This window comes from Juglans regia, chromosome 8 (genome assembly GCF_001411555.2).
Source record: "Juglans regia cultivar Chandler chromosome 8, Walnut 2.0, whole genome shotgun sequence".
Lineage (NCBI taxonomy): Eukaryota > Viridiplantae > Streptophyta > Magnoliopsida > Fagales > Juglandaceae > Juglans > Juglans regia.
In genome coordinates, this window is record NC_049908.1 from 5,469,424 (window position 1) to 5,599,457 (window position 130,034).

At 35.5% G+C, this 130,034-nt stretch overlaps 8 protein-coding genes and 1 pseudogene across 16 annotated transcripts; 3 read left to right on the forward strand and 6 right to left on the reverse strand.

Moving 5' to 3' along the window:
- Positions 1-6,920: 6,920 nt before the first annotated feature.
- On the reverse strand, positions 6,921-12,420 carry LOC109001144. The gene is made up of 4 exons (XM_018978288.2): positions 12,093-12,420; positions 11,807-12,002; positions 11,487-11,573; positions 6,921-7,194 (listed from the first exon to the last, which is right to left on the reverse strand). Exons 1-4 carry the CDS (start codon positions 12,308-12,310, stop codon positions 7,075-7,077), a joined length of 621 nt encoding a protein of 206 aa, XP_018833833.2. The 5' UTR covers positions 12,311-12,420; the 3' UTR covers positions 6,921-7,074.
- A 3,546-nt stretch (positions 12,421-15,966) lies between these two features.
- Positions 15,967-26,655, forward strand: LOC109001142 (squalene monooxygenase SE1-like). The gene is made up of 8 exons (XM_035693099.1): positions 15,967-16,288; positions 18,357-18,468; positions 18,576-18,750; positions 19,200-19,368; positions 25,137-25,355; positions 25,485-25,760; positions 25,936-26,214; positions 26,343-26,655. The coding sequence occupies exons 1-8, from the start codon at positions 16,049-16,051 to the stop codon at positions 26,454-26,456; spliced, it is 1,584 nt and encodes a 527-aa protein (XP_035548992.1). The 5' UTR covers positions 15,967-16,048; the 3' UTR covers positions 26,457-26,655.
- Positions 26,656-26,762: 107 nt separating this feature from the next.
- On the reverse strand, positions 26,763-33,631 carry LOC109001143. The gene is made up of 7 exons (XM_035693100.1): positions 33,294-33,631; positions 32,295-32,336; positions 31,365-31,493; positions 29,899-30,134; positions 28,208-28,244; positions 27,447-27,504; positions 26,763-27,148 (listed from the first exon to the last, which is right to left on the reverse strand). The coding sequence occupies exons 1-7, from the start codon at positions 33,432-33,434 to the stop codon at positions 27,072-27,074; spliced, it is 720 nt and encodes a 239-aa protein (XP_035548993.1). The 5' UTR covers positions 33,435-33,631; the 3' UTR covers positions 26,763-27,071.
- A 5,697-nt stretch (positions 33,632-39,328) lies between these two features.
- Positions 39,329-63,007, forward strand: LOC109001145 (CSC1-like protein RXW8). Of its 6 annotated transcripts, none has more exons than XM_035693097.1 (12): positions 39,332-39,819; positions 42,557-42,982; positions 43,887-44,033; positions 45,055-45,118; positions 45,217-45,426; positions 46,387-46,572; positions 48,335-48,633; positions 60,072-60,348; positions 60,834-61,112; positions 61,982-62,215; positions 62,342-62,519; positions 62,604-63,007. In XM_035693097.1, the coding sequence occupies exons 2-12, from the start codon at positions 42,702-42,704 to the stop codon at positions 62,672-62,674; spliced, it is 2,226 nt and encodes a 741-aa protein (XP_035548990.1). In that variant the 5' UTR covers positions 39,332-39,819; positions 42,557-42,701; the 3' UTR covers positions 62,675-63,007. The 6 variants fall into 6 exon arrangements, with proteins under 6 accessions (XP_035548986.1, XP_035548988.1, XP_035548987.1 ...); XM_035693098.1 differs by having other exon boundaries at positions 39,332-39,760; XM_035693093.1 differs by having other exon boundaries at positions 39,329-39,819; positions 62,342-63,007.
- A 231-nt stretch (positions 63,008-63,238) lies between these two features.
- Positions 63,239-65,472, reverse strand: LOC109001148. 2 transcript variants are annotated; one of them, XM_018978299.2, is made up of 3 exons: positions 65,304-65,472; positions 63,753-64,151; positions 63,239-63,659 (listed from the first exon to the last, which is right to left on the reverse strand). In XM_018978299.2, exons 1-3 carry the CDS (start codon positions 65,364-65,366, stop codon positions 63,468-63,470), a joined length of 654 nt encoding a protein of 217 aa, XP_018833844.1. In that variant the 5' UTR covers positions 65,367-65,472; the 3' UTR covers positions 63,239-63,467. The 2 variants fall into 2 exon arrangements, with proteins under 2 accessions (XP_018833844.1, XP_035549565.1); XM_035693672.1 differs by having other exon boundaries at positions 63,239-63,641; positions 65,304-65,467.
- Positions 65,473-74,578: 9,106 nt separating this feature from the next.
- On the reverse strand, positions 74,579-76,257 carry LOC109001129 (transcription factor RAX3-like). 2 transcript variants are annotated; one of them, XM_018978273.2, is made up of 4 exons: positions 76,056-76,257; positions 75,800-75,929; positions 75,311-75,675; positions 74,579-75,226 (listed from the first exon to the last, which is right to left on the reverse strand). In XM_018978273.2, the coding sequence occupies exons 1-4, from the start codon at positions 76,189-76,191 to the stop codon at positions 74,871-74,873; spliced, it is 987 nt and encodes a 328-aa protein (XP_018833818.1). In that variant the 5' UTR covers positions 76,192-76,257; the 3' UTR covers positions 74,579-74,870. The 2 variants fall into 2 exon arrangements, with proteins under 2 accessions (XP_018833818.1, XP_018833816.1); XM_018978271.2 differs by having other exon boundaries at positions 74,579-75,675.
- A 23,011-nt stretch (positions 76,258-99,268) lies between these two features.
- LOC109001149 (transport inhibitor response 1-like protein) lies at positions 99,269-102,680 on the reverse strand. 2 transcript variants are annotated; one of them, XM_035693200.1, is made up of 3 exons: positions 101,772-102,616; positions 100,894-101,389; positions 99,269-100,799 (listed from the first exon to the last, which is right to left on the reverse strand). In XM_035693200.1, the coding sequence occupies exons 1-3, from the start codon at positions 102,389-102,391 to the stop codon at positions 100,038-100,040; spliced, it is 1,878 nt and encodes a 625-aa protein (XP_035549093.1). In that variant the 5' UTR covers positions 102,392-102,616; the 3' UTR covers positions 99,269-100,037. The 2 variants fall into 2 exon arrangements, with proteins under 2 accessions (XP_035549093.1, XP_018833845.1); XM_018978300.2 differs by having other exon boundaries at positions 99,276-100,799; positions 100,885-101,389; positions 101,772-102,680.
- A 16,873-nt stretch (positions 102,681-119,553) lies between these two features.
- LOC109001122 lies at positions 119,554-122,622 on the forward strand (annotated as a pseudogene).
- A 1,630-nt stretch (positions 122,623-124,252) lies between these two features.
- LOC109001150 (serine/threonine-protein kinase-like protein At1g28390) lies at positions 124,253-126,116 on the reverse strand. Its single transcript, XM_018978301.2, has one exon. The coding sequence runs from the start codon at positions 125,835-125,837 to the stop codon at positions 124,290-124,292; it is 1,548 nt and encodes a 515-aa protein (XP_018833846.1). The 5' UTR covers positions 125,838-126,116; the 3' UTR covers positions 124,253-124,289.
- Between the last annotated feature and the right edge of the window lie 3,918 nt (positions 126,117-130,034).

Sequence of the window (130,034 nt, forward strand, 5' to 3'; positions counted from 1 at the left end):
AGATAATAGTTTATATTCAATAAAGTATACATGTAATGATATGTTAAAATGTTATGATATCTGCATGTGTATGTATATATATATATATATATATATATATTTAAGGGCATATTAATTCATTTTTTTCCATTTTATTACCATCACTTAAATTGAGCACATAATGGTATAAAATTGAGCACATAATGGTATAAAATAGGGCTGAATACCAATAGACGAAATCGACCGACACTGATGCAGACCGATTGCTGGGGCACAAAATTGGCCGAAATCGACAGAAAAAAAGTAGAACGACAGTAGAAATTCCTTACTTAAATCCAATATTGACCGATTCGATTTCGGTTTAAACCAGGTTTAAATCGCAAATCGGTCGATTAAATAAATGTATTTATATATATATCATAGCTAAAACGACCTCGTATTTTAAGTAAAACGGCATCGTTTTATATCTAAAATATAAAAAAGTAGACTTCACCTAAAAAAATATAAAAAAAATATATTATTTATTAGTAAAATCTACCTAAAAAAATATAAATTTTATTTATTATTTATTAATAAAATTTATATGAAATTTATCTATTTTAAACTTGTAATTAATATTACTTTTTTTGTCAAATATATACACAAAGAGGTTGTACGTTTATGAGCTTTTATTCCTGTGCAAAAATCTTAATTGGTTTTCAGTTTTAGGTGTGGTGTGGTGTGGACAGTGAGTGTGGACAGTGAGATAAGATGAAATTAGATAATTTTAAATAAAAATTAAAAGTTAAATAAAATATTATTTTTTAATATTATTATTATTTTATGATTTGAAAAAATTAAATTATTTATTATATTTTATATAAAATTTAAAAAAATTATAATGATAATACTAAATATTTTCACTGAGATATCTAGATTTTGAGAAAGTCTCATTTTATTTATTCTGTACAATTTAAATTATATTTTTTAACAACAAAATTGTCATATTTGTTGTTATTCATTTTAAAATGTTGTTAGTACACGCGCTCTTATTGCCGGTGCAATTGAGATACTCCCAACTTATTGCTAAAAGTTACGAGATAAGATATTAATCGCCAAAATTAGCCTCGACTGGAATCGTCCACCGACAGTTCCAATCCGAGGGCATTGGGGGCATTTCAGGAAAACTAGCTGACGGAAGTCCGGAAATACTGCAAACGTACTACTGAGCCCCGCGATATACGTCGACCATAGATCACCAATTATTACCCTCATCCTGATTTGGATAGGTTCGGAAGAGAAAAAAATTCGTAATCGTGAATTATAATCATTACGTAATTGTTTTTAAAAAATTAAATAAAATATTAGATTTATATAAAAAAAATTAATTTTTTAATAATAAAAATTATAATAATGGGGGAAATAATTTTGCTAGATATTATATTTCTTCTTTATTGTCACTGTTTGATACTTATGACATTGTTTCGGTTAATTTTTTCAAATTATTCTTATTGGTAATGGATGTTAATTATGCTTAAAATCTGCTTCATTGGATTAGGACTTCTCGAATTTTAATAAATTTTAAAAACATCTTTAATACATGATCATAATTATATTTTTACCACCATTTAATGAAAACTTGACAGGCTAGAAACATAATAATTTTGAGAGAGGGATTTTAATAATAAATTTTAATTTTTTTTAAATAATTATGTAATATTTAAGTATTTTACAGTTGTCTATAAAATTATTCAGTTTGAAAAGTTATACTTTCATCTCATTTTCTTTTATTATTACAATTTTTTAAAATTTTTATACAAAATATAATAAATAATTTAATTTTTTTAAATTTTAAAATAATAATAATATTAAAAAATAATATTTAAAACTTCTATTTAAAACTAAAAATTTTTATCTCACTATCCAAATATATTCGTATTCATTTGTGAGATGAGAATTTTATAAATAATAATAAAATAATTTATGAATAGAAATAAGATAATTTAAATTGAGTATTTTTTGAGTTTTAGAATATAAGAGATAAAAAATTGAATAAAAAATATTATAAGATTAAAATCTTATTAAAATATTATTTTTGTTTAAAAATTAAAAAAAATTATTTTTTATTTGAAGTTTTAGAAAAATTATGATGATTAGTTTAAAAATTTTTATATTTAAATTATAATTGAAAAGAAGATAGGATAAAATAAGATAATATGAAATAAGAATTTAAAAAATTGCAAGTCATAAATGATTTGTCTTTACACGAACATTCATACTGATGAGCTGCACTAGAGTATATCTCTCGCGGTAATAACGAGTCATTGCGTAGTCACGTGAGGACCGTGGGTCCTTGAGTGCCGACTCAAAATTAAAAAATTTGTTCACTCAACTGCAAAAGGACGCACCGGATAAGGGATAAAACGGACATTTCAACAAGAACTAAATTGTTCAGGTGTTTCTCGTGATTCTGAGGAGATCGAGGGGAGCGAAAAGGGATTTCGCGTCCATCAACCTTAATCAATTTGATTGATGGGATTCGTCGAAGGTGTACGTAGATGGTGTAGCTAGTGAGTTTTGGACACGACGCAGCAGAAGACGTGGAACGAACGAACGAACCGCACGTGAAGAACAGTACACGACGAGTAAGACAATGGGACACGTGGAAGCGGTGGTCCTACGAGACACATAGGAACAAGCTGGCCACCACAGCCGGCAATGGAGCTTGTCGTGACCGCAGGCATTTGCGCGCAATCTCCGCTACCACACCTGCCCCGACGTTTCTAAAAGAATGGAGAATTTTTAATTTATACAAAGACTTTTAATAAGATATACAACATTTAAGATAAGAAAAAATAAGTACTACATTTATGAATATATTTTATAAAAATAAAGTTATGAATTATGCATATTTTGATTAGGAGATAAAAATTAAAAATTAAATAAAATATTATTAAAATATAATTTTTTCATATAATTTTTTTTTAAAATTTAAAAAAATTATAATAATTATATAAAATTAAATAATTTTATCTGTGTAACCAAGCGGTCCAAACCAGCCTTTAGAGTTCATGTTATGTTAAACATATTTAATAATAAAATAATTTTTTAATTTAATATATTATATCAAATTATGTTAGTTTATAAATTTATTTTTATAAAATTTATTTGTAGTTAAAAAGTTTTTTAATAATTAATACAATTATCACTCTTATTCAATTTTAATATTACAATTATTAAAAATAATAATCTCTTAAACTATATTTAAACTGTTGATGGTAAGGTAATGTGATTGAATTAAAGTGAAAATAAAAACTTTGAATAATAATCGAGTCAAAATTGTGCAGTAACCTTAAAAACGCGTTTCTGTTTCAAACTTTCATGGTCAAGTAAGCATCTTGTTCCACACACAACAACTGAATCCGGGATTTGACCGGAAATAGAACTAATGGATGACAGCTGATCTCCTCCGTATGATTGCTTTTGGATTGTTTTTTTCCTTTTACAAATCAACGTACAGAATTATGAAAGTTTCGTGTGCGACAACATTGAAGAAAAATACCCTTTTTTTTTTAAATTTTTTTTAAAAAAAGTACCACGACATGTAGGCCCCATGGCATCTTTATTATCAAATCAAAGGGTTTACGTGTGAATAAAGAGCCATTTGTCACACTTTAAAATTCAATAACCGATTAAAGAGTTTGATTAGCTGTACAATGATATGTTGGAATCTTTAATTGTTCAATGTACTGTGCATATGGAATTAAATTAGGTTTAAATCTAGACCGGACACGTTTCATAATAGACTTATGAGTCAAATTAGAAATAAAGAATTTTATACATCATTATTTATTTACACACTCTATATTTATAATTTTATTTTCATAAAATATAAAAATATTTTTTATAAAATATGTGATGTAAGATAATAAATAGTGATTGATAAAAAAAATTTTTATTAGAAATATATATATAAAGATAAATAGATTTAATTAGCATTTAATATACAATATTTATTTGTTTATATGACGAGTCTCATACAATTTATTGTTACTATTTATTTTAAAAAAAATCTACACAACCTCCCATCTTCTACAAACCATATATTTTTTAAATTTTATTATTTTTTTCTTTCATCAAAATTTTAATATATGAATAATGAATAGAAAAATAAAATTATTTTAAAAAAAATAAACTCAAAAAAATTTTTTTTTAAAATATTAAAAAATTTAAAAATTTAAAAAAAAGATGGTATGTAAAGGTTGGAGAGGTTGTGTAGCATTGCTCTTTATTTTATATCGAATCATATTACTACATGTTAATTAAAGCCATCATGTTTTTTTAGCATGTAGTTATTTCCAAAATTCGGATGAGAACGCTACCTAGTACCTATTCCTCGAACCAGAGGAATAAAAAAGTCATAGAGAACGCATATAATATATGAATGACTATAAACAGAGGATTGTTCCAATTAAATTCAAAAAGTATTATCAAGCAATATTTTTTAATTTCTCTTCATAATTACGTGATAAGTGAATAACAAAAAATATATATAATTAGTATATTAAGATTAAAAAATTATACTTACCATTCCTGAAATTGCTTACGTGATTTTTTATTTTTATTATTTTATTTAAACATATATATTGATATATAAATATACTTATTTAAATAAAATGATAAAAATAATAAATTACATGTTGATATACAGTATAAAAAATGATAAATAGTATTTCTTATTAAGATTTTATTGGTTTAAATAAATAATTTTGAATCAGAGTCAATTTATATTTAACACACGTGATTTAAAAACCATGCAAATTTGACATGATAATGCAAATCACCAACTTACTATGATATATAAATGACAATGAAATGGAGGATTGTCGCAATTAATACCAAACATTACAAATATCTAACTTTTCAGAGTTCGTAGAAATTATATGTAAATATACCCTTGTCTTATATATAAGATTAGTGAGGACACATGTGAGAAGGTGTGCATTTGATTATACTTATTCAATAATTGATATGATTTGTATATGACTTGAATAACATAGGTTTTAAAAAATTAATGAGTCATTTAATAAACAAGTCATATGCATAAGTGGTGAGAGTGATTTTATTGAGTTCTTACTCTGGTTTATGACATGAGATGACACACTTCACATTTAATTATAAAGAAGAAGCACCACAAGACAAGCTATATAAAAATATATGCTTGATCTTAAAGCTATCACTTTTACTGAAACAAAGAAGATTATTTAACAAAATAATTTTGTCAATCAAACTCTTCATGTCAATAGTTCAGCAATTGGATCGTATTGAAGAAAAGATCAAAACTCCTATTTCTACTTTGACTTCCAAAATTGAAATTTTTATTATTATTTTATCAGAGAATAAACAAGGTTTTAAAACCAAACAGGTCAACACTTTTAATGAAATTAATCAAATACTCACTGATTTAAAGAAAGAACAACCCTCTATTAGTGCTTTAATAGCAATGGCAATAAAGTTATTTCTGATTTTTCTACAAATGAATTTGGAGTCAACCATCTATCCACTCATGTCCTAAACGCTCTTTCTAGCGAAACAGGTCTTACAGACACAATTCTTGAAATTTTTTACAATCGGGGCGGGGCCAACAGAAACAGAAATTGAACAAGATTAAGAAAATATGAAATAAAGAATGGGAGACTACACAAAGATAGTCTTTCATCTTATTCCTCAAAGACTACTCCCTTTGAGGAAGTGTAAAAGTTTAACCTGCCATAATGTAGAATGCTAGATTTGTGATCGCTATATATACATATATATATATATATATATACACACACAAATACGTATACATGTATAAATATATAAACTTCGTAGGTATTGACGGACGCATGGCTTACACGGTGCTAGTGTATGTAAATCTACAAAAACTCAATTTCAATGAGCAATTTACTATACAATATAGGTTTGTACCCAACCGAACTTTGCTTTTACGCACTTGAAATTAATTATACGCCATGATACAGGATATGGAGTTATGGGCATCATAACACCGTCATCCACGTGTAACAGTTTATTCTCACCATCAGCAACCACTTCTTGCTGATAATATCAATAATGCCCATAATCTACAAGAACAACAACATCAGCCATGTGAAGATTTCATGAAAGCGGCTTTTTTTTTAAACAAAAGGCAAAAGGGGAGAAGGAGAGAATCTTCCTCCAAATTGGATTGGAATAAATTTTTTTAATAAAGGAATACATAGTAATTTTTTAACTTAATTTTTTTTAAAAATATAAACTTATCGCATACTCACAACCGGGTGAATGACTATATTTACAAAGCTGGACATGTTACATTGACTAAGGTGTAACTAAAAATTGATAAATCAAGAGACACCCCATTTGGACGTCCATCGCCTAGTCATTTCAGTTGAATTTTTTTTACTCCTACGTAAATATAGTAATTTAGTTATTATATTCTTAAATTGGTATATAGAACACACCATCCACATCACTTAAATGATAAATTTTAATTTATAAAATTCAAATTTTAAAAATTATCTTCTAAATCAACTTATGCCACGTAAATTTTTTTAATAATTAATATTGCAAAACGTATAGAAGTTTCAACATCATATGCAAATTTTATCACATGTAGAATTAATGAAATAACTTTGCACAAGATTTATGCATTTGGAACTTGTCCGTAGCGTTACTTTTATGGAAAAAGCAACAATGTCTCAAAACTTTTTTAGTTTAGCCATACTAGTAAAATGAATCCGATCACTCCGATGGGCTTTAATAAAGCACGTGAGGCCCAAACCCAAAAATAAGATTTTAATTCATGTCCGAACAAATTGAAAATTTTCCATGAGAAAGCTCCCCGCAAATGGTACATCAAAGCAGCAACAATGGGTCATTTTGATGGTACTTTGCAGAAAGTGATGGGCTAGAAACCATAATAGCAAAAAGAAAAAAAGGTTTAGCATTAAGTAAATAAAAATTTACAACTGTCAGTTAAGGGCCTTGAACAAGCTGTAAGAACATATAAGACTTACAGAGGACATAGTTTTAGAAAACTGAATATGCATTGTAGTCAACTTCCTCGACGCTAAATCAACTTTTTCTCTTCCTCTTGGAGGTTTTAGATGGATTAATCTTGGCCCCTACAGCAACACTCCACAAAGCCCTTTCTACATCTGATGGAGTGAAGGTATCGTCTTCTGAACTTAATTCCTGCATATGATCTTCCATCAGAAATTAAAAAGACAGCCATTATCCATAAAAGTGGGGAACATTGCAACTCTGACTATTGGTACAATTTATTTGACAGGCAGACACCAAAATGGAGCAAGTGCATTCTTAATTTTTTTTTATTGATAGGGATCCCCATTCATTCCTAGTTTCCTGTCACTACGGATTGATTGTCCCTACCTAACTACATGGTAATGGTCTTGGGAGTGCAATTGCTAGAGCACGGGAGAATGAAGAATAATGATTTCAGCAAGAGCAGCCGGATGGACTACTATAGTGAGGTTTTGAGATTTGTATATCTATTATCTAGAAGCTAAAAAGAATTCTTAGTTAACATGCTGAAGTTCATGTTTGAATATATAATTAGAGGGAAAAGTTTTATTTGAATTTTAGTAGGAGTACACGGACAGGGAAGTAATTTGCAAAAAACAGTAAATTCAACTCCGCTCCAATCAAAGTTGGAGTTGGATTGAGTTGGAGTCAAACACAAAATTGGCAAACTCCGAATTTTAATTTTTATTAAAAGCGATTTTCTTAATAGTGTAAACTACAACTATAATTAATACTTATTGAAGTGGATCAAGACTCACGAGACCCAGTAGAGACAAAAGCTCTCCATAGACTTCTCTTTCGTAACAACCCCCCCGCCCCCCCGGCCAGAAAAAACCACAGTTGGGCATCCCTCCCTCTCATTCTCACTGGCCACTCTAAATTCCAAGTAGATCCTCTCTCCTTTCAGCTATTCTCTTGCATTTTTAGGTCCATTTTTTGCTTTCGTAAAGAGTACTTTTTAGCCTGGATCTGTAACCCTCCAGTCCTCACCACCCAGAAAAAACTTGCTCGACAAAAATTGCCAAAGCCCAATAGAAACTACCAGACAGCCAAGAGAAACTCATGCTCCAGTTTATGGACAACAAATGTTGGTCAGCAGCGGAAGGGTCGGAGATGTAGTTGGTGTGTAAACTAGCCTCCGACTCTGACACTCTGAACTATGATTTATATACACTAATCATTCACAAAAAACTAACGTTGCTACTGCACCACCGACCAACTGATAGCATTGAGTTTAAAACTATACTAACAAAAACACTATGTTTGACACAAATATCAGAGCTGTTATCCACCAGGAGACATGAGAAGCTCTGGGGTAAGCAAACTAATAATAGCCACAACATTGCTCTCCAAATGATCGGTGTTATGGTGTTAATAGCAATCACTGTTGCAGAGGTTCAGCCTCTTAGGATTCTGCAGAAAATGTTGATATTATGATACCATGACGAATAATATCCTGTCACCAAACTATCTCCCAAGCACCACCAAGGCTGATATGAACAAAAAGCCCATATCAACATCACTTATAAAGATCCTCTCACAACCTTATACTACATTTCTCTATATAGGGAAATGCCACTTACACCAAGTAATACATTTCAAAGTTTTGGTTCCTAGTTTTCTAATGTGTCAGATTCACCAGATGATCAACATCCCAAGCCTTCTAGTGATGAAATAACTTTATTTTGATGTATGTAGGGCTTCTTTTGGTAAGCAATAATTTTATCTGCATAAAGAGTGATGTTTTCCCCAAGAAGTTTGCACTTATAACAATGAAATGACTTTATCTTGATGTAGGGATTCTTTTGGGGAGCAATAACTTTATTTACATAAAGAGTGATGGTTTCCTCAAGACCAAAATGCATTTGTACAAGGAAGGCAGATCCTAGATTCAGTCCTTATTGCTAATGAGTGCATAGATAGCAGACAAAAATTTGGTAATTCTGGAATCCTGTGTAAGTTAGATATGGAGAAGGCTTATGATCATGTTAATTGAGATTTCTTAATCTACTTGCTTGGGAGATGTGGGTTTGGGGAGAAATGGTGCTCGTGGATTAGATGGTGCATATCTACAACAAAATTCTCAATGTTAGTTAATGGTAACCCAAATGGTTTCTTCCACAGTTCTCGAGGTCTGAGACAAGAAGATCCTCTGTCCCCGCTCCTCTTTGTCATCATTATGGAGGTCCTGAGTAGAATGAGTTCAGCGTTGGTTAGCAATGGCTTCATGACAGGTTTCTCGGTGGGGGACCCCTCTAGGGATATTATTAACATTTCTCACTTGTTATTTGCAGATGATACACTTATATTTTGTGAGGCAGAACAAAACCAACTGCGAACACTAAGGGCACTCTTACTTTGCTTTGAAGCGGCATCAAGGCTGAAAGTAAACCTTGAAAAATCAGAATTGATAACAGTTGGTAATGTCCGTAATATCAGACAACTGGCTAACACTCTAGGATGCAAGGTGGCTGCCCTAACTTTGAAATACCTGGGCCTACCAGTGGGGGCTGCCCCAAGGACTGCAACAATATGGGATACGGTAACCGAGAGGATTGAATGTAGATTGGCTGAGTGGAAGAGACTGTATTTGCCAAAAGGGGGTAGGATCACTTTATTTAAAAGTACTCTCTCTAATCTACCAACTTATTTTCTATCTCTTTTCCCAATTTCATCAAGCGTAGCGACCCGAATTGAGAAACTGTATATGGAATTCCTTTGGAGTGGCATGGGGACCGAATTTAAATTTCACCTTGTCAATTGGAGTAAGGTATGCTCCCCGCTTCCCATGGAAGGGCTGGGTGTTAGAAACTTAAAGATTTTCAATAGGGCATTACTTGGAAAGTGGTTGTGGCACTATAACACGGAACCGGAAGCCCTATGAAAATCAGTAATTGACCACAAATATGGAAGCATGTGGGGGGATTGGTGTAGTAGAGAGGTAAATGGGCCCCACGGATTGGGGACTTGGAAGTACATCAGTAGGGGATGGGAGGTGTTTGTTCGTCACACTAGAGTAGTGCTAGGAGATGGTTCTAGAATAAAATTCTGGAGTAATGTATGGTGTGGAAACAATAGACTAAAATATTTATTCCCCTCAGTTTTCAAGATTGCATGTCAGAAAGAAGCTTCAGCGGCGGACTTTATGGTGTTAACTGGAGATATAGTACAGTGGAACATTGTTTTTAGTAGGGCGGTTCAAGACTGGGAAGTTAGTAGCATTGAAGAGTTCTTTCAATTGTTGTATTCCGTGAAACCAAGCATCCAAGAAAATGACCAGTTGTGGTGGGTACCGGCTGGTAAAGGCATATTTTCAGTTCGCTCGTTCTATAAGTCTCTCACACAGGCCCAGAACATTCAGTTTCCATAGAAAAGGATATGGCGAAATAAGGCGCCTCCCAAAGCAACCTTTTTTGCATGGACAGCTTCATTGGGAAAGATCTTGACAACGGATAATCTACGAAGACGTGGGGTGATCATGTTAGATTGGTGCTGCATGTGTAAGAAGAGTGGTGAAACGGTGGATCATCTTCTATTGCATTGTGATGTTGCTAGAGCGTTATGGGCTGAGGTGTTCAACAGGATAGAGATAACTTGGGTTATGCCCGCCACAGTGGAGGCACTCCTGGCTTGCTGGACTACTATAGGAGGTTTACCACAAATCAAAGCGGCGTGAAAAATGGTCCCTATTTGTATTTTATGGTGCTTATGGCAAGAACGAAATAACAAGACGTTCGAAGACAAGGAGAGGATCTTAGATCTGTTTTTGTTAGGATGTTATTTGTATGGTCCATAGCTATAGACTTTAATGGCTTAAACTTGGCTGAATTTCTTGTTTCCTCTTCTTCTTCTTCCTAGATAGGTGTTTTCTCTTTGTATACCATCTTGTGTACTTTGGACTATCCCTATTCTTTAATACAATCATTTACTTATAAAAAAAAAAAAAAGTTTGCACCTATAACAACCCTTCAAATAGAGCAAAGAAAGGTTATGATGTAAGAAAGAATCTAGTCACCACAACAGCCTTATACTTGACTAGCTGCTTGCCAAAAATTAATTTTTGAAAAGTAAACATCCTGTTATAATTTATTAGGAAAAAATCCTCTGAATATTTCTTCTCTTAGTCTTCCCATCTGTGCCATTACTCGCACACAATACGTGTTCGATGTTAAGTCACAAAAAGAATATACTTGCCATACATTTGAGATTAGTGTGTGTTTTATGTGGAAATATTTGCTAACGAGCTGTAGCATAAATGACACATCCTGTCTAAAAATTGGTAGACGAACAAAATAATCACCGTTGATTATTGCAGTCCAACAATTGTGAATGGCCTAAACTCGTGCATCACTTATAACGGCAAGGACTTGCTTGGAGTATTTTCTTCCCTCAATACACTTGCCAGTATTAAACATATAATTAAACGAGGGACATTCACTGACCTTTGCTTTAGTCTGGAGTTTATCAGCGAACAGCAGGTACTGCTTGAGTGAATAATCTTTTGAGTTCCCAAGGGCCGCCTCCATAGCCTTTTCACCAACATTACAACAAATCGATAATTATACCTAAAAATCAAGGATAAACAGCAACGGAATTTCCGTAGTATGACATATTTTGACGCCATCTTAACCCCAAACTTAGCAATTTAGCTAACTTATGTCCATATCACTCACTCACTCACTCACTCGTGTCTGCCGTACCTAATCACGCACATAGACCGCAACAAGACATATATTGACTATAATTGGATTTCGAATTTTACCTCATCAGACATGAACGGTGCCAAATCCGGGGCGTAAGCGGCCAAAATAGCGGAGGCGGTAGCAGGACCAACGCCTTTGAGCACCGTAAGCTCGGACACAGCCTTGGAGACATCGGGAAGAGACTGAAATGCCTTTTGGGATGTGGATTTCACCAGGACCTCATCCAAAGAAGAAACGAAGTCCAACAAACGCGGCCTGAAGTTCAAATATAATATTCTCGTCAATAATATTCACACGCAAAAGGTAATCTATATGCATGTATGAATAGAGAGAGAGAGAGAGTACCTCCATTTGCCACGCGTGAGCTTCCATTGCATGAGAGTGGAGAGTTCAGTGGTGGTGATGTAGGGGTTAGGGTTTCGTTGGTGAAGAATTGGAGGGAGTTGGTTGCAGTAGAAGTGGTCGAGGGAAATTAAATTGGGTTTGTCGAGGGATTGAATGCGAGTTGAGTAGGATGAAAGAGCCTCTTTCCAGAGACTCGGATCGGAGCACTCTAAATTCATTCCACTCCTTCCTTCCCCTTGTACACCTTTCTCCTCTCCTCTCCCCTCCTCCCTCCGCTTTGGTATCGTAGATTCGTATGCCTCTCCTGGCGTGCCAAATTGTAAAGTTCGCGGTACTTTTTATGAAGACCGCCCTTTGCTGTTAGGCTCCCGGCTTTTCGGAAAGGAAAATGTTTTGTATTCCAAATACGTGTCTCCTTTGAATATGAAATGATGTTAATTTATTTCAAATCAATATTGATAAAATTTTTATTTTTAAAATTTTTTATAAAAAAATTAAAATTCATCTCAACATATTCATTCATTCATTCAAATATATATGTCAATCTATTTATATTCAAACACATTTTAATAAGATTTATAAAATATTATTATTTACAGAACAAGTCAAATCATCTGAAATCATTTTAGTATCCAATACAGCCTTTTTCAAACGTTTAAAAAAGTTATCACTAATTAATCTGTGTATGTTTTTTTAACATTAATAAAAAAAAAATACACTATAAGCACTTTTGGAGACATGTTTAGAGAGCATCTTGGCATCATCATTTGGGAAATTATCATACTCTCGGATATAGATATAATTTAGAAAATAGAAATGACGCTCTCCGATAGTAGGTAAGGACTCGTTCTAGTCAAACATCTACCTTTTTGCATGACCAAAACGACACTAATTAATTAACATAATGTATAATCACTTGAACCAATCATGCTAAAAATGACAAATACCAGTACCCACTGATAATTAATTATCGGGACAGAGCAGACAGTGCTTCATTCAAATAATTATGTGCATGTATATTTGACAATCTCCAACATTGATCGGCGTTTTGTAGTTTTTTTTATAAATTAGCATGCTAGTTGTTACCTAACAAATTGATTACTTTAATGTTTATATTTTATGATTTTTTTACTTGTTTACGTTAATAAGTGATCCTAACCGATGCGAGTCGCTAAGCAACTTCAAATCACCATACGGGGGGAAAAAAAAAATCAAAGGATGATGATCATGAACAAAGACATTATAAGTGGACAACGATTTAATTTATTAAATAACATTTATAAAATGTATAACTTTATATTGACTTCATTCATTTAGTGACGTGCAGTATTCATGGGGTCATTGTATCACACCATTACAAATTAAAGGGAACTTTCAATCATTGAATAATTATAGATATAACAACAACACTAATACTAATAATAATAATAATAAATGTTTTGAAGGTGGGGTTTTTTAGTAGCATGCCAGATTATATATCCTTGCCCCCCAATTTATTTATTTATTATTTTTTTTATTTTTTTTGTCTTGGCAAGTTTACTACTTCATTCATAAAATACTGGAAAGAAAGCATGCATAGTTTAGAAAAGTAAAATATTACAAACTAGGGGGATCCTGGCCCCTTGATTATACACCTATTGACTATTGTCTCTATAGATGACATGGGAAGAAAAAGATGGCTTTTAATCAGTGGCGTCCACTTATTCTTTATATTATTTACGGGGAACGATCATGCCAATTAAAATAGATAAATGTTTTAAACATAACAAAATTTCATAAAAGGAAATTTATAAATTGATGTGATTTAATACGATAGATTATATCATGAAATTATTTTTAGTATAAAATATATCTAACATATCACATAAAACTAAATTAATTTATTAGTTCATTTTTATAAAATATATTTGTGATTACAACACTTATCGTTAAAATATAAAGCATCGTTGTATAAAAATAAAGAGTAATGCTTATTGAACCGATAGTTTTGACCGATTCTTTTTTTATTCTTAATAATTAAGAAAGTGGATATTATTGAATTTATGTATTTTTTGAAAAAAAAAATTTAAAATATTTGAAGAAAAAAAAAAGGAAAAAAAAAACTGAAATTGCACTTTATATGTTGGACCATCGGTGGGAACCAATAGCATCCATAAATAAAACATCATGTAAAGAAGAATAAAGTATTTATGCAAAGCGGATTAGGGTTGTAAATGAATCAATCTGTTCGATAGTCTGCTTAGTACTCGCTCGGTTAAACTCAAATCAAACTCGACTCGTGAAAAAAAAAAAAACTCGTTTATGAAAACAGATACCCACTCAATTTGTAAATAACACATACCTAACAAAACTGGACTCGACTCTGTTAAGGCTCGTTAAGACCCGCTCGTTTATGCTCGAGTCGACTCGTTAGTCCGACTCGATTAAAACTATTCATATATTGATAAATATATACATACACACACATATATATACACATATATATTAGTTAATAATATAAGTATATAACTTTTATAATTAAATATATAATATGTAATCTAATTACTTATGTCTATATAGTGAATATACTTCATGGATATATTTTATAATTTGTATAATAATTAGTCAATAAAATTTAATAATTAGTCTAATTTCATATTAAGTATATGTATTAATAATATACGTAGGCATATGATATATTGTTATTTTGGATAAATATCAACTAGTTAAATATTAATTATTTATAAATTTTATAATTCAATAGTAGTTCTACTTGTTAGTTATATAAATTCATTACTAGGTCTTTTATTTTTTATTTTTATTTAATCTTAAATCTTATTCAATAAATAAATAATTCGAGCTCGAGCTCGAACTCGAGTTGAGAGCTTAGCTTATAAAGTCGAGCTCAAACAAAGAATAAAAAAAAATTCTCGAACTTGAGTATTTTGAGTCGAGCTGAGTTCGACAAGCTAAAGACCAGCTTGACTCGGCTCGATTACAGTCCTAAAGCAGATGATGGTGTTTGGCAAATGATATCTAGTATATAAGATGTATAATAAGCTAAAAGGCTGAATCATATGCACCACCCAAAACTTATGAATCATCCCTTTCAATAGTATTAATCAAACATTTTGTTCACAACTCTAGATAGTTCTATTCAAATTATAATTCTAAGTGGCAAAGTAAAGTTTGTTTACCATGATGTTTGATACGTAGACTTTTTTTTTTCCCCCTATGTGTGTTTGATCATGTCTTAAATGTATGCTCTAATTAACATCACCAATGTCAAAGTAATATTACTGTAATAGAATAAATACAATAATATTATTATCATTTTTAGTCATACATGATACTGTCATAAATCTCAAGTATATGCCATTTAATTACTTGAAAGTATAAATTATTTGAAATACGAAATATCGTTACGAAAAATTATTTTCATCAGTCACTATTTACTATCGCACATTTTATAAAAAAATTATATGCATGGAATATGAGAATAGATAGTAGTTAATGTATAGCATTCATTAATTATTATATATTACTAAAAATAATAGAATTTAGGATGAAAAATAGCCTTCTTCAATTAGATATCTTATCAATTAATTAATTCAAAATTTTGTTTGAGTTTTAATTTAGTTTTGGACACTTGTATTTTATTTTATATATTGGTTCCCAAGGGAGTAAGCACATATTGCAGTCAAATGGACAAATCCGCTCGAGGAAAACACCGAGCTAGCTGGTGCCCGGTGTAAGTTAGCACGGAAACATTAGACGTTGAGCCGTGACTTGTCCTCGTGACTGGTGAGACCTTATATGTAGATGGACATCTGCCCTGAGATTCCTCGAATTCTGTGGATCAACGGTTGATTCATTTCATTGGGAACCAATACACAGAGAGAGAGAGAGCGAGCGCGCGCGTAAACTTGTGGTGCTGTACCGTGACTGTGAGCGTGCCGGGATTCGAATTTTGAAGAATGGTGGATCCGTACGCGCTTGGGTGGAGCTTTGCCTCCGTGTTGATGGGGCTCGTGGCGCTTTACATTCTGGTGGACAAGAAGAACCGCAGCAGAGTTTCTTCGGAGGCGAGAAGCGAGGGCGTGGACAGCGTCACCACGACCACCAGCGGAGAATGCAGACTCACTGACGGTAATGCCGACGTTATCATCGTCGGAGCCGGAGTCGCCGGTTCCGCTCTCGCTCATACTCTTGGCAAGGTGATTATCATATTTTATAGTTCTCAGCCTTTTCTTTTTCTTTTTCGTTTTTCTTTTACTTTCTTGCAGTTTCTTGGCATCCATACAAATCATATAATTTTGATGCATTTTTATATTTGGCGTTCTGTCTGTTCTCTACGAGAAAACTCACGCTGGAATTTGGAAATTCGAATGGTTTTGGATTTGCTTGCTTAAATTATCCAGGCAACAGAATTCGTTTCTGTTAGAAAAAGAATAAAAACCGTGTCCTGCTGTGTGTTGTACTCTCCGATGCAAAACTAGTACCTCGTGTTTTTCTTTTCCGAGGGTTTACTGTTTAGAGAATTTACAGATACGATATGCCGAATTACATGTTGATTTTTTTTTTTTTTTTTGTGACAGTCTTGCATGAGCTATAAATTTTGTAATTTTCTTAATATGTAACTCGTCGAAAGTAACTTGTACTCTTAAGAGTCTTCTCATTATACATGCGTTTTTGTTTGTGAGAGAAATCTCAAAATTACAAAATATCCTTTAAGATATGCGTTTCGATCAACCAAATGAATTAAGTTGTTGCAAATTTGGAGTTTGTGTAGTGGTTTTCTATTTATTTTATCAAGGCGTTGCTGAATATTTGAGTCTCCAATACATAAATCTTATTATAGTTATTTTTCGCTAGCTTGATCTTCTCTTTGTGGTTGACAATTTCAATTTTCTATCTGTCAGAGATATGGCCTTAAAATTTAGAATCACACGACGATACACGCAATGAGTTTGACATTATTGTGTCGTTGATCTAATCATTATACAGTTGAGATAAAGTTAAAAATTAAATAAAAATTATTAAAATATGTTTTTTAATAATATTTTTTTAAAATTTAAAAAAATTAAATTATTTATTATATTTTATGTGATAGTTTGAAAAAATTATAATAATAAGATGAGATGGTTTGGACGTAAAAGCTATTTCTGGTAGAAGTCATTTTTGACTCATCGTAGGAACGGGGAATTTGAATTTTTATATTTCGAAAGTTTGAAGGCTTATTTCGAATTTCTATTTGTGTATAAAGACAACTGGGTCTTTTAACCATAGGATTAATGACACGATTCATCCTTTTAATTATGGCGCTTGCCATAATCCGAGATATTTCTGAGTGCCTATATACTTTTGACTTGGATTATGCTTGGAAATTAAGCTGTGGTGTTTTGTCGATCACTTTCTTGATGCACTAATGACTAAACACGATTTGACCTTTGTGTCCTAGTGCACTATATCTATACACTACAACGCCGTCAACAGTTCCTAATACTATTAAGGTGACAGAGTACTCGTGTTAAGTGTGGGGTTAAATAATAAAAAGAAAATATTAGAATGAAGAGTCTTTGAAATTTTATTAAAAAGTAAAAATAAAAGTATTTAAAGTATTGATTTCTACATGCTTACAATCTAAAGAAAAGTGAATTACTTAGGATTTCAATAACATACTTTCAAATAAATTTTTATAATCCAAACGACAGTTTGATTGTCTAATGAAAAGAACACTCTTTTTTAACCTTGCAACATATGCCTAGGTTGCGTTTGGTTAGTGAATTACTCTCAACTCATCTCAACTCATCATTACAACTTTTTCAAATCTCAATACAAAATATAATAAATAATTTAACTTTTTCAAATCTCAAAATAATAATAATATTAAAAAATAATATTTTATCAATATTTTATCATCTCAACTCAACTCACTTCAACATCCAAACTCACCTTAACCCTCTCAATGCAAGGTCCTACTATTATATATTCTGTGACTAATGCTACTTGTAACACCACCAGTGTAACATCCATGTAACGTTACTGATTTAGCAAGCAGAATAGGGTTTGATTTCAAATTTTAATGACTAATATATGTCTCCCACATCAGTTGTTGTATTATGTGGGTGTTTTAATTGTGATGTTACATGTAACATTACTCGTACTCCTTGGGTTGATCTCTATATTCATCTTGGATTTAGCTGTTAGTTTGTCTCTATAGCAATAACACGGTTCCCCAGTGAAGATTTTTTCGGGTATTGATTTTGTACTTCAAAGTTGCAGGATGGACGTAGAGTTCATGTGATTGAAAGAGATTTAACGGAGCCTGACCGAATTGTTGGCGAATTGCTACAACCTGGAGGCTACCTCAAGTTAATTGAGCTGGGGCTTGAAGGTAGGTGTTTAATTCAAGCTTATTGACTATGCACAGAAATGAGGTCTTACCCCCAATTGCTGAGGATTTCAGTTGTTGAATGAAAGATATATCATTTCCAACTGCAGATTGTGTGGAGGACATTGATGCTCAGCGAGTGTTTGGCTATGCTCTTTTTAAGGATGGGAAACATACCCGACTCTCTTATCCCTTGGAGAAATTTCACTCAGATGTGTCTGGCAGAAGCTTTCACAATGGGCGATTCATACAGAGGATGCGGGAGAAGGCTGCATCCCTTCTGAAGTAAAAATTATAATCCTTTACAGATGTGCAGAAGGATGTTTATATATTTACTCCTGTTCTTTTACATGGTTACTACTCATTGCGTATTAATAATTAATTACCAAGAATTTCTGCATGCCTATGGCTTTGAGATTTGAAAATGATCTGTGAGGTTTTCTGATGCAAGTTTTTGGGTTTTCTAGTGGTTTTTTCCCCAATTTGATTGTTGACTTGATCAGTTTTTTTTTCAGCAAGTAATTCAATCTATAGCATTCATTCCTCACTTAGGGTATCAGTAAAAGCCACTTTACAAAAACTTGGTCAAAGTTCCACACCAATCTTTTTCATTTTTTGTAGTCACATTTACCGTTGTTGCCTTGGTGTCATCATATAGTTAGTAATTATCTTATATATCATTGTGTTAGAGGATCTTCTTGAATTTATGCCTCCTTGTTTTCAATCTTCTGCAGTGTTCGATTGGAGCAAGGAACCGTTACTTCTTTGCTTGAAGAAAATGGAACAGTTAAAGGTGTGCAGTACAAGACTAAAGATGGCAATGAACTGACTGCACATGCACCTCTAACCATTGTTTGTGATGGCTGTTTCTCAAATTTGCGTCGCTCACTTTGCAATCCTCAGGTTTGGTTCCCTCTTAATCTCACCCATGGGGGATAAAGCACTTGTTGTACCAAAACCATCCAGAAACACACTCAAACACAAGATAGAGACAATATGTAAGTGGTTCGGCAACTTGCCTACATCCACTGTAACGGAAACAATATATTTCGAAATTTCTTCAAAATATACAAACTCTAACAAAACTATCTCTACACTGCATTCTTTGGATTTCCACACTCTCATTTCGTTTACAACTGATCTCCTTTTATAGGAGAAAGCTCAGGGGACAAACTAATCTACAGCCACCACTATTGACAATTTGAGACACTTGTTGGGAGATATTTCTGATATTTTGGAGACACCATAAATGCTTGAGGACAAGCTTAATTTATGGTGCAGCTTTACAAGACAATTTCACATTCATATTCACACATTGGGTTGATATTTAACAATCACCCCCTCCACCCATGTGTGTCATATTTAAAGCTGCTGCAAACTGATGCTTCCTTCAAATGATTTCACCCCCTCGTTAAAATACTCATTATATCTGCCATGAGAGATTTCCGCTATCAAATGCGCCCTAAGGCACCAATGCACCTGAAGGTGCTCAGCAGTGTGAGATATTGATTAATTCCAAACAGTGTTGGAATTTGATCCCTGTGACGACTTTCGTCAACATATCTGCTGGATTGTCTTCAGTGCCAATCTTCTGAAGTAGAATGTCCCCTTCATCTAATATCTCACGTATGAAGTGAAAGCGGACATCTATATGCTTTGTTCGAGAATGATACACTTGGTTCTTGGCCAGATGAATTGCACTCTGACTGTCACAGTAAACGGTAACCTCTTGCTGTTTAAAGCCCAAATCTGTTACCAGTCCTTGTAACCAAATGGCTTCTTTCACGGCTTCTGTTACAGCCATGTATTCAGCCTCTGTTGAGGATAGTGCAATTGTAGACTGCAAGATAGATCGCCAACTAACTGGTCCTCCAGCCATAGTGAACACATATCCAGTTGTCGATCGTCGTTTGTCAAGATCACCAGCATAGTCTGAGTCAACATATCCAGTTACTAGACTATCTTCATTCTTCTCAAACTTTAAACCAAGATCTACGGTCCCTAGAATGTACCGTAGAATCCATTTAGCCGCATGCCAATGTGTCTTTCCAGGATTATGCATATATCGGCTAACTAAACTGACGGCCTGAGAGATATCAGGTCGTGTACACACCATGGCATACATTAAGCTTCCTACAACACTTGCATACGGGACATTCTTCATATAGTCCCGCTCTTCATCACTTTTAGGAGACTGCAATGCACTAAGTTTGAAATATGGGGCCATTGGAGTACTTACAGGTTTCGTCTTCAAGTTCATGTTGAAACGTTGTAGTACTCTCTCAAGATACTGCTTCTGAGTGAGGTGAACTGTGCTTTTCACCCTATCTCTATTAATCTCCATCCCCAATATTCTTCGTGCTTCTCCTAGATCTTTCATTTCAAATTCTTGACTCAATTGAGTTTTCAATCGATCTATCTCCACATTGCTTTTACATGCAATCAACATGTCATCTACATATAAAAGCAAATATATGAAAGATCCATTTGCAAGTTGTTTGAAATACACACAGTGATCGTATTGGCAACGAGTGTATTTCAAGTCAATCATGAAGTGGTCGAAGCGTTTGTACCACTGCCGAGGTGACTGCTTCAACCCATAGAGAGATTTCATTCAGTTTGCAAACCCATTTTTCTTTACCAGCTTCTTTAAAACCTTCTGGTTGGGACATATAAATCTCCTCCTCCAGATCACCATGTAAGAAAGCTGTCTTTACGTCAAGCTGGGCTAACTCAAGATCATGTTGTGCAACCAAAGCTAGCAATATCCGAATGGATGAGTGTTTTACAACAGGAGAGAATACTTCACTATAGTCAATTCCCTCTATCTGAGCGTAGCCCTTGGCTACCAATCTAGCTTTGAATCGCACACCACTTTTAGCAGCTTGATCATCTTTCTGATTAAAAACCCACTTGCAACCAATTGACTTCTTTCCATTTGGAAGCGGCACAAGCTCCCATGTCTGGTTCTTATGAAGAGACTGCATCTCCTCGCTCATTGCACTTTTCCATTCAGCCTGTTCACTAGACTGTATGGATTCTTTGTAAGTGGTTGGGATTTGATCTCCTTCAGCTGGCAGTGCATACGTCACAAAGTCTGCAAAACGTGCTGGTAAACGTGTCTCTCTTCTCGGCCTGTTTGTTGCAATCGATTCAGGTTGGCTTGGAGATATAGTGACTGGGCTATCAACTTCAAGTTGTCCATGCTCTCCATTAGCGACTCCTGATTCTTTTGGCGTAATAAACTTCACCTTCTGTGACTCACAAGATACTTCGCTATCATGGCTGCCTTCATGGGAGTCTTTATGCTCATGTGACTTGAGCATCTCAGACTCGTTGAATGTAACATCTCTACTGATTATTACCTTCTTTGACTCTATGCACCAGAGTCTATACCCTTTTACACCAATACTAAAGCCTAAGAATTTTGCTTTCTTAGCTCTAGGATCAAGCTTACTTTCTTTAGCATGATAGTAAGCTGGGCATCCAAAAATATGTAAAGAGTCATAATCAGTAGCATGTGTACCTTTCCACATTTCAATGGGTGTCTTCCCGCCATTGGCAGCTGTGGGTAATCGGTTGATGAGGTGGCATGCATACGTCACAGCTTCAGCCCAAAATTGTTTACTGAATCCAGCATCCAGTAACATGCACCGTACTTTCTCTAGTAAAGTACGATTCATTCGTTCTGCCACACCGTTTTGTTGCGGTGTTCCTCGTACAGTGAAGTGTCTTACAATTCCCTCTTTTCGGCATACTTCCATGAAGGGGTCTAGAGTGTATTCACCTCCATTATCAGATCTAAGCCTTTTGATCTTCCTCCCGGTTTGAGTCTCGATCATTTTCTTCCAATCAAGGAAGATCTTCAACACTTCATCTTTATGCTTCATCGTGTACACCCATACACGACGAGAATAATCATCAACAAATGTTACAAACCAATGTTTACCTCCCAAAGATGCATTTTTGGTAGGTCCCCAAACATCGGAGTGCACATAGTCAAGTATCCCCTGTGTACTATGAACTGCGGTTCCGAACTTGATCCGCGTCTGCTTCCCTAATACACAGTTTTCACAGAAAGACAATTTTCCAGTCTTGGCACCTTTGAGTAAACCTTGCTTTACAAGTGTTTGCAAAGCTTTTTCTCCGGCGTGTCCCATACGTATGTGCCAAAGTCTGGTGGTGTCATCATCAGTCTCATCTAGCTTCTCACAGACTGTGGAAGCTCTTCCACTAACAGTACTTCCTTGCAAGAAATACAGATTTCCTCGCTTTAAGCCCTTCATAGTCACCTGAATTCCCATTACCACCTTGAGAATTCCATCTTCTATGGTGATTCTGAATCCCTTTGAATCCAGAGTTCCAAGTGAGATAAGATTCTTCCGCAAGTCTGGAACGTATCGAACTTCTGTTAATGTCCTGACAGTTCCATCATACAGCTTCAGGCGGATGCTACCTATTCCCTGAGTCTTACAAGCATTATTGTTGCCCATAAGTACTGCTCCATCACTCTTTGTGAAGTCAGTAAACCAGTCCCGATTGGGACACATGTGATAGGTACACCCAGAATCCATTATCCATTCATCAGAATGACAAATGAATGATAGACCTGTCAAGGCAAGATCTGCATCTTCATCTCTGTTGGCGACATTGGCTGTGGAGGGTTGGATCTTCTGTTGCCCCTTTAGCTTGGGACAATCCTTCTTCCAATGCCCCTTTTTGTGACAGAAGGCACATTCATCTTTGGCGAGTCCTTTTCCGACTGATGAATCACGTGATGTGGCCCGTGTTCTCGATTGAGAATCCTTCTTCTTTCCTGGATACTTCGACTTTGGTCTCCCTCTTGCTATAAAGGCTTCATTTGATGTATTTAGCTGTACCTCCTTATCTTTTCTACGGTACTCATTATTTATCAAAACACTAGATACATCGTTAAAACTAATCTTTTCCTTCCCATACAAAAGTGTTGTAATCAAATGCTCATATGTATCAGGCAAGGAATTTAATAAAAGTAAAGCCTTGTCTTCATCTTGGATTTCTACATCCAAGTTTTGCAAATCAGCAAGTATATGATTGAAACTATTGAAGTGATCTGACATAGACATACCTTCTCGAAATTGGAACCTGAAGAGCTTCTTCTTCAAGTATAAGCGACTCTCAATACTTTTTGTCAAGTATTTTTCTTCCAATTTCCGCCAAAGTTCACTTGCTTTTGTCTCTCTCATGACAAAATACTTTTGATCTTTGGCAAGGCACAAACGGATTGTACCACAAGCTTGTCGGTTAAGCTTGTCCCAATCCCTTTCCGTCATGTCCTCCGATTTATCCTCTAGCGTAATATCCAACTCTTGTTGGATCAAAACGTCCATGACTTCACATTGCCACATACCAAAGTTATTAGTTCCATCGAACTTCTCAACTTCAAATTTGGCATTTGACACCATGGATCTACGTCCAGAGCTACTAGCATTTCCAGAGTTCCTATCACCTGTAATTTCTCCTTCTGATTCCATCTGAAAAATTACTTACTTCTGTAAAATGAATTTCAAAATTTCAACCGTACGGATGAGTCCGGAATGATCCAAATAGTTGGAAACCACTATTGGATCGTTGAAATCGGACTCCGAATGGCTTAAAACAAGCCAAAAACAGATCTGAAATTTTGAACGGTCCAGATCGAACCGGAACAGCAGGTGGAGCGCGTGGAGCGCGTGGCGAGAGTGGGGGCGCGTGTGGAGCGTGTAACTCACGCGTCGTCTTCCTCTGGAGCGCGTGGGGGCGCGTGAGAGAGTGTAACTCACGCGTCTTCAACCTCTGGTGCGAGTGGAGGCGCGTGGGCGCGTGTGATTCACTCGTCTTCAACCTCTGGCGCGAGTGGGGGCGCGTGGGCGCGTGTGAAGCACTCGTCTTCAACCTCTGGACGAGCGTTGGCGCGTTGGCGCGTGAATCGCACCTTCCGACCTTCTAGGAGCGCGTGTAAGCTTCTCCGGCCTCCGTTTTTTATTCCGTTTGCGGCAGCGTGTTCGTCTTCTCAAGACGAACCTCCTGGTGTGATCAAAAGTTGATTTGGATCAACTTAAATTTTCTGGATAGCACAAAACCGAAGCTCTGATACCAATTGTTGTACCAAAACCATCCAGAAACACACTCAAACACAAGATAGAGACAATATGTAAGTGGTTCGGCAACTTGCCTACATCCACTGTAACGGAAACAATATATTTCGAAATTTCTTCAAAATATACAAACTCTAACAAAACTATCTCTACACTGCATTCTTTGGATTTCCACACACATTTCGTTTACAACTGATCTCCTTTTATAGGAGAAAGCTCAGGGGACAAACTAATCTACAGCCACCACTATTGACAATTTGAGACACTTGTTGGGAGATATTTCTGATATTTTGGAGACACCATAAATGCTTGAGGACAAGCTTAATTTATGGTGCAGCTTTACAAGACAATTTCACATTCATATTCACACATTGGGTTGATATTTAACAGCACTTATATAACTTGAACTTCATATATATTTGTTTTCCAGTTCCTAACATCTTAAAATTTAGTTATCATCATTGACATGTGCATGCACTGGTTGAGAATCCTTATCCCCTGTTCGCGACTATAAATAGTTTTAGAAACCTAATCATGTATATATTTTCTTTGCAGGTTGATGTGCCCTCATCTTTTGTTGGTTTGGTTCTGGAGAATTGCGAACTTCCATATGCAAATCACGGGCATGTCATACTAGCAGACCCTTCCCCCATTTTGTTTTATCCTATTAGTAGCACAGAGGTACGATGTCTGGTTGATGTACCTGGAAAGAAAGTTCCATCTATTGCAAATGGTGAAATGGAAAAGTATTTGAAGAACATGGTGGCCCCTCAGGTATACAAGTGCTCCGCCCATTTCCATTTAGTTTCAGTCTCCTTATTTCTTTTAAGCTTTTTCATCCTTGTTCTTGAGACATGTTTTAAAATCAAAAGATCTGATAGGCCGAGTGCATTTCTATTGCAGCTTCCCCCTGAAATATATGATTCATTTGTAGCTGCTGTCGATAGAGGTAACATACGGACAATGCCAAACCGAAGTATGCCGGCTGCCCCCCATCCTACTCCTGGAGCCTTGTTAATGGGGGATGCATTCAACATGCGCCACCCGTTAACCGGCGGAGGAATGACGGTGGCATTGTCTGATATTGTCGTGCTGCGGGATCTGCTCAAGCCTTTGCGAGACCTGAATGATGCACCCACACTCTGCAAGTATCTTGAATCCTTCTACACCTTGCGTAAGGTTAGTTGTAATGATATGCAGCTGTTAGTGGTCCTCTCCTTTGAACTTTACCACTCGCTAGTAGCAACAGGAGAACACGTTCACATGAATGTTTATTATTATTATTATTTGTATTTCTAGGATAACTTCCTCTCTCAAGGAAACTTAGAATCTCTTAAAATGTTTCAATTTGTAGCCGGTGGCATCCACAATTAATACTTTGGCGGGGGCCTTGTACAAGGTGTTTTGTGCATCACCTGATCGAGCGAGGAAGGAAATGCGCCAGGCTTGCTTTGATTATTTAAGTCTTGGAGGTGTATTCTCAATGGGACCGGTTTCTCTACTCTCAGGGTTGAACCCTCGCCCATTGAGCTTGGTTCTCCATTTCTTTGCTGTTGCAGTTTACGGTGTTGGCCGCTTATTGGTGCCCTTCCCTTCACCCTCACGCATCTGGATTGGAGCCAGATTAATTTCGGTTAGTATGAGCCTCTCTCTCTCTCTCTCTCTCTCTCTCTCTATATATATATATATATATATATAAACACAGCAATTAAGATGTCTTTTCTTCTCAGTGATGAAAACTTTTTGAGTTTTCTCTTGCAGGGTGCATCAGCAATCATCTTCCCCATAATCAAGGCAGAAGGTGTTAGGCAAATGTTCTTCCCTGCAACCGTTCCAGCTTATTACAGAGCTCCACCTGTTAAGAGGGACCATTAGAGAGAGCCAGATGCCGTGAAATAATTTAGCCTACACTTCGCTGCTGTCAAGTCAGGCCAATTTGTATCAATACCTCGAAAATGAGATTTGTATCGATACTCTTTTCGCTGTTGGACTGTGACTATATAGCATAAAGAAAGTACAATTTTCCTAAATGTCCATAAATATCGTCGAGTGAAATTTAATGGCGCTGTCTGAGCCGAAAAGATAAACGCTTCGAGTTTACTTCATGGCTAAACGTTTATTCTCATAAGTAAAATGACCATTCTGTCTTTTATTTTAGTTCATTAGCAGTGAGTAAGACAGTTAAAAATCATAACTGAATTATTACTTACTATTTCATTAAAAGAATTACAACCTATAAAAAAAACTCCCTAGAATTTCGTTACACCGCATATATTACACTGGCGATACGAATCGGTGGGCATGCTCTATAAATAGACAACTTGTATGTGAGAAAAAAAGGCATCATTTCAACCTGTGTAGCCTGTACATTCAAATAATCTCAATTTAACCATTTTTTTCTAGCGCCGGTTGGTGGTGTTGATAAATGGTTGAATCAAGCTGTATAATATACCGTGCATTCTTCCAAGTCTTACTGGATTTTGAGGCGATTTACGCAAATTTCTTTCTTTCTTCCTTAATGGCCTCATATGACGTCATCACCTCTTTAAACTTTGCCTCAGCAGCCTCTGGAACAAAAGAAAAAATCTAATTATAAGCGATTCTGAGCACTGATACGCGCACCCATTCAATATGATTGGTCAGAAAGTAGATTTTATTGAAAACAATGCTAATTTGAATTGAGAATATGAAGGCAACAATATTAATATGCAGATTGGTACGCAAACTTGTTTGTATATAGCAAAACTTGGAACAAAAAATGAGCAATAGAATTAAACTGGAGAGAGAGAGAGAGAGAGAGAGATGCCAATCAATGGCCTCGGATTACTCAGTTGCATAAAGTAATGGCCCACCACATCCCCCCACCTTTATTATCCTGGTTCTGATCTGGGTGAAACTCCTTTGCCTTAGCCCTAAATGCTGTCTGCAAGGATAAAAAGGAATATTTTTGCCGTTGCATATATGAAAATGGAACAAAGAATAGAAAAGGTCAAAAAAGGAAAAAAAGAAGAAGAAGTGCAAAAGAGAGTAATGGCAGTGTGATTCCATGAAGTTCTGACTTGAAAATTGAAATCACTATATAAGAGGTTCCTGCAAGCAATTGATATACCTTACCAAGACTACACTCAGAAACAGAAACCACTATGCACTACCATAAACCAGCTGTAATTAGAATCATACAGTACAAAGATTGGGAACAAGGAATTCATTAGCCTATCACCTAAAGAACCTTCAAATCCACCAACAAATTTCGAATCAAATAGAAAATCAAATGGTGATTTGATCATAACTGTTAGATGGATGATACAACCCAATAACAGCTTATAGCTGGCAAAGTAGTTTTTTTCTCCTTTTTAATGTAAGTTATAGCTCGCAAGAACCTACAGCATTCTAACAGAGATGCCACAGATATCATGTTGAATTTGAGGAATGAAAAATTCTAATCATCATCCCCACGCCACACACCATACGTGATTTTTTAATTTTTAATTTTGTTTCTCTTGCCAAATGTGTAATGCATGGATGATGAGTAGAAGAACTCAATTAGTTTAGGAGGAATAAAACCAAAAAAAATAAAAAAATATGTGGTGTGTGGGATGGTGAGTAACAAAGCTCGGGAGGAATACCTTAATCTCAGCATCAGTATATGGTGTTGTTCTGCACCTGTTCCAAAGAAAGCCAAGCACTGGGTTTATTTTATCTAATTAAAAGAATGGCTGTCCAATGCATTAGCTTTTCCTAATATGGATTGATATGATTTCATGAAGTGCATGAACATGTCTAGAGTGAATTCCGGTACATCAGCAACACTCGTGCAAACTCCCTAAAATAGAGAATACAATTCTAGTCTACTCATGCATATGCCATTTTTAGTGGGGGTTTGTTATTATATTTATGTGGATCAACCACATGAAGAAAGATTGTATTCTGGTCCTGGAAGTACAACGTGTCAAAAATTTTATGCTTATGAACTTTGATGTACTCTCTTTGTTCAGATGCAAGGACATTGTGTACTTATCACATAAAAGGATATTTGGAGAATGAGATAAGATGATAATTTTTTGAATAGTAATAAGATGGTTTGTGAATAGTAGTGAGATAGTTTAAGTCATGTATTTATTGGATTTTAGAAAATGTGAGAGAAAAAGTTGAATAACAAATATTATAAACTTAAAATATTGTTAAAATATAAATTTTTAACATAATTTTTGTTTTGGAATTTCAAAAAGTTGAATTGTTTTTTATTTTTTATTTAAAAGTTTGGGAAAGTTGTAATGATTAGTTTGAAATAATTGTAATGATTAGTTTGAAAGTGTTTGTGTTTAAATGATGGTTGGAAAGGAGATGAGATGAAAAACTTTTCCAAACATCCCCTAAGACTAAAGCTTCGTTTGATTATTAAATCTCTTTCAATTCATCTCAACTCATCATTATAATTTGTTTAAATTTTAACATAAAATATAATAAAGAATTCAATTTTTTTAAAACCTAAAATAATAATAATTTAAAAAATAATATTCTAATAATATTTTATCATCTCAACTCAACTCAACTCAACTCAACTCAACGTCCAAACGTAACCTAAACGGGGGTAATGTGAAGCTGTTGAGAGTGTCAATTGATTACATTTAGTATGTTTTATCTCCAGCCACTACTAAAGATTACACAACTCATACACGTCTAGATGGCCCAATAATAGAAGATAAACTAATTGCTACAGAACATTACTCCTTCCAAAGCAGCATATTTGACAAGATCTGACTATAGCATGAAAAGAATTCCCAACGAGCCATAAGATGCGATTGAAAAAACCTAACAATCCCCGAGTCTTCCATATAAACTCTACTTCTCAGCATAACTTATGGGCTAGCGTTTTTCATTAAAGATTTTTTTTAAAAGTAAAAACAAGTTTTTAAGCTTTTCATTAAAGATCTTTCAGGCTGCGTCTGGATGCTAAAGTGATCTCAGATGATCTAAATTGATTTGTGAATAGTATTTTGTGGACTCTATTGAGATGTGTTTGAATATAAATTCGTTGGGATATGTGTTTGAATGTATAAAGTAGGTTGAGATGTGTTCAACTTTTTTATGGGAAATTGAAAAAGTAGTGGGTCCCATCAATGGTTGGCTTGAGATGGGTTTAATTGATTTCAACAGCCAAACACACCCTCAATGAATCATGATAGTGTGATAAAATTTCAATACTTTTTGTTTGGGACAGCTTGATAGGTGGGGTATACTACCTTGATAAGAATAAAACAAAGAAAAGACAGTTTCTAGTACTTATTGCAACTAAGTTTCTGTACCACATCCTCACCTGTTAAGACCCAACACTGAATAATGATGTGATAACCAATAACCAGCACTTGCTCTCGGAGTTTCCTTGAAACTGGATCTCTGATATTTATGGGACGTATCAGTTTTCCAATACCAATCATCTCGCTGGAAATGTTGATGATATGCACCAGGTCCACTTTCCCTCCAGCTCTCATAGCCCCTTCTGTATTTGTTCCTCTCTCTGTTGAACACACTTTGCACCCGCCTTATACGTTCCTACAAAGAGCAGAAGAGTCATATGCAACAAGAAGTTCATTTCTTCTTTTGGAGAAAAAGACCAGAATAACAAAAGATAACTGGGTATGAGCTAACCAGCCAAACATAGAATTTCACTCAGAAATTTAGCAAGCATGGTTCTGACAAATGGGAAAAAACTACCTCTGATGCGAGAATGTAGTAAACATGAAAACGTAGCAATATCATTTATCACGCCACGATGATAGATATTCAGAAAGGTTATCGAGATTATCAATTGCTCTCGTGCATGGGAAGGAATAGCGTGGGAAGGGAGTGAGGTCAAGCCGAGCCACTAGGAGAGTAAGGTAATGTTTGGATGTAAAAAGTTGGAAAGTTCCTGATAAATAGTTAAACAATGAAGTTGAGATGAAAGTTTTATAAGTTTCTGTGAAAGTTGTGGCCCTTGTGGGTCTCATCTTAAATTTGTCTAAATAATAAATTTTTAATACAGATGTGAAAGTTTTATAGTTTATTTATTTATTTTTAATTGATGTATTTTTATTAAAATAATATGTTTTTAATGAAGAACATTTGATTAGGAATTTTGTATGTTTGGGAAAAAGTTGGGGAAAAACTTTTACTGTAGAATAAATTATTCTACTGTAGACAAAAAACACTCCCAATCATTCCCGTGTGTCAAGTTGAGTAAATAAATGCAACCACAACCAGAGAAATTAACTAGCACCTTGATTTTAGATTGCCGAATGCACTAGTCTATGACCAACCAGTTTTGGAAAGCCGAGTTAAATAGAATTGTTGCTTAATTGGGCATTGCCTAGTTTCATTCTATTCAATAAAGATTCTTACTTATATATATATATAAAAAAAAAAATTGTTACTTAAAATTGCTGAAAATCCAAAGAAGGTCAATTATCCCACATGGTTCATTGATCAAACAAACAATTCTCTTCTCAAAGTAATAGAGAGATCTTTTTCTGGTTAGAATTCGCCCAACCATTTCCCCACTTTTTTGCACATCCAACACTAGTCAATCTTCCAAATAGAAACAACATTACAAATATTTGACTGGATAGCTTCTACACCGCTTATCATAATACTTTCCTTAATAAAGAGAAAATTTGCAACAAACAAAATTTTACAAAATGGTTGGTATTTAACAATACAATTTTTTTTAGTTTCATCATCACATTTAGATTATAAAGAAAAATATGCAACAGAAAAAGTTACAAAATGGTTGAAAGAACTCACAACTCTCTCCATTTCTTCTTCATACTCCTCTTGCATGCGGCGATTATACTTTTTCCGTGCTTCCTCCTGAAAGCTCGACCGGAAAGAACTGCCAGTTCCTCCTTTCCATGATGATTGTGACCTGGTCAGCTTTTGTGGTGCAGTTAATACAAGGTCAGCTTCCTTGGTACATTCAAATTTATATTTTTCTTTCTTCGATAATTAAAATTAATATTTTTTATTGTAAACAATAACATAATAAACATACTTATTCAAAGTTTTATTTCCCAACAAAGGCAATCAGACCCCAGCAATTCCAAAAAATTTAATGTCAGCAGAAACCACCACTCTTACAAATATATTTATCAGCAAGATCCTTGTAAAAAAAAGTAGTACGGATGATAACAATATATTACAAGAACCAACCTTGCATGTAAGTCAGATAAGGGAGGATAATATACCCTGGCTAACATATAGAGACAGATGAATAACAAAACATATCTTCTACAATGTTTTTTTTTTTTCCCAATAAAAAGAAGCAATTTGCTAAAGGAAACGGTATAAATATGTAACTCAGAAATCATTTGCCACACTGAAACGAATTGCTTATTAACCTAATATAGGTTAGTCAATCTTGAAATGCTGACATGGACACATTAACTGGTGGACTAGGTTGTTACAACCAAATCAACATAGAGCTGATAAACTAGAGCCTCACTAAAACCCAGTGCAACTGCACATACACACACATCCATAATTTTCCTCTTTTCTATTTCAGAAGGCATGGCTTCATATGAGCTGCAGGCAAAACCAGCAAGCATGACCCTAGTTTGTTAAATTAAAGATTAGAACATCATAACAACTAGGACTGAACTACCAGGATTTGGGATCAAGAAACACAAGCACAGGCCTGGCATAATAGAAAATTTGAAAACATAGCATGTATACCACCTGAACATAGATCCAATCAGCAGTCCTCCGAAGTTGGCCAACCTACCAAATAGCCACAAAAATCAAAAGAAGTACTTCACAGAATGTAAGAAGTGAAGAATACTAAAAAGGCAAAGTTCTCAGAATCTCATGTAGCAAAGATGCCTCAGTTAGTAAACTTTAGAGCACCTGATAAAGTACTCAGGATGATAACTATTTTTTTCTACTGTATAATGGAACCATATAATTATAACACTTTTTCAGATGTATCCAAAATATCAGCATTCTTTTTTTTGCTAGGCCAAGACGTTAGCATCCGTTCCTAGATAATGAGATAATATTTGGCAAGCAACATAATGTACTTCAAGTAAAAAGAATTGCAAATCGTTTAAAAGCAGCAGTTGTGACTAACGAAAGCAATGAAAGTGCTATAAAAATTCTTAAGCGTGCACACTTGTACCTCATCGTTTAAAATGTAAAAGGAAGAGGAAACAAATATCTCAGCTATGGTTTCCATCCAGCACCTTAACAACTACTACAACTAAAATTTAACAAATTTTTTTACACGAGTCGCTAGCGCAATATTAACGTTACGAGCCAAAAAACTAATAACCAATTTGATCACACATCGCAGGTTAGCAAACCCTAACATTACGATTTGGTTGAACACATCGCAGGGTAGCAAACCTTAATATTACGATTTTGTTGAACACATCGCAAGGTAGCAAACCCTAAGATTACGATAGAGAGCTATGGCTTAAAGGGGTTTAAGTTATATAGTATAAACGGCCATCGATTTCATGAAAAAGCACAGCAATGCTGCAGATTATATTCAAGTTCACTCAACATTCCAACGCATGTTTCTTTCTGCTAATTTTAAAGCCTACAAGAAAGTAAAACGTATTGTATACGTTACGCTAAGAAATTTCAATTAACGTTCAAAAAAAAAAAAAAAAACACCAATAACTTGTCATTGGAAGGAAAAACAAGAAAATACGTCGAATTATATAAATAACTCACGGCAAAAGTAGTGGCAGTGGCGCCGATTAGACTGAAGAGAAAAATCCCCCAGAGCTTCATGTATTCCTCTTTTTCTTGAGAGGCTCTGTTCGGAGACGGCCAGGGATTATCCTTGTTCCGATTAGCATCGTCGCCGCTCATTTTTCAGTCTCGAAACTTGAAAGGTTGTGTACTCAACGATTGCTCTTAGCAGAGGATGCAAGCGGGAACCCTTATCATCTTCTGACAAGATGCAAGCGGGAACCCTTTGTTTCTGCTGAGTCTCTGACTAGAATGGTAGAACTCTTCTATAGACCGGCTTTGAATTTTGTTCTCGCGGATCTCTGTGCGTGAGGTGTACTTTTGGATGCATGGCAATGGCACCCTTGTTGTCATCTTGCTGAACTCGTCGTGGCCCAGAAAGAAGTGGGCTTATCAGTAGGAAAATAAATGGGCTTACCGTATTGGAAAGGGATGGACAATAAGTCCAGTCTATGATTAGTATCTACTTGTGTAAATATTTTCTTTATTTCGGTCCCCGTGTTTTATCTTAAAAGAATGCTATCAATTTTACCCAAAATTAAGAAGATTCTTATGACTTTTCTTAACTAATTATCAAATAATTATAGAATGAAGTTGAGATGAGTTGATGTCTTATTAAAATAATAAAAAATTATATTTTCAAGCATGTGTCTAAAATAGACTTAAAATATTTGCATAGTATAATTTGATTTAGAAGATAAATTTTAAAAGAATTATTATATTTGCAAGCCAGTGTGTAAAGCACACCATCTATATTACTTAAATGGTAAAATTTGATTTGAAAGATTCAAATTATAAAATTTATCTTCCAAATCAAATTATGTCATATAAGCATTGTACTAGACATACTTTGCACATCAGCTTAAGAATATAATCTTATATTTTAAAATTGAGTTTTACTATATATATGTGAGTGTGTTAATACACCACTTATAGTGAAGTCCATTATAATTTAAGAAAATTAAAACACCAATTATTTTTTAGCATAGCTAATGTGAAAAGTAGGGTTGGACGGTGTCCGACCCGCCTGCCTAGCCCAATATATATATATATATATATATATGTATGTATATATGTACAAATTTTTTTTTTTTTTAATAAAACGACATTGCCTTATCGATCTCTCTCTTTCCTCTCTCAATCTCTCTTTCATTTGTTTCTCCCCGTTTGCTGTCGTTGCAGTCCCTCTCTACCTTTCATCATTGCCCTAGCCCTAGGTATCTTTCTTTGGAAGCACTCCCCCTCTCTTTGTGAAAGCTCTATATTTGGAAACTCTCTTTCTTGTCGTGGGCGATGGGCAAATAGCCTTGAGGGCTAATCTATCCCTCACATCTAGACAGGGACACCTGCCACCCTATAATGCCTTGGTCCCGGATGGGTTGTAGAATTACTCCTTGTCACTCAAAATTATGTCTCGACCATATAGTTATAAACACCAAAGTTTTCAATGACACATAAGATTAACACTTGTTGTTTCAAATCCATTATATGATTAATCTAAACACCACAAAATCTCAAAATTAACATCAATCATTCAAAATACCAGGTCGACAGAGCAAAACAAAACTATTAAATAAAATCTCTAATAACCCAAGTACCATATTTGTACTTAATCCATTATGCTCACATAGTCTCACACGTGCTTTCTACTCTTGATCCTCAGCTGAACACTAAAAAATATCTGAGAAATATTATGGAGATAAGTGATGAGTTATCAACAACTCAGGAAGCAGAAAACATATACTATCATGTAAACATGAGCATTTTCAGAAAGTTTAGTATGCAAAAACAAAACATTTCATTTTCATATGTAGATCTCAAAAACATGTTAACAGAAAATCAGAGCGAGTTTCAAACTATTCATATTCAAAAACCAATTGTTCATATTTAAAGACCCTTTTGTATAACATGACTGAACATCTTTATCTTATCATATTGTATCGTATCACCATATCATATCATATACCATGTTTAATTCCTGTGGTAGGGTTGTGCTGTCCCTGGTGGCCAAACCAGACATTATCATATTATGAAACTTTTTTTTATTTATTCTCAGAATTTCGAGTGTGCACACAAAAAAGGACACTAGAAACAATTGCTTTGCTTACAAAGTGGATGCACTCATATCATATCAGAAGTGTTGGTACCAATCATATAACAAAATCAGAAATATCATATTGGAACCAGAATCAAAATCAGAATAGAAAAATAAAGTCATGCCAAATGTTTTTCATATGCATATCATATCAAAGAAAGTGCTGAATATATTCATATCATTTTCATATGATCAAAAACAAATTCAAAATATTTTCGAATAACATGTACAAAAATTCTCAGATTTCATATTCACTATTTTGTACATTTCATAAACATGTCAAATATTGCTCGTGTTTACACTATTCATATAAAAAAGTATTTTTATATTTCATACATATTTCATGAGTAAATGTAGAACATATAACTGAGGTTGTTTTCACATTTTCTTTTAAAACATAATATGCACGTTTTACAAATTAACCTCAGTTCATTTTTATTTTTATGCAAATTTAGTATAGGAACCATGCTTACTTGAATTTTTTAGTTTTTCAAAACTTGATCACAACAGTGTCAAACAAATATTAATCATCACCTATTAAAAAAATAGTCACGTAATCTTTATAAATTTTCCGTCGAACACGTATTTCAATACTTAACCTTAAATGTTAAAATTAACTTACTTTAATTTCTCAAAACCTAAAATACCATCACTTCCCAAATTCCTCAATACCCACTTAATTTCTCTGGCTATTAAACTCGAAATTATTTCTAAAAATGCATACCAATATTTTTACTAATTACAACTATGCCACATAAAATACATCTCTACTTTAAAAATTCTCTTAACATAATTATAATAAAATTGATTAAAATAGGAAAGTAAATTTTCATTTAATAAAAATAGATTAATTAGATTATCTTTAAAGGGTTCAAAATGAAATTTTGAACTTACTATGTACTTCTAAAATTCATATTTTAAAAATATATTATTACTAATAATATACTTCAAATATTTATTTATTTTCTTTATAAGTTATAAATTTAAAAACTAAAACCTTTACAAATAACAAAATTTAGACCTAATATAAAATCCACCTAAAGGCAGGGCATTTTAAGAAATAAGCTTAAAATACTTGTGCAAGTTGAACTTTGCAAAAACTATTTTTGAGATTAAAATCATAATACCGTGCAATGAAAACAAGCTCACCTGAGGGAAACTCGCAACGGCGGATCGGAGTGACATTGGGTTGATGTCGACAGCGGCGTAATTGGGAGTGGCGATAGGGCACTATAAAATGGGAGGGATATAGTGATGAGAGAGAGAGAGATAAAAGAGGGAGAGAGAAACTGTAACTCGAGGGAGAGACCGAGACTTAAAGAAATAGAGTGAGTTTTACCAGAAGACAGCCGAGAAGGGTGGAGGAGGACTGGGCTTCCATGGTGGTTGGCTTCTCTGTGTAATCCTGTGGCTGGCTGTGTCTGTGGCCTACAATGGCCATGTGACGATTATGGGGATGTGTGTGGGTGGCTGTTGGAGCACCAACATGCTTTGTTTGTTTTTTGTTTTTTGTTTTTAGGAAAACAGGGCATGTCGTTAGAGTTGATGCTTGGAGGAACTGGGCAATGTCGGTTGGGTGGTTGGCCGTGAAGAAGAGGTTGCTGGTGTGGAAGATGGCTCTCGGCTTAGTCTTCATTAATGTGGGTCTTCGATGTCGTTGGCTAACGGTGGTTGAAACATGGAGGAGTGAGGGCTTGCAGAGGTGATCACTACGACAACTCTTGGATGTCGAAAGAGCAGACAATGTTGGGCGACGGCGACTCTTCCAACGGTGGTGTGGGGCAGAGGCTTTAGTGCATGTTAAGGTGACTTATTTGTTGCTTCCTAGACGTGGAGGGCAACGATGCAATCTACGGCTTGTTGCCATTGTGTGTGGGTGGCTGCGGTTTATGAGGGAGAGTCATGGTGGTTGCCGGATTCACGTGGCTTGGCAATGGGGCTAGTGGCATCCGTCATGTAGGGGTGGTCTCGGCATGTGGGGGTGGTGTGCAAGAAGGGTACTGAGGTGGCTTTGGGTGGTGTTATCTCGAGGCTCACTTGTTTGCTGCTGGTTGATAGCGACGTTCTGCTGCCTCTTGGTTAGAGGTCTGTTTTCTGAAACCTATGAGGAAGGTGCGGCAACCCTAATTTGTAAAACTAATAAACAACTTGCTTATTATCTATATATACGAGATTGTTGTCGTGAACATAGTGGGGAAAGGAACATGCATGGTGCGATGAACGTGGACGAAGTAACCAGAAAACTAAACTAGGTTTTGAATAAGAATAAGATCTAACCACGATGTATGGGTTGAATATATATCAATAGTCGATTTACGAATTTTAATGAGGAGACTCTAGAATTGTAACCCTAATCTATTTGAAATTGAACACAAATATTTAAAGCAGCCTTAATCTTCATGTCTAAAATAAATCCATCATACAATAATATATTCGAGCCTTTAGAATAATTTATTGGGTCAATTTGTAATTATTTAGGGCTCACTTGGTCCATAAATAGTAAACGAGATTTAACCTAATTATCAAGTTCAATAAAATTCATATTCCGTCGTAATAATATTTTGAGCCTGTGACCTATTCAAAAATTACCTAATAAATATTAAATGAGCTTTCTATAAATAATAATCTAAACAAATTTATAGATCACAGCTTGGCCTAAGCTTGGTGTTGGGTCCAGGTGTTACACACCCACCCAAAGGGGCTGACCCAGGGCTTGGTCACCCAACTTGTCCCCTGACACTCATGTGTGGGAGGAATCGAGCCTCCCCGCATGGGACTTATAATGAAAAGCTTTTATATCAACAGTGTGTAGGGTGTGTAAAAAGTAAGGTTAATAAATAATAACTCTAAAGTAATTTCAAATAAAATATTATTATTTAAGTGGCGTAGATTATGTGTTTTATAAACTGACATGAGAATATAATAACTCTACAATAATTTCACATTGACTTGTAAATAATTATTTCAATTAATATATCAAATCACGTGAACGGTATAATGAGAAGATTTCTTAATAATATGGACTCTATATAAATACTCGGTATTGTATTTTTCTCTCATTAAATAAGTTATATAATTTGATTTGAGAATATAATAACTCTACAATAATTTCACATTGACTTGTAAATAATTATTCCAATTAATATATCAAATCACGTGAACGGTATAATGAGAAGATTTCTTAATAATATGGACTCTATATAAATACTCGGTATTGTATTTTTCTCTCATTAAATAAGTTATATAATTTGACTAGACAATTAAAAAAATAAAATTATTAAATATTTCAAAATAAGAATAACGTTATACCCGAACCATACCATAAAAATTGTTCATGGGAGCATTATTAATTGAAAATAATATTCGTTCTAAACTTAAACCTTATGATTTTCACTTATAAAAAACATTTATCTTCTGGAATTTAATAATAATTATGATTACAATTTATAAAGAGGACGCTTGAATACCTGATAACGCGTGAATACGGTTATGTTCTGTTTGGATTGTAAGATAAATAAGATGGTTTTAAATGAGGGTGTATTTAGATAGAGAGTTAAGATGAGATGAGATGTTTTGTTAAAAATTAAATAAAATTTTATAAAATAAAATTTTTATTTTTAAATTTAAAAAAATTAAATTGTTTATTATATTTTTATATAAAAATTTAAAAAAATTATAATAATAAAATAAGATGAAATAAAATAAATTTGTATGTCTAAATCTATTTTGAAATTTAAATAAAATATAATTATTATTTTAAAATTTTAAATAATTAAATAATTAATTATATTTTATATAAAAATTTTAAAAAATTGTAACGATGAAATCGTATCCGCGGAACGGTGGAAGGCGGGCCGCGGGATCATTGATGAAGAACTTCCGGAGTTAGACGCAGCTCCTTGTTTTGGCCACGTGCCGGTGTCTTTGGGAATTTATACTCGCACGGGACGTGGCGTTCCCTCTACTTCGGATTTTTTTCCCTCGATTCTCTTGAAACTCACTCAGACAAGGACATTTGCATTGCCCTTTGCGTGTTGTGTCAGAACATCAGCGGCTTTTTTTACTACCCATTTTGTCTTCCCTTTTGATGATCTAGGACTCTGGGTTTCGGATTTCCTTCCTTCCCCGTCATATCAAATCCAGATCTTTGTTGTTGTGAAGTCGAAGTGAAAAGCCGCAATGGCGTACAAGTTTTGACGCGTTCACAGTCTTTATTTCTTCGGTTCTTTTATGCTTCTTTGAAGACAGTTTGGTGCACTCGTAGTTTTTACCTTTCGGGAATTTGATCGCTCGGAATTCTCGCATAACTGACGAGTTCTTGTTCGTTTTTTTCAATCAAAGATCCGAGCAGGTTTTCTGTTTTCGACTCGTTTCTGTTTTCGACTTGCTCAATTCCCACTTCTTTCCTATGTACGTGTACACTTAGTTTGTTCAAATTTATTTCGTCGATAATGTTTAACATCATTTATGGGTTGTTTTAAGGTTTTTGCATGCATTATACTTTTCCCTCACGATTATGGGTTTTCTTTCTACTGGATTCTTGCATGGGCTAAGTTGTAATATGCGAACTCAGGAAAAAAAGATTGTTATGTGCAGTTTTTTTAATTATAGATGATGGAATGATAAACATCATGCTTTATAATAAAACTACTGTGTAAAAAAGCCATTTTTTGTGTAGGTTAGCCCCAAAGCGAAATGTTCGTATATTATTTTTGCTGTGTTTAGAAAACATTATTGGGGATCATTGACATGAGTAATCCTGCTATTTATACTCTTGTGCGACTTTCATCCTGAGGCTCAAAATTCATTTGCTAAATGTGTGTTTATTTTGCTTTGATTGTCTGAATAGTAGGCTCAACTCAAGTGAGCCAGGAGTACTCTGCAAATTAAATATTGAGAAGGCCTATGATCATGTTAAGTGGGAGTTCATTTATTCTTTGCTTGGGAGATGCGGGTTTTGGGAGAAATGATGATCTTTGATGTGCATTGTATCTCTTGGGTATTTTTTTTTTTTTTGTATTGGTGAATGAGACTCCTACTGGCTTCTTTAGCAGCTGTCGTGGTTTGAGGTATGGTGATTCGTTGTTTATGTTATCTTTTGTTATTGTTACGGAGGTTTAGAAAAAATGTTATCAGCTATAGTTGATGGAGGTTCTCTCTCAAGCTTCTATATGGGAGCTAGTAATCTTGGTGCACTAACATTTCCCATCTTTTATTTGCTAATAATACTTGGATATTTTTGGGGGCAAACAGTCACCTCTGTTTTTTGAGGGCCTTTCTTTTACGCTTTGGATTTGTTTCTAGGTTGAAAGTGAATTTGGCTAAGTTAGAGTGATTCATTATTGTGGGAAATGTTTTTGATAGTATAATGCCCCAGTGGAAGGTTCAAGCCACATGGCCTGTACTCCAAAAGGACTAGTCAGTGATACAATTGGAATCCCATTGGAATATTATAAAGAGTAGGTGGTGCGTGGGAAGTTTGGCTACCATATTGGGGTGCAAGGTTTTATCTGTCTGTGAAATATCTTGGCCTCTGTTTGGGAACCTCTTTATAGGTTCTCTTTTGTCTTTTCAAGATGGTGTAGTAATGGAGAAAAGTGAGTGTTGATTGGCTGATTATTAGATGATGTATTTGTCTAAAGGTGGTAGGATCACCTTGATCAAGTGACCTAATTCCGCTCTATCTTTTATGTTATTGTTTCGCTTTCACACTAGCATTGCTAATTGAAGAGATAAGCTACAGTGTGACTTTTTATGAATCGGGCTAGGTGAAGAGTCCAAATTTTACTAACTAAACTGGGCCAAGGTGGGCTTTCATATTTTTGAGGGAGATTTGTGAGTTCAAGACGTGCTTTTGTTCAATTTTGCACTTATAGGGTAGTGGTTTTGGCGTTACCAATGGAGGGGGAAGGCCTTGTGGAAACCTGTAGTGGATTCTAAATTGATTGTGTTTGGGGTGGTTATGGAAAAACTATCAGGAGAAAAGGATGGATTTTTTTCTAGTCACGCTAGACTCAAGGTGTTTGATAGCTCTAGAACTAGATTCCGACAAGACTTGTGGTGTGGTAACAGGGTTCTCAAGGAAGCTTTCTCATAGATGTATAGTATTGCACGCGTGGTGAAGGCTTCAAATTGTTGATTTATTAGAGTTTGTAAGTGGCTCCCCTTAGTTGAATGTTTTTGTTTTTTTTTCAGAGCTGCTCATGATGAGGAGGTTGATACTTTCTTAAAATCTTCAACTCTTGTACTTTACTAGATTGTCTTGGAGGTGTAGATAAGATTTTTTGTGAGTCTTCCATGAAAGGGAAGTTTTCTGTTTGATCTTTCTCTGCAGCCCTTATACCTAAGGATTGTAGCTGTTTCCCATGGAAGAAGAGTATTTGGTTGACTGTGACGCCTTTGAGAGCAATTTTTTTTTCTTGGACAGCCTCATTAATGAAGATACTGACCATGTATAGCCTACGGAATTCTAATATCCTTGTAATAAATTGGTACTATATGTGTAGAAAGAGCAATGCTTCTGTAGGCTGACTTTTACTCCATTGTGGGTTTGACAATGCCCTGTGGAAAGACTTCTTTTCTGTCGAGTTGGGGTGGCTTGGGTTATGCCGATAAGACTAGTAGACCCTTTTTTCAACTGGAGAAGGTTCCATGGTAGCGCATAAATTGCAGGCAACGATGGATGCCTATATCTATATGGTGTGGTTTATTTGGAAAGAAACGAACGATGAAAATTTTGAAGATCGTGAGTGGAAGATGGAGGAGCTTAAAACTTTTGTTTTCAATACCCCTTTTATTTGTGCATCTTCTCTAGATTTTAATGGGCCGAGGTTCATATTTTCTTGCTGCCTTTTCTTATTTCTAGTTAGGTGGTTCTCTTGTATACTTCTTGTGTATTTGGGCTATGCTGTTTACTCTTTTAATAAAAAATTTTGATTACTAAAAAAAACTTATGCTCTGCTTTGGTATCTTGTTGCTTATTCTTAAGGTTGAAGTGAAGTTAATTCTTTGCTTTTGCATATGCTTCAACATTATTATATAAGTGAGAAACTGACATGAGTCCAATATACGTACCATTGTACAGAATTCAAGACATGTTATGTTTTTCACTAAGCAGAAAATAAAGACTGATATGTAAGTTTTGCAGCTCAGAAACCAGAGTCAAGTAAAGCTGCTTTTCCACGGAAGTGAAGACAACCGCATGCTTTCTGCCCATGGAAATCATGTTGACATCCTATGTTCCTCTCCTCAAGTGATAGGACGCTTGAAGCTTACCGACATATTGAACGGAGATGGACATTTCTGCGCTTTTAACTTCTGCAGGAATTAATATAGGCGTGTGTGTTGTTCTTTTATCACTTTATTCCGTATTGAGAAAACAACCAAGCAATGTAGGCGTGTACTTTGGACGAAGGCTTGTGTCAGTGTGCTCAAGACCTAGTGATCCTTTCAGCTTTGAGAGGTTTGTTCCTTCTCCTAGTTGGATAGTGAAAGCTTGGGAAACAACTGAAGAGGAAATATTGGCCACTGGAGGCATGGATGCTGCGGTGTTTCTCAGGATGGTTGTTTTCAGGTGATTGCCTACTACCCAAAACTTGTTGACAATCAAAGGTGAATTTGTGCCTTATTATTTGTTTGGTGAAAAATGTAATGAGATTGTACGAATTTCTGAAGGTGGATGTCTTGGAAAGATGCTTATAGTTGGTTTTGCTTGATGGTTTGATGTGTGGATTATTGTTATTCTGTTCTTTTCATCTCTCTTCTTGTTGTGAAGCTTTTTGCATAAGATCAACTTTCTTTCACTTTTTTTGGACATTTTACCATTGTATCAATTCATTTTTACTTGTCTATAATATTTTTGGTAAGTAAAATTGAAAAGTAAAAGGAACTGTCTATAATATAAATATCTTTACTTGAGTTGGATGAGGTTTCTAGGTCAATTAAGTTGCATGCTTCACATATTAATAATTTATATGTGGTTTTGTGCCCCTTATCCGGATGATGAAGCTGAGACCGAGGGCCTGTTAGATATTTGGTGCATGTCTTCTTTTTTGTAATAAATTGGGGAAGTCTTCTGTAGTAGACAGTCTGAGCACACTGGGAATGCTACTTGAACTTGGTGGGTGTAGGGTTCACAGGGTTTTATTTACAATATATCATAATCTATGTATCTAATGATATAAATTTTAGATGTTGTTTTTGTTTATTGAACTCCTCTTGTTAAATGTCCATTCTCATAATTCAATTGTTGTGGAGGCAACTCTTAGCACGCCTAATTATTTTGTAACAATCTTTCCTTTTAATACATGCCATAGATTCTTTAAGCAATAGGCTTTGTAGTTATATTTCAAACTACATGCTCTGAAACTGGTCTCTCTTTTTATGTATCTATGTTTTGCTTTCAGTCTCATTTCCATGTTTGTAGAAACTGCTTGTTTTTCAATTGAAACTTACTAACGCTAATTAATTTTCTGCAGCATTAGAATCTTTTCCGTTGCTGTCGTCATCTGCTTTTTTCTAATACTTCCAGTGAATTATCATGGGCAAGAAATGCGTCACAAGCGAATCCCTTTAGAGTCGCTGGAAGTTTTTACTATTGCAAATGTTAAAGAAGGTTCAAAGTGGTATGAGATATTTTCTGTTGATGGTTTAGAGGGGGTTTTGACATCTAAAGACTTTATTCCCAAAAAGCCACCTCCTTAATAATATTTTTGATTAAAACAAAAAAGAGTAAGAACAGCCACCCCATGGTGGTAGCCACCAAGAGCGCCGATTTGGGCTGTCCCATGGTGGCCTCAGGTGGCCAGGCTGGCCACCACGGGCTGGCTGTGGATTTTTTGTTTTAGTTTTTTTAAAACATAATTGTAAATCTTTTTTGACACTTGCTATAAAAACTAAAAAAACCTCATATTTAAACATATTCTCAATGGGTCTTACCACTTATTAGTCTGCAGGTTTGCGGCCTTATATTTCTCATTTGATCTCATTTGATCTTATTCCCAAACATAATTCAAATACAAAATTTTTAAATTAATCATTACAACTTTTTCAGACTTTCAAATAAAAAATAAAAACAATTCCAACTTTTTCAAATCCCAAAATAAAAATAATATTATAAAACTATATTATTGCAATATTTTAATTTTATAATATTTTTTATTCAACTTTTTCTCTCTCCTTTCCCAAAACCCAAAAAATACTCAACTCAAACTATCTCATTACTATTCACGAACTATCTTACTACTATTCACAAAATTCTCATCTCATCTCATCTCATCTCACTCCCCAAAAAAGCCTCTCTAATTTTTTTTTTTTCACTGCTATTCATGAATATTTCTATACTCATGTTCATCCCAGATCTTTGTTTTATTAAAGAACTATCTGCTCTATTTTTTCTTTTTAACATGTGTTTAGATCCTTACCTATTAGGCATGCATACAATGCTCCAAAAGGAAAATGCCATCTCATCCTTTTTTAATTTGTTCGAGTAGAAGTCTACTCAAGCAGTTTATAACCTTGATCTGGTATTAATTATCGCTTTTCAGTTGTCCCATATTTAATCACCTTTGTTATCGAAATAATTAGTTTTTGTTACAAGACTGCTGTAAATTGATTTCTCTCTTTTTTTCCTTTTTTTTTTTTCAGGCTTTGGACTCATTGTCTCGCATTATACATTATAACCTGTTCCGCTTGCATACTCCTTTACTTTGTAAGGATTTAATTCTTCTGTAGCATCTACTTTGTATAGCTTATCTTTTGTTCAAGGTTCTAGTAACTTTCTTGACAAATCTTCTATATTTATTATAGGAGTACAAGAGCATCGCTAAGATGAGACTAAAACATATCACTGGAGCTCCTCCAAATCCAAGTCATTTTACAGTTCTTGTTCGTTCTATCCCCCGGTGCTCACATGAAACTTACAGTGAAACAGTGAATAAATTTTTCACAAAGTATCATTCATCAAGCTATTTGTCACACCAAATGGTGTATCGGTCTGGTAGAGTACAGAAACTGATGGTAAATGAGCAATTGATTATTTATAACCAGCCACGCATAGACACACTTCTTTTAATATGTTAGATTTGCATGTCCGTGAATTGATTTCCTCCTGGCTTATTAAATCTTCATTTTGGTTACCATGCTAACATCTGTATATCATATGCTTGAGTCTCAAACTCTTATATTGTTTAAGGTGAATGCACGCTCATGTTTTTCTTATAACAAAAATAGAAATTGGAATGCCCAATTTTCTTTTTTCTTTCCCAAGCATTCATTTATATCAGTCAGCATGGTTGATGCTTTTTGGATGGAATATCCCCTTTTTATCATTATTTTCAGAAAACCAATTTGCAAATCCAAGGGAGTCTACTACCTCTTTTTTTAGTAATCAAGCACCACATCTTTCTTTCAGTGTGAGAGTGCTAATGATTTCGGTTAATGTTTTGCTATGATTCATAATTAATGTGCCATTCTATACTATAAGAAATTCCACGATATCATGAGTCATAGCATCATGTGGACACGATTAGTGTTGTGATTTGTACTGACCTTTTTTTAGCACCAAATGATGAATGGATGTTACTCTGTGATTGAAGTGAATAATGCATCCTCATGCATTACTTGATCATTCTAGTTTATCTGGGCAATAATATTGATCAGTACTTGAATTATTGCATCAGACCATTGCCACTGATTTTCTAAACGCATGTTGTGCAGTAATTCCTGTCAGCTTCTCGTCTTCTAAGGCATCAGTCATAGTATGCTTAATTTAGATGCTTCCATATGGCTCTCTGTTGCTATGCAACTAAATTTGTATACGAGGCTTTGTATGGCATATTCACTATGATGGTCAAAGAGGGGCCTTTGCTGCATTGTTGTTTTGAGTTAAAGTTGGTTGACTGCTGCGAAATAAAAAATGTTTTGAGTGCCTTATTATCTTGTATTTTTGGACCTCTAAGATCTGTTCAATATTTGCAGACTAATGCAGAGAAGATGTACATGACTTTTAAGGCGGCTGCTCATGAACAGAACTGCCAGCCAAGTTTTATGCCACGAGGTCTTTGTGGAGGACCTACAAAATCTTTTGAGATAGTTTCTCGTGAGACGGATAATATTAGCGGGAAAACTGGCTTCGGTGATTTGGATTTGGCTACTATAAGAAAGGTCAAATCTTGGCATGAACTGATTTTCGGATTTGACTTCTGTGTGCAAGTAATTCATGTTTGACTTCTTCTCTCCATCTTTGTAAGCTCTGGATCTAGTATGAAAGAATCGTGAATTAGATCCCACATTACGTGTGAGGGAGAGGCTCTTGCGATTTATAATGATTGCAAAGAACTCTAATTATAACATTCATTAGTTCTTTTGGATTATAAACCTATGTGTGGCTCGAGCTTTCTTTGAGTCCTTAAAAATGGTATGAGAGCCAACTTAGCCAAATTATGGGAGTTGGGCTGTGTTACTTACAATTAAATGGCTTAACGAGGATGCCATAGATTTAAGGGGGGATTTTAATACCCTGGATTTGATGTGAGTGGGTGGTGAATGAGTTCTCACATTACCTGGTATGGAGAAGTTGTTGCTATAAGCTTCAAGTAGCTCCAATTTATAATTGATTAGTTCTTTTAGAGTATTAGGTCCAGGTGTGGCTTAAAATTTCCTTGGATTGTTATAATTTGGTTATTTTATTTTTTAAAGCATGGAATGTCCAATGTTGCAATTTAAGCTTCTCTAGTTGCCTGTCTAGCTTTTTCCAAGATATGCAAGTACTTTTGGTTGATCAATTTTTCAGAATAGTTGCAATATGTGATTTTTAACGGAGAAAAACGTTTAGTCTAAATATGTGAAAAGTTGCTTCCAGGGCTTTCTTTTTTTCTTGGAAATAATTTAGTAATTCAGTTTGACTGCTTTTGGACACTTGGAAGGAATTGTATTTGCCAAGTCTTGAAGTTCTTTTTTTTTTTTTTTTTAATTATTCCCCCTACAAAAATCCTCATTCTACTCGTCTTTCATATGTTGCACCATGATATGGTGATTTGCTATAATAGTGTTTAGTTTTGATTATTTTCTTTTTCTTATTTAAGTTGTGTGCTTGGATTGTTCCTGTGCCTTTTTTAAAAAATGAACACACTTGTTGAAAAATGGTTTATAAATTTTATTTTGTATTTTCATAACATGTCCAATTAAAAAGTGGAAATAAGAAAGTTGATGTTTGATTCTCATAACCTGTCAAAGAGTGCTCAGATGTAAACTGTTAGTGGGAGCTTTGATTTTTTTAAGCTGCCCTACTTCACTTGCAAATAAATCTTTTAGGTTTGGATCCTTTTAAGCTACCACCTCACCTACAAATAAATCCTTTAGGTTAAGATTTTATCTAGATCTTCCCGGAGGATCTGGCTTTTGCCGGATCACCATCAGGTTAATGTATTTTCCCTTTTGTTCCTGTCTATCTTTCTTATGCATTATTATGTGTTCTTCACTCAGTTGTATGGTTTGGGATCAAAATGATGCTTGCTGTACATGCATTTGTGGGCGTGGGAGAGTGACGGGATGGTGTAGGTGAAGTGTGATGAAATTGTTTGCTTAAACATTAGAATACATTGAGATTTAGTGTTATTTAGTTTGTCTAGGTTTGACTTGCAGACATGGTTTGTGGTGGTACACTTGAAACTGGATTTGTATGACACCTCCATTTGCTTTAAACTCATTGCAGTTTAGTCATTGTACCAGTTACAAAATATGCCATTCTTCTTCTTCTTCCTATTCTCTCTCTCTCTCTCTCTCTCTCTCTCTCTCTCTCTCTCTCTCTCTCTCTCTCTCTCTCTCTCTCGTTGTACTATTACTTCTTCACCAGTTACATTTTCATTTCTCGTTAAGGTTTACAAATTGTCACTAGTAGCCTAAAGCATGTTGGTCTTCCATACAGGAGTGTGCTGCAGCTGTTATTTTCTTCAAGACTCGCTATGCTGCTGTTACTACGGCAGAGGTTCTTCAATCTTCAAATCCCATGTTATGGGTGTCAGTCTTGGCTCCTGAGCCACATGATGTTTATTGGTCAAACCTTTGTATACCATATAGACAACTTTGGATCCGAAAGATAGGAACTCTTGTGGCTTCCATTGCCTTTGTGCTGGTGTTTCTTATTCCCGTAACATTTGTACAAGGCTTGACTCAGCTAGATCAGCTACAACAAACATTTCCATTTTTGAGGGGACTCTTAAAGAAGTAAGTATATATTGTGATAACTCAGAAAAGGGGTAAACATTGTGATGATGACTGTGTTTACTTGTTATCCTTAGAATTCATTTGAATGTTTCATTTTTTGGGGTTTTTTTTTTTTTTTGATAAGTAAGAAATTTCATTGATCAAACAAAGCTAGGCAAAGCCTATGTACACAAGAAGTATACAAAATAGACACCTAGTTACATTCTAGAAAGCTGAAAAGATAGCAAAAACTCATGAACATTCCCTCCCTTTAAAACTAGAGCAGAAAGCAATTGAACTAAAGAAAGTACAAAAAAATTCCATAATTCCCCCATAGCTCTCTCCTTGTTGTTGAAACACCTCTCATTTCTTTCCATCCATATACACCACAATAAGCACAAAGGAACCATCCTCCACGTCGCAGCCAGTTGAGGGCTATAATGATGCCTATTCCAACATGCTAGGAGCTCCACTACACTCTTGGGCATAACCCAAGTCAACCCGGCTCTACTAAATATGCCATCCCATAACTCCCTTGCCACCTCACAATATAGAAAAAAGGTGGTCAATCGATTCACTATTGTTCTTACACATATAACATCACTCCATTACGATCATTTCCCGTTTCCTTAAATTGTCAGCCATCAAAATCTTTTCCAAAGCTGCTGTCCAAGTAAAAAATGCAACTTTGGGAGGCACAGGAACTCTCCAAATACCCTTCCATGGAAACGCAATGGACTGATAATTTGTCAGCACCTTATAGAAAGATTTAACAGAATTTTTTACTCCCTGAAGGTTTCCACGGCATTCTATCGCTCCCATTACCTCCTATCCTCTTGGAATAAAGCAAGCTGAAAAAACTTGCTATCTCCTCAACTTCCCAATCCTGCACATTTTTAGAAAAGATCATATTCCAATGCACTGTACCAATGGCTCGACACAACACATTTGAGACATCGGCCTGCTGATTTCCAGCCAATCTGAAAACACCTAGAAAAACAGAAAATAGAGCTCTCTCACCACACCATTCATCAAAATAGAACCTAATTCTTGTGCCCTCTCCAACCTCAAAATTGATGTGTGTTGCAAACACCTTCCACCCCTTTCTAATAAATTTCCAAAGACTCACACCTTAAGGCCCCGTACCCTCCTTGGAACACCAACCCCCCCAATCACAACCATACTTTCGACCCACAACCATTCTCCACAACGAAGTCCCTTCCAATTGGAATCTCCACAACCACTTTTCTAAGTTTTATTAAAAGTGATCAAGTTACGCACCCCCAAACCTCCCAACTCCTTCGGATTGCACACTTTTTGCCAATTCACAAGATGAAATTTATTTTCCTCACCCATGCCACCCCTCAAAAAGGCTCTAAATAATTTTTCAATCCGATTAGCCACCCCCACCAGTAAAGGAAATAAGGAAAGAAAGTGCGTGAGAAGATTGAAAATGGTACTTTTGATGAGAGTTACTCCCTCTTGAAAGATAGAGCTGCTTCCAGCCCGATAACCTTTTCTCTACCTTCTCCACGGCACCATCCCAAATGTTTTTCGTTTTAAAAGAGGCTTCCAAAGGAAGTCTGAGGTATTTCATAGGAAGAGTAGCCACTTTGCATTCCAACAACTCGGCTAGATATTCGCCACCTCCCCTACCGGGACCAATTCCGACTTGCCCAAGTTCACCTTAAGTCCCGAAATAGCTTCAAAACACAATAGAACAACCCTTAAAAGTTTGAATCTGTCCGCTTTCAGCATCACATAAACTTAGAGTATCATCCGCAAATAATAAATGGGAGATGGATAAAACCTCATTATTAATATTACCCACTAAAAAACCAGCAAGAAAACCCCCCCAACAGCGGCCTCCACCATGTGACTCAGGGCCTCCATAACTACAACAAAGAGGAAAGGAGATAACGGGTTCCCTTGTCTCAAACCCCTCAAATTCTGAAAAAATCCACAATGTTGGCCATTAACTAAAACAGAAAACCAAGCGGTCGAAACTCAATGTTTGATCCATCCACACCACCTATCCCCGAAGCCACATCTTCTCAACATATATAGCAAAAAATCCCAGCACACATGGTCGTAGGCCTTTTCCATATCTAACTTGCAAATGACTCCCAGAATGCCATCCCTCAACTGGTTGTCCAAACATTCATTTGCTATTAAAACTGAATCCAAAATTTGCCTACCCTTACAAAAGCGTTTTGAGATTTGGAGATAATTTTTTCCATTACCAAGCTCATATGATTTGCTAACACCCTTTGAAATGATTTTATAAATCCCGCCTACCAAACTAATAGGACGGAAATCTTTCAACTCAATGGCCCCCGCTATCTTCGGGATGTGGGCAATGAAGGTAGCATTAAGAGACTTATCGAACTTGTGACAAAGATGAAACTCATGAAAAATCCGCATCGCGTCATCCTTCACTATATACTAGCACTCTTGAAAGAAGGCCAAAGAAAATCCATCCAGGGTCAAGGCTTTATCTTTGCACATAGCACTCACCACCTGCTGCACTCCGGCTTCCTCAAATGGTCTCTCCAGCCAACTTGCTGCACTAACATCCAACTGATCAAAAAACAGCCCATCCAGTTTAGGACGCCACACCACAGTCTCTTTGAGAAGATCTTCATAATAATTCACGATATGGTCTTGTATAACCTCCGGGGATTAGTGCACCGTGTTACTTGATTGGATCACCTCATCACATTATTGCGCCTGTGGGAATTTGCCATTTGGTGGAAGAACTTAGTACATTTGTCGCCCTCCTTCAACCATGTCCTCCTTGATTTTTGTCTCCAAGAAATTTCTTCCATAAAAAAAACCCTTTCTAACTCAGGCACCACCTCAATCTTTCTCAACGAGGGCTCCTCAGTGACCTCCCCAACTTTTCGAGAATGCAGCTCACAAAGAAGATATTTTTGCTCATCCGTGTGTCTAAAGACCTCAATGTTCCACTTCTTTAGATCCAGTTTAAGGGCTTTGAGTTTACCATCCACAATAAAACTAGGGGTATCGTGAAAGGAATATGAAGCCCACCAATCCCTCACCACTCCACAAAACCACCTCAGTCTTTCATTTTTTGGTGTTGTGTGGATAAGAAGTGTTAATAAACACATTCACTTTATGAACTGGAGATGTAAGATTATAGGGCTTTTCTTTTGGACAAGTCAGGGAATTCTAATTTGTTGGAAGATACACAACATACACTAGCATATAGATTCATGATAGAATATCTATGTTCATAACCGAATAATGTTAATTTTTAAAGCATTAGCATATGGCCAATGAACCATAATTGCATGGGCAAATGGAACTTTTTTTTTTAATTTTTTTTATAAGTAAAAGGTAAATTTTATTGATACGAATGATATATGCATAGCCCATTGTTCTGTAGAGGTCTTAGGAGGAAATTTCTAAATCCCAATGCTCATGAATAGACTGGAGGTACTTCATAAAAAAGAATTCTGAACTGCTGTGTATTTTCTCTCCGTACAATATTTTCTTCTCTTGGTTTTCTTGTGCATTGCTGCTGTGTTGGTAATTTCTTATGGTGATTATCATGTAGTCCAGTGGTGATTAGCATGTAGTCTAGTGTAGTATTTAGATTGTAAGAGCTTATCTTAGTCATGAGAAGGATTGCTATTGAATCGAAGGTGTTTGAGATAAGGAGGGAGGGGCGTGATGTGCTAATCACGGAGAGGGGATGGAAAGGATCACAAACATTGAAGTTGGGCTGGGATACAGCTTGCTGGGTTTTAAGGGCCTTGGAGGAATGTTCTCAGCATGGAAGGAAGGTGTTTTATTCTGCTTACAGAGATGGTAACAGGGGATACATCGCACAGAAGAGCTTCAATTCCCGTGGGTGTTTCTTGGCCTTAGTGGAATATAGTGGAGAGGGACGTCGGAGATTCATCTTTATCCCTGGAGAAAGGGAAGGAATGGGGTGGAGGAGGCTTGCAGCAGTTGTAAGGGAGGTGAGCAACGAAGGTGCTAAGGGGAGAGACCTTCCTTCTTCGACGTCTTCAGTAGCTCGGACTTACTTGGAGGCTCTACAGATGCCTCGAGTGGGGGGAAAATCTGCTTCGGAAAGCTTGAAAAGAGTAGAGGGGGTAGGTGCACAGAGACGGGAAGGTGATGGCAGAGGTGAGTATGGGCATAAGGATATTTTGAAGGATTTGCGGGATATGCATGTAGCGCTGGAAGAGATGGCTGCTAGAGTCAATGGGATGATACGGTGCGTTTTGGGTAAAGATGTTATGGGCTCGAATTTGGGCCTGGGCAGTGGACTGGAGTCTGAAGATGCAGACAAGGCTCAGCCCAAACCTTATTCCGGATCCATGCCCAATCAACCGAAAGCTCTGGTGTGGAGGAAGAAGCCGCTGCTCGAGGCGGACCCAGAGGTGGGTGGGTCAGGGCCTCTGACGTCGGCGAAGCCTCAGATGGTGTCGACGCAGGCTCTCGTAGCTTCGATGGAAGTTATACCGCCGGTAGCAGAAGCTGTTAAGCACGGAGGGGCAAAACTAGATAGTTCTGGCGTAAGAGCTGAATCAAATGTCTCGGATCCTACACAGACTCAGTCGAAGGTAATAGAGAAGGAGATCCCGAAGTCAAACGTGAGGAATAAAGTCGTCTCTCTCGGGAGCAAAGGCAAGACAGTCTCGGCTCAAGACCGAGACTTTGTTTCGGAGCCGATATCAGCTCAAACTCCCCCACTATTGGCACAGACTATGCCGATAGGCACATTGGAAATTTCGGAGGAGCTTCAGATGGTTTTGGAGGCAGGGGAAATTGTGGAGGATGGTGAGGGACAGTGCGAGGCTTCTGAGCGACAAAATGAGCTGGAAGGTCTGAAAGAGCTGAGAGGTAATTGTTCAGAAGAGCTGGAAGAGCAAGCTAGGATGGTTTTGGTGCCAGAACTCGAAGTAGCTGTTTATGAGGAAGAGATGGATAGTTCATCTCCATTACAAATGACTCCTCTTCAGATTGTGTCGGAGGAAACCTCAGATTGGGTCTTTAAACAAGTGGAGAAAATTCAAAGCTGTGTGGGTCTTTTTTATGAGGGGTATGAAGATCAACTGAGGGCACTTTTAGTTGCTATTGAAGCTGGTCGGTCCACGGCAGAGCAGTCTTCTATGAAAAAGAAGCGGGAGTTGAGAAGATTACATTGTTCCATTAATTACGATAATAAGGAGGGTACCTCAGGGAGGAATCGATTTAAGGGGAGGGATGCCATATCTGTTAATGAAGCCTAAAATTATGTCGTGGAATGTAAGGGGGCTCAATAACGTCAACAAACGCCTTCGCATCAGGTCTATTATTCATAGCTGGAAGATTGATGTTGTTTGTCTTCAAGAAACAAAATTAGTGACTGTGGACAGAAATGTTATTAGGAGCTTGTGGAGAGGTTCTTTTGTAGGCTGGTCTTATCTAGCCTCTTCAGGTGCTTCGGGTGGAGTCTTAGTCATGTGGGATAGTAGAGTTGTCAAGATGGTAGAAGAGTGTATTGGAAATTACTTGGTGGCATGTGTTTTAAGGAATGTGGAAGATGGGTGGTCGTGGGCATTAGCAAGTGTTTATGGTCCTATTAGGGATCGGGATAGGATCCTGATGTGGGATGAAGTCTCAGGGGTATACTCTATGTGGGATCTTCCTTGGTGTATTTGTGGGGATTTCAACATTGTGCGTTTCCCAAGTGAAAGGGCAGGTCTTTCTTCAATAACTGCAGCAATGGAGGCTTTCTCTCAACTGATTTTCGACTTGGAATTGCTGGATTTGCCGTTGGTGGGGGGTGAACATACGTGGTCCAACTCTAGAGGCAGCTCAAGACTAGACAGATTTTTAGTTTCTTCGTCGTGGGAAGCTCATTATCCGAAGTTGTGCCAAAAACGGTTCCCAAGGATAGGTTCTGATCACTTCCCCATTATTCTTGAGTGTGGGGGTATTCATGAGGGCAAACGGCACTTTAAATTCGAGAATATGTGGCTAGAAGTGGAGGGCTTCGTCGATATGGTAAAAAATTGGTGGCTGTTGTATCAGTTTGTGGGGACTCCTAGCTTTGTTTTGGCTTGTAAACTTAAAGCTTTAAAAGCTGATTTGAAGACTTGGAACAAGGAGGTTTTTGGGAATGTTGAGCAGCAGAAAAAAACCCTTTGGGATGAGCTCCAATCCTTGGAAGCTGATGGGGATAGTGAGGAGAATTTGACTAGGTTGAATGAAGTAAAAATAGAACTTGAGAGGGTTCTTTTGAGGGAAGAAATATCATGGAGGCAAAAGTCGAGAATTCTTTGGCTCAAAGAGGGGGATAAGTGTACTAGTTTCTTCCACAAAATGGCTAATTCTCATAGACGTAACAACGCTATCGAGATGCTAAAAGCTGAAAATAATCTCCTTACATCACCGGCTGAGATCCAAGAGCATGCTGTGCAGTATTTTAGTTCCCTCCTTAGTGAGACGGAAGATTGGAGACCTAAGATAGATGGATTGAACTTTGCAGCGGTGGATGCTTCTTCAAAAAGCTGGCTGGAAAGGCCGTTCGAAGAGATTGAGGTGCATCGGGTGGTGTGTGGAATGCGGAGAGACAAAGCTCCCGGGCCGGATGGCTTTACTATGGCATTTTTTCAGGAATGTTGGGACTTTGTGCGGGAGGATGTGATGAAAGTTTTTCATGAATTCTATGAGTTTCAGAAGTTTGAGAAGAGTTTGAATGCCACTTTTATTGCATTAATTCCAAAAAAAGTGGGTGCTTCGGAGTTGAAGGAGTTTCGCCCGATTAGCTTGGTAAGTAGTGTCTATAAGATTATTTCAAAGGTGCTAGCAAATAGAATGAGCAAAGTGATGGGGAAGATCATTTCCAATTCTCAAAACGCTTTTGTTAAAGGACGACAAATTATAGATTCGGTGTTGATTGCAAATGAATGTGTAGATAGCCGCATACGGGAAGGAGATCCGGGGGTCCTTTGTAAGTTGGACATGGAAAAAACATATGATCATGTAAATTGGAATTTTCTTTTGTATATGCTTAGAAGATGCGGTTTTGGTGATAAGTGGTGTGGCTGGATAAGTCACTGTATTTCAACAGTTCGCTTTTCTATTCTTGTTAATGGACAGCCTTGTGGGTATTTTCCGAGTTCTAGAGGTTTGAGGCAGGGGGATCCCTTATCTCCCTTCTTGTTTGACATTGTTATGGAAGCTTTGAGTCGAATGGTGGAGGCAGTGGTAGGAGAAGGATTTATTTCGGGATTTTCAGTGGGAACCAATCCTAGTGGCCCCTCTACTATATCACACTTGCTCTTCGCTGATGATACTCTCATTTTTTGTGAGGCTGTTGGGGAACAAATTCAAATTTTGAGAGCTGTTCTGCTATGTTTTCAAGCCATCTCGGGATTAAAAGTGAACTTAAGTAAATCGGAATTGGTACCGGTGGGAGAGGTTCATAATATTCATCACTTGGCTGAATTTCTGGGGTGTAAAGTTACTTTGCTGCCCATTAAATACTTGGGATTACCGTTAGGGGCATCTTTTAAGGCCAAACATATTTGGGATGGTGTGATCGAGAAGATAGAGAGGAAGTTGGCAGCTTGGAAAAGGATTTACTTATCTAAAGGGGGTAGGATTACTCTTATTAAGAGTACTCTCTCTAATATTCCAACTTACTTCCTTTCTCTATTCCCTTTACCTGTTGGTGTGGCCAATCGTATTGAAAAATTATATAGAGATTTCCTTTGGGGAGGCTTGGGAGAGGAGATCAAAACTCCCTTAGTAAGCTGGAAAAAAATCTGCCGTCCGATTGCTGATGGAGGTCTGGGTATTCATAGTCTTTGTAGCTTCAATAAGGAGTTGTTGGGGAAGTGGCTATGGAGATATCATGGGGAAGAGGAAGCATTGTGGAGGGGGGTGATTGATCGCAAGTATGGTAGTGATTGGGGAGGATGGTGTACCATGGAGAGTAGGGATTCGTATGGAGTGAGTTAACTTCTCGGTTGGTGATGGCTCAAAAATCAGATTTTGGTCTGATGTTTGGTGTGGGGATATTGAATTATTTCGAGCATTTCCGGCTGTTTTCAGGTTGGCAACTAATAAGCAAGCTTCAGTTTCCGACGTGATGGTATCTTCCAATGAAGTGGTGCTTTGGGATGTAGGCTTCTCAAGATCTGTCCAGGATTGGGAAGTAGAAGAGGTTACTGAATTTTTTAGACAGTTGTATTCAGTGGTGTTAAAAAGACAGAGCAGGGACCAACTTTGTTGGAAGCAAACAGCCTCCAAGAAGTTTTCAGTTCGGTCTTATTATAAAGTGATACTTAATCAGCACCATATTGGCTTTCCTTGGAAGAGGATTTGGAAGGCTCATGTTCTGTCAAAGGTGGCTTTTTTTGTATGGACAGCAGCAATAGGGAATATTCAGACTATTGACAACCTGAGGAAGCGTGGAATGATTGTTGTGGATTGGTGCTTTATGTGCAAGAAAGAAGCGGAATCAGCCAACCACCTTCTACTTCATTGTGAAATGGCTAAAGTGCTATGGGATGGTGTGTTTGGAAAGGTTGGGCTGTGCTGGGTTATGCCAGAAGCAGTGGTGGATTTCCTAACATGCTGGACTAACTTTCAAATGCATACTTGTCCCCAAGTGGTAGCTGCCTGGAAAATGCTGCCTTTGTGTATTATGTGGTGTATTTGGTGGGAGAGAAATGAGCGGTGCTTTAATGATCGGGAACGCAATAGAGATGCATTTTGGAAGTTTTTTATAAGTACTCTAATTAGCTGGTTCTCTGCTATTGTACTGAAGGGAGGGGATGTAAACGCGTTCTTGTCTTCGTTTTTCTAAGTTCTAGAATGTATTAGGTGTTTCTTGTGTATACTCCCTGTGTACTCGGGCTATGCCTATTACATTGTTATTAATAAAGCTATTACTTATCAAAAAAAAAAAATATGCATAGCCCATGTACACATGAGGTATACAAAATGACCATAAATACATTCTAGGAACGATAGATTAAAGACAGGAAGTTAGGAGCATTGTCCCCATTAAGGACAATGGTTGAAAACCAAAGCAATAATGTGTGTACAAAAAAATTTTAAAGCAGCGCCATTGTGCGCTCCCTATCTTCAAAGCACCACTTATTCATTTCCGTCCAAGTACACAACATAATGTACAACGGAATCATCTTCCACACTGTCGCCACTTGAGGACAGCCTTGAATCTCCTTCCAACAAGCTAGTAAATCAACCACCCTCAATGGCATTACCCAAGTGATATCAACTCTTCTAAAGATCTCATCCCACAACACTCTTGTCACCTCACAATGCAATAATAAGTGATCCACCGATTCTTTTTGCTTTTTACGCAAGTAGCACCAATCCATCACAATGAGCCCCCTCTTCCTCAAGTTGTCCGTGGTGAAAATCTTCCCAAGACCAGCAGTCCATACAAAGAAAGCTACTTTAGAAGGCACATGAGACCTCTAAATATTCTTCCAAGGGAAGGGACCATTACCTTGTGATGCCAATATTTTGTAATACTCCTTGACTGTACACTTCTTGTTGCCATTGGACCTCCACTACATCCTATCCCCCTGTGTTGTAGTGTTTCCCGTGGAGTATATCAACCTGAAAAATTCTGAAACGGTATGCAAATCCCAATCATGAATATCCCTATTAAATAGGATATTCCACTAGTGAGAACCATGAGAAACTACCTGCTTATCTGCCACAGAAGCATCCCTGTTGGCTGCGATGCGATAGAGAGCTAGAAAGGCCCTATCAAGAGCGCAATTTCCACACCAAACATCATGCAAAAACCTGATTCTGGTGCCTTCTTTAGCCCACAAAACGGATATGATTTTCGAAACTCTGCCATCCCCTCCTAAAAAATGGAACTTTAGTGGTAGCTTTGAAGGATAACCTAGCATTGATGGTTTAGTGTGATAATGACATTTTATCTTTCTCAGTCCACTTTCTTATCATACTTAGACATACGAATAAAATTGCTAAATAGCTGTCCAACTTATTTCCATCAGGATTTCACAGATCTTGTCATATACATATAAAGGCTTTTGTGAGAATTGTGAAGAAATTTGATGAAGTTAATAATCATCCATCCCCGTGACACACTTCTTGCTCATAATTCTTTTTCTTGAATTATTAAATTTCTATAGTTTTTATTTTTACCTCGATATGATCTAGAGTAGCAGCTATGTGTATGAAATAATTGAAAAGCCATTGATTCAAAAGGTACAGTTGATGGCATTGTATGTAGTGCTCTATGCAAGAGCCCCAAGCCACACCTAGGTCCATACTCCAAAAAGCCTTGTCAATGGTACAATTGGTGCCTTTTGGAATTATTATAAAGCGCAAGAACTCCCTCTCGAGCATTATGGGATCCTAAAGGGGTGCAACCGGTCTGGTTCGGTCCCGTTTTGGACATATTTTAAAACCGAACAGGTATATACCGGTTTTGAGATTTGAAGAACCGATACCACACCGATTACACCCCTAAATCGGTATTTTCGGTTTTACTGGTTTCGGTTTAGTTCGGTCCCCTTTTTCCGGTATATTATATAGTATATATATTATAGTATATAATAATATAATGATAATATATTGTAGTATATTATAATATATATTATAATTGTATTATAAACTATAGTGATATATTATAGTATATTCTAATATATAGTGATATAGTATTAGTATAATTATTAATACAATAGGCTATAATGATAATATATAGTTAGTTATATAAGATTTTAAAATTTAATATTATATTAATTAGTAATTTATCGTATAATACAAAATTATTTTATATATAATTACATATATTATATATAAAAATTATATATAATATAAAAAAATTAATATATATATGAACCGGTCCGGTCCAGTGTTAGAAAAAGAAAAATTGGAACCGGACCGATTTTGACTGGTTTTGAAAAAAATGAAACCGGTACCGGATTGAACCGAACTCGGAACCAGACCAAACCCATCGGTTCGGTCTGGTCTGATCCGGTTTACAGGTTACTCTTTTTCACCGCTGCCAACTCATTGTTTACACCACTTAATACTTACTCAGTAAGGGATATCACAGTTTCTCCTCCTTAAATTTCGGACATTCTTGTTGGGGTTCATTCCATCATAGGTGGCATGCTTCAAGTCTCACATTTCTTGTTGGGATTGGTTCTGATACCATTTGTAATGCACCAAGGGAGGCTGTCACATCTGGACCCATACTACAATAGGACTAGTCAATGGCATAATTGAAGTTCATTGGAATCATTATAAAGTGCAAGAATTTTTCTATTCCAAGTAATATGGGATCTCATACACCACTTATACTCACTCAGTATGAGATATCATATCGTATGAACTGAATTTTGGAAAAGTGGCTAGTTTTATATTCCCTGTAAGAAATGTACTTTTTTTCAAGTAAATTTATCCCTTGCCTGGTGCAGGAAGTTTATGAATCAGGTGGTAACAGGTTATCTTCCAAGTGTGATTTTGATTTTAGCCCTGTATACAGTTCCACCAACCATGATGGTATTTTCAGCTGTGGAGGGGTCTATTTCCCGTAGCGGGAGGAAAAGGAGTGCATGCTGCAAAGTCCTATACTTCACAATCTGGAATGTTTTTTTCGTTAACATTTTTACGGGATCTGTTATTAGCCAATTGAGCTTCTTTTCTAGTGTAAAAGACATACCTGCACAACTTGCCAAAGCTGTGCCGAGGCAGGTAGTGTTCTTTGATTCCCTTGTTAATTTGCTATTTACCTGTCTCTGATTATGCTACTCCATGCAGAGTATACCATTCATTCAGTTTTTCTGTTTTGCTAACATGAATATTAAATTATGTCATGTGAAGTGATGCGAGTTTTGAGTAATATTAATTTTCAATTAGTGATTGAATAAGGCTTTACAAATGAGAATTTTATTTGTCAAATAATCCCTCATGATCAGTTTCTTTCTATTTTAAGTCTTTTCTTTGGCTATTAGATTTTCATGAAATAAAGAGAGCTGCAATCCTGTAGAAAACATCATGATCCTGTGGGAAAAAAATTATTATTTGTGGAGACGGACATAGAGATGAAATTCCTGCCATGATAACTGGAAATTACAACTAGTAGAGAAATTGGGGAAAACCTGTATTCTTCTCTTGTGGAAATGTAGAAGTTTTTTCAATAACTTATTACTGTGATTTTGGTTTTCAAATTGTTGCAGGCTAGCTTCTTCATGACTTATGTTTTAACATCTGGTTGGGCAAGTTTGTCGTGTGAAGTGATGCAATTTCTTGCTCTTTTCTGCAATCTAGTCAAGAGATTCGTACTCAGAATCAAGGATGATTCGTCCAATTGCACTTTCTCTTTTCCCTACCATACAGAAGTCCCACGAGTCCTCTTATTTGGATTCCTTGGTTTCACATGTTCCATCTTGGCACCCTTAATGTTGCCCTTCTTGCTGATTTACTTTTCACTTGCTTACCTTGTGTATAAAAACCAGGTGAGTGCCTTATCTTGTCTTTTACCTTTTATGATGTTACTTGCGATTACTGTTTGTATATGCTGCTTGAATGTATTTAGTTTTAGCCGACTCCTTTAATTAGTGATTGATCATATTTTTTTCCACAATGCAGAGCTTGTTCTTCCATTCGCCATTGTAGTTACATAATGTGTTTGAATACAGAGTTGTAAACTCATGTAGTTCTGTTTGTTATGTACATATCCAGCCAGCTTTCTTATCCCAAGTTAGTCATAGGTTTCTAGCAATATGTTCTTAGCATCTCTCTCTTACTTTGAAAATGGAAATTGCTTTTTATGTGCCTACACAGCAAGAAAAATTCTCTGTAAACCCAAACAGAGAATTTGAAGATGTTGGAATTGAAATCAGTGTGTATTTGGAATTATTTTGAAGGGATATGTATGAAAAGAATTCCCCTTCATTCTCTGTATAAAACCTGCCAAGGAAATAGTCTTTATTTATTTGTTCTCCTTTTTTTTTTTTTTTTTGGATGAGGAATACATATGCTTCATCCAAATGCAAATGAGACTGTAAAGATTTATGTGATGATTCTTCATAATTGATACCAGTAAGACTTATAAAAAATAAAAAATAATTGATACCAGTAAGGGCAAAACATCTTGATTGTCTGATAAAAATGTCAGGCGATGGATTCCGCCTGAGGTATGTAACTGATGCTTTTATATGATAGACTGGTCATAATAGGATCCAGCAGGGTATTCCAACAAGAAAATATATTGTTCCTATTATATTATTTTTCTCTTTTTCAATATTCTCTCTTTTTTGTTTGTTTGACTGGAGATTTTGATCTGATCCCATCATTTGAAATGATGTTGTTTACTCTTTTTCAGATTCTCAATGTATATGTTCCAAAATATGAAAGCGAGGGACAGTACTGGCCTATTGCCCACAACACAACAATTTTTTCATTGGTGTTGTCTCAAATTATTGCGCTTGGGGTCTTTGGAATCAAACGATCGCCTGTGGCTTCGGGTTTTACCATTCCATTGATTATCTGCACTCTTCTATTTCACGAGTACTGTAGGCAGAGATTTCTTCCAATATTTAAGGTGGTTCCTGCAGAGGTAGTAATTCTAATTGGACCCTCTCTCAACAGTTTTTTTCTTTTTTCTTTTCCCTTCCATTGAATTTATTTCGATAATTCTGAAACAAAAGATAAATTTCAAGCCTGATAGTTGGATTGTTTATAGGTTTTTATTGAGATGGATCAAAAAGATGAGCAGTGTGGGAGGATGGAAGAGATTTATCAAAAGTTACATTCTGCATATCGTCAGTTCACAGAAACTCCTCATGAGTTGTGTAGATCTGAATGCTTGAATCATCACGACGATGGGAAGAGCATTTCTGATCCGGAGAAGCTGAACCCAGGTTTGATTCACCCAATGCTTGGGAGACTCCCACTACCTGGAATCAAAGAAATAATTGGATGGCTGTCTTTGCTTCTCTTTTCAGGAAAGGAAGCAGACCAATTAAACGGGTCATCTAGTTGCAATTTGGATATTGCAGAAACCAGCAAGAAGTAAATTGAGCTCATTGTTTTGTTCATTCTCCATGTTAATGTCAGAGTTTTATCCATCATGAACAAGCGCCAAAGAAAATATATATTTTGGGAAGCCTTGTACGGTAAAGGTGCTGCTGCTGGGGACTCTGGTCGCAAAATGCGTAGTTCAACAAGCATAGAAATCGGTTCTTTGTCTTCTACACCTTTTACTTTATAATCAAGAAGTTTTGTTACGTTATACAAAACGAAAATACTACCTTGTACTGTTGTGACTACAGCCTTGTACAAATTGTGTAAAATTATGATAAAGTCCAAAGGTAACTGAGTATCTAATGTTATGCAATGCTAAACAAAACTAAATGGATTCGACATTTGATTAAACAACGCGAGAACGACAAACTAAATGGATTGGGCAGCCTTATAATTTTAGGATGGGACTTTAGCATTTGAATTTAGAGATATTTTAAGAATCGAGAAGTGATGCAGAAAAATTAATTTTATAATAATAAAATAATGTGCGTGGTTAATCGTAGCTTTGGCTGCTACCAAAAAGGGAAAAAAAGTAGCTTGGGTGGGAAAAATGAAGTACTATAACATGCTAACATGCTTTACTTCTTCTGAAATTACTGCACAATCCCAGCTGATAAATGTGCAAAAACATCAGCTAGTATCACAAAGGGTCCAAGCCAGTTCTTAATGCAAAAATATCAGAACAAATCAAACTCAAATGGTTGGTATGGAAACTAGGCCCTAAAATATTTTGTTATATGAGCTTCTGAATTAAGCTCTTAAATGTACTCACAGCAGTGGTACTTTCATTTCTCTCTCTCTTCTGGTAAGCTTCTCCACAGCCACAAAAGTTGCATTAACCCACCGTTTACAAAATGAAAAAGAAACAACCTTGCTGGTAACACTAAACTTCCAGAGAGAAACTTGAAAAGAACAAAGAAGCATCCGATGCCCACAAGCTGCCAGTTCAAACCTTGCTCCTGTTGCAGCAATCGCATCTTGCGCAGATTCAGCAAAACAGATATCAACTCAATTCATTTGCAGATAAAGAGACTGGTAAACAAAGGAGAAGAATGCACTGCAAAACACACCTCTGAGTTGCGAAACACTTCATTTGATATCTCTTTCAAGAAGTTAGTCATCATGCAGCCAACAAACAGACCACATGGAATTATCAGTTCTTGGTTTCTTGAGATGGAAAATATGACATCGGATAAGGAGCTAAAAATAAAGAAAATGACAAGAGTCCACTTTAATGCGTTCTGTCCCAGAAGAAGCAGTCGCTCAAGCAGTATTTTCTCTGCTTTCTTCCATGGAATTTCTTTAACCGAGTCAGGAGTGGCTTCCCACAACTTCTCCCTCGCAACATTGATCTGCATCTTGACCTTATTTGGTTCACCAAATTCTGCCATGGACACTTTCATAGAGAATGTGGGAGAGAGTTGGTGATGTCCATGCAGTCTCAAGCACCTTTGTCGACAGGGTTGGTCCTGAACATGCTTAATGTGAAATTTCCATAATGATACTGATGGAGAAAGCATATTATTATTTGGGGGGTCACAAACTTGGTGGCAACCCTTTAAATTAAGTTGCACAACGCGTAATGTTAAGTATATTCTGAGTCAAGTGTGCATGGAAATTTGACTGTGTTGCTACCAGTATAGATGAGAAAAGGGAAAATCATTAATACTTGGCTGATAGATCAAGAAATAATAATATGAAAGTGAACATCGATTTGTAAGGATCAAAAAAAGATATGCAGCCAACTATGATCTGAATGGAAGGATGCAGCTGCTTTACAACTCAAGCATGAACAATAATAATGATGACCATTTTTCTGACCATTCAAGAAAAAAGAGCAACTGAAACGCTGGAAAGTGACAAAATTCTTGATGAGCTGAACAAGCCCACCAAAGGGAGCTAAGACTCATATTATTCATTATGTTCAAGTTAATCCATGAACTTAAAGCTACTACAGTATGCATCCTTTGTTACTCAAAATTTCTAATGTGCAGCAATTATTCCAGAAAAGAAAAAACACTTCCCGGAAATTACAGCAAGAATACCAAAGGTGGTGAGAAATTTGAACTTATAAAGCGATTAAGCTGTGCCATTGAAGCATTTCCATGTACAACTAATTACCGTTTCTCTATTTGCAGCCCCTGTTTGATTTTTCATTAACAGTCAAATGCAACAGTCTTCAAAGAAGCCTATTCACTTATACATTCTGGCATCATAGAAACCCAGAACAAAAGCCATTATGCTATCAACCACAAATCTCTCTAGAAAATTCTGAACCCCAATTTCCAACATTGCTAACGGTCAAAATTTATGAACATAATCCATATGCATATTACAATTAAATATTGAATTGAGTACAGTATGTAACTTCAAGGCAAAAACTAACAGAATGCGAATGTGTGAGAAGTGACAAAGCGCAGCTCAGACTCGAACTTCAAACTCTTCGGGATTGTAAGTAAATAGGGAATTTTATGCTCATGGAAATAAGATCATAAAGTTTTAGCTCGAATTCCAAAAGGGTCAGATGCCACCCGAAAATAACAAGAATAAGAAGTAAACCACACAAACCCAGACACACACAAGCGTTTCCACAAAGGAGGGATAGCCCGAAAAGAGCGTACGCGAAATTTCTGAGTTGAAGGCAGTAATGCTAAAGCTGGAAGCGCGATTGATGCCATTGCCATCGTTTCTCAGCTCCGTTTCTTCCTCATCACTCGCTGGCAAACGTTCTATCTCGCTTCTCTAGGGTTTAGCACCAAATCCTTTGGGTCAGCATTTATTCAGCAAGATTCTCTTCTTTCAGGGAAGTAGGCCTAATCATCACCTTAGTAAAGTACGAGGCCCTGAGAACCAGAGTCGGCCCAAATTGCAGTGTATGACACTTCACAATATGTGCTTGGGCCCAAATGAATGAGAAAAACAAAAAACACCTGCACCATAGCTATTTATTCTAGGGCTGAGATCTGCATGGTGCAGGATGAGGTCCAACCATGCATCATGCAGGGTAATAGTTTTCAACCCCGCCTTAGTGTTGGGCGTGGGATCGAAACCGCACCCGGCCCAAGCCACACAACCCATTGGGTTTAAAAACTATTTTTAGGTCTAACAAATTTTTTTGAACTCAAATTATAATAGAATTTAAATTATAAATTAAGATTTATAAATACAAAACGAACTTAAACTCATTAGAATTGTATTTTGTATTGTCTTGATCTTCTAGGCCAACATTTATATAGAAGGTTAAAGCAATACAATAATCATGCTCAAATACAACTTCAAGTTTTCAACAAATTGTATATATCTATATACAATATATTTATTTAATAAATATTTATATAAATATTTAAAATTTTATTTTAATTTATATAGGGGAGGTGGAGTTGGGGCCGTCAACCTGCCCCTTGCCCTCGCTGGGTGTTCTTCCTGCGGGGCGGGTGCCCCCGCCCTGCATAGGTGGTGCGGGGTAGCTCACACACCCATGCGGGGGCGGCCCCTGCTGCCCACCCCTAATTTATTCATTCTTTTGAAAACTTAAACGCTATTTATTATGTGGAGGGAAAACATCTATTAATTTGTTTGAGAAATGCTATTTTTATTTAAGTATTACCCGTTGATGTGATACATTTTAAGTGACTATCTATTTAAGTAATAGACATTTAAATTCACTTAAAATATACTAATCAATCGTGACTAAAGATAATAAAACTAAGAATAAATAGTTGGAGCTGCTGCTTAGAATGGTGGACGGAAAGACGTATAGCTAATTCATCACTAAATAAGACGTACGTGTCTGATCGATAGGATTAGTAAAACCTTAATAAACATATCCTATGAAGAAACTCACAAATGAATAGAATTTGACGATGAAAATCATGTGTTTCAATGAACTTGTAGCAAGTTTAAAAAATAATAGGTCTATTTTATTTGGAGAAATTTTTTTCTTTATTCTGAATTTGATCATTCCTAATCACTTTGTCTAACGTGTTACATTTTAATTGATTTATTATTATTATTAAAGTAGTTAATCTATGAAATTAATGACTTAAATATTATTGAAAATAAGAAAATTGCAAGATAAAGAAAAGTTCAAAAAACAAACTGAGCGAGGATAGAAGAATCAAGCAAAGACCCAGTTGCCTAAACCTTTTATAAGCCCATACATACTGAGTAGGCCTTCAAATAGCCCACCAGATCTACATATATATCTTGTTCCCAGGAATAGCTTTTAAAGTGTTAAATGATCCCCAAGATGCAGTAGAGAGCCGGCTGCTCTCTGCATGCATTTCTCTGCATAATGGGTATAACGATACTCTTCTTTGATTAATTAAAACACACCAAGTTTGGGATCTCTTCCTCTTCAATTTCTTAATATTTTTTACAGGTATCATCCCAGTGGTCGGTGATGCCACATATCAAGTAGTTCACTGCGTAACAAAGAATAGAATTCAAAAAACAAGCAACCAAAATAGGCCAAACCAATGAGACAAATAAACAATATATATATAAACATTCCCAAGAACTGAAACTTATCCCTCAGCTCACCCTCTGACAGCAGAAAACAACGAAACCGACGGCTATATCTTGGTGTCCTCATAAACAGAATAACTTTTGCAGTATTAAACCCTATCTGCGCGCAGCTCGATCGATCGTTCTCAGCATGTTGAATTTCCCATGCGTTTTATATATGATTGTACTGTGTCTACAATATATATAGGGCATGAAAGGTACGTACGTAGGACAAAAAACGAAAAGAATTTCTTGTGTTAGTGAGTGTCATTTTCATAAAATAAATAATATTAATCACGGGGGGCATCATACGACATTGATGTTGGGTTATTAATTAGGAAAATGAAAAAGTAGGGGAATGGAGTCGTCGTTTGGCTATTGTCGTCATGGCTTATAAGCTAGGCAGCTGGCTGGCTGCCCTAGGCACCCTCAATTACGGGTGCATGCTTTTTGGTGCTTATTATCGTCACCAAGTTGACGGAATGTACTGCCCTTTCACCAAGTCATATATGAATTAATCCTTGGTTTTTTCTTGACACCCTTTTGTGTTGTGATTATTCTTTGAGAGGGATATTCCCAGCTACTTTACAGGGGAGAAAATTAGGCATGTCGACCTACGTACGAGCTGGGTGCGTGCATGCTTTTTGTTTTTTTTATTATTTGTGTTTCCGTTTCATTTTTTTTTTAAGTATTTATTGTGATAGAATCGATATATACCCCAAAAGTTTCAAAAGGTGCAGAAAATAATGAAAAACATAGGAAAATGGAAATGAAAGAAAATGGCGCCTGAGGGAAATTTGAATTGTTCATCTAGAATATATATATATATGTATATATAATATATGAAGGAACGTCGGCAGATGAGCAGTTGCCAGGCTGTACAAGATGAATTGCCAACTAGAATATTGCCACGTACGTCAACTAAGGTTGATTGCAGACTGAAATCTGAAGCGGCCTCCCTATGCTGCATGCGTGCATGCATATGATCTAATTCGCACCATACACTCTTTTTTTTTTAATTATTATAATATATGTCACATTCATCACCATTAAATGATAAAGAGATATATAATAAATATATCATATTATATTTAATAGAATAAAAATAAAATAAAAATATAATGTATAAATTTTTTCATAAAAAAAAAGATTGATACACTTTTTGGATGTTTAGAAAAAGGTATGGGAAAATGCTCATCAATAAATAAAGTACTATTCCACATTGGAGGCTGCGTTTGATCACGAAGCAATAATTGTCAGATGACTAGATCTGAAGATATAATTAAGTGAATTAATACACTCTATATGAAGTTTCAGAGCCCTAGAACTTATGCACTGAAATTGATCTAGTCCTGCAAACTGCTAGCTAGCTAGGGAAATAATTATATTAATGATCAAGCATATCATGATATATCTGTCGTCTCCTGCATTCAATTAATTGTACGTCCCTCTTACCGATATCTCGACCTGATGATCCCTTTTTAATTGTGTGTTTTGGTTCTTTGGGTATGATAAATTTTTTTTTTTTAAAATGTAACAAAATAAAAGGAAATATTGAACGAAGGAAAAGGAAAAGATTTCAGGAGGTTCAATCTTAGAGCGGTACACGTGAATGCATGATTCGTGATTCATGTGTACCGTTCTAGAAATTAGTTTAGAATCTTCATCGATCTTTAATTTATATGCTGAGTTCATCGAACATAATCATGTATAAGCTAAGTTGATTTAATTTATATGGCAGTACTTTTGGTAAAAGTGGAGTTTATTATATAGTTTTGGTGGGACTAGACCAATATTATATGTATGTTAACAATATTGAAGAACTATGCATGCTAGTGGGGTGTGTGTGTATATAAATATATATATATATATATATATATGTATTGTTAAGCTTTTATAACTTGAATTTTAGAGTTAGGTTTACCTAATGGGACCCGCCTTTTTGACTCGTCACTTGAGAAGAAAAAAGAAATCTTCCAATTTCAAAATATGTCATCGAATTCCAACAAATCACGACCATAGCTTACCAAACAATGATGCATAGTCAACAAAAAGGACATTTTGATCTAAAATATTACAACTGTCATCAACTATGTTTATGATACTTGTAATTACTAGCAAATTAGAGATTATGAGATCGACCGTGTAAGATAATAATCTAGATCTCTGGTCTTCCCACAAAAAAAAAAACCTTCCTTCAGCAACTAACAACAGTGTGTTTTAACTTCTTTTTCCACACCCATCATTTCATCTCAGCTGCCTTTCTTGACATACAATTTGTATATGACACCATGCGGTCTTGTCTCTATGAAATGACACTAGTACTTGTACGTGCATATTACATGACTCCTAGAAAGTAGGACACCTTTTCTTTCGTGTTTTTATGTGTATAGACTATAGACTGACTGGCTAGGTTTGGACTTAAGAATTTACTACAAAATCCATTCAAATTGATGTGACACTCCAGTATGTTTTTTATATATATATAGAACTGCCACGTCAGCAATAAATCTTATTGGATGCCCCACAAACCTAGAAAAAAAACGACCATTAATCCTGCGAGGTCAGGCTGATCATGATCGACCTCCCCAAGCTTAGTGAGGCTGATGATCATGATCACATCAGTTATATATTGAAGATATTCTTCAATCCGTGTGAGCGATTTCATTTGGTTTTTTTTTTTTTCTTTTTGGAGGGGGGTTAGTCAGTCTTGGAGGATGTCTTTCTACAGATTGCAGTTGCATAGGATTCTAAATTTCCTCACTGCAACAACAAAATTCAGTTTACGAGGAATATTCCGTTCTGAAGAACTGTCGGGTTGAGCCTTAGGGATTTCCATGTTTGGTAGTGCTTTTAATTTATTTTTGTAATCTAAGACGCCAAGAAAATTTCATATGGGGTACTGCATGGTCTCTGTCTGGCTGATGATCTTGGATATTATTTTGGTTGCGAACCATTAATTTATAGCAGGTTAACTCCATTATTGCATTTATCAGATAAAAAAGAGAGTGAAACGTGCTTGCAGGACGTACGTGGCTTTCGTACGTCCTGGTCGATACTAAATTAGCCATGCATCCGTGTGATCGATCAATTCAGCAGCTGGGTGGATGATTTTGATATCCAATCTCCGATTTGATTTTCAACAAATATATTTATTGATTTCTTGACTTTGCAGTACTACTAGCTATAGCCTATAATATATACCCACGTGTAAATTCGTGAATTTTGTGATTAAACAGCCAATTATTATAAAAGAGAAAAGCTAGTTAGCTAGCTAGCTAGCTTGGTAGCGTCGTCCTCGTACAGGAAAGACAGCTAAACACCATTCCAAGCAACACATTAATGGAATAATATTAATATAACGTCTTAATTATTATTATTATTATTTTTTATAAAAAATAGACATCATTTCATTCATACAATCAAAATTACATTTGTGATTAGTCAATATAAAGAAAAAACTTGAATTACAAGCCAAACTACTCATCTGTATGTGGGGAGCTTTCCCGCACATAAATTTCTTTACGACAGACATTATTGTCTTAACTTTTAAGAACTCTCTATTGAAAAAATTAGTTTGTTTGAGAATACCATTCTCTGTAATAAAAAAAAAAAAAAAATAGAAATAACCATCCCCTCCAAAGGAGGAGAAGGACACAACCACTCATATCATCTAAGATTCTAAAGGAATAGAAGGAAAAACCACCCCATCCTCCAAAAGAAGAGAAGGACTAGACCATGCACCCTCATTCGCTAAAAGAGGTGTGGATTCCCCTACTATAGACCAAAGTCCAATAACCTATTTTTTTTTTATTTTTTATTTCCTAACACAAACAAAGACCGAAATTACAGACACTTAAAAACACTGCAAAAATAATAAAATAGACACACACACATATATAGACACACATGCGAGAAAATTAAGCCATGGCTCAAATTATGCCAATTGAACAATGTGAAGTTGATTGAAACCAAATGCGATCATGAAGAAACCCTAATTACGATGGATCACATGCAACTGCGTTGACAATTGAGGGTTTAATAATTAGGGCTCGATTGTTAGGTATCAGTCAATATCAATTATCAAGCGTGCATTTTGATGGCGTTTTAAGTAATTTTACACTAAAAATAAAAAATGCTTATTTGAGAAATTAAAGACCAATTTTTGTCTCCTTTGAAAGGCCAGCTAGAGGAAATTAATATATCCAAACACTGAATATCCGAGCTAGCCTTAATGAAAGCAGCTAGCTAGCTAGTAGCTGCAAGTTCAGAAAACTCGCAAGATGAAGTTGCGTGAAATCTGATCATGATGATCATGTGCATGCATGCTTATCATGATCTTCTAGCTAGATATACTTTCATCGATCGATCGTATCATGCCTGTAAATTAACGATCTCTCTCATGAAATATTAAGCAAACCGGCCCAAAGTGCGAGCCATATATATATTTCTTTAATTTTAGAAAAAAAAAACATACTTATTTTGTTTATTGCGCTAGCTTATCATAGTTTCATTTCCATCAGATCGGTACTCGTGATGTGCATCAGATCAGATGAGTGCTGGAAAAAACGGAGGAAAGATAAAAAGAAACCGGAGACACTGTCTAATTAATCCTAATAATTTATATATCTAAGATTCAATTAAGTGATAATTGTCATGCATGTTTGGTTCTATAAAGACATGCATTAACTCATCTTATAATTATATTATTCGTAATTTCTTGGATGAAATGGTTTTTTTTTTTAATTACTCTTGTATGTACACATGACATGCATGGTTATTATGAACAGCTGAAAAGGGTCAGAATCGGGAGAAGTAAGACATGCTAGGTCTCCTTGATCTGTACTAGTACTGGTATAAAAACTGAATGTGTGGTTTGCAGAAGTAATTGGACTTTGATATTTTTTGGTTGATTTAATGCAAAAGTCGGGAAAAGTCACACCCAAAATCCACAATTAATGCAGTTATTTTAAAAAAAATATTGTGAAAAAAGAGAAAATTAAACCTTTGAATATCAATTCGGTAGATGGTTCATGAAATGGCCTGGTGATTTGAAAGATACGTACTGTACGATAATTAAATATGTAAAAAAACATGTAAAAAACATACAATATTATTTGCATTTGATAGACCTCTGAATTAATTAATGAGTTATTCCAAGCTCTAGATCATTGGTAGCTAGCTAGGCCACTTACATATTGCAGAGATCGAGTACGTACGTACTTATAATATGCGTGAATGCATTGAAAATATATAGGAACTACAGTTTTTCACATCCTGCTAGCTACGGATGATTGGCGTCTAGCTTGCTAGGGTGCATTTCTTGGACTTTTGGTCTTTCAAGCTCAACAAGGAAATGCAAGTTTTTTGGCTGACTGGGTACTGTGATATCGATGCCAAGTCCAAATCAGAGAGTTAAAAATCAGCAGAAGAACTATATATTATTTGCAAACTCTTCAAGAAAAACAAAGTGTATTATATATATATATATATGCAAATTAATGCAGATTTGAGATACTCATAAAACCTTTGATGACTCTTATTAATATTCTAACTGTAATCCTCATGAATCATCCATTCAATCTTCGTTCTATACTAGTTATATATGAAACTCTGCTATCTTTTATTTATAGAGAAGTGATATAGACATAAAATGATTATATAAAAATAAATCTATATAAATTGACGTAGTTTCATATAATTTATTAGATTTACTTTACGATAAAAATAACTTTATAATATAATGTAGCACATCAAGTCACATTACTTTATATGTGATGATATTTTTGTGTAATCTCTTAATTATGACCGTTAAAGTATGTATATGGCATCATCCGAAAGATGAATATTTTTTCTTTTGCATTGGAACTCCAACAGCACCATTAATAAACTATAAGCAAGATCCCAAACAAAAGGTGTACGTACACAAAGGATAGAAAAAACTTTCGGCTGGGAAAGCACACAATCTTGCATATATATATATATATATATATATGTTTTCTCTCTCTCGCAAGCGAATTATAAGAATTTATAAAATAATGCACATTGGTCTTAAACATTGTGCATAAGATCATCAGTGCCTATATTTATAAGAGGGGCTGATCAAACCGGCCATTCTAAATCAAAACTCATATATAATCCATGCACTGTAATCCGTTGCATGTGCATGATGAAATCTAGCTCATATATCTGACAAATTGAAAATCGCAAAATTCGCTCGAACCAGTGTCGACTCACAGGCCAGATCGATGTCTCACAAACTTCTAAATTTCTCAACTTCTACACATGATTTTTTAAACTGATTTCGAGCCAGACTAATTTATCTCAGCTCATCTGTAATAAATTACAGCTTAGCTAACCTCAAGCAAAGACAGAACTACAGAGCTAACAATATATATTACGTACGTACATAGAGACAATTGGGATAAATAAAACTATATATGTTTGAACATTAGTAATTTTCCATCACAAATATTTTACATTAGCTAAGATAAAAGATGGTTTTGGGGGCTTTCTTGGTTGTAATTATGGTTATTCCTCCGCCTTAGTGACGGTTTTTTAATAAAATATGGAGGTGCTGTCCTCCTTTCTTTAAAAAAAAAAAAAAAAAAAAGCTAAGATAAAAGATGGTGATGAAGCAAGAATCAGTACATGATATAGGAAAGCAGATTATAATTAAGATCGATAGAGGCCGAAACCAATTGAGAGTACTTTTGGGAAGTACGTACGTAGCTAATTAATTAGCTAATGCTATATAAAAAAAACTCAAAAAACTAGACTAGTAGTAGTACTAGTCTACTGGCATGCATGTACATAAGATGAAGCATGCTAATGTACTTTCCGCTTTCACCCACTAGTTAGAAGCTTGCCTAGATTAAATTTGTTATAAACGAGCAATATGCTGCCATAATATTCTACCAATATCATGTGCTGAACACGTACAATTGAACTTAATTCTTGTATGCAATATCAGCGTACTAATTAGAAATGAGGGCATGTTCTCACGGGTCTTGTTTATAATGTATAAGATATCATGTATATAATTAAGATACATATATGTATGCAGTTCACATACATAAATACATATAGACACATACATACATGATACAGACACGTACCATGCATGCAGTACTATCTAGTACTTAATTAATGCAGCTAGCCTTATATGGAATGTGGAATATAATTAACCAACTTAAGCTTAATTAGTAGGCCCTGCCTAGCTAATAAGTCAAAGGCCATGAGCAATCATCTATATGTGCAATGTTTAATTTCCTGTGATTTTCCCGATACGCATTTTTTGTTACCTACAATTAGATCAATGTACTTACGCTAGCTAGGATTTTCCAGCAAATTTTTATTTAAACCAGCATTAATAACAAGTACCAACTCAATCATTTCTTCATTATTTTAGAAGCAAGAGTTCATAATTTATACCCACATAAATGTTACCAATGTATATGGAGCAGAAGCTGATGAAACCCCCCCAGCCATTATGTACAGTACCCAAGAAAAGTGCTAGCTTATCACTCACAAAATAGTAGACAAAGTACTATATATAGTTCAGTACCATGGATAGAGCAAACACATTACCATTGAGTTTATTAGGGTTTTCTGATCTTAGAGTCCATTAACACCACTTTCCAGTTGCTAGATCAATTTTTACCGCTTGTACATGTAGCAAGTTAATTTGCTCGGTGGTACCTTAGCTCTCCGAAAGCACATTCTTGTAGATCAGTTCCTTGTTGCATACCTCCATAGTTGGAAGCCACAGGAGGATAAACCAGAGAGCTCATCTCTCCCCAAAAATTACTTTCAGTACCAGAAATACTAGTGCCAATTCTAATATTATCGACCATGCCTTCCCCACATAAGAACTCGAGCCCATCTAGTCCTTGTGGATTGTTGTATACGATTTCCTGATGATCAAGCTCTGCCGGAAAACTGTTAATTTTTCCTTGCAGCACGTTTAATTCTGCCTCATCCACGTAGGACTGGGCTTGTGCAAATTGAGTAGCACTGCCAGTGCTGTTGAATGCATCTGTGGGAGAAGTTGGGATATTAACAGCCTGATATATTTGTTGACCAGTGCTGGAAGTATTATAATTTGCGAAATGATGAGTACTTGTCCCATGAAGCTGGATTGGCAGATCATCCTGAGAAAATCTTCCTCCAAGTTTGATGAGCAATTTCCTGATGGATGCATGGTCATTAACACGAGGTTCTTGGTTTGAGTATGGTATGGGCGCCAGCAGTGCAGGCGGCAGCCCTGGCGCCCATTGAGGGTTTTGGTTATTACTACTGTTAGGAACCATGGAACTCCCACCGCCTGATCTCTTCATCATCTCCTGCTTTATGCTGCTACCTCTACGAGCAGCCTGTTGTTCCTTTCTCTGCTTGCCAAGAAGCTTCTTCTTCAGCCTTGTGTTCCAGTAGTTCTTTATGTCATTATCCGTTCTTCCTGGTAATTGTGCTGCAATAATAGACCACCTGTTCATGCAAACGAAAGTGTTTGACAGAGAAAATACAACACTGTATAAGATCTCTCTTGCGCCTAAATTGTTAAATAAATAAGCTATAATTATAGTCGAGGACCGGATAATTTAGAACTTACCTGCTTCCGATACTGATATAGAGGCTGCAAATTATGTCATCTTCCTCTTCTGAAAATCCTCCATGCTTGATATTTGGGCGTAGATAGTTTAACCATCTAAGCCGGCAACTTTTGCCGCATCTCTTAAGACCTGATTCAGCACAAATTAACATGGCATGTGAGATATGTACATATAAACAAGCTCACTGCAGTTCAATCAGATGTGTTTCTAACAAGAAAAGAAAAGAAAATAGTGGAAAAAGTGAGTATCAATTACCGATCTTTTGTGGTAGAGCGATCCAGTTGCCACCGGTGCCATGCTGCTCTATATATGACTTGAGCTTGTTATCCTCTTCAGGTGACCATGGCCCTTTCTTGACGTTTGCTTTATCACAGCAAGGAGCTCTCCCCATGTTATCTTGGTGTTGATTTGAGCCTGATGCTATAGCTTCTCTCTCTAGAATCCAATAGGATATAGAAGAAAGAGAGGGGGAGAAAGAGAGAGAAGGACAGGGAGGATTAAAAAAGCTGAAAGATAGACATGGTTTCCGGAACAGTACTGATTTGAATATTTAAAAAAAAAAAAGGTATGGCACAAACTTTATATAAAAAATTCCAGAAACTAAGCATGCCAGAATGGGAGAGCAGGGTTTTTCTTCTTGTCTTTCTTAGTCTAGAATCAACTACGATAATAATATCTAGGGCTGTTGATTTCCGTGGACGGGTATTCTAGCTACCCCATATATATATATATATATATATATATATATATATATATATATATTAAGTCATAAACGCATTAATTATACCTATATTAATAATTATATATATATGTGCCTAGGTGTGCATGAGATATGCCAATCTATCTATGATCTCTTATTGTCACGATATTTTGATATATAAGAAGATCGTCATGTAGTATGCGTTCATCTTTTTTAATTCCCGTCTAATCTATCAAATTATTTTTGGTAAATATAGTAAAAATGAACAACATGCATTAACCACACTTGACACATGAGTACGTAACATGAATATATATATAACATCAACCTCCTGACATGATGATTATGAATGCAGGTTGAATTTAAGGGGATCATGTTCTGGAAACAATTTCCATCTCATCCATCTTATTTTTTTTCTTGCAAACATCATTTAAATACAAACACTTTTTAATTAATCATTACAAATTAATTTTTTAAACTAATTAATCATTATAACTTTTCCAAACTTTTAATAAAAAAACATAAAATAATTCAACTTTTTCAAATCTCAAAACAAAAATTATATTCTAACAATATTTTAACTTTATAATATTTTTTATTCAACTTTTTCTTTCTCATTTCTCAAAACTCTATAAATACTTAACTCAAACTATCTCACTATTATTTATAAACAATTTTATTGCTATTTACAAAATTTTCATCTCATTTCATTCTCTAATTATATATGCATCCCCTAATATGATGTTGAAATTGAGATCGACAGACGTTCGTGATCAAATCCATCATCATGATTGTAATTTAAGCAGAGTTCTAGAAGCAAAAGCGACAAGACTCTAACAGATACGTACAAAAATTTTGTAGAAACTAGGGGATATTTTTTCCTTTTGGGTAGGTTACCAAATAAACAACAAGGGAGAAAGAATGCCATGAGAAGAGATCAGGAACATAAATGCAGCTCTAGTACTACTTTGTTGCCAAGTAACAGGATAGGGAAAAAAGAGGGGCCAGCAAAGCTGGCTAGTGTAAGCTATTAATGTACTCCCCGGCCACGCCCGAGCGAGCCAGTCTAGCTAGCGCGAGCCTTCGTCCCTGCATATTGGGTAATGGTATAGTTTCATAGTTGAAAATCAAGATTTTAGCGATTGAGCTCATCTTCAAGTACTTTAGATGATCATGAAGTACTCCATCGATCCTATGATTATGATCACCTCCAATGTTAACGTTGATACAGTTAGAAGCTGTCGTCTAAATTGTATATGTTGGAAAAAAAAAGATCAGCTAGTTGTTTTAAGGAGTCTAATTTAGACACGAAGTCAATGTATATATGTATTTATTTGGGAAATTTTATTAAATCTATTGGTTTATTATATATACAAGAATGTCGCATGTTGTAATATGGCACCGGCCAGACGGTATTCATGACCTTGTTTCCATGCATGGGGTAATTAATTAATTTATAACCATCATCTCTTTTATAGTCATGACCGTTATGATCATCAGCTTCGTGGGAGTTGAGGCTGTTGAGCCTAGTGCTTTGTGTCCTTGTGGTGCATGGTACGTGACATGATATATCTTATATAAAAAAAAAAAAAAAAATCATTTATAACGAGTTATTTGAGATAAAAATAAATTCATTTTAATGGTAGGGTGGTTAATTCTGTAAACTTACATCTACGCACGGATGGGTGGTGTGCCGAAAATGGGACGGGCATGAGCTAGTAGCTAGGGTTCGACTTCCTAGGGGTTGGTGGTTGGATGCGTTCCACGCTGGGTAAGCTTCATCACAGCTAGATAGGCATACGTGCTCGTGTGCTAGTTTCTTTGCGACATTCGGATGAGTTATCATGACACTCAAGTGTAGTATACAATAATCAAGTTGACAAAGCAAGAATTTTGGAAGATGATTCCAAAATTTGGATATATACTTTTTCTCATATAAGACATAAATATTGACTGTGAAGTAAATGAGTAAAGAAGGTGCAGCGTATTTGGCGGGCAAAGGTCGAGTGATCAGTGACGCATCAATATCATCGATCGATTCATCATCATATATATATAACATCATTAACTTGACCTTAATTTGTTATTTCTCATGGTTAATTGTACATTGCGCGCTTTTCTAGCTATAACCAGGCTGCTACCCCCCGCGCGCATGCATGTGCAATATAATATATATATCAAACAATTTTTACCTTGCAAACTAAACGATTTGGACTGGAATATATATAAATATATATAAAAGTATCAATTAAGATGTGAACTCAGAAGAGAACTCATCATTCCGGACCTCAGATAGATCATATATAAAATTAGATTAATTGAATTGAAGGTGCATGCATGATTTGTATGCCCATATATGGTTAATTATATATATATATATATATATATATAAATACTCTATTATAATAAGTGTCTATCTAACTGTGAATAGTAACTTTTGTTATTTTTTCGTTAACTTTTCTTGCTTTTCCATTAAGTCCGTTAAGTTATGTTTTACTAAAAGACCCTTCAAACTCTTAACCATTTGACGTGTAGCTCCCTTATAGAATTTAATAAAGGATTTTGTTTTACCAAAAGATCTTTAATAGCCCCGCGACACACATGAATTAACGTCTCTTTTTCATGTCTTTTTTATTCTGATAGTTTACTCATTTTCCTTTCTTTTTGTTTCAATTTTTTTTAAAATAAAAAATTAATAATATTTTATTATAATATAAAAAGTAAATAGATAATCCAATATGGATGCAGACCAATGCTCATATTTTGCTGAAGTTTATATATATTTTTTTAAATTTTGATTTTTTGTATTTCTTTAACCTTGTATTTTCTTTTTCCAAACAAATAAACTATTGATTTTTTTACTTTTTTTAATTTAAATCATTATGTCAGGTGCATCTCGGGACTAACGCATCCGGGACCATTTCCTAGCATGTGCATATATATATATATAAAAGGCTCATTTTCAATATGAATCATCATGAGCTTGAATAAGCCTACTTACTGCATGCCTAACGTCTAACACAACATATATGATTAAATAAGGTAAAAGTATTTTAAAAATGAAAAAAACCAATCTCCGAAAATCAAGGAAAGAAAAAAAAATTAATAATAGAAATTAAATATTATAAATAAGTAAGAACGTTTTATTTTAAAAACGTAAAAAAAAGCCGTGACCAATAATTAAAATCTCTCCCTCGATATTATTAAATGCATTGCACAAAAACGACCTAATATTTGTGGCTTAAATTTGGTCTTTAACTAATGGTCAAAATTCACGTTGTGGTCTACGGTGTAAATTAGCTGTATCGCTGATTTTTGTGTCCCATTGCTTTGGACGATTCAATTAATTCCAGACTGAAACATGTCTATTTTTTGTTACTGGGCATTGACGTGTATCGTGAGGACTCATCGAACATTTGAGAGGTAGACCAAGAAACCTGCCAAGTAAATAAGGGAGTTCGGGCAGTTGGAGAACTTGATCTAATGCTTAAGTCAGTTTTTAATTTTAGGAATTTTAGAAAGTATTTACTTTGCCTTAAGGCTTTTATATTAGGTAGTTTGGAGTTCTGTTGCTTTCATCCTAAGAAGTTATCCTATCGTGCCTGATGCCTCGTGCACGTGAATCAATCAAGGGCATGATATCCTAAGGAAAATAATTAATGCAATGTTGAGCTCTGACTCACGTTTTGGTGCATTCTCAGTCAAGTTCGACGAGTCCCTCTCTCTTTCCTTGCGGGAAGAGCTATGATTGCTCTTTCGGCACGCATTCCCACAGTTGATGTTTCACAACTGTCACTTTTGTTGCTTATCAGCCTTCTACAGTGGTGCCCGCCTTTCTTTCCTCAATGTATGAGTCGTGGTTACCTCTTCCTCACGCTTCTTAGCAGCCGTTTTCCAGGAACATGAGGAGTTTGTGTCCCCTCAGCCTGTCTTGGTGGCGCCCATCGAAGGCTGTCATCTTCACTTTGCCAGACTAATGGGCCTCCCTTTGAATCGTGGGATTTCGGACTCTCGAACTGGGCCTTTTTTACCCTCTCCACTTAATTAACTTTGTTAATGCCTTAATTTGCACAACAGACCGGAAATGAGGAAAAAATCATCCACGGCTCATGACGGTGACTCGGGCTTCGATACGGTGTTCTTTGTGTTTATCCATAAAATAAATAGTAAAGAAGAAATAAAAATAAATAAAGAGAGACACATAGATTTATATGGTTCGGTATATGTCTATGTCCACGGGTTGTTTGGAGGTAAAATATACTATGATTGGTATTTTATAATCTCTCATGGCTTCACATATCGCTCAATACAAAGGAGGAATTTAGTCTAAGCGTAGAGAAGTTGTGGCCAGTCTTTCCAAAACCCATTTTGTGAGGGATCTCCTCATATATATAGATGTCTATTTACTTGGAGTGATTGAGTCCAACTTGCCTTATGAAGCCTTTTTCCTTTTTGAATTTTGAGTCTCTTTTCTTTTAGCAGTTTGTATGTCTTTCCTCTTAAGAGTTTGAGTCAACTTGTCCTATCTCTTTATGGATTTATCTCTTAACTTGATTTTTCTGCCTTATCTTGACCCTAAATTATAGTCTGTTGATTTGACTCATACAGATGCTTGTAATTCTTAAGGGTGATTTGGTGGACAAGAAGACTTTGAGAATCTTCAAGTCAATAATCTGTAGAATAAATTTTGAACATTGATCCTTTGATTTCCAGTTTTCTGTTGGTTTTGTTCTAAGCGGTGAAGAGCTCAATTTGGAGAGATAGACAAAAGATGTACTCGACTACATTAGGTATGACTACGAAACTCTACTTTGGCGAGACGTGTACTCGATCGCATTAGGTGATCGTGTAGCTCTGCTTTGGCGGGAGGTGTACTCGACCGCATTAGGTGAGTGTGGAGCTCGATTTTAAGTTTATTTATTTGTGTTGATGTTTGTCTGAGAGATTGCTTATTGTCGGCGAAGAATGCATATTTTCATGATTTTTTTTTTTGTGTGTATTTTTGTGATCGTTTTTGTTGATAGTAGTGGATTTTGCCCATTGGTGTAAATTTTTGTTGGTGTTCTCGTTTTATTGTTTATTAGTAGTAACCTGAGCTTAAGTGGTTAGGAAGCCCGTCGACTCCATTGGTCCACATTAGGCGGTTGCCAATCCCGTCGACTCGTTCCCAAAGGAAAGTACCTGTGCGATGTAGTTATGGAGCTCGGTGGCTCGTTCCAGAAGGTAACTCGCTGGCTGCAGTTGTGGCAAGTGGAGACACTTGGCTTGCGTTTGGTAAGAGGGTGCCTTGACCTCGTAATGCTCGCGATAATAGTGTAGCGAGAGAATACCTCGACCGAATAACTCTAGCGATGAGAGTGTAGCAGGAGGATGCCTCGACCGCGTAACTCAGACAATGAGAGTGTAGCAGGAGGATACCTCGATTGCATAACTCTGGCGATGGGTGTAGCAAGAGGATGTCTCGACCACGTAACCTTGATGATAGGAGTGTAGCGGGAGGATGCCTCGACTGTGTAACCTCGGCGATAGGAGTGTAGCAGGAGGATGCCTCGACCGCGTAACTCTAGCGATGGGTGTAGCTGGAGGATGCCTTGACTGCGTAACCTCAGCGATAAGAGTGTAGCAGGAGGATGCCTCGACCGCATAACTCTGGTGATGAATATAGCTAGAGGATGTCTCAACTGCAAAACCTCGGCGATAAAAGTGTAGCGGGAGGATGTCTCGACCGCGTAACTCTGGCGATAAAAGCGTGGCAAGAGGATGCCTCGACCGCATTGATGTTAAAGTTGAGCTTAATTGCTTCGTTGTAGTGGGAGACAAAATGCGACCGCACTCTGTGTCGAGAGCTAGAACTCGCCTTATACCAAAATAAAAACTAAATAGGTTAGATTAAATAATCCAAATCACAAGTTTGAGCTTTGCAAACCTTGGCTATCTCCCTTGAGTGTGGTGAAGGCTGGTGACACATGAACAATGCCTTTTGGCAACCATGTTTTTGCAACAATGAGGACATGGGATGCCCGTAATACCAAACAGTCTATTCTGATGATAACAAATTAATATGCCCAAGCAATGCTTAAGAGGCAGCCGATGTTTCATGCCACGCAGGTGATTTCCAGTAAAATATATTTTCGGGACGTATAGACACTAAGTCTTTGTCTTCATGGAACTTTGAGGAATTTTGTGGGGGAAAGTCTTCCAAAAATCAAATTTGTTAGTAAAAATAAAATAGCAAGTTTGAAAGAGACAAACCAGAGTTGTTTAGTTGCTGATTTAAATTCCTCTTTGACTGAGATCGTTTGCTACTGAATAATTTTTGCATGGGAAAATTGTTCATCCTTAAGTGCTTTTGTAACAATGAAAATTATTCTGTCTCTGGATAATTTTTGTTTGTTCACTGATCTCTTGGATGCGAGACAAGTTCAATTATGAGTAAAGTAGATTGACTCTTTTTTTTTTTTTTTAAATCGGACTGTACCGCTGAGTAAAATTCATGTGTATGATGCGGAAAATATTGTATATTGTGAGGGGCACTCTGCGCGGTGAGCAACTGGCGAGGAATTTAGTGGCGAGCACTAGAACTTCAGTGGTGAGTATTGGTGGCAAGGAACTTTTGTTGCGAGTGCAGGTGGCGAGAAACTTCAGTGGCGAGGAGCTTCGTGTGGCAGTTGATCGTCATTATGGGCGAGTAAAAGTATGAAATGTTGCATGGGAAGTGGCCGAGGACATGCAGTCCTTTATGGTCGAGGAGCAGCCTTTAGTGGCCATCATGGTGGGCTGATGAGCTAGGCGGCGGCCTTCCTGGTTCGAGAATGGCTAGTGGGGTCTTTCCAGCTGGCTTCCAAGCTTTTGATAGAGAGAAAATGGTAGGGGCAACTCAAGCTAGAAAGTTGCCTTGTCGACGGCAGAAAATGCTGGTGGGTCAAGCGGTGGCCGTTGGGTGTGTCTTCATCAGCTCATGGTTGGTAGGGCAAGACATGCTCGTCGTGGATTTTTGCGAGACGTTACTCGCTGTGGGTGACTGGGCTATCGGGAGGAGAGTCCGTGGCCAGGGGATTACTTGCCGGTGATAGAAAATCTTGTGCTCGATGGTAGTCTTTCGGGGTATGAAATGTTGCATGACGTGATCGGACTTTGCTTGCAATGCTTTGCCTGACGTGATCGACTTTGATGGTTGAGGAATTACCCTGCAGGCCACAAAAAGCTCTGGCGGTTATGGTGGCTACCGGTGGGTATCCTGGCCAACTCACGGGTGCTTACCCTTGAGCCTTCGGCAGCCTATTGCTCTTTGCCCGCACTGTGCACAATGTGCACATCACTTTGATTCGATGAGTTACTGGCGGGAGTATCTGTTGTTGTAATATCTACACTGTCAGTGTATCACCGGCGAGTTATCGGTGGCTGCAAGTTCTTCCTGGTGAAAGAACTGTGTGCACCTTTTACGTGCGCAGTGCATGCTGCACGCTGCATGTGCTCAACACGTGTGGTCTGCTTCCTATGTTCTTCCTCTATATTTTTTTATTTGCTGCAGTGTTAAGAGAGTAAATAATAGAAAATAGTAAAATTGAGGAGATCTTATCTGGTTTTTCAAAGACTATCTTGTGAGTCGGAGAATATCCTTCTCCCAATTCCGATGCAGAAGATTAGTCGATCTCATAAACGGTGCCAACTGTTAATGCCTAAATTTGGACAACAGGCTGGAAATGAGGAAAAAATCATCCCCGACTCACGACAATGATTCGGGCTTCGATACGATGTTCTTCATGTTCATCCATAAAATAAATAATAACAAACAAATAAAGAGAGACACATTGATTTACGTGATTCGGCATAATGCCTACATCCACGGGTTGTTTGGTGACAAAATTCATTATGATTGGTGATTTTACAATCGCTCATAGCCTCACATATCACTCAATACAAGGGAGGAGTTTAGTCTAAGCGTAGCGAAATTGTGGTCAGTCTGTCCAGCTCCCTTTTTTGGGAGATCTCTTCAAATATATAAAGGTCTATTTTTTTGAAATGATTAAGTTTAACTTGCCTTATAAAACATTTTACTTTTAGAAGTGTAAATCTTTCTTTTTAAAGTTTGTGTGTCTTTCTTCTTAGGAGTATCTCAAGGCTACTGATTTGACCCCAACAAACTTAATACATGAATTTAAAGAAATCTTGAATTGACTCGAGCTAGGGTTCGGTCAAATCAAATTTTCACACGACCATTAGGCTCGCCCTCTCTGCTTTTATGAAGATAACCTCATTTTCAGCCCGAATAGGAAAACAGCTTATTAAACCCAAATAAGGAAACTGGATTCTAAGCCCAAATAATAAAACTTCCTTCTGAGACACCATATCGGTCAACGGTTATTGCAACAATAGGCCGACCCCAATTCACATCTCCCTATCATGAGAAGCCCAAAAGACAAATTATTACTAAATAGATGTTTTTTTTTTTTGTAAAAGTAATATAAAATGTGTCTGACACTATACGACAAATAACTACGAAGATATCAGAAATCATGTCAATCATACACTTTAATTAAATATCCAAGATTAGGGCCATATGCCAGAGGATAGAAAATAAAAGAGCCAAAAGAGTGGTGATATCCTACTATTATATATGCATCAAACAGTACTTTCAATAAACTGCAATCTATTAATAATTCATTGCACTGCTCCAATCTTGTTGATTTGAGTTCTAGATAGCTGATCTTAGCTTAGATGAGTATTGTCTCTTCAACTCAATTGCGCCAGCTTATCATGTTAATTATCCTTATCAGGACCAGCCGACCAAGTGTGCTGACAATGACTGGCACAGCCTCTTGGATATAGACTAGCAATCAGACTAACATGTAGTTATGCACTAGATTTTAGTCAGATCAGAGGCCAACAGAGAACCATTAATCTCCTCTATACAATTTGATCGATAGGGAATTAATTAAGATCGGAATTGCTTTATCATCTTTAAACAGAGTGAAAAAAAATTATCAGTAGCATCTGTTCAGTATTTGCGTTAAGTAAATCAGTTGCATCTAAGTTCTTGGTGTTTAGAACTCCAAATTGCAACTTCAAGTTAATTCCATAATTTTTCTAAACCACAGTCAATTCAGCTGGCCTGGTGCTTTGCTGTTTTTTGGAATATATATATAGCAATCCAGAATCCCGTAAAGCTACTCGGATCCGCTTATACGTTGAAGTATTGCACCATGCATGCTAAAGTCCCAAGGATTTATAAACGAAACTCGGGAAAATTGGCCGCAAAACCAACTGGGAAATCCACTTGCACGTACGTTCAGAGTATTCAAACTAGCTAGCTAGCTAGCTCAAGCTATTTCCGAGCTCAACGATCTGTGTTACGTGTGTTGATAACAGAACGGGCCAGGTATTTGGACGATAAACAGGAAAAGACGTAGCATTTTTTTTCCCTCTCTTAATGATCTGTCACTGCTGCATGTGGTACTGCATGCAAACTAATACTTGTTCTTTTCTTATGTTTCTGCAAACCAATCATGAAAGTCGAAATGCCCGTGAATTGTAATCTGAAAATATTCCCGGCCGTGCATCGATCAATATTGCTTTTCTATCGAGAAGGTCTTCATCAAGAGATCGATTGAAGAGTTCATTATATTCTGTGCATCTCCATGAGGCTGTAGTAATTTACGCTCTCCACATCTATTTTCAAACTACGTTCTAACAAATTATAATATCCACCCTCAAAAAGGTAATCAAAATATAAAATTATGAATAGACAAGATCATTAAGGCCATGATGATCAATAAATGAATAAATATTATCCGTATATATTTTAACAAGATATATCTAGTATTTTCTTTTTGTTGAATGTAATTCCAACTCACTAATTGGAATCACATGAGTTTGTAAAGAAAAGATTGGGAGGGATGGAGACAGTACTCTCCATTAATCAAGACGGACTATTTATGCTTTATCTCACTTCTCTTTGAGCTTGGAGGTTTCTAATTTCATGGATGCTAGCATGTTGATATTGATGGTGGATGATGTCGAAAGATCGAGGGTACTCATGTCTAACATGACCAATTTATAAGATGGGCGGGGTCCACCATGGAAAAAAACAGGAAATTCTTTGCTGAGGTTCTCTGACCAGCTGATCATCAAGCTTAAACCTGAAGCACTACTTTGTTGTTAAAGGCTAATTTTTAAGTTGATGGTGGGAGCCCCCCCAACTTTCTTTTGAAACTTTGGGTGGTTTTCCTTCCCAATGAGTGGAATATTATCAAAGATGTTCATGAGAGGCGCAGTGTGAAAATTCAAACATCCCAAACAGATATATATATATATATATATATATATATATATGAAGTAGATGTGATGGGATTTTTTCAGCTCTACAGGAGAATTGATTAGCAGATTCCCTCCCTTGATCTCTCTTTCAAATCATGCATTTGAAAAGGCCTATGAACCATAATTGCTTTGGATCAGCCTCAGCAAGTGGGTAAAGCTGTTTGATTGATCCAAGTCACGAGTTACTATCTTAAACACCATTGACTCTTGAAAACGTTAATCTCTTATAGAGCCTGTACTACCTACGTGAGCAACCACCAAGGAATTGATGTTGAGTGTTGACCCACTTATATAACTTTGCGATTTGAGGTGCAAGTGGCCACCTCTTAAACGGGTAAAATGCACTTGTATTATATATATACATGAAATCACTTCCACGATAGTCTCATGACCCCGGCCCATTGTTTCTGATCAGGAAATTATATATTGATTGGGCGGCACCTGATAATCTCTTAGATTAGAAGACTGATCATATTACACATGGTCCACACACCTTTTTTTTTAAGCAAGCAGATATTGTTAATACATTACAAATAGCCAGCATATATCTAAATTTAATACAAAGGTGGATCTTTTCCACTTGGGAAATCAAGCAAGCTTGGTGGGATTAGGATTAATGGGATATTCTCAAGGGCCTGCGTAGAAGCTGCCCATTGCGCTACACTATGCGCACATCGGTTTTTTTCCGATGAATTTTTTTCATAGACCAGTTTTCAAAGCTGTCCAAATTGTGCTTCATGTCATTGATGGTAGCTTGCATAGTCCAGTCCGTATTTGGTTTAGAAGATGTCACTGCCTTTACCACTTGCTATGAGTCACCTTTGAGTGCAATTTTTCTCCATTTTCTTTGCTTTGCTTCTTTTATACCCATCAAAGCTACAGCTACTTCTCTTTGAATTAGTATAGGGAATAAGGTCAGTTTTTACAAATAAAATATCTCCTGCATATGTTCACCCCACTGCTGGAATTATGTTTCCTCTTTTCTGACCACAACATCAAAGTGAATCTCATGGAAGTCACGTACCATCTTTTTCCCTAACCAAGCATCTTTGTGTTCTGCATATCTTCTGAGAACACAAAGATGTAGACCACAAATAAAGAAGGCAATATCAATCCTGAAAATATTGTCGATCGGGGAAGTACTAAAGCATATTTATTTTTAAAAACATGAGATATATAATATTCGTAAATCTTTAATTAACGGCTATCATTGTATGTATAATTATTTTAGGTGAATGAATTAATGATCTTGACAAGTGAAAAGAGAAATGATATAAGTAATGCTATTTTTACGCAACTATTTCCCAATCAATTTAGCGCACTCACCTGCCAATTAGCTGGTTTCGTTGTTTTTCCCCTGGACTGTAGTTTCTGCCCCCCTACAATTTTAAACAACATATACATTTGACACATAAATTACCTTTAATAAATGCATGATTTTTGCACATTTAGACTCGATTTGGATACATAAAATATCTCATTTTATTATTACAACTTTCTCAAACTCTCACATAAAATATAAAAAATAATTTAATTTTTTTAAATTCTAAAATAAAAATAATATTATAATAATATTTTATTTAATTTTTAACAAAATATATCATCTCATCTCGTTTGAATTACGTCTTAATATTTTCTTGCATCCCACCTCCCATGCCGTACGTACGCGTGGCCCACATACTCAATGATGGATTGGGTAGGGCATACCCAAAGATCGGATTAACTTTTGTCATTTCAGCATGTTATTATGTGTGTGTGCTTAGTAAACAGTACAAAGCATGTGCTAACCAGATGGGTCTGGTTTGCTTATTCAATTAGGACCGCATAATTTAGTCAATATTTATCTAACAAAAGATGATCAGAATATTGATATATATCATCATGTCCAGTAGGTAAGATATATAGATCCATCAAATGGGTCGATCGTTTAGAACCAAAAGGCAAAGATTTGAGGGAAATGCACATCGTCGTCCCAGCTGGGCACGTAGGGTCATTATTATCGAATTTTTCCAAAAAAACGAAAACACAGTACTCTTTCTGATCAGGGGACAGAAATGGTTGTTCAAAAAGAAAGATGAATGGTGAACTAAGAGGAAATAATTAAAAGGAGATCGATAATTGGTTGGCAATGGTTAACCAAAGGACTATTAATTGAACAGTAAATAATATTATGTCTTTATCAGTGCATCAACTATAATATTGATAACTTGGCAATGGGAATGTCCCCTACAACACATGAGGCAACTTGCCAAATTATGCACGCATACGTACGTATCTACAATCGATTTTTGTTGAATTGATTACAATTCATGCATATTTCTGCAGAATCCCAAAGGGCCGGGGAGGATTTAAGTGATCCCAACATGTTAGCAATAAGTCCCATGTACGCACACCAATTTTCATAGAAAGATTTTTAATGCGGTTGTGTATCGTGTTTTGGTCTTCAAAAGCGTACGTGTTTCATTGATCAGCAGGTTGAGGATTGCATGGAAATGTAGATCAGATCATATGCTTTTAGGTAATTACGGGGTTTTTTGCACCCCATCATTTCCTTCGCTTGAGCTGCTGCTCTCGGAGGATGATATGGTTTCCCATGTAATGTGGCTGCTTACAGCTGAATTGATCCAACGACTACTGTGTAAGGTGTTTGACATGCGATCAGTGGGTATTGCCTAATACTTCACTTCCATTTTCTGAGTGCATTCCTTGTGTTCCACATTTTCTTAAAAAAAAAAAAAAACATAAATAAAACAAAGCGGGAGTCTGGGAGAGGCTCTGTTTTTTAGTTCCATATATACTTGCTGAGCTATGGACAAGCAACCGTTGTCTTCACCGTATTGGTCTATGTACACATGTTAGTGGATTGGCTAACGTACAGCTAGATAGATGGATCCAAAGTATCATAAACCATTTTATCATATAATTAGAAAAATGTTATTCTTGTTAGACAAGATAAACTTCATCAAACAGAATTTAACGCATCTAGAGAAATCCCGAAAGTAATGCAGAGAATCCAGGAACAATAGTTAGCATTTTATCTAGTTGTTATAATCTTTAATTTTGTACTTTCAAATGGTTTATCTTATCTGTATATTCAAATTCAGATCATTATAAATATAATCATATACATCAAATTGGTATCACTCGAACCAGCAATCACATTTCTTCTAGCTTGGTATCAGAGCTACTCTGGCTCACCCCACCCGATCTTTTATCGCCTCTTCAAGTGCATCCTCCACTACCTTTGTTATTTCCAACATCACCCATTTGGTCTCTGTCAAACTCAATGGAATCAACTATCTCAACTGGACTACTTAGTTTATTCTAGTATTGCGTAGCCATGATCTCCTGAGCATTGTTGATGGCTCAGATCTTTGTCCTCCTCAACTTGTTGTTGATGATACTGGAAAACAACATCTAATCTCAATTCTGCCTATCTATTATGGCAGAGAAAAGATCAATTTATTTTGGCATGGTTGAATGCTGCACTATTTGAAAAGGTTCTGTCTACAGTTTATGGACTGACCACCTCTCGCCAAGTCTGGACTACCTTGGCAAATTGATTTGCTCCACATTCTTGTTCTCAAATCTCACATCTCAAGAGACAACTTTAGACTTTGAACCAAGGATCTCGAAGCTGCTTTGACTATTTATTAACAGCTAAAAGCTATTCTGATGAACTTGCAGCAGTTGGGAAATCTGTTGATGAAAAAGATATGATCTCATATATAGTGGGAACTATAAATCTTGCTTATCATCCATTTATCACCTCATTGAACTTTGCAATCCGTAACACTACTATCAGCTTTGATGATTTTCAAGCTGAATTGCTTAATTATGAGCAGCTCCTTGAGGCACAACCTAAACCTGTTGCAACAGACAGTAGTGTTGCTTTCTTCACATAGAAGCCAAAGCAGCAGTAGTACCATAAGAAAAAAAATTTCCAACAACAACACTATTCTCAACAACAAGTTAAGTCTCCCAACAATTCCTCCATACCATCTGCTCAACAAGGTTCAAAGTTCTCTACCAATCCTAAAATATTTTCTACAAATCGACAACCTTGTCAAATTTGTGGGAAAACAAGTCACCAGGCACTTGATTGTTACCAAATGATGAATTTTTCCTACCAAGGTCGTCATCCTCCACCTCAACTCGTAGTATTAGCAGCACATACACATGCCTCTCAGGAGGTTGAACATCCGTGGTATTTGGACAGTGGTGCCACCAACTACATCACAACTGATCTTGACAACTTAACTCTACAATAGCAGCCATATAAACGTGCAGACATGGTGAAAGTCGGTAATGGAGGAGATTTGCATATCACCCATACTGGTTCTTCATTGCTTTCTTCTCCAAAATCAAAATTTCTACTTTAAAATATTTTAAGATGTCCTAATGCTTCCTCTAACTTATTATCAAATCAAAATTTTTGCAAAGACAACAAATGTTACTTTATTCTCACTGCCTCCTCTTTTATGATCAAGGACTTGCAGACCATGGAGACACTCCTCCAAGGGCCGAGTGAAGCAGGCTTGTACACCATTCATTTTCTGCATTTTCAATTCAAAAAGTCATCACCAACGCCTGTTTCTCCTCCCTCTTTCACTGCATTGCTAGGAGTTAATGCATCAATCCAAGTCTGGCACTCAAGATTGGGCCATCCCTTTGATTCCATTCTTCATCAATTAGTCAATAGTTTTATGTTGTCTATTTCAGGTTCTTCTAAGTTTAATAAACTTTGTGAATCTTGTCAAATGGACAAGAGTCACAAACTTCCATTTAGTGAGTCAAACACTAGGTCTAAATCTCCTTTGGATTTAATCCATTCGGATTTATGGACCTCACCAGTGTCTTTTGTAAGTGGTTGCAAATTCTATGTGATTTTCGTTGATGATTTCTCTCGCTTTGCATGGCTATTTCCTTTGCATCACAAATCTGATATTACTATGTGTTTTATTAAGTTCAAATGTTTGGTTGAAAATCTATTTTCCTGTAAAATAAAACAATTACAAACTAATAATGGAGGAGAATATACTTCAACCACATTCAAATAATTTCTTGAAACACATGGTATCCTCCATCGCCTAACCTGCCCATATACATCTGAACAAAATGGGATCTTTGAAAGAAAGCACAGACATATCACTGAGACTGGTTTATCTCTTCTTGCACAATCCAAACTTCCATCCAAATATTGGATTGATGCCTTTTTAACTGCCACTTACCTTATAATTCGTCTTTCTACCCTTGTTCTTGCCAATACTTCTTCATATTTCAAATTATTCAATAAGCAACCAGATTACTCCCTTCTTAAAACTTTTGGCTATACTTGTTATCCCTTTCTACGCCCATACACAACTCATTAACTTCATTATCGTAGTAAGAAGTGTATTTTCCTCGGATATAGTGCTAATCAAAAGGGCTACCATTGCTTAGATCATCATACTAATCGAGTCTACATCTCACGACATGTGGTTTTTGATGAACTGAATTTTGCTGCACAAGATTCACCTGTACTTCCTCGGCCTGTAGAGGTTGCTACTCCTGGTTCTGCACCTTCACTTATATCAGGTTTGTCTCTACCACTCTTTGGTTCCCCTATTGATCTTTCTATTTCCTCAAATATTTCTAATCATACTCAACATCTAGCTCCTTATCATCATCAATTTCCTATAGTGGTCACAATTGAATCTGAAACACCTATCAGTAACCATCCTCTCGAGCATTCCTCTAACTCATCACCTGTTTCTTTGACTCCATCAAGTTCTCCTACAATTTCTCCTTCAGAATCTGCATCTTCCCTACCTTCCCGTATGATCACAAGGTCCCAAACTAACTCTTTAAAACCAAAACAGTTTCCTGACTACAAAACCTTTTACTCCACTAAACATCCCCTTCAAGCTTTGTCGACAGTCACTCTCCCTTCAGAACCTACAACTTACTCTGAAGCAATGAAGGATCAGAATTGGTGTGAGGCTATGCAAGTTGAATTCAATGCCCTCTTAACCAATAAGACTTGGACTTTGTGTCCACGACCTACATCCAAGAAAGTAGTGAGGAACAAATGGGTATTTAAACTCAAATAGAAATCTGATGGTTCCATTGACAGGTACAAAGCACGGCTTGTAGCGAAAGGTTTTAATCAAGAACTTGGCATTGACTTCAATGAGACATTTAGTCCAATCATCAAACAGCAACAATTCGACTTGTCCTAGCTCTTACTGTTCACCATGATTGGTCCATTAGACAACTAGATATTTCTAATGCTTTCCTTCGTGGGTTTCTTGAAAAGGAAGTTCTTATGGAGCAACCTAAGAGCTTTGAAGATCCTCAGCATCCATGTTATGTATGTAAACTTTAGAAATCACTATATGGATTAAAACAAGCCCCTCAGGCTAGGTTCATGTGTCTCTCACACACCTTATTGGAGCTTGGTTTTGTTGGATCCAGTGTTGACACCTCTTTATTTACTTTTCATCATCATAAGATATGCATTCATGTTCTTATTTACGTGGATGACATTATAGTCACCAGTAATTCTTCTACTATCATTTCTCAACTTATTTCTACTTTGAGCCATGAATTTGCAATCAAAGATCTCGATGCACTCTCATTTTTCTTGGGCATTCAAGTCACTCACACTACTGATGGCCTTAATCTTGATTAGGGAAAATATGTGACAGATCTTCTTCATCACACTAGGAGGGTTGGTGCCAAACCTGCATCAAATCCTTGTAGTTTAGGTAGTAAACTTTCTAAGCTTTTTGGTAAACATTTACATGATCCAACAGAGTATCAAACAGTGGTAGGTGCTTTGCCATATCTTACCTTAACTAGACCCGATATCTCTTATCGTGTCAACCAACTCTGGCAATTTTTGCATTGCCCCACAACAGTTCATCTCACTGCTGTTAAACGGGTACTAAGGTATCTTATGGGAACACTACAGTTCGGTCTTCAATTCACAAAGGGCTCTCTTCAACTGCATGGTTTCTGCGATTCTGATTGGGCTGGTAGCCTTGATGATCGCAAATCAACAACAGGATGTGCTATATATCTTGGTCCTTGCTTTATTTTGTGGGCTGCTAAGAAACAACTTGTAGTATCCATATCAAGTACTAAAGCTGAGTATCGATCCATGGCTCTCACAATGGCTAAACTATATTGGTTGCGCCTGCTATTTCGTGAACTTCAAATTCCACTAACTTATGCTCCGTGTTTGTGGGTTGACAACATTGGAGCTCTAGCGTTATCCTCTAACCCTGTGTTTCATGCTCAGACGAAACACATTGAAGTCGACTACCATTTCATCTGTGAAAAGATTCTAAACAAGGACTTACAAGCTCGTTATATTCCCACTTATGATCAACCATCATATATTTTCACTAAAGGCCTCTCCTCTTCACATTGCATACTGTTGTGAAACAAGTTGATGATTCGGTCACTCCCCATCAACTTGAGGGAGAATGTTAGACAAGATAAACTTCATCAAACAGAATCTAAAGCCTCTAGAGAAATCCCAAAAGTAATGCAGAGAATCCAGGAATAATAGTTAGCATTTTATCTAGTTGTTATAATATTTAATTTTGTATTTTCAAATGGTTTATCTTATCTGTATATTCAAACTCAGATCATTATAAATATAATCATATACATCAAATTGGCATCACTCGAACCAGCAATTACATTTCTTCTAGCTACTCTAACACTCATTTTGGTTTATCTTCCTGGTTTCTGCAGTAATAGCACAGGTCTGATGGCCATTCGTATTGAGATTGCACCCGAGATAGTGGAAGATGGATCTTGCGAAACCTTGAAACCAGGTTTAGGGGAGGTTGTAATGTCGACTTTGACTCTAAACACAAACTAGGGACGTCAGAATTCTCTTCTCAGATGTTGATCCATCTGTAGAAGGCATTCATCCGAAAGATCATCCAATAAAGGTAAGGGTAAAAAAAAAAAAAAAACTAGTGAAAGGGTAAACCGTGCCGAATTGGGGTGTTAGGTTCGGTACTAGTTCCATTTTCTCAAAACCGGTTGAAATCGATCCGGTTTCAATTTTTCCTTTTGTAACACCAGATCAAACCAATTCATATAAATATATTTTAATTTTTTATATATACTATATATAGTTTTATATAAAATAATTTTGTATTATATGATAAATTACTAATTAATATAATATTAAATTTTAAAATCCTATATAAATAACTATATATTATCACTATAGTCTATAATACAATTATAATATATATGATAATATACTATAATATATTATTACTAGATTATTATATACTATAATATATATATACTATATTATATACTATATAATATACCGAAAGAGTTTTGCTATGTACAAACAAGTTTGCGTACCAATCTGCGTATTAATGTTGTTGCCTTCATATTTTAAATTCAAATTAGTACTATTTTCAATAAAATCTATTTTCTGACCAATCATATTGAATGTGTGCGCGTATTAATGCGCATAATCGCTTACAATTAGATTTTTCCATATCGAAAATATAGGGTCGGAATCAATAAAATCAGAAGTACCGGTTTAGGGGTGTAACCAGGGTGGTATCGGTTCTTCAAATCTTAAAACTGGTATATACCAGTTTAGTTTTAAAATATGTCCAAAACTGGATCGGTTACACTCATAAATAAAGGCTGCATTTTTTTTTACCGAGGAACACTCATTGAAATGTTCATGGGCTTGGACCCGGAGCGATGAGTTGGCCATATTAATTTTTAGGGGAGAAAACTGAAGATTCGATTTTGGTTTCGGTCCAAAACCGAAACTGCACCGATATCTTGAAATGGTGTGAATCTCGACCGAAACCGGTCGGGGGAGAAAACCATCTACATCAGTCTCGGCGTAATGCCGATCAGTTTGTCGGCGTCTTCGGTGGCGACGGAGGTGGCTGCGATTTGAGAGAGATGATGCCGCAAGCCGCGAGGTGCGATTTGAGAGAGTGAGAGAGAGAGAGAGAGAGAGAGAGAGAGAGAGAGAGAGAGAGAGAGAGAGAGAGAGAGATATGGCGACAGAGGTGGTTGCGACTAGGTGCGCTGTTAGACTCTAAGAGAGAGACGGTTGTGTGCGCCTCGCGCCGTGAGAGAGAGAGATTGAGAGAAAGCCGGGGGCGGCACTATGAAAAATCAAAAAGAAGGAGAAGAAACGAGGAAGAAGAAGGGCGAGTGCTGTGTTTAAAACCTAGAGTGAAATGGCGTCGATTGGTTTAAGCCAAACGGTGCCGTTTCCTTTATATTTTTTTTCAAATACTAAGTCCTAAAACGATACCGTTTCACTCACTTAAGTGAAACGGCGTCATTTCATATATATAATTTAAAAAATATATATTTGAAGTATCAGTTGGTTCAGCGGTTCGGTCCAGGCTCAAACCAGGACCGAACTGCTGGACTTTGGTTTTGGCCAAATGTAACTGCTGACCAACCGGTTCTACGCCGGTTTCGGCCGGTTCCAAGCTCCGGCAGCCAGTCTGAGTCGGTCCCGGTCGGTTTTACAGTTTCTTGTACAGTCCTATCAATTTTAATGCAAAGTAAATCGTGGGACGTTCTAGGACTTTAAAAAACGGATAATGATAAACCATCTCCTACCACTAATTTATTATTTTTTTGTTTTTATTTTTTTTTTACTTAATAGTTAAATAAGTAATTATTAGTGAAATTATATATATATTTTAAATATTTTTAATAATTAAAAATATTTAAAAAATAATACATTATAAAATAATAAATAAGCGGTAGTATTACTAATCCTATCATTATTTTTGAAAATACAGTAGTACGGAAATCCAATGTTCTATTGACTCTATGTAGCACTATTTCCTCGTCTCGTGTGAAGTGCCAAGCCAATAATTAATGGAATGGACATGACCGCATGACGCTAAGATTGTTAGTCATCATCACTTTCCAATAATTCGGTTAGGTTTGAATGATAAATTGAGATGAAAATAGTTTAATTATAATAAAATTATATAAAAATAATTTTATAAATTAATATAATTTGATGTGATTTTTTAAATTATAAAAATATTTTTATTATAAAATAAATTTAATAAATTATATAAAATTATATAAGTTTGTGCGATTATTTTATGTAATTTTTTTATAAATATAATAATATTCAAATTAAAATAAGATGATTGAGATTAAAGTTAAAAATTAAATAAAATATTATTTTAAAATATTATTATTTTAAAATTTTAAAATATTAAAAATTTTATTATATTTTATATAAAAATTTATAAAAATTATAATAATAAAATAAAATAAATTGAAAGTATTTCTATTTCTCAATTCAAACCGCCTGATCAAAGTTCTCTAAATTTTTATGTCCGAATTTCAAAGCGGAAGATAAATAAAAATATAAAGTGATTTCACATGTATCTTTTTTCTAGAGAATTTTTTTTTTTTTTTTCCAATTTTGAGAGAGACCGTTATAACAGTAGATTTATGTTTGTTTAATGCTAAAATTCACATTGCCGATAAACAAACTCAGATGTTGAACAAATACTGCTTGTGAGAAGTGTTATGTCAACAAAACTAAATATACAAATTAATGTAATTTTATATGATACGTTAGTTTTATTTTATAATAAAATTAACTTAATAATATGAGATACAATATCAAATTACATTAATTTATAAATTTTATTTTATAAAATTCATTTATAGTAAAAGCATTGATCATTGTTAGAACAAAGCCGCTTTGTGACGATCCATCTGAAAATAAGCTTTTAACAACCTCTAATAATATTCTATCACGTCAATATTTACACACAAATCAGAATAAGCTCATTACACTAGATAATAAACACATCTTCCTGTCGCCCAAGAACATCATCTTCACGTCAGAATTTCACTGTCCAAGAACACATCTCCCATCCGCACCACTTTTATCAGCTTTTTTCTTCTTAATTTTCTACTTTTCATTGAAATCTGTAGATAAACTTGCTCTTTCTTCCCCACTTTCCTGCTGAGATGGTTCCTCTTCTTTCCCTTCTCATAATCCAAGCTCTCTCTCTCTCTCTATTACTATAAGAAAAAATACCTCAATTTTGACAGAATCGTGCGCGAAATAGTGACTACCAAGCCGCACTACATCAAATATTGATCCCCTCTCTCGAAATCTAGACGAAGCCCTCCTCCCAAAACATAGAATCATGCAGACCCTTCCAATTGAAATAAAAAGATCAGATCAAATAAAAATAGAAAAAATATCAACTGATCCAAAGTCGGAGAAAGATGAGCCAACCACCACAACCATCGGAGGGATCCATCGGAGGTGGGCGGCATTGTTCTTAGTGTCTCACCTTCACCACCTTACCAAACCCATCTAATCTCAACAACAAGAGAATCTATCGGAGGTCGCATTCCTCGTGCGATGACAAATAGAGGAGGTGAAGAGAGTGGTGGAGAGGGGAAGATGAAATTTGGTTAAACTGAATTCTGGGGGAGAGAATGAGGGGATGAGGCCTGAGGGATCCATCTGCGTGCATGAGGTGAGGGCACATGGTAGGTATGCTGAGGAAGCTACGTGTAACTCACTTATTGGAGGGTTGTCTTTTTAAGACAAACAGATGGATCGTTTTGAAAATTGACTCTTGTCCGAATCTCGAAATTATACCTCTCATTAAATTACTAAAAAATATTTAGGTAAGAAAATTGCAGATAATCGCTGGAATGGTGCCCAACCTAAGCAATGCGGATAAGCTTTGCCTTAGTACTACCGTAATAAGACTACCATGTTCTTTTATCCTTTCCCTTATCGTCCCTCACCATTATTATACCTATACCGGGTCCTATTGCCAAGTAAACCGACCTAGCGACCCAAATGATCCACGTGAGAGAGAGAGAGAGAGAGAGAGAGAGAGAGATGCCCAATTAACATTGGCATTGTCCACTTGTTTTTCAGATCTACAAATAGGATCGACAAGAAAGAAAGCTGAAGCTTTGCATATCCCCATCACCTTTTCAACTGCACAGTCAGATCCCACTATCATGATAAGCCTGCCTTTTGGCTTTTACTACCCTGCCATAAGAGAGTACCAGCAAAGAAAAAGGGGGCAGATAGACTTCTATCCAAATTGGTGGACTTGCCTGCTTTATAACGCAAACAGCAGGGTTGTGACAAATCATCAAAACCATAGGCATATAGACATACAACTGAGGTCAGAAGAAACTTAGAACTGCAATGCAGCATCATATCAGCAAGCAAAACCCAGACTGTCGCAAATAAAAAATGGACTTCAAAGTTTCAAACTTGGAATGAGCTTTGGAATTCCAATTGGGATATTAAAATAAAGGTAGAGTTGAAGCGCTCCTCCAAGGATCCGAAAGAAAACTTACACCATGACCAACCAACAACCAAAGAGAAGCGGGATTCTGCTGGTAAGTTAATTGGAATCCCACTCGGTGGAGAACGGGGAATCCTGTAATGTGTAGTTCTAGAACACTTTCCACACATCATTAATGGGTATCACTTTCAATTGATCATTCCACATCCAGGAAAAAAGGATGCAAACTCAGGCCCCCCAAGTATATATGGCATATGGTTCATGCATATTTTGGCATTTATGACCCATCTCACATTTGCTAACAATAACGATAATAAATTTAACATTCAGGTGCTACAACACATCTGAAAAAGGAAAAGAAAAAAACAAATACTCAGAGAGAGAGAGATCCATTAGGTTGGGCATTTAGTTTTCAGCAGCTACAGCTTAAACTAACTACCATTTGAATCAAAATAAAAAGATCGAAGTATTTTCAAGAGTGAACGCTAGCTCCTGATTCTCTGCTGGCGGCATGGAAGAGTTCTTCAAAATTTCACCTTACTCAATGTCCAATTCTTCAAGACCATCTCCATCTCTTATAAATAATATGATACAGGTAAACTCCCACATTTTAAATTACCCATGCAGCTTGAAAACCCCCTTCTCTTTAGGCAGCCTTTGATTATGATAAATAGAACGTGAAGCAAAAGAAACATAAAATTCAGACGCATACCAATTCAACAATGGTCTCATGCCTCGCTTCTGCTTTGGATGCTTCTGCAACAGCTCAAGTCAAGACCGGTGGTGGTTCACTCATATTTGTTTGGCAGACGGCTTGCAAGAACCTTCTTGCGGGTCGTATAAAAACCACCCACTGAATTTTCCATAAATTTTACCAAACGGCCAAATCAACTTCTTTTATTGTAAGATGGTCACAATTTTTGGGGCATCATTCCTTGGTCCTTCAAGAGACCGATACATGTATAAAATGTTAACAGTATTATCTGGGCACTCTGCAACTTCATCCTTGATTACTTCCACCACCAGGCGGGGCAATGCTCGAACAATCTCCTGACAACCTTTGGGAGATAGCCTACATGAAGACATCCAAAGGAATCTCATGTTGTAGTAGTGATGTAAACCAGAATGCAAAGCTGCATCCCCAAATGGGCTATCTCTGATCTCAAGCTTTTGCAGTCTAGGGCAGCCCTCAAGCACATATTTAAGCCCCATGTCACTATCTCCAGCAAAAGCAACTGACAGAGTTCGAAGCAATTTCCCATATTTTCCAATATAACCAAAAGCTCGATCAGTCAGTAAACCGGATACAGCAAGCCGAGTTAGCTTCTTACAGTTCATAACAATGGCTCCAAAACCTTCATCCATGGGTTTACCAGTCACATGGTCAGGGCTATGTAGCGTAATTATACAGAGACGGAAAACCTCAAGATCCGGGCAGTTTGTTGACATGGCTATCACTGCCTCATTTGTCATATGCTGGCAGAAATACAAAATGGATCGCAGTTTCCTACAACCCTCGGAAATTGCTTGTAGGCCCACATCAGAAACAGGGCCCTCAGTATCCCCCCGAGCATCCAAAGGGAAAACACGAAGCTCACGCAGGTCCTTGCAGGTTGAAGCCACAGCTTGAAGTCCTTCATCACGTATTGAATCAAGGACCTGCATTATGGAAGTAATAGTAAGTTTCACAAGCCAAATCTTGATCGTAGTTTGGACATAAATACAACACAACACAGATACTTACCCAGAATACCTGGAGTTTGTGGCAGTGAAATATGACCGATATAATTTGATCTGCATGAATATTTGCATAGCTAAAATTCAGAGAGGTAAGATTAGCACAGACAGGGTAGATGGCCGGTAAGTAATCTGGCAACATTTCCTTGAATCCTGAGAGACAAACTAAGGATTTGCAAGAAGCAAGGGCACTTTGAAGGTCGGAGGCGTGTTCACCCGGAACTATGTCGTCTGGGGAACTATACGAACCAGTTCCAAGGTGTGTGAGCTGCGGAGCTCGTACTATCAGGCGGCATAGCTGCCCAATTGAAACATAGCAGTTCAACCTAAGCTTCTTCAAGGACGGGGACCTAGCCACCAGACTCTCTAATGCGTCAAAATTTATTGGGCATTCAACGCAATCAAAAATCAGCGACTCCAGACAAGTCGCTCCACTCTCCGGGAAACAAGCTATCCAATCAACATCATCATCCGTGACCTCAGATTCGATCAGATCAAGCACTTTCAGTTGTCTGAAGAAAGTTAAATGAGAAAATTAGAATAGAGTTCCTTAAGCTTTTCCATCCCAAATACACCAACATTTTTTAAGCATCTCAATCTTGTCAGTTACTAGTTAGGGTTCGAATACTATAATTATTAAAGAGTAACACAAACAAGGAAACGCATCAATACCATAACCCATATCAAATCCAACAAACAGATCTGCCCCGTTCCTCCCCCTAGAGAAAACAAAACAAATAAAAGAAGAAAAAAAAGCCTTAAAATACATTAATACATTACAAAAAGCAACCAACAAATTCAACTGATTAGTGTTTCCGGACCAGAGATCTTAACATGGGAATATATTCGGATAGATCTATATAGCTTATGAGAAACAAAGGAAAAGGAAAGTACCTGCAGTCGCTGGCGATGAGGGCGAGGCCACTCGTACTGAAGCCATCGCAGCAGACGATAACGAGCTCTTTGAAGGAGGGGAAGGACTCGGCGAGGAGGGCCAGATCGTCGTCCGTGATGGACATGCGCTTCAGGTACACCTTCTCCAGCCAAGGATACGCGGACGCCATAGCCGTTACCCACGGGGCGAAGTGGGCCCCCCAATCGATCGGCATCAGGTTGAAGTCCGCGAACCTCGGTCTGCCCTTGATGGATACGGACCGGACACCAGAGAAGCGGTTCATGGCCCTCCTGGGTGAGACTGAGTAACAGTTGCCGATGTAGAGGTCGGATCGGGTGAGAGCCTCGACGCGCAACCAAGACTTGCACACCAATGAGGCCGCGTTCCGGTCCCGCCGGGAGCTGAGGAACTGGAGCACGTTTTCCAGCACGTTCTCCAGCACTTGGTCCGGGCAGGGGGCCTGGAACTCCATGGAACTCGGCCCAGTACTCCCTGACACGGACCCCACCCCACTGCAGTTCCGGGTCTTGTTGGAAGATTCGGCGCTGTCGGTCCCGCGAAGATCCGCCGGCGGGGACCGATCGTCGTCTTGTGAAATTTCCGTCCGCTCCTTCCTCATGCGCCGACGAGTAAATTGTCCCTACGCCCACTCTCTGATCTAGGTTTTGCCAGACAATAACAACCTCAAATTTTAATAAATCTCGAGCTTTCGGCAGCGGAGAGAGAGAGAGAGAGAGGGAGAATTGGGGGATCAACTAGGAAGGACACTGGCGCTACCAAAGGCGTCGCAACAGTGTCTGTAAACTTCCTCCTCGGAGTTCTATATATAATGCTCCGCGTTATATTCTAGAATAAAAATATATGTTCTCGCATCAGTAAAACATCAATATGCGCTATTTTTGAGTTTTGGAAATAGATCTCGTTTTAAAACTCTTATCACATTTCATTTTATATTATTTTATTTTATTTTTAAATATAATTTAAATACAAATATTTTTAAATTAATTATTATAATTTTTGAAACTATTCATTATAATTTTTTAAATTTTTAAATAAAAAATAATTCAATTTTTTTAAATACTCAAACAAAAATAATATTATAATAATATTTTTAACTTTATAATATTTTTTATTCAATTTTTTCTTTTTTTTTTTAAAAAAAAATTTAAAAAATACTTAACTCAAACTATCGCGTTATTATTCACAAAATTCTATCTCATCTTACTCCTCAAACGAGTACAAAAGTGTTCGACCCAAATATGCAAACATAGTTTTTTTTTTTTAATAAAAGTGAGGTTTAGATATTGAGTTGAGATGAAAGTTGAGAATTGAATAAAATTTTATTTAAATATTAATTTTTTATATTATTGTTGTTTTGAAACTTAAAAATGTTAAATTATTTATTATATTTTGTGTAGAAATTTAAAAAAGTTATAATGATATAATGAGTTGAGAACTTTAAATCAACTCTAAATCTAAATAAGACCTAAATATTTGTTAAACATTTTTAATTATTAAAAAATACATATTCATTAATAGTCACCACGTCTTTAATCATAAAAAAAATAAAAATATATGAATGGACATATTTGAGAGTCCTACTAACAATTTTCTTTTTGTTTTTCAAGGTGGCATACAATACATATCCTTTAATAATTTGTTTTTAAATTAAAAAATTATTATCTCACTCTTATCTTATTATAATATTATTAATATTAGATACAGTCATCCGTTGTGTAAGTACAACACACTCATTTAAAAAAAAATAAGATTTATCTTCAAAAAATCAATTTTATTTTAATATGGATCACATATTTACCTATTTTTTTATAAGAATGCGCGACACTTGTACAATCCATAACCGTAAATATTATTTCTCTTATAATATTAATGATGGTTCTTTGATTATCTTTTAACAGTGATAAAAAGTATTACAAACGAATTATTCTACTATCAAGTCTGTATGTATAACACATCATCTGTATCACTTAAATGGTAAAACTTTATTTATAAAATTTAAATTTCAAAATTTATCTTCAAAATTAAATTATGTTATCCAAACACTTTATTAAGTTTGCTCTTCACACCGGCTTGATAAAATAATTATACTTTAAAAAATAAGATAAAAGTGAGATAATTGAGTAATATACTCCTTTATATTATTAATGCAATACAAGTTGGTTTGTGAATGAATTTTAAAATTTTGAATTTAAAATTATTTTCAATCTAACCTTTCAAACACATCAGCAGCGTTTATAATTTAATAACTTTTATAGTATTTTTAATTTTTTTTATAATTTTATATGTGATGACTGGCAAATAATAAAACTTTGAATTATATTTGAACTATTTAGATAAAAAGTGACATTTAGGAAAGGAATGCATATCTCGTAAATAAGAAAAATTATATTTACCATCTTCACACGACATAATATACATAATTTTTAAGAATTTTATTACTCATCATCCACACATGCCACACGGCACACACCACACTTATTTTTATTTATTTTTTCTTTTTAAAATTTTTTATAGTTTTATTCTTCCTAAATTAATTAAATTATTTTACTCATCATTCATACATCACATATTTTATAAGAGAAAAAAAAATAATGTTTGGTGTGTGGTGTATAAAGATGATGAGTATAATATTTCATAGAATAAATATATATAGAAGTCACTATTGAGAGCATCTATTTTGCATACATGATGTGGCATCATCTAGACCACACATCTCCCTAAGTGAGTGTTGAGAATAATCAACTAGAAGTAACCACATAGTGAGTGTAAAGTGTGCACTGTTATAATAAATTCTCTCTAACATTACTCTATTTCATAAATAAATATCTCACATCGAGTCGAATAAATTGTCCATAAATGTAATAAAAACTGATTGAATTTAACCTCACATGGTGACATTGATTATCATTATTAAGATTTCCTCTATAGCATCATTGTCCAAATCAATAAACTATGTATTGTCTCGGGGCCTCACTTTAATTTCTTCCTTTCCTTATACTAATAAGAAGGGATTGCTGTTCCGAAGTTGTGATGGAATCCACTATTATTACGCTACATGGATTTCATTGGATTTGGGATTTTAGTTTGTCAACTCTATTCTTTTAGTTCTAATAATTAAATTAAACATGACAGAATAATTTAGGTTGCGTTTCAATATTTGTTGTTGTGTGTTTTTTTTTTTTTTTTTCACATTTTCATGTGTTGATGTTTTGTGTTGACAAAGGAAATATTGATCAATGAGTGACGATTTTCTAGTCAATGCAAACATAAGGAACCACCAACACCCCCCCTCTCCCAATCAGCTAACCTTATCGCTTTCCTTAAATGGTGATTTGTCTCGTAAACTCTCACTTATCACCCCTTTCTCAATTGAAAACCTACTCCAACAGTTATATGCACATGGGACTGATGAATTGAACCCCCAAATTAACCGATACTACTTTTTTTTTTTTTTTTAAAAAATTAATGGTTAAGAAAGTGTTTATTAGTGAATTGATTTTTTAAAGATGTTTAAAAAATACGTGACAAAAAAAGGATAAAACTATTACTCTTATCGGTCTAGCTATGAGTACCTTTTAAATAGAGCGCAATAATAATATATTTTAACATGGAAACTTAACAAAACCATGAAGAGTCTCTAAGATAAAAAATTTACTCCAACAGTTACATCCACATAAAGTGATGCTGGCTGATTTTTATTTTGTTAGTACATAGAAAAGAAAGAGTGCATTCACTCTTATCATTCCGGTTGTAAAAGCGTGAAGATAGTTTGTGAATAATAGTAAGATTTATGAGTTAAAATTTGTAAATAATAGTAAATAATAATAAGATCAATGATCTCAACTCATCCCTCAATCTAAACCGGCTCATAATTTAAAAATGAGTTCAAAAACCAATCTGCACGTACATACATTGATGATGACGTAGATTTTGTCAATACTTGGAGCTCGTTTGGTTACGTAATTGAGATGAGATGATTTAAGATATTTTGTTAAAATTTTAATAAAATATTATTATAATATAATTTTTGTTTTAGAACGTGAAAAAATTAAATTGTTTATTATATTTTACATGAAAATTTTAAAAAATTACAATAATTATATAATATGAGATGAAATTAAATAATTTAATTTTATATAACCGAACATGCTCTTAAAAAATTGTGTTGTGTTTTGATAAGTGAAGTGCATCAAGTTGTCTCTTTTATATTCATGCTACAAAAACGTGAAGATCGCGTAAAGAAGATAGAAAGCCTACTCTAACAGTTACATGCACATACATACAATTATGCCGACTTTGATTTCGTCGACACATAGAAAACCGTGTTTAATAAGTGAAGCGCATCGATTGTCTCTTTTAACATCTAGACAACAAGAATCGTGATTACTCTGTAATCTCAAAAAGGAGATAAAAAAAAAAAAAAAAAAAACCTACTCCAACAGTTATATGTACACACATACAATAATGCTGACGTTGATTTTGGAAACACCTAAAGTTCAAGTATTTTAATTTTTTTTAATAGTTAAGAAAATGATTATTCATAAAATTATATATTTTTTAATTTATTTTAATAATTAAGAATATTTAAAAATATATATAAAAAAATGAAAAATAAATACACTAAATGTTGGACGTCCCGCTAGCAGTACTCAATCTAAAAATGAGATCGGAAACTTATTGGAACATTTACATGCACATACATTACATACATTGATGCTAGCATTGATTTCGTGAAAATTGTGTTTGATAACTACTAGTAGAGTGTATTAATTGTCTTTTTAACGTCCAGACTACAAAGAGTGAAGAGTCTATAATCAAAACTTGGGGCTGTAAAAAAAAAACACGGTGAACCGTAAAAACCGATTGGTGTATTAGGTCCCGTTCGTAATCGGAAGCTTATTTAATAGAAAACTAGTCTGATTTCGATTTTGATATTAAGACAACCTGTTTGAATTCAACCAAACTAATAGATATATATTTTTAATTTTTTTATATTATATAACAAATATTTTTATATAATTTTTATATTATATTATATATTATATGCTAAATTACTAATTAATATAATATAAAGTTTTAATATTATTTATGTCTATTAATCTTATAATATAAAATTAATATAATATTTGATATAATATTTAATTATGATATAACATAAATTAATTTTATAATTTTAATATAACATTTGTTATTGGGACGTTGGAGTCATCAAAAGGAAATAACTTTTAGAGAAAAGACAAAAATTATAAAATGAGAGATTTGAAAATTAATCAATCATTTGTTAATATTTTGTTAGAGAATGATTTTATCCGTAAAATTGGAAAAACTTGATTTGACACAAATCAGAAATTTCAATTTTAGTGGTGAATTAATTTGGTATCATTTCTTACATTTTTAAAATCATTCGATTATAAAAAATATTCAAAACATAAACGAATTAGACCAATTACACCCTAACTCCAGCAGTGACATGCACATACAGTGATGTTGATTTCGTCAACACATAAAACCGTTTTTGCATATTAATTATCTCTTTTAACATTCGGACTACTAAATCATGAAGAGCCAATAATCTAATAAATTAACCGAATTCAAGTGTTGGGCTTGTGACAGGGATGGTACCATTCGAACTAAGAGGCCATTGATAACATCTCCCTAGCCTGAATTGATCTTATCCCACCATCTAGTTCCACCCATGTTGAATTGTAATTTAACTATTGCATAACCTTTTTAGTTTTTTTAATGTAACTATTGCATAATTTGCATATTTAAAAATTAAGAGAAATGATATTTACAGTTATGGGTTGTGCAAGCATCACACATTTCGTTAAAAAAAATGTATAAATATGAGATTTACATGAAAATTTTGATTTTTTAATGATAATTCTCACTCTTTTTTAAAATGAGTGCATAGTACTTATATAATCCATAATTGTATCTAGTATTACTAAAAAATTAATGTTGTTGTGAAGTGTAAACTTATCATTCATGAAGGAGAATTTTTTTTTTTTTTTTTAAGGAGAGAACAACAGTGATTTGAAATGCTACAAAAGTCTATAAACATGCTTAGTGTGTACTTTATGTCTAGAATAATAGAAAGAATAATTCTACTTTTTTTTTTTTAAAGTCAAGAGATTATTGAAATTGAAATTGTAGGAAGTAGCTGTTTAGCTACCATAGTTACAGATTATTTTAGGTGGATCTTTTTCATTATAGAAATCTTAAGTGAAAGAATAATTTTATTTAGCATCTTATATACCACATTTTTTTTCTTATAATAAATATATAGTGTATGAATGATGAATAAAAAAATTTAAATAGTTTAATAAAAATAAAATCGAAATAAAAATAAATAAAATAAAATTTTTTTAAAAATATATATGATATGTAGTGTAAGAAGCTGAGTAGCATAATCGAGGCCTCAAATATAGCACTGTTCATCTGGGCCATAATCCAAAAAATTGGATTCCTGTTTCGGCCCGGATCAAAACAGATCTAAAACCCTGATTGCAAAACCCGAACCAATACCGTCCGGGTACTGGATTTAAACTTGGTACCCGGGTCCTTTAAAAAAAAAACGCGTTGATTTGGTAAAAGCCCTCCCCCCCCCCCCACTCACTTCGACTCACTTCTCTCTCTCGTTGCGCTGTACCGGAAGCAGAAACCCTAGGCCCTAGCCGCCGCCATCGTGACCCCATCCCCGCATCTCCTTCACCGTCGCCGCATCTCTGTCGCCATTAACCTTTGCTTCTAGGTCGTTATTTCAGTAAATCTCCCTCGACTCACTTCTCTCTCTCTCTAGTCTCTCGCTCTCTTTCTCGTTGCGCTGCGGCAGAAGCAAAAATCCTAGATCCCTAGCCGCCACCATCGTGACCTCGTCGCAACATCTCATTTGCCATCGCCACATCTGTTTGCCGTTGAGATGGATCATGCGGTGGTGGATGGATACTTTGACTATTTGTTTATTGGTGGCCGTGTGATTTTTAGAATGTTTGGAAGCTTTTTTTTTTTTTTAATTTTTATTGGATATCGACTTGTTTATGGATTCGTTGATTCTCTATTTTAATGAATCTATTTAGTTGTTGGGAAAGTTGAAGGAAAAAAGTTTAAATTTATTTATTTCATCTTTTTCACTCTCTGTATATACTCATCCATGCTCTGTTTGAGTCAAAAAAAAAATTTCATAAACACGATAACTTGAGTCTAGAATATCTGAAATTCTTGTTGGTCAAGTCCATGGCTTTTTGAGTTTTCATTCTATCTTTGTGTTGATATTTAGCAGAGAGTTTTATTAGAAAAAAAAAAGAAAAAAAAGAAAGATATGGAGTTAAATATACGGACGGCGACGTACAACTTTACAATTCAAACGTCATAGGATATAGAGTCGTTTTGTTTTGCTACCGTGATGGGACATTGACGGTCCTAAATTAATTTTGAGTAGGGCTGTGCCCAAGGATATTCGCGACACATGAAAAAAAAAAAAAAAAAATTAACGGTTAACTCTTTTTTTATAAAAAAAAAAAGTGTATAATATTTATGCAATTCATAATTATATTTAATATTATATTTAAAATTAATCATCAATTTCTCAAATTAAAAATGAGGTTCTTTTCATTAAATAAATTTATCAAGATATAAACTAAATAATTGAATTCATAATTCTCAACTAATGCAATTAATCCAAAACAATGCATTCACTTACGTTAGCAGCCAGATCGAATGAAGAGAGATAGCAGCCTGTATGGGAAATTAATTCTTTTATTTATAAATTAAATTTTATCACAATATAAAATATGTTTTCCATATTTGCCGTCAGAAATTTGTAGATTGTGATATCAACGAAAAACAGAATTCTATGTTTTTTGTTTTTTTTTCCTTCCTTAAAAACGCGCACACAGAGACACATTTATGAGGCAAGATTTTGTGATCCTATCGAAGGTATCTTTAAGGCTTCGTTTGGTTTTATAAATCTTCTCAATTCATCTTAATTTATTATTATAATTTTTTTAAATTTTAATATAAAATATAATAAATAATTTAATTTTTTAATTTTTAAAATAATAATAATATTAAAAAATAATATTCTAACAATATTTTATCATCTCAACTCAATTTAATTCAACTCATTTTAATATCCAAACATAGCCTAACTCTACCTCATGGTACGATTCACTCTTGTAAATTGCAATGCGGTCATTTCAGGAGTCATGACTCATGACGTTGTCCTTTTCCACTTGGCAGCTCCTCGCTCTCCCCAATAAGTTGTGCTTAAGCTTTTTAGCAAATTTCCATGTGCATATCTTTATTTTATTTTATTTTTTTCTGGTTTTTGTACTTATGAAGATTCGATGTCAGATTTTAAATTATTTGTACTTAGCCAATCGTATGTCGAATTATAGCCCTTTAAACCAAAAATTATTCGGCCATTCTTATAATGTACTTTTATTATTATTGGATTCAAATCCAGTTTTTTTTTTTTTTTTGGTACCTTTTTTATTAGTTACGAAATTTTTTAATCGTAATAGTGAAAATATAATTTTATTAATATCAATGTGTTATCTTTTCCTTTTATTTTCATTTTTGTTTTTTTATCATATTTGGAAAAGGGTGGGTTTATGCCCTTTTTATTATCTCCACACATCACATATTATATATATTTTTAATTTTTTTCACTTATAAAATATGTGATATATAGATAATGAGTAAAAAAATTCAATAAGTTTAATAAGAATAAAACCAAAAAGAATTTTTTTTAAAAAAAAAAAAAGTGGTGTGTGAGAATGATGAGTAGCAAATCTCATTTGGAAAAGGGTGGGTCTATGCCCACAGCTAGGAGCTCTCGCTACTGTATCTATTTTTTTTTTACATGATTTTTTAACATCAATAAATATTTTTTTAAAAAAAAAATTCCCAGCATTTTTAAAAAACAGTTATTTAATCACAAAGTAAAAAATAAAAAAACTAAACAAGCTTTTTTCTTTGGAAAAAGTCGGCCTCTTATTTAGTAAAGGGTGATACTACACTCACAATTAGGGCTCTATGTAATTCGGTCCAAACCGGCAAAATTGACTGGACAAAACTTTGATCCGGAGCGAATTATGAACCGGTCGGTCTGGGTCTCAAAATTTGTGGACCAATGATATTTGGTCTAGTCTTGGGGTTTATAAATTTTGAATAGGACAGGACCAGACCGAATTTGATCGAACCCATATATATATATTTAAAATATTTTTAATAATTTAATATATTATTTTTATATAGTAATTATATAAATTAATAATATATTTTCATCTAATTTATTATCATTGACCATATAAAATATAAAATAATATATATGATCAATTAATAATAAATCATGTGATCATTATATGTAAATAACTAATACATTATACATTCATACATACTCTACTATTTACACCTAATTAAAATAATTGGATAATTTTTTTATATACCTCAGTTGCAAGCAAGTATGAATAATATATGTACAATGAAATTATTTGATATTCATTAACATTGGCTCGAGTGGATTGTCGAGGAGCGAACATTGAGGTTTGTGTCTCTCAAGCCCATTGTTGCACGCATCTCGAGCGAACTCATTAATTGAGCTTTGCTCGCGTCCACTATCGCACGCACTTCGATCGAACTCACGGATTGAGCTTTGTTCGAGCCCACTGTTGAGCGCACCTCGAGCAAACTCACGGTTAGAGTTTCGCTCAAGCGCTAGGTCGAGCGGCAGTCAAGCGAACTCACTGTTTCTTGATTTTTCAGCTTCAAAACCAATCTCCACCCTAACAATTAATAATTATGCATACTACCCCGTTTGGTTGTTGACTCTACTGAGATCAACTCAGTTCAATTTAATTTTAAACGGAATCTAGCATCCAAACATTCAACTCTCAAATCATTAAACTCATCTCAACTCAAAAACCTTTTTACACGTGGGATCCACAACCTTTTTCAATTCAACAGTTTTTTACATGCAGGACCTACAACCTTTTTGAAATTTTCATAAATATATTTAAACTTATTTTAACATTCAAATACATTTAAACTCATCTTAAGTGGGTTTCACAAAACTTACTCCACCTTCTTAACTCACTACTACTTATATAGAACTCAATTCAGCTCTACATCTAAACGAAACGTAAAGAGTAAAGTCTAAGTTAGTAAGTAGTAACTATCAACACCATAAATATAATTATAGTAAAATATTTTTTAATGAGTTAGTTACATAATCTACATTAATAATTCACTTAATTTTAATTTAGTAATTAAAATATTTATTTTATTAATTTATTTGAAAAAAAAGTAAAAAATTAATAAAATAATTAGTTTAGACTGAATGGACCAGATCGAACCGATAGCTATTGGTCTGGAGAAAATGATGGTCCATCACCGGACCGACCAGACCGAGTTACACCCCTTCTCACAATATAAGTCATCGAAATTCTTCACCAAGTGTTTAAATGTTATTTTATTTTTCTATTTTTAAACATTTTTTAAATTTCTTAAACATTTTTTAAAAAGAAATAAAAATAAAAAAACTCATCAAAAAATACTTTTTTAATCATTAAATTAAAAAAAATCAACAAAAACAATCGGTGACTCCCCTCGGTGGGAGTAGAGTTTTCCTTTAGTAAATAACATTGATAAATGATATTTGAAGTCATAGAATGTGCAAGTGTTGTATACTCTTTTTGAAAAAATATTTAAATATGAGATCTACATAAAAAAATTAATTTTTTAATAATAAACTCTACATCTTTTCAAAAAGAGTGCGTAATCCTTGTCTATGCCATAATTGTATCTAACACTACTCACATTTTATAGAGAGATGAGCATGTGAGAAGATAAATACTTTAGTCACAAATAATTTCACAAAAATAAATTCATAAACTGTCATGTCTTGATATGGTACATCAGATTATAAATTTATTTTTTATATAAAATAAATATAACGTATCATATAAAATTATGATAATTAATAAATTTAATTTTATAAAATTTATTTATGATTGTAATTTCTCGCAAGTGAGAGCAACCAGCCAGGATTAGGAATCTATGACAGTAGGTTTTTTTTTTTTGTCAAAAGTGAAAGTTGGGAAAGTGGAGGAAATACAAATTTGCTTTAAGTCAATCCATCATGGGCATAGCCTTTTTAGCCATAGGCAAGTAAAGGAGTGGAACAATATGCCAATGGGGCATTGGTTTTCAGGAGAAAGTTTTTTTTGGAAGAAACTTCCTCATCTGGTAAGTTGAAGATAGAGGATATATTATTTTAATGAGTTTTAATAAGCATTTCCTTCAGTGGATATAGGAGTGAAATCTTATCGGATGAAACATGTGCCTTGCTTCTATCCCACCTCAATATATATAATTATTGCTCGCACACTTGAGGAATCTGACATAATGAAAACCTCATTATGTATCTTATAGATCGGTGTGACTTGATCCTTGGAATGGATAGTTGTAACAGAAAATGCCTATAAAAAAGTACACAACTCCATATTTCAACAAAAAAACAGAAAAAAAAAAAATAAAACCCAAGTTGGAGGATGAGATAATAGGCAAATTTATGGCTTATTTTGGAGATGTGTTTTAGAGTGAGTTCGAGGGAAGTTATTAGATATTCTCAAAATAACCTAAGTTTGATTTTCCTCAAAATGGAAGACTTGCTTTTGAGCAGTTGCGTTTGAGTTGTGAGGTGATGTTAGATATTCTGTGAATAATAGTGAAAAAAGTAATGAAAACAAGTAAAAGTATTAATAAAATAATAAATTATAAAATACTCCACTACCTAAACTAGATAGACTATCCAAACTAACTAGCGTTTGGATAGTGAGTTATTTTCAAGTATTCTGTGAATAATAATAATAAAATAATAATATAATATTAAATATTAATAAATAATAGATAAAAAATAATAATAAATATTTTGAGAATATCTCAATATGCTTCTATTTAATTGGCACTTAGAGTTACATTGTCATACATAGAGCTCCATTTCTAGATCACATTCCAAGTGGCTAAAAGCTCCATGAAAGGCCACTACTACGTACTTCTGGAGTCAAAAGGCTGTACTGGAATTAGGCGAATAAAGCTAATTAATTGGAAAGTAGTTTTCTTGGAAAAACATTATTGGTACCTCTGCACAGTACTATTTCATATCGAAATCTTAGTAGAAGACAAAAATATGACCATGACACTTACGTCGCAAAAATATTGAAAGTAGAAGAAGACGAGATTGATTATGACCTCAACCTGTTCTTACGTTCAAGATGTAGTACTAAGTTTAATCTTTGTATGGTATCAGTTATGGATTCCAAATTTCATTTGTGCAATAATCCGACGAAATTCGATAATTATGTTTGGGAATAAGATTAGATGAGATGAAATAAGATCAGATGAGAAGTTTGTACCATTTCTGCTTGTTTCTTCGTAAAAGCATTGTTCCTCGTTCGGTTTCACATGTTGGATATAGTTTTGTTTTTATATATAAATTTTTTTCATTCATGTATCTACTTCTCTATCAAAGTTACATCTTAAATTATGATTTATATCCTAAATTCTTGAAGTTTATAAGTTCTCAACTTCCAATTAAAGGATGCATATGAAGGCTTAATTAATGTAGTTATAATTATTTTCACTAGATTGTTTCTTGAGCCCAGTATACTAGGAAAATGGGCTTAGATTAACACATAAATGACATCGTAAGGCCCAAGAAAACAAGACCAAAAAACACTGGTCCTTTAAGTACTCCCAGTCTATAACCTTTTCAAATTAATAACGACAACATATCAAAACAGGTCACAGGTGGTCCTGTCGTTTGACGAATAGACGCTTTTTACCTGATGGTCAATCCAAGCCAGCCATTCAAGTCAAGAACTCTTCCCTCTTATTTTCTTCGGAATTCCCGACCAGGTATATTTCTATGGACATTGGAGATCCAAAGGGAAGAATTTCTACCGACATTTAAGTCAAACAGTACGTAGTTACACACACACACACACACATATATATATATACAGTCATGCTAACGTTGATAAGTGGAGAGTGCATTTCTCTTTTAACGTTCAGACTACAAAAACATGAAGAGTCTAGCTAGCTAGAATCTAAAAAGGGGTTCGAAAACCTACTCAAGAGTTGCATGCAAATACATACGTACCGTGATCATGTTGATGTTGATTTCGTCAACGAATAAGTGGGGTGTATTAATGATCTCTTTTAACATTCGGACTACAAAATCATGAAGAGCCTATAATCTAAAAAGGAAAAAGAATGCGAGTGCTTGAATCCTATGACCCCTAAATATCAGGGATGGTACCATTCGATCTAAGAGGCCATTGATGACATCTCCCTAGCTAGCTTGGATTGATCTTATCCCATGCACCATCTATCTCTACCCATGTGGAATTGTTATATATCATGAATATATATAGCTCGCAAACCTAAAAACAAATGTTGTTGTACGTAAACTTATCAGCCACGAATTAATTAAGGGGTTCAGTTTTTATTTTTTTAGTTTTTTTTAGAAAAGGATAGAAGAATAGTAATTTGAAATGTGACAAAAGTCTATAAATATATGCTTATTAATGTGTACTTTATCATGCCTAGAGAAATACAGCAACGTGTCCTCAAATATATGGTTCGCCACATGTAAATTTACAATTCAGATATCATATGATATATGGAGTATTTTTGTTTTGTTATCGTGATTGGGACATTGACGCTCCTAACTTTTTATAAATTTTTTAAAAATGGATTTTTTTTTTCCATTTCTAAGGTTGATAATGGATTTGTATTAAGAGATTTTTTGTTTTTTTTGCAAGATCTATAAAGAGTCATTGGATTAAAATGTGAATTCCTAAATAAAAAAGTGGACTTTATCCAAATATGATAAAAAACAGAAAAATTAAATAACATTTTATAGAAAAAATCATTGCTATTCTCCCCAGTCAACCCCCTAGGGGACGTGCTATCCACACCCCTCGGACGGGGGGCTATCGGTCCTGCCCTCAGTGAGCGAGTGCCCCTATCTAGATGCCAGGGGCATATTGGCCTAGATGCCCATCCGCCCACCCTATCCAAAACCCCCCACTGTCCAAACCAACCAAAAAAACAAATTCAAAACCAAACTCTAATGCACACGGGTGCGTATGTGCGCGCGCGCGCGCACACAGAGAGAGAGAGAGAGAGACAGAGAGAGAGAGAGAGAGAGAGAGAGAGAGATGAACGATGAAACAAAGGAGAAGTGACTGAGAGAGGAAATATAAAAGGGTCGGGAGAATTCCATTAGTCAAACTTGCAAAGTCATACTTTGAATGTATACCCTAAACTAAGTGTTGCTATTTTTTTTCTTAGCAAATAATTTTCCTAAACGTAGCCAATATCTTATTTTTTCATGAAATTATGGGAAATCAAACTTCGAATATTTGGTTATGTACTTTAATCAAATGGGAGCTTCGTACCATTTTAGCTTGGTTTCGTAGAAGTAGTGCTCCTTATTCTATCTCATATGTTGGATATAGTTTTTGACTAGATAAAATCAGATTCCAAACCCTTAAAAGTATTTTGTTTAGGTGGCATATTATGTGTATATGCAAGTGGTGATGGAAATGAATTTCCAAGTAAGGAATTAGGGTTCTTTAAAGTTTCTTCCCAAACTCAAATATAAAGTGAAAGACGTAGACACCTGAAGCAGATCTTCCAATATTTATTACAAAAATTCCATTCTCAAGTTATTATGTAGAGCATACACAGTGAATTATTTACGTGACATAATTTTGACTTAAAAAATAAATTTTAAAATCTTAATCTTACAAATCAAATATTACCATTTAAGTAATGTTGATTGTGCGCTCTGCAAACTGGCTTGAAAATAGAATAGCTCAATTTGTTATTGTTAGTTTAATTTTTTTTATAAGATTTATTTCATTTATCTACTTCTCTATCAACATACATTCTAAATTATTAGGGTTTAGCATTTAGGGTTTAGGGACTTAGGGTTCTCGTGTTTTAGAATTTAGGGGTTTAGTGTTGAAGGTTTAGGGTTTTAGGCTTTAGGATTTTCAGGCTTTAGGGTTTTGGAATTTAGGGGCTTAGGGTTTTAGGCTTTAGGATTTTCTGGCTTTATGGTTTTGGAATTTAGGGGGTTAGGGTTTTAGGGCCTTAGGATTTAGGGATTTGTGTTTTTAGGGTTTAGGCTTTTAGGGATTAGGGTTTAGGGGTTTTTGGTTATAAGGTTTAGGGTTTTTGGATTTAGGTTGTTTGGTTTCAAGGTTTGGGGTTTAGGGTTTTTTGGTTTTGTGTTTTAGGGTCTAGAGTTTTTAGGTTTAGGGTTTTGTGTGTTAGGCTTTCGAGTTTAGGATTTGGGGTTTAGGGTTTACATTGGTAGGTTTCGGGGTTTCAAGTTTTAGGGTTTAGGGTTTAGTATTTAGGGATTTGGGGTTTAGGGTTTAGAGTTTTAGATTTTAGGGTTTCAAAGTTTTGGGGTTTAGGGTGTTAGGGTTTTGTGTTTAGGGGTTTTTGGTTATAGGGTTTAGGTTGTTTGGTTTCTGGGTTTGGGGATTTAGGGTTTATGGTTTAAGGGTTTTAGGTTGTTGGGTTTTAGGTGTAGGGTTTTGGGATTTGGGGTTTAGGGTTTACCGCTTAAGTTTTTGTGGTTTAGGGTTTCGAGTTTGGATTTTAGTGTTTAGGGTTTGTTTTAGGGTCTCTAGTTTTGGGTTTGTGGGTAGCAGTTTAGGGTTTCAGGATTTTGGGTTTAGGGCTAAGGTTTTAAGTCTTTAAGGTTTTGGGTTTAAGGTTTTAGGATTTAGGGTTTAAAGTTTAGGATTTTATGGTAGGGTTATAGGGTTTTAGGATTTTATGGTATTGGGGTTTAGGTTTCAGGATTTAGGATTTGGGGTTTAGGGTTTGGAGTTTAGGGTTTTAGGGATCATTGTTTTAGGTTTTAGGGTTTCAGGGTTTAGTGGTTAGGGTTTTAGGGTTTTGTGTTTAGGGTTTAAGGTTTTAGCGTTTAGGGTTTATCATTTACGATTTTATGGTTTATGGTTTAGGGTGTTACGCCGTTAGGGTTTATGGTTTTGGGTTTGGTGTTTGGGGTTTTAGAGTTTTAGGGTTTAGGGTTTAGGGTTTGGGGTTAGGATTTGGGGTTTAGGGTTTATGGATTAGGGTTTTGGGTTCGAGAATTTTGGTGCGGTTTGGATAGTAAAAAGAGATACTTTTAGATGAAAGTTGAAAGATAAATAAAATATTGTTAGAATATTATTTTTTAATATTATATTTATTTTGTGATTTGAAAAAGTTGAATTGTTTTTTATATTTTGTTTTGGAGTTTGAAAAAATTGTAATGATAAAATTAGATGAAACACTAACGGCAATATTTCGTCATAGGTGGCCTATAAAACTTTCGGTGTTTGATTATGAGTCTAGAATCGTTTCAAATTAATGATGGGAGTAAATCTATTCATCATCCATTTTCTCATCATTTTCTTATCATCCCATAATGTGATATTAGATGATAGGTTCACAATTGAAATATAATAAATAGTGTCCACTCATCTAATGTCACATCATGAAATGAATAGAAGATGATGAAAATTAGAATGATGATTAGTGTTACTTGATTGACGGTGATATATCAGCAGGTCGGAGGTTGTTTAGGCATTGACGATTTGACGCTTTTCACTAAATTCAAACCATTTAGGCGCACACGGCTCCCCGTTCGTTTTTCGAAATTTCCAACCTAGTATATTTTATCGATATTGGAGTTTGGAGGATCTCGAAGAATTTCCCTAACAAAACTAGACGATGAGCGCCAATCAAACATGTTTGGCGACACAGTCGAATTTTGATCCCATACCCAATCCCCCACATTCTAGTGAATATGCTTTCTAACCTTAGCTTGGCCCTGATGACGTTTCTCCCCCTCTGATTGATAAATGGGATGACGTGACGATGGACCCCTAACGCAACTGCAACAGCAAACGCAAGCACCGCTGGAGAATCCTGTTCACAGTGTGTAAGGGATATTTGAGCTCTCACAATTTTAGCTAAGAAATAAAGTCAAGAAGGGACTCAGACTCCCTAAGAAGGAGATGACTCAGACTCCTAAAAGGCAAATGCTTCACAAGGCAAATTGGACTTTATCACTTCAAGGAAATAACCTCTATAAATTGCCTACAGGAGGTAATAAATTATTGACTTGATTTATTAGTTACTTTATACACTTACTCTCATATAGCTATATTGACTTTGGCATCAGAGTGTCCCCAAGGCAACCAGTGCCGCCCCTTTATTCGTTGCAGGTCAATCGTGTGGTTGGTGGTGTGAAACGTATCCTTTACAATGGCGTCATCTGTGGGATCATTTGCAAACTTCAACGTGATTTTCACACGTCAACTATCACGCGATCACATGCAAATCGCAATCATCTACAAAAGTCCAGATTTTTTAACTCGTGAGACCATCTCCAAAAAAACAAACAGATAAGAATTTTATGTACTAATCTATTATTTTATTTTATTTTGTTAATTTTAGGGTGTGGATTTTTTCATGTGTAACATGATTTGCTCGACTTTTAAAACTCTCATTTGTAACTAATCATCTCGTTCATGTTCTATAGAAAAGGAAAAATTTTTCACTTACACACACACACTCTCTCTCTCTCTCTCTCTCTCTCTCTCTCTCTCTCTCTCTCTCTCTCCCTCCACGCTTGAGCCACCAGGCTCTAACACGGCCTCGAGCGGGTTACCTTCGGGAATGAGCCACCAGGGTCTACAACTGCCTCAAGCGGGTTACCTTCGGGAACAAGCTATCATGCTTTACAACCGCCTTGAGCGGGTTACCTTTGGGAACTGGACGACGGGCTCAACAACCACCTAAGATGGATCCAAGGGTTGACGGGCACTTTGACCACTTAAACATAGATTACTACAAACAAATAACAAAACTAGAACACCAATAGAAATTTACACTAAGGGGCAGAAAATCCACCACTACCAACAAACAACAAAACGAAGAATACCAACAACAATTCACACCAAGGAGGTAGAAAACCTATTACTACCAACTAAAGCAAAAATATACACACAAAAAACCAATCATGGAAATATGCACTATTCACCGACAATAAACAATATCTCAAGCAAACATTCACACAAATAAACAAACTCAAAATCAAGCTCCGCACTCACACCTAATGTGGTCAAGTACATCTTCCGCCTATCTCTTCAAGCTGAGCCCCTCACCACTCAGCACGAAACAAACAAAAAACCAATGACCAAAAGGGAAACTAGTGACCAATTTTCTAAATTTATTTTGCAGATTATTGACTTAAAGATTCCCAAGACAACCAAAAGGTTGAGCCACCAAAGGTCGAGCCTCGTTCACGGTGCATCCAACTGTTAGCTAACCAAAAGGAAGTTGTGACACCCACACACACTAACTAGCATGGATCCTCGGCGGGGTAGGGGAAAACAAAAGCAAGCAGGCACCCACGAGCTAGCGGGGTAAAAGACAGGTACAGAGAATGCAAAGTATTTAATTTTCCATATGCTATCACAAAGAAAATTAGTAGGGTAACTGGAAAGGATATTTGAGCCCGCATAAATTTTGCTAAGAGATAAAATCAAGAAGGGACTCAAACTCCTAAGAGAGAGATGATTCAGACTCCTAATAAAAGATAAACTCATACTCCTAAAAGGAAAAGACTTCACAATGCAAATTGGATTCTATTACTCCAAGGAAATAACATCTATAAATAGCCTGTAGGAGGTAACAAATTCTTCACTTATTTTATTGGCTACTTTATACACTTATTCTCATATTGCTATACTGACTTTGGCATTGGAGTGTCCCCAGGGCAACTAGTGAACTAGTGCAGCCCCTTTATTTATTGCAGGTCAACCGTGTGGTTAGTGGTATGAAACACGTCATTTACACAATGTTTCCAAGGTTTCGATCTCCGTGGACGCTGCCACCCACCATGATGTCGTAGGTGTCTAGTCCCTACATCTCTCCGGCGTCAGTGCCACCACCATCGCCCTTCGTCAAGAGCGAGTACCAACCTTACTCGTATTGTTCGATCATTTTGTCTAAGTGACTCTGGAATTTCTTTGATATGATTAATGATGGTTAGATAAAATGGACACAGTGAAAGATGCGCTTGGGAAAGTCGGGAAGAAGGCGGCCGAGGCCACCAAGAAGGCTGGGAATCTCGCTGGGAACATGTGGCAGCACTGTAAGTATAAATTTTATTCCTATGGTCACTATAATTCGTGTACTTCATTTATGATTCATTCTGTTTGAAATGCTTTTGAAGTAGTTATCGTGCTGCAAGTAATCTGTGAAGCAAAGGTAAGTAAGAGTTGTGGTATAAGCTTTGAAACGACCGTTAAATCTAAAGCATAATATCTTCTCTTTTAAGTTTGTTTTGTAGTATGTGATGCATAAACCGATCTTTTCTTTGGACAGTGAAAACCGGTCCTAGTTTTGCTGATGCTGCTGTCAGAAGAATTGCTCAGAGTACAAAAGTTCTTGTAGAAGGTGGTTATGAGAAGATTTTTCAACAAAGTTTTGAGACCGTGCCAGGGGAGAAGCTTCTAAAGACATATGCATGCTATCTATCCACGTCTTCTGGACCAGTAATGGGAACCTTATATCTGTACACAGCAAAGCTGGCATTTTGTAGTGATAATCCACTCTCTTACCAAAGCTGGTGACCGGACAGAATGGATCGAGCTATTATAAGGTATACTCTTCCTTATACTCGTTGGCTTTTGGTTAATTGAAACCTTACCTTGCTTTCGGAGCAAGTTATGTGGGGCAAAATGAGGCGATTTTATTTTTTTTCTCTGCTTATATTGTTGAGACAAAGGAAGGGAGTGAGAGAGAGAGTCCCCCAAGTTTTTCCAGAGAAAGGATTTTTAAGTGAGTGATAGAAGGCTTGAAGGCTTCATGAAATGGGTAAGAATGACATGCCTGTCATATCTGCAATAACCCGAGCCTGCAACCTTCTAGAGATCTAACAATAAAGCAATTAAATTTTAATTCAAAGAAAGTAGAGTTTGCAAATAGATTTAGCTGCTTGTTACAACAATACAAAATGCCTCAGAAAGCTTTAGGTTAGCTACTTCTTAGGAAAAAGACTGAGGCTAGGTTAGCGATTTGTGCGTGCCGAATTGGCAAAAAGATGTTATCATCATGAATAAAGAAGTGAAACCAAGAAATGCAATCACACAGATGTTATTCTAAATTGTAATTTAAATTTGTAACTCCATTAGCCATTCGCTCACAATACTTACAAGAGAAAAGAAGAAAGAAAAGGGGAGGATGGTGATGCATTGGCTTTACAAAATATAGAGGTTGTCCTGGAAATTTAATGATAATGACGGAATGGATTGTGTTTGTGAGATGGTAGGCTTCAAAAATAAATGTCCCAGGGATCAATTGGCCTAACAGATTGTTCAAGACAAGCATATTAATAGCATCAAGTCATTGTGCTGCCTTGTTTGCTTTGCATACTTCTCAAACTTTACGTACTCTTTCTCTTGGTAAGCAATAGTGCGTGTTTTGTTTGTTTAGTATATGTTAAACAAGTTTTGGCTTTTCATTCATGGATTAATGATATTGGCGTGTGTGCTTTTCCCTTGTACATAAATAGGTGGTGTTATTCCACTACATCAGCTGAGGAATGTCAAGCCTGGGGAAAAATACATACAGGTTATCTCTGTTGACAACCATGAATTTTGGTTTATGGGCTTTGTACACTACGAGATCAGCGCGGTGAAAAATGAACTTCAAGGAGCACTGCAGCCCCACAGCTTATGATGCACAAGGGCTATGTCGCAGAAGGACCATTATACAAGCCGTCTGTCTATGTAGATAAAATATCCTGCACGGTCTATGTAGATAAAACCTTGGTCCTGGTCTTCCACCTCCTCCAATTTTCTGTCGTGATTTTTTATTATATATATATAAATATATATAATTGTTGCAGATCATATTTAATTAGGAGACAGAATTTTGAGTTTTGTTGGAGCATGGCGGGCTTTAAATTTCTTGACTGGAGCTGTTATCGAACAAAGGAAACTCTGAATTGTAATTCCATCACGTTGCTATTGTATTGAAAGCAAGAATATTATGAACTATTGGTGTAATTTTATACACAAATGTCTGGTAAACAAAACCGATTGAAAGCTCCTTAATTATCGTTTTATTCAATTTCAGATGTTTACATTGACGAACCTTATTGGTATATGCCTTTTGCGAGCTCAATGTTGATGGGATTACAATGCAAAATCCATCCTTGTTTGGTACTTTCTTGTGAAAATTAATAAAAAAAAAGGTAACAATCTCCATAAATATAAACTTGAAAAACTCGCAGTCTAAATTAATCTATATGCGATGCACAGCAAATGATAATAGCAGTTTCCAAACAGACGCACATTTGTTGCCTCTTAACTTCTCAAGTGACGTGAACCTAATTCTGTCCCGATCAGAGGTAAATCATTCATCCTCAGGTCATGTTTTGACTCATTATTAGGGGTAACTACATTTTAGTATGGCTGTACAAAAATCGACGAAACCAGTTGGCACCGACTTAGTCCAACTGTCGGAGCATGGGTCCAACTGTCGAAGTAGGGAACCGGCCGAAAGCGGTAGAGAATCGGACGGTGGCGGCAGTATTTTAACAAAATCGACGTCGACTGGTTCGAACTAAGGATAAACCACTGAACCGACCGATAATGATTTTCCTATTTTTTTATTTTATATGTATACAAAAACAATGTAGTTTTAGGACTTGGAATAAGATATTATAATAATAATAATGGAACGGCGCCATTGTTTCAAAATAGGATTAATAAACACTTCTAATTTTCTTCTTCTTTCTCACTTCTCAGTTTTCTCCTATGCAACTCTTCTTTCCAGACTTATGGTAGACGACGCAACTTCTCTATCACAGAGACGCCGACGGCAAACCAAAGAACCACCCCGATGCACGTCCAAATTGGCACTATCAATTCTCTCCTCCAGCTAACCGATTTTGGCCAGTTTTGAGTATCACCCAAGAATGTCAGTGCGGCGTCGGTTTGGTCCCATCGGTTTTCAGCCTACATTTTAGAGCAATTTGGAGGGGAAAAAAAAAAGTTGGCTGTAGAGTCTGCTTTCTATGTCAATCAGTATCCAATTTTAAGTTTGGGATAAGAAAGTAATTTAGGTCCGTTTGTTTTTAGAGATGAGATGAGATGAGTTGAGATTAAAGTTAAAAAGTTGAATAAAATATTGTTAGAATATATTTTTTAATATTATTGTTGTTTTAGGATTTAAAAAAGTTGAATTGTTTATTTTATTTTATGTGGAGATTTAGAAAAATTGTAATGATGAGGTGAGATAAAATGAAATGTTTTTGAAAAACAAACAAGGCCTTAGTGGATCTTAATGCGCTGGCAAATTGATCTGAACAATCTTCCGGGAAATGGGTCCAAGTTTTGGAATTAAACGGAAACCAATGGTTTATCGGGCATCTTCTTCAAACCAATCACCCACTTGGATGCATCGAGTTCTGTGGAAGAGCGAGAATTATTCCCTCCATATTCAAAAACAAAACCTCTACTCTTGTTGTAATGTACAAGGCCTGGACTTTGCAACACGCCCATGGACCTTGACTTACTCAGCTTCACCACCGGCATTTTCAAGACCACCCCGGCTGCTGGCTTCCTTCTCGCCGACAGAGACCGATTGCGGCACACATTTGAACCAGACCCCATTTTTGTTTCGCTGACATAACCCACCGATTTCGACCTAACCATACGATGATCACCCGGAGCCGGAGGAATGGCGCCAGATACTTTCCTGTTTCGTCTGCTTCCGAGTTTCGTGACCTTCGAAACCTCTTCAGTACTCGTGTATTGCAGTTCAGACTTCATCAAGGGCCGCGGATTCTCAATGCAGCTCGCTCGCCGCCTCAAGTTGTTCCAGATCGGCGGCGCGTGGACCATTTTGGCTGAGTTTTTTAAGCACTCCGCCACCTCCGCCATCTCCGGTCGTTTCTTCGAGTTGGATTGGACGCACCTGGCCGCGAGCACTGCCAGATGCCTGATCACACCCGGATCGGTCGGAGAACAGACGCGGTCGTCGCAGATCCCAGTGAACTCGTGGTGCTTAATCAACGGCACGGCCCAGTCGACCACCGAGGGGGGACTGTAATTGACATCTATGGCTTGCCTGCCGCTGATGATCTCCAACAGCAAGATCCCAAAGCTGAACACGTCGCTCTTGGTGCTCAGATCCCCCGGAGCAAGATATCCCGGGTCTAGGTACCCCAACGTCCCCGCCGGAGGCGTGCACTTTATCCGTACGTCTTCCACATGTCCCCTCAAGGCCAATCCGAAATCCCCCAGCCTGGCGTTCCAGTTTTCGTCGATTAAGACGTTGGAGGACTTTATGTCCCGGTGAATCACCGGCGGGTTGGACGAGTGAAGTGCTTGGACCGCTTTCGCTATTTGGACGGCGAACCGGATCCTCCGGCTCCAACCCGGGGCTGATCTGGAGCTCGAGTGCAAGAGATCGTAGAGGGAGCCGTTAGGCATGTACTCGACGACAAGCAGTTTATCGTTCTTGGAGTCCGAACAGAATCCCAAGAGGTTGACGAGCCGGGGGTGTTGTACCCTGGAGAGTATCTCAATCTCATTCTCGGCGGGGCTGGTACAGTTGCTACAGTTGGTGCAGTTATTGTTGTGGTACTGATGGCGTTGGAAGCTTGCTGCTGATGGGCTAAAAAGCTTTGTCTTCTTAACGGCGGCGACGAGCTTTCCGTCCTCGAGCACGGCTTTGTAGACACTGCCATGGCTGCCTTTTCCCAAGAAGCTCTCCGCTGAAAAACTATTGGTGGCGGCGACGAGCTCGACATACGAAAATTCTCTGACTTTCAGGGCTCGATTGGGTTTGCGTGGTCGGGTTCTTCTTCCTTTCTTCTTGAGATCCCAGTAATGGGGGTCGCAGGTGGCGATGGCGGATTCTGCATTGCACGAGAAGTAGCCCATGATTCTTAACTAATAATTAGCTGTGTGGGTCTCCAACTCCAGACCCAGAGACAAAGGGGGAGGCTTTGACAGGCAAACTGATGATGAACGAGAGATTGAAAGAGAAGTGGTAGTAGGGGAGATAATCAAGAAGAAGGCGATGGAAAACGAGAGCGGCAAAAGCCATTACTGCAAACATAAAAGGTGGGTGGAGAAGTGTTGTGTGGCGGTCTCTGAAAAAGCCAGTCGTAGTTCATATTTACGGCTTGAACGAGACGTACGTGAAAATCAAACAACCGACGCTCGAACCACTGTTATAATTATTATGAAAAATTTTGTTCATCATCTTCGTATTATATAATATATATAATCTTTTTTTTATCAAATATATAGCGAATAATTAATAATTATGAAATCTCATTTAACGTGAAATAGCAGTGCGTTTGCTAACATTTTAACTTTGTGCAGGAATTTCCCAAAGGCCTTTTTCTCTTTTCTCGGGTTTGGGTTGGTCTAAAGAGAAGTATTGCTTTATCTTTATTATCTAAAAGATAAAGATAATAAAATGGAGGCAATGATTAATGGATTAAATTCTGGTTTAGATGTTCAATTGATTTGAGATGAATTGAATATTTTATAATTAGTAATGAATTAAGATAATAGAATGAGTATTATAGAATTTATTTAAAATGAATTTAGATATGTTTAAATATTATTATATTAAAATATATTTATAAAAAATTAAAAAAAATTATAAATCTCATATATAAAGATATATTAAATTAAAAAATATTATAAATTTTACGTGTAAAAAAATATTAAATTGATATAAATTAATAATTTAAAATTTAAATATTTAAATATTAAATCTAATTTAAAATTAAACTGATATAAGTTCAATCCAAATTAAGCAAAGAGTGTAGCTTCCTAATTTTTTGACTCGGAAGCCATTGGATCACGTCTCAAAAACGGTAACTTGGACTAATATCTCTGACTAACTCGAACCCAGACAACGTGATCCAGCAAATGCTCCCAAGAAGTTAGGTTGATTTGACTTCCATTTCCAACCAACGTAGTAACGTGACAGTAGATTTGCATTCATGTGGGGGCCAAAAGTATTAGGACAAGCTACAATAAATAAATAAACAAACAAATAAATAAGAGATTTTTGAAAAATAAGATAAAGATTAAAATTTTATAAACAGTAATAAGATGATTTATAAATAATAAATAATTTAAATTAAATATTTATAAGATTTTAAAAAATGAGAGAGAAATAATTAAATAAAAAATATTATAAAATTAAAATATTATTAAAATATTATTTTTATTTTAAGATTCGAGAAGTTGAATTATTTTTTATTTTTTATTTGAAAATTTGATAACTTTGTAATGATTAGTATGAAAATATTTATATTTGAATGATATTTAGAAATGAAATAAGATGAGATAGAATTAAATGAAATTTTTTTCCAAATATCTCCTAAATAATACTGGTTACAAATCTCAAATAAATAAGTTTCGCATAATCCCTTTGCAAACAAGCGGAATTCACTGAAAAAAGAATGGTTTTTTTTTTTTCACTTTTTAAATGTGGGGTCTATATTTTATAACTGTCTGTGCGAGACTTATTTATTTGAAATTTATATCAATCATTTATCATAAAAATAAAAATAAAACCATTCAGCCGATTGCTTGCTAAAAATTGAACGATTCGTTTCTGCAAAATTAGAGTTGCTTCCGTTCAGATATTTGTATACTTTCAATAACTTCACGCATGACTTCGTTGGATATAGTTTCTCTCTTCTTTTAGAGATTCAAAAGTGATTAAAAAAAAGTGGCGTTATTCTTCAGATAAATTTGCAAAATGGGATGTACGTTGATTGTAGATAAATGATTGCTTATATATACGACGTTACATGCAGCTGCAGGTTAAAAAATTAAAATTTACATATATACTGTCATTTGATCTGCTGGGAGGCATGCATGTAGTTTAATTCAATAATTTAATATAAAAGAGTGGATATATATACTGGACTTATATTTAAAATTTACGTGATTTGATATTATATATTAGATTATAAAATTATTTTTATTATAATGTAAATCTAACTTATCATATAAAATTATATCAATTTATTATTTTATATTTATATATATATATATATATTTTTTATGAATTTAGTAATGGATCTCTAACTTAAAAACTCTTTCAGAAGGAGTTGGGAAAGCTAGCACACAGCCATGCCCTACAATGGGCATGGGGTCCATATGGTTTCAAAATGTGCCCAATTTGGTTACCTGTCCATTTAAAGTTTAATACCTTGCATGCTTCTGTGAGAGATGGACAGTCAATGCTTTTTAATTCAGTTTTTTTTTATTATTCTTTTATTAATTTGAAGATTGGTTGGTTGGTTGGTGGGTTGGTCTCCCTCCTTTATCTATTTTGGGAACCAGAAAAAAATCATAATCTTAATGATAAACCGAGATGAGCTATACATATATATACATATATATAATATAAGTGCTACCGTGGTAAAATGATTTTATAAAAATAAATTTAAAAATTGACATATTTTTATATGATATGTTATATGTATTTTACAATAAAAATAATTTTATAATTTAACGCATCACATCAAATATTATCAATATGTGAATTATTTTTATATAATTTCTTTATGACTAAAGCATTTCTTGTATATTATATTATATTATATTATATTATATTATATATATATAAATATAAAAGACGTTCTTTCTTCTTTGAATTCGACAACACTGAAAAATATGACCTGTAATTCAAGTTTATGTGGCTCAATGCGAATCCCTCCTTTGTTGGTTTTGTCCCTATCAGTTCTAGCTGTTTAAGTTTGAAACTCTAAGGTTAGTTTCCTTGTTTTTAACTTTTGACATTTCCATCTTGTTTTTCAATTTAAAATATCAAAAATGTTATGCATAGTCACTTTTACATATTTTTTATTCACTCTATTAATATAATTTACTGTATCATTTTTTTAATATAAAATAATTATTTTAACTAATCATATCAATAGAATACTAAAAAATTACTGATTTAACAGAAGTCATTTCATATTAATGTCTGACTGGACAGAATTTCCAGACCCCAAAAGTAAAAAACTTTACGGGCAAAGAAGGCCGGTGCATGCAGTTTTCACCGATTAATTTGCAAAAAAGACCCATTAATTATAGAAAAATAATAAATACGCATAACTTTTCACAATACATTACACAATTATGTTTTAAAATGAATGGAAGTTTAGTAAAATAGTTTATAAAAATAACATCACTTTATAAAAATACTATCACTTTAAAATATGTGTTGTAAAATATATTATAAAATGTTTTGTGTATCATTGCTCTTAATTATAACCATTGCATGCTTCTAGAGTACTTAGAATTTGTTTGACTCTGATTATTGCTCTCCATTCAGAATTGGATGCAGCTAGCCGTGCAGGATACAACATTCGGTGCTTCTTTTTTTCTTTTCCTTTTTCTTCCAAATTTATAAAACATACAAACTGAAATTTAATTAAAAGCAGTAATCTAACTAATATACATAGTAACTGGGTTGGTCCTTCCTACTGTGGAAATTCAATAAAGATTGTGGTATTTTGATTCTTGATATATCTCCAAATATTGAGTTTAAGGATGCCCGTTGTGCAATGGAATGCACACATCGATTCTGAGTCCGGTAAATTTTAACTGATTTCCAACTTTCAAAGTTGTTAAGTAGTGTTCTTGAATCGCTTATAAAACCTTATATGATCCAGTCTGAGTTCTGGCATAAGTATTTCAAGGCTGAAATCATCACTTGGGAGTCACCTTCAATAACAATGTTCTTCCATTATTTCCCTGCTACCAATCAGATTCCCATGAAGGCCGCTAGTGTCTCTCCACAATTTGAGTTGCAATTTCTTATAAATTCAATTACACATCAACAATTTTTCCTTGGCATTCGGTGGTTTATAAAAGTACCAACTTTTGATTTCCCTGAAATTGATTGTTTGACTGTAAGATTGCAAACCATTCAAGCCAGAATTGTATTTGTGCTGCAAAACTTTTCATCTCATTTTTTAAAGAAAAATATTTGGTCTACAAATAAATTTTATTTAAAAAAAGTTATAATCTAATAAATTATATATATTGTATACTAATGTAGTTTAATATAATCTATCAAATTATAAAATTATTTTT

What these genes read in the sequence shown, in the direction of transcription:
- LOC109001144 (XM_018978288.2), bottom strand. Translation starts at nt 12,310, where the DNA reads ATGAATTTAGAGTGCTCCGATCCGAGTCTCTGGAAAGAGGCTCTTTCA. An exon ending in CTCACGCGTGGCAAATGGAG is followed by an intron (nt 12,003 to 12,092) that starts GTACTCTCTCTC and finishes TTTGAACTTCAG; the next exon opens with GCCGCGTTTGTTGGACTTCG. An exon ending in CACCGTTCATGTCTGATGAG is followed by an intron (nt 11,574 to 11,806) that starts GTAAAATTCGAA and finishes GTTGGTGAAAAG; the next exon opens with GCTATGGAGGCGGCCCTTGG.
- LOC109001142 (XM_035693099.1), top strand. Translation starts at nt 16,049, where the DNA reads ATGGTGGATCCGTACGCGCTTGGGTGGAGCTTTGCCTCCGTGTTGATG. An exon ending in GCTCACTTTGCAATCCTCAG is followed by an intron (nt 19,369 to 25,136) that starts GTTTGGTTCCCT and finishes TTTTCTTTGCAG; the next exon opens with GTTGATGTGCCCTCATCTTT. An exon ending in TTGGAGCCAGATTAATTTCG is followed by an intron (nt 26,215 to 26,342) that starts GTTAGTATGAGC and finishes TTTCTCTTGCAG; the next exon opens with GGTGCATCAGCAATCATCTT.
- LOC109001143 (XM_035693100.1), bottom strand. Translation starts at nt 33,434, where the DNA reads ATGAGCGGCGACGATGCTAATCGGAACAAGGATAATCCCTGGCCGTCT. An exon ending in AAGAAGAAATGGAGAGAGTT is followed by an intron (nt 30,135 to 31,364) that starts GTGAGTTCTTTC and finishes TGCTCTTTGTAG; the next exon opens with GAACGTATAAGGCGGGTGCA. An exon ending in TCAGAACCAGGATAATAAAG is followed by an intron (nt 27,149 to 27,446) that starts GTGGGGGGATGT and finishes CTTTTGTTCCAG; the next exon opens with AGGCTGCTGAGGCAAAGTTT.
- LOC109001145 (XM_035693093.1), top strand. Translation starts at nt 42,702, where the DNA reads ATGGACATTTCTGCGCTTTTAACTTCTGCAGGAATTAATATAGGCGTG. An exon ending in ATTTGGCTACTATAAGAAAG is followed by an intron (nt 46,573 to 48,334) that starts GTCAAATCTTGG and finishes TCTTCCATACAG; the next exon opens with GAGTGTGCTGCAGCTGTTAT. An exon ending in TTAAGGTGGTTCCTGCAGAG is followed by an intron (nt 62,216 to 62,341) that starts GTAGTAATTCTA and finishes GATTGTTTATAG; the next exon opens with GTTTTTATTGAGATGGATCA.
- LOC109001148 (XM_018978299.2), bottom strand. Translation starts at nt 65,366, where the DNA reads ATGGCAATGGCATCAATCGCGCTTCCAGCTTTAGCATTACTGCCTTCA. An exon ending in CTTCAACTCAGAAATTTCGC is followed by an intron (nt 64,152 to 65,303) that starts GTACGCTCTTTT and finishes AAGCATGTTCAG; the next exon opens with GACCAACCCTGTCGACAAAG. An exon ending in AAGTGTTTCGCAACTCAGAG is followed by an intron (nt 63,660 to 63,752) that starts GTGTGTTTTGCA and finishes AATCTGCGCAAG; the next exon opens with ATGCGATTGCTGCAACAGGA.
- LOC109001129 (XM_018978271.2), bottom strand. Translation starts at nt 76,191, where the DNA reads ATGGGGAGAGCTCCTTGCTGTGATAAAGCAAACGTCAAGAAAGGGCCA. An exon ending in CGCTCTACCACAAAAGATCG is followed by an intron (nt 75,930 to 76,055) that starts GTAATTGATACT and finishes GTGCTGAATCAG; the next exon opens with GTCTTAAGAGATGCGGCAAA. An exon ending in TATATCAGTATCGGAAGCAG is followed by an intron (nt 75,676 to 75,799) that starts GTAAGTTCTAAA and finishes TTGCATGAACAG; the next exon opens with GTGGTCTATTATTGCAGCAC.
- LOC109001149 (XM_018978300.2), bottom strand. Translation starts at nt 102,391, where the DNA reads ATGAGGAAGGAGCGGACGGAAATTTCACAAGACGACGATCGGTCCCCG. An exon ending in CTCATCGCCAGCGACTGCAG is followed by an intron (nt 101,390 to 101,771) that starts GTACTTTCCTTT and finishes AACTTTCTTCAG; the next exon opens with ACAACTGAAAGTGCTTGATC. An exon ending in ACAAACTCCAGGTATTCTGG is followed by an intron (nt 100,800 to 100,884) that starts GTAAGTATCTGT and finishes TCCATAATGCAG; the next exon opens with GTCCTTGATTCAATACGTGA.
- LOC109001150 (XM_018978301.2), bottom strand. Translation starts at nt 125,837, where the DNA reads ATGGGCTACTTCTCGTGCAATGCAGAATCCGCCATCGCCACCTGCGAC.